The 144,179-nt window shown below is 33.0% G+C and overlaps 1 protein-coding gene across 1 annotated transcript; it reads right to left on the bottom strand.

Annotated features, from left to right (window-relative positions):
* Nucleotides 1-50,475: 50,475 nt before the first annotated feature.
* Nucleotides 50,476-88,934, bottom strand: LOC123660548 (histone-lysine N-methyltransferase MECOM-like). Its single transcript, XM_045595605.1, has 8 exons — nt 88,922-88,934; nt 82,575-83,008; nt 67,462-67,590; nt 65,549-65,645; nt 57,431-57,542; nt 52,854-53,010; nt 52,420-52,590; nt 50,476-52,224 (listed from the first exon to the last, which is right to left on the bottom strand). The coding sequence occupies exons 1-8, from the start codon at nt 88,932-88,934 to the stop codon at nt 50,476-50,478; spliced, it is 2,862 nt and encodes a 953-aa protein (XP_045451561.1).
* Between the last annotated feature and the right edge of the window lie 55,245 nt (nt 88,935-144,179).

Raw genomic sequence — 144,179 nt, forward strand, 5'->3', positions numbered from 1 at the left:
TTACGGCCGCATTACACGCACACCGACGTAGCGGCGAGCACACCGCCGCGCACACCGGCACGGCTACGATTAGATCGCAGCGGACATGAGCCCGCGCACGCGATCCGACCACTTTCAATGATTCGTTAGCGAAATCATTAGGAGATGTAATGTCGGCGCATTGTAATACGTGTTTATGGTTATTTAAATGATTTATTTTTATTGATTGTTTTTGCCTTGTTGCGAGACAGAAAATAATGATGGCTGTATGAATAAGGCTACTATTATACCCCGGCATTGCGAAGGTTAATATCCACTACTACGTAATTTGAATGTTTGGTAATGGAATTTGTGACGAGAAAATGAGTTGTCAAGCTTGTTAAACTAGTGCATTCATTATTTAAAATCCGGGCAACGTTCGTATGTAGACAAGTTTGGAGGTTGTGTTGAGTGCCAGGCGCGGATGAATGATGAATGCGTTTTTTTAATGTATTTAGATCACTGACTATTTATTACACGTGATATAACTAATCGAAATTCCTCGATTAAACACAAAATGTCTCACGCTTTTCCGTTTTCGGCTACACATTAAAGAAACAGAATAATTTATGTTACGATATTTTATTTACTCTGCAAATTGATTATAATTGCAAAAATCAAGTTATTGCTGCCAATAACACCGCCAAAATATAAAAATGTCGCAAAATCAATAATTTAAAGGTTAAGTGCCTTGAGAGGTACACGTACAATGATTGATAAAACATATACCTATATGTTTGGCCACAATTTATGAAAATTTGGGGTTATAAAATTTTACAATTGCAAAAGTACGGTTCTTGGTACGAATGTGTAAATTAGAAATCGCGTGGCCAATTGCCCACCAACGAATATCCGAACATTTTACCACTAATGCCTAAACTCAACTGCATCCCTTATTTATAAGTACAAACATGTTCCACTAAACGACACCAAGCTGCATAAAATATTAATAATTTAAAATAAATAAAGTCGTAGTTATAATAAGATAAATTACATTAAACTAAAAAAGCTTAAGTGTATATATATATATATATATATATATATATATATATATATATATATATATATATATAATATCATAACTAAAAAATATTATTAAATGGAGTCCCTTTAGGCAAGGTTCCGTATATATATATATATATATATATATATAGGTAGGCGTTCTAATGCCTTGGTTTTGCAGTTATTTATTGTTTCATATAGCCTGGATGGGTGGTTTTTTCATAATAAAATGAATACATATCTAACTATCCTAATTGAGACCGAAAATCTACTCATATAATCATAAGAATAACAATGTTGTCAGTAAAAACAAATGCGACCAGGTCTTTTTACTCTCAATTAAAAGCCGGATCTGTATTTTTCTATTTGTATTTGTTTATCATTATTCATCTGCGAAAGTCCTTGTAACTGAATTTGTATTATTAAATACCTTCGAGGTATAGGTATATTAATGGCTTGTAAAGTGTAATATTAAAAATAAATAATATGTAAGAACTCAAGCTAATGGAAATAGTTTTGAAATAAAACTAATTTTTTTTATTAGAAGTCGTTTTTTCAATTACTGTTGTTATAAGACAATTTAATATTTGTTTTCTGCTGTTTGGTTTAAGGCCATTTTCACGTGTTATTGATAAAGTTTATCTTGCACTTAAGTTACCGATAGGCTATGAGATGATTTTATCAGCATTTATTATTAGATAAAGAATTTGTGGGGGGAATAGAAAAACATAACAATATTTTTTAGTTACCTTAATTTATTATCAACCGCTCTGGTGTAGTGGTGCGACTATTCGTCTAAAACACCGATGGTTTTCGGATTAGATTCCCGCTCGGGATTGATATTTGTGTTGCTGCAAATATTTCTTTCCGGTTTGGATGGCTGGCCCTGGCCTCCCCACCGTGCCTTGGAAAGCACGTTAATCCGTCGGTCCCGGTTGTTGTCATAAATACCTGATACCGATTGTTACTCATAGTAGGAAGCATATCAGCTCCAAACCTTCTCCTACATGAAGAAAGAGAGCTATTTCCAAAAGTGGGATGTTATAGGCTGAATGCGTGAATGCTAATGCTTCGTTTATTAAATATCAATATATGACACATCACTATCTGTAAGTTGTCGGCAACCTGTAAAATTGGTCCTTAATTATTTTATGGAAACTGATCAATTAAACTATACTAATGAGTGTATTAGATAACTTTATCGCAAGAAATTCATTATTCGTTCTCTACGTTACCAGTACTACTGCACAGTATGACAGCGGCATGCAAGTAATAAGTTCGGTTTAATTGACATAGCTCATATTAAAAGCGTAGATATGATTTATTTTAAGGTGCAGGTTCCGGGTCAGATAATTTGCTTGATACAGTCCCACTTATTGTGACAACTCTTGTGCCAGGGGTGCAATAAGATGCCAAATCATGGCGAGTAGAAGTTGTTTTCCGCTGTCATCTTCACACGAAATACCGCTTACCCGCTCATTAAGTTCGCATGCTGTCCATCAGTGAGATTATTGCAATTATTTAAATTCACACCTTCGAAACGCGAAAAAGTCTCTTTTTACATTTAATATTTCGTAAGAGCGAGGAAATGACGTCTCATTCGAAAGGTATAATTAGGGACAACCTTGGGCTTCAGGGTTGAACCGGGTTTATGTGCTTCTGACATTGTAACGTTGACGTGATAATTGTGAGACGTTTCGACATGCATTATGTTCATCGCGAAATCTTCAACTTTAATTGATGTCGATATTTGTAAAGCGTGAACTAGCGTCATTGAACTCTTAACATCTGCTTCCATTCCAATGAGTCATTTAAGCATTACTCATCGAAACAGTGCAATATTTAGCTAACACGATTAAGACTATCACTTGTCATCATAACAGGAAGATAATACAAGTTGTCTTCATGTTGCGCTCTGAAAGGTGAGCAAGGATCGAAACGAATTACAACATTGGTATACTCATGGAAGCAAGCGGTTAGTTAATTCTCCGTCCGAAGCTTCCGCGTAAGCGAGCCCTATATAGAACATTAATAGACTTACAAGAGTCGGGAATGGACATGATATAGTCCAACAAGCCGCTATCATTTCCCTCGCTGCCTTGGGCACGCCCAGGGCACTAACCCTTGTCGCAATACCCTATTATGCATCCAAAGTACCACGCGCACACGCGCACCGTTAAAATATGTAGGTGTAGTAGTTCCTCAAGTAAAATAGATGGCTACCCTCCCTTTCACTAGTGAAACAGTGCCATAGTTATAGCCGAGACAAGGCTTTAAAGACAAACTCAAATTAATTATCTTATTTGTCAATCTGGTCATGTTCAAAGCTTAGTGCGTATGCTTTTGAAAATACGGAAAACAAAAGATATTTCAGCCTGAATGTTTCACATTCCCGCAAATTATGAACTACTTATTTCCAAGTCATAGATGACAAGTATCTAATTAGGAAGTAATAAAAATTGTAATTCCAGATAGAAATAAGAGTCACTGTTCAATACAAATTAAATCCGTTCCGAATGTTCGCTTCTCAAGGTCGCCGGCCGTACTATAGATAGTGCAGGTTTCGAGCGAGGTATATATCCATATATTGATAACAGATAAGGCTGTCACCGTCGGGGCGGTGGCTGGGCACTAAATATCGGCAGTGATATAGTGAGCGACGCGGCACGGCGTCTACTCGATTGCGAAATTAGAGCGGCAGCGCGCGCGCTCCGAGTTGCGCGTGCCGCGGTGCGCGGTGCGTACGTCGTAAGCCGCTAATAAATCCGATAACGACTGCAGAATGAAATGATGCTTGACCCGAGCCGTTGTGAGGCAATTTATCAAATATACTTACAGTGGATTGTTAAAAGATAATTTATTATATTAACCTATCAATCAAGAGCCACTCAGAGCTTTGATCTACAAGAACTGTAATAATTTAGGTTAACGTATCGTTAGAACAAAAAATTACCATGAGTTGTTATATCTTATCGCGATAAAAACATAAATTATAAAAGAAACAATAATAAATAAAAATATCATTGAAATTGTTTATTGTACGAGTAGTTAATACGAACTAATCTCCTGTTTTACCATACAGTATTTCTGCAAACGCTTAGATACTTATTTAATTAATTTGAGTGTCTGTTTGTAATATTAAAAATAAACGCTTTTTACTAAATGTATATGGATGTATACACGGTACATATACCAAAATAACATTTTTTACTATTTTTGTCTGTCTGTCTGTCTGTATGTTTGTTTCAGCTAATCTCTGAAACGGCTGGACCGATTTTGCCGGGGCTTTCATTGGCAGATAGCTGATGTAATAAGGAGTAACTTAGGTTATTTTTATTTTAGGAATTTATTTATTTTATAACTGCTGCGAGTCGGTCGATTGGCTCGAAGAGGATGTGACCCCAACAGAGGAGCAATGGGAGTATGCACTCAAGGTAGTAAGTCTACCAAAAGTTAGATGGGCTATCAACAGCTTTGACTCCTTCAAATCCCCAGGGTTGGACGGGGTCTTCCCAGCACTTCTGCAGTGGGGAGGCAACCAACTGACCCATAGGCTTACCGCTGTCTTGGTAGCGTGCTTAGCTCACAGGTACGTGCCAAAGCAGTGGAGGGAGGTAAAGGTAATCTTCATCCCCAAACCGGGAAAAAGTGACTACTCCGAACCCAAATCCCACAGACCTATCAGCCTAACATCGTTTCTGCTGAAGACCCTCGAAAGGCTGTGTGAACGGGATCTGAGAGAAAACGCCCTGGCTACAGTACGCCTACACTCACACCAACATGCGTACAGCCAAGGTAAATCAACAGAGTCAGCTCTACATGCAGTGGTCAGCAAAATAGAAGAGGCCATTGAAAACAAGGCAATGTGTCTCGGCACCTTCATCGACACAGAAGGTGCGTTTGACATGACCAACTTCACCAGCATCTCGTCGGCCCTGGTTAAGCACGGTGTACACCCGGTAATGGTTGACTGGATAGGTAACATGCTCAGTAAAAGAGTCATCAGACTTACATGGGACACAACATGCACTGGTGGTTAAAGGATGTCCACAGGGAGGGGTGCTCTCCCCACTACTGTGGAACGTGGTGGTGAATGACCTTATAACCAGACTGAACCAGCACAACTACTTCACGATCGGGTATGCTGACGATATTGCCATTCTAATTAGCGGCAGAGTCAGCAGTACCGTGTGTAATGTTACACAACAGGCGCTACGGATTGTGGAGAGATGGTGCATAGACAACGAACTTACCGTCAATCCCAGAAAGACGGAACAGGTAATGTTCACTAACAAACGACTACTGGGGAACTACAATTCCCCTAGACTGTTCGGAACGGAGCTGCAGTTCAGCTCGGAGGTGAAGTATCTAGGAATCATTCTAGATAGTAAACTGAACTGGAGCAGCCATCTCAACAGCAAGATTGACAAGGCCACAATAGCCTTCTGGCAGTGCCGCAGAATGATAGGTAAAAGATGGGGTTTATCCCCGAAAATCACTCTGTGGCTGTACCAGTCCGTCATCAGGCCAATTATCAGCTATGGCGCAGTGGTTTGGTGGCCGAGAACCAAACTAATCACCGGCGAAGCAAAGCTACAACGACTTCAAAGGTTAGCTTGCATGGCGACTACGGGCTGCATGAGGACCACCCCGACTGCGGCCCTGGAAGCCCTACTGAACTTGCCGCCGCTGCATCTGTTTATCCAACAGGAGGCGGGAGCGGCCGCGGTAAGACTCAGGAAGCTAAACCTATGGAGAAACGTAAAAGTAACACATACAGGTATACTTGGAGAACTGGCGAACAGGGAACCGCTCATCGAAGCGGTCACCGACAGAATACCCAAACAGTACGTATTCGACAAAAAATATAGAATACAATTACATGAAGACCCAGGGGAAGGCATCAACCCCAAGGAGCTGAGAATCTTCACAGACGGGTCGAAAACATCAACAGGTACAGGTTCTGGGGTTTACTCAGAAGACCTGAATATCAACATGTCATCGCCATTGGGAATCCACAACACCGTCTTTCAGGCGGAATGTATGGGAATCATAATGGCTGCAACAGCGATCACGGCTAGAGAGGTACAGGGTTTTCCAATCTGTATTCTTTCCGATAGCAGATCGGTCCTGCAAGCCCTACAGAGCGACACCATGACATCGGGGCTAATATACGAGTGCCATCGAGCTCTGACGAGGGTAAGTGAAACAAACACCATTGTCCTCCAATGGATAAAGGGCCACAGTGGATCGCGAGGCAACGACGCGGCTGACCGACTGGCGAGGAATGGATCGGAGATGAGGGTCTACGGACCCGAACCCATTCTACCTCTGCCTTTCGGATGGCTGCGCAGCCAGCTGCGACACAACACCAAGGTAATGCACCAAGAATATTGGACAAACCTAACCACTTGCAGGCAGACCAAGGAAGCTCTTCCGACGATCAACCCAGGATTGTCCCGCAAACTTCGCGGCTATGGGAGAGCCCAGCTCCGACTACTGGTCGGGGCTGTTACCGGACATGCCTTGCTCAACAAACACTTACACAACTTAGGTGTTACAGACAGCCCCCTATGCAGAGCGTGCATGGAGGCAGAAGAAACGGCCACACACATCCTGCTGGAGTGCGGTGGTGTGGCGAACTACAGGGCGATACACCTCGGGACACCGAGGTCGCTCCGGGAAGTCGTCGGCAACGCAAGGGGTCTGCTAGGCTTCCTCAAGGAGCTAGGCTGGCATGAATGAAGCCCCCAGCCTACCACGCAAAATAGGCGCACTAAGTCGTCGAGTTGCGGAGAATAGCCCGTTGAAAATCAATCAAATCAATCAATCAACTGCTGAAAAATATATAATTTTTTGATTCCACGCGGACGAAGTCGCGGTTACAGCTAGTATGCAATTAAAACGTCACGTGCAATGGAACGGTCTATGCTTAGGGTTTCTCTCAAAGATAGGATTACAAATGTTTACAAATTTATTATTATTATTTATTTAACCGACACAGCCCACAGAATGATCAAGTTGAAATGGGCTGGTCACCTGTGTTGCAGGACCGTTTCGCTTCCGTTGACCGACCGCAGGGACGTTCTCCGGCCCACTGGACCAACGATCTACGTAAGATTTTCGGTATAGGCTGGATGAGGATTACAAAAAACCGGGTTATCTGGCTAAGTTCTTAGGGAGGCCTGTGTCCAGCAGTGGACTGCAATAGGCTGAACTGACTGACTGATTAAGACGTTTGTAGAGAACGAATTTTACGACAGAGCCGGATTAATGTGGTCTAATAAATCTCAAGTTCAACAAGTTAAAGTCTTTCGAAAGCCCTTAGAACTTCTTAATAGAGCTCAGTCGCAAAATTAGGTCATAGTAGACGTTTTCTTAATTATTTGCTATCTTTCTGCCAAATTTTAAGCTTGTAGCATAAAAATTGAAGGACTTTCATACAAACTCGAGCCCTTAGAACCCTTTAATACGGCCCTATAAAAAAAATCGTTCTAAGCGGACGTTTACTAACTATAAACTACCTGCCTGTCAAATTTCATCTTAATGCGTCCAGCGGTTTTTGAGATTTTGTGATGAGTCAATGACCTAACGATTTTATATAATTATATAGAAGATAACAAGTTCTAAAAACAGATTAAATTATACTTATATTGACTATATCAGCAAACCTGACCTGTCTCACAGCTGAACAAAGACGCCTTCCTAGCACAAGAAGGGTCAGAGTTTAATTCGTCACAAACGGAACTTAAGTCAGTATAGCGTTGATGAGCAAAATACTATTTTATACGCTATCCAAACCCCTGTTAAATATTTAGTGTCCACTGACAGTTACATATAGTATTACACTTGATAAAATGAAATATAAAAAGTTCATTTTTACTACAGGTTATATTTATAAAACTTGATGCATATATAAGAAACTTATAAACAGTAAATGTTAAAACAATATACAATCCGATTCAGAATGTTTAATAAAAAAATATCTCTGAAGCAATCACAAAAATTTATATTCATTTAAAACAAAAATGTAATCCTCAAAAATCACATCTTCTGACATAAAGTATTATACCTACGTAAATTGAATATTTTGAACAGTCCAAAATTACGTACAATTGTAATTAATTTGCATCGGTTGATTATATTAGCGTAATTAAAGATTACTCGATATTAAACAGTTAACATTGCTATACAGGGATAAAGGATTGAGGTCAGTCGGACTGGACCTTTCACATCACATTACGGACAAGTGATTTAAGAACCGTCATAAGAGACCAATTTTAAAATGGTCAAACATTAAATTCAGAAGAATTCAATACCTCCTACGCTGTTAATAATAAAAATAAAAACGTAGAAATGTCTATCAGTTCTAAGTAATGGTACAGTAAGAAACTAATTACGTACTTATACATAAATAATTTTACATATCATCGAGCTGACCTGGCGAACTTCGTACCGTACCGTATTCGTGATTATAGTATTATTCACCAAAAAAAAAATAATACTAAGGTGGTACGAAGTTCGCCAGTTCAGCTATAATATATATATTATAGCCTATATTTTTAGTTCGATATTGTTACATAACTGTGCAAAATTTGATTAAAATTGGTCCAGCACTTATTTTATATTTTATTTTAGTGTGGGACAAAAAAAGATACTAATCTTTTTAAAATTTCGAAACTTTTGCAAATAACAACAACTTTTTAAGTAGTGGTTCTGAATTACAATTTATTGTTTTTAATGAAATAAGCAGTGAAACAGTGTTTCTGACGCACCCAAGCTAATATTAGCAAACTAAAATGTTACAATTCAGTCGCTGTTGTTTGACCTATAGCATTGTATATAGCTTCGTATAATGAAATCGGTCAATTTGTGGCACGCTTTGCGAATTGAGACTTTCAAGGTTTTGTATTGACATGCATGGCTTTTAAACTTTCCAGGTATAATATACTTACAAAATAAATTGTTTGATCCTAATCTGTATCAAATTATAGAGCAGTGTTACAATAGATAAAATATATGTATATATAAGGATTCTTTGATATAAGGTCTAAGCTAAGTGATCTACAGATTGTAACTGACATTTATAAGTATATATAGTATATAATAATATAAATAAATATCTTATAACATTCACACACAGTAGTCTGTTCCTTAGGTAACCAACTTAATACTTGTATTATAGATAACAGCCGGCTGATAGAGCTACATTTTTTTCTAAATATACATAGAAATAATACATACATAAGTATCTAAATACAAATATTACACACATACTCGGGCGGGAATCGAATCCACAACCAGCGGAGCAGAAGGCAGGTCCACTACAAACTAAACCAACGGGCTAGCGGCTTCTAAATCACTACATAGTATAAAACAAAGTGGCTTCCCGCCGTCATACAGACAGGCTGAGATCTTTAAAACGACGAAACGAATATTGATGCGTTTTGGTTTTCTTGAGTAAATGGAGTGATACCAGAGAAAGGTTTATATACATGCAAAATGTAGTAGAGGAACACTGAAAGTTTTGGAGGTTTCTAATGTGATGTCGTAAATAAACACATTTTTGCGCATGTATTATATATGATATATGTATTATTTTATATTTTATATTCATCGTATATTCGTATAAAGCCGGGGTGGTTCACTAGTATATATATACATGACATTATTTATAAATCTTAAGCACGAAACTAATTAATTTGTCTTAACATTCAAATTAAGTAGCCCTTAAAATTAAGTAACCTTTTTCGTTTCCTGACAAATTGTGAAAGGGTCGGTTCAATCCAATATGCATTAAAACTAAAGAAAAAAAATTATATATTATAATCAGCCTCATCATCATCATCATCATCATTTCAGCTTATTAAAGTCCACTGCTGGACAAGGGTTTCCACAAGTTCCCGCCAAAAATGGAGTGATCTCATGTGTTTTGCCCAGAGTCACCACGCTGGGCAGGCGGGTTGGTGACCGAAGGGCTGGCTTTGTCGCACCGGTGCTGCTGCTCTTCGGCCTGTGTATTTCAAGGCCAGTAGTTGGATGGTTATCCCGCCATCGATCGGCTTTTTAAGTTCCAAGGTGGTAGTGGAATTGTGTTATCCCTTAGTTGCCTCTTACGACACCCACGGGAAGAGAGGGTGGCTCTATTCATCATCATCTTCCTGCCCTTATCCCACTTATGTAGGGTCGGCACAACATGTTTTCCTCTTCCATTCCTCCTTCCATTCCTTTCTTTCTCATATCCTCACTCACACAATCCATCCATCGCTTTTTCGGTCTGCCGATCGCTCTTCGTCTTTCGACATTCATCCCTAACATTCTTTTACCGACATAGCGGTCATCCCTCCTCATTACATGCCCATACCACGCTAACCTATTGCTGCTCATTTTCTCTGTCACGGGTGCTACTTTCAAACTTCCCCTTATATACTCATTTCTAATCCGATCTTTCCTCGTTACTCCACACATCCATCTTAGCATTCTCGGGGTGGCTCTATTCTTAATGCCATAACCACACAGCCGATTATAATCAACTTAGCCTATTAATGATTAGTATCGATAACACAGAAAAATGCAAAGCGATCACCTTAATTGCTTGACAGACATGATAAGGAGAAACCAATTAGTATTTTTAGTGTTAAGATGTTGTTTTAAATATATTGATACGTAATATTTTTTACACACCTATACAATACTTTTGTTATTTGTCTATTAGGTAATAAGTAAAATAATCATTTACAGCAAAATATTTTTATAATGTAAATGGTGTATTAAAAATAATCTATACGCGTATACGACGACGCGTTAGTGCAACGGTCACAGCACTGCTTTGTGGCTGTTTCGTTGCCGATTGCGGGTTCGATTCCCGCACATAACAAACATGTATCTTGGCCATACAGATGTTTGCCCTGGTCTGGGTGTTTGTGCAGTCCTTGTGGGTCTCTCCACCGTGCCTTGGAGAGCACGTTAAGCTGTCAATATCGGTTGTAATCATGTACACCTGATAGCGATCGTTACTCATAGTAGGTAATATATCCGCCAACCCGCATTGGAGCAGCGTGGTGGATTAAGCTCCAATTCTTCTCCTATATGGGGAAAGAGATTTATGCCCAGCAGTGGGATATTGCAGGCCGAAGCGTAATAGCGTATACGATAAAACGATAAATTGAATAATGCGTAGAACCTTACATTTTTTTAAAAAAAACACCATCTAATTAGTTAAGTAGGTCCTAAAATGAGACTATTTTAGTTTATAGAAACAGCTCAAAATAACGAAACATTCTACTGTTAAAGGCGGTAACCCTCCCATTACCCTGTATCATTACCGTAACGTACCCTACGTTACGGTAATGATACACACGCTAAACGTAAAAGATAAATGATCGAGCGCACAAATTAAACACCCACGTTGATCGATCGGCTCTCTTCATTTTTGTACCAGCAACATTTATTAATCATGCGGCCGGTAATCTTGTGAAATTTATTACCTCTAAGCGAATCTGCCTATAGATTTATCAACGAAATGTGTGGGCTAAGATACCTTAAATTGTGCATAAAAATACTGGATACGACTGTTAGAATGCATAATAAAGATTGAAATGTGATGGAGTGTTGTTGAAATAGAATCTTTTTTAATCTTTTTTATCACGCTTTTATTACCTTGGATTGTATGTATGTAATAGAATCTTTGAGTATAATTTTCAACGATTTCCAGAAGTTTGATTAATTTGAAACTTTGCACACGTATCAAGGACCGATGACAATACAATAATTCAATAACAGTTTTCCACTATCCTTATTAGGATCGCCAGGATTAATAAATTGTTTCGTGAATTCTCTGTAAGGAAGTAAGAGGGATAAAGCTAGCGCGCGATCTGCGCATGCCTTGTCCGCATATAACTAATTGAAAAATCGAACTAATAAATAAAAAATAAATTATTGTTTAAAAAAAACGAGAAAGAGTAGTAAAGAGAGAAAAAGTGTATATTACAGTAGTAGAAGATCGAACAATCAATCATAATTAATTACTTCAAAATAAAATTATAATAAAAACGTGGGGTGCATTTTACTATATTTTCATAACTTTTTACTATGTTTTTATAACCAGAGCACATAGATAGTTGCAAATAGAATAATTGTTACATTTATTACCAAGCACACCACGCTTTTTACACTGAATTGAATTATTCTTAGTTCCATTAGCTATAAAATCATAGTTTTTTTAGTTTTTTTTATCCTACTAGTTCAGCAAAAAGGCCTATAAAAGCCTTTAACACCATCAGAATATTCGTAAACATATTGCCGGCCCTACTTCCGACCCTCCCTTCTGGATACCCAACTCTCACATGAACATAACACTGCTTGAGACATCCCCAGTCGGGCTGTTTCAGATTTTGAGCAGGATATATCCTGCTTGTGACCTACCTTAATAAAAACCTAAGTTTAATCACTTTTTGAATGAAAAATAATACACTTCTTCAAAATGCTTATTGTTTTCACTTTTTTAAAGATCTGTGTTAATATTTTTAGAACAAAGATATAAAATAAGCTATTAATTAATTAATAAAATAAACGATTGTTACAGTCACATCCAGTTCTTCTACATTGCTGTCTCCGTATAATAGAGATGACCGGCCACCGACAATTAGCCTACGCGCATTAATTACGCGAAATAGGTACAAAATCGATACGTCCGGCTTTCTAATTTAATTTAGAACATAAATCTGACATGACGGAAGAACAAGGTTGAGATTACTTTTAATTTTGTTTAAAAAGCTACACACAAGAATAAATAATCAGTTGATCCTTACGGCAGATTTTCATAGTAATATGAATAACGCAGCGTTTTAAAAACTTATAATAATTTATACAGGCGACTGAATTTTACAACACCTACTAAAGAATAATACCAATACTAATATAAATTAATAAAAGCTTAAATAGACTAAGCTCACACTGAAACAAATTGATCTTTTAGTACCCACAAAATTAACAAGTGAATTTAACCGTCATTTAAATTGATAAATGATTAATATTAAATGAAGCGTATAATTAATTTTACCTCCTTATTTCATGTGCAATATTATTAGAACGATCTCAATCCCGAAGGCGATATAACGGTAAGGCGCGAATGGAATCAAACCTGCTACCTTATTCGAAGACCCCACGCCGCGGAAGATAAACAATGTGCTCCGAACAAAGATATCGCTTTTATGGAAAATGCTTAGAGCACATTGAATTTACTTGATTGTAATAAATTAAGGCGGAATACTTATCGAGATCTTTCAAAGCTAATAATGTAAGTAAAATTATACCATACATTGACTTATTAGTTACTGACTGATTAATTTCAATTAATTCTGAAAAAGTAGTTTATAGATTATCCTAGATTTCCAGCTATCTACGTACCAAATTTCATTGCAATCTATTTAATAGGTTTTCGTGAAAGCAAAAGTGTGTTAGCTAATTAATATCTATCGAACCTAACAAACTTGTGAATTTATTATATTAGTAGGATATAACGGAATCATGATTTAATACTTTTATTACGTTAAGGTCCTGTATAGGTATGTTTTTACTTTTTAGTAAAGGTTATCTTACTTAGCTTATATTATTGTACGGATGAGTTTATCAGCAGAAATTAAAATATGTCCTGTTCTGTTTTATCGCAATAGTAAGTCTTAATGTCACAATTCTCACAGGCTTCGAACTGAAATATCCGATAGATAAAGTAGAATACAATGATAAAAAAGTTATCTTTTTGATACCATTATAAATAAGACAAATTGATCAGCAACCAGTAAAATAGGTGCTAAAGGTTAATGTATGATTGTAGGTAATTTCTAGCTGTTAGTTAAATGTTAGCTGTGTAGCTAGTGTTAATAAGGCGATTGTGTCTGTATTTCTAACAATGTATACGAGACAGCCTGGTACGGAAATGATATTATAGTGATAGCTTAATGGTTGTCCACTGACATTATAATGGCGAGTTTTAACGATTGAACTCTAGTAGAGCATAGCAGGACCTATCCTGCTTAATATATGGAGTAAATCAGACTGAGGAAGTACCTTGATCTTACAGATGATCACAGCTAAATAATACCCATTTCAAGCATTGTTTTCCTGTGGTGAGTAAGTTGACCAGAGCTCCAGAGAGGGAGGGGGTGGGTATTCCAACACACTTCAGCTTACGTTAGCTAATTATTAATAATTTTTACTTTTTACCGAAATAACGGTACAAAAAAAAAAATGATAACATGTTGCCTCGTTAAAGAAAAGAAGTGTTTTTCTTTATATTCATTAAGTTTTTTTCTAACCTTTATAAATCAACTGTATTGTGGTTGACTGATTAATTCAGACTCTAACGTCACATTGCTGTGCAAAGGCCTCTTTCTTCATATAAGGGAAGGTTTGGAGCTTGCACCATCCTGCTCTACTTTCTTCATCATCATCATCATTATTTTAGCCTGTAGCAGTTCACTGCTGTACCTAGGCCTCCACAGGTTCGCGCCAAAAATAGCGTGAACTCAATGTGTATTTTCCATAGTTCGCTGGACAGCTGCTCTACTTTGGTTCGTGAATAATTTCTCTACAACGAGTAATGATTTTTATCTGATGTGAATCGACAGACAGCTAGACGTGCAATATCATAAGCACATTCGAATCTTACGTGCTCTTAGCTTATAAGGATGGGAGGATCGACAAGGACAGCATTCAGATCGGAAACGAATATTTTTTATCAAAATCCCGAGCGGGAATCAAACCCGCGACAGCCAACGCTTTTCAAGATACCACATACACCAATAAACCAGAACAGTTGCGAAAACTATGTTATACTATGATGGTAAAACTTATTTATAAACGACATAAAATCATTTCTTGTTTCACAACAATATCAGTGTCTGTCGTCTAGACACCAGGCTGCCATAAGAGGTAAGGATGTGGTAGCATCAGATACGGAGCGAGCAATCTGATAGCCGTAGATCGAACACTTGCGAAGCGCTATCGCGTCCATTATCTGTATCTTGGTTCTTTATTGTATAAAATCGTCGCACAACCTGCTCCGTAACTGTATAGCTTTCCAATTTATTGACCATATTTTAATACTTAGCTTTTGATTAATAAACAAAACTAATATTGTGCTACAATAAGGTAAGACCTACATAGCTGTCTACAACGCAAACACTAAATTGACTTAGAATTCTAAACACGCAATTCACAATTGAAGTTGATCAATCCGTTTCCATTTTACTTAAGAGGACCAGCCGTTGATATAAATCTGTCAAACAAACGTCGTAAGTCGGAAGGCTTCGATACGTTTGTTACATAAATATCCATTATTTTAACAAGCCGTACCGGTAAGTCGCTTTTCGATGTAATCTACCTAAACTCATTCATGTTACCGCATCTTATCCTTTAATATAAATAAAACTCTTTGTTTACGTTGTCTAAACGTGCTCTTTGAAAATAAAATAATTAGGAATCATAAACTAGTTGCTAAATTCATATCTGTTAATTTTATAAGTCGTTCAATGCGAGTGTTGAGCTCATGATGAGTACTTTACCAGTAACAGATGTCAAACGTTGCTGCTTTTGAATATCCTACTGCCCAGATATGGTAGAGATGATGGAAAAGTTGACCGGCTGGTAATGTTGATAAGCGAGGGTTGTTGATGACCCGCTTGGTGTCAAATTAACCATCAGCCCCAGGTACACTTAATGTAAAATACTTTTAAGTCTAAAACAAAAGTTTGAAGTAAATTAGTAAGATCTCTCACAGGTTTTATCTTCTTTTATCATATTTAAAATAAAAACTAAACCCATTTTACTTAAAATAATAATCAGAGAATGAAATCCTTACTGTCTTGGGTAGGTCCTTAATTTAGGTCCTAATCGTCCATTTGATTGATGACACTCGGGTATTCTAGGACTTTTGTCTACAGCGAGTAATATTCTGGTCTATAACCAAACTGACCTTTGGAATTTCATCTTTGATTTCTTTACATCTTTTTAATGAGATATGCCACTAATGAGATCTAAAGCTCAATATAAAGCTACAGAAACTATATATAAAATGTAGATATGTCGGAGACATTCATTAATTCAGAGCGAAAAAGGAAGTTAAGCGCGGCGTCCTGAGCTTTGCGGCACTGTCGCGTTAAGCGGTCAATATGACAATGTGTCGACCCTTTGTGAAAATCATTAAAACGAAGATTATGGCATTTAGGACGTAGTTTTTTTGGTCGATTATTCCGCTATTTGCCCACATGAAGTCTGATGATAGCTAGAATAATGCTGTCTTCGATATGTAAGCTATTTGACATTGCGATGATCTGATATAGTGATACTATAGTATAGGCATAAGGAATTAATGCAGTAGTTTAATTTGTAACTCATACATCTACGATGTTCTACTGAGTTTTGATTCTAAACTAGCTGGCGTTCAAAATATAATCCCTTCCAGGGGCAGACACAGTAAGATTCAAATATTTTGTTTACTAAAATAAGGTGTAGTGAATTTATGGATCGCCTGTCGGTTATGCCTTTGTACTGTTACGGAGATCTGTCATTTCTCACTCATATTGTAGGAGGACAGGTTTTATTTTATGGATTAATTTCCTAATAATTTTATTCTCAAATGGTTTCTACGTAGCAGATTGTTTAACATTTTAGTGGTTAAAAAAGCGTCGACATTAATGTTTAAGTGACCACTGGCGAATCTGGGGGCACGGTAGTGCCCCCGCCAAGACGAGCGAAAAAAAAAAAAAAAAAAAAAACGAAAAGCACTACCTATCTTTTCTCGAAGCGCTTCGTCGTTTTTTTGAACCCTCATAACTTGGGTTTGGATTATACCAGATAAACAAAATTCTGGGGATATGATGTGAGTAGCGGACTTATTAAACATATAAAGTTTCAATTGCATAGCTCTTATAATTTAGATTTTATTGATACCTAAAAAACCCCGATTTCGTCACTCACTGATGATCATCAAAATTCATAGAGTACTTCCTGAAGTCCCAGAAAGCTGAAATTTGGTACGTAAGCTAGTATTAGTACATAAACAACAAAAAAATTCTAAAACTTGGAACTTTTACCCCCCAACCCCTTAAACTAGGAGATGGAAGTTTGTATGAGACTTCCGCAAATTTTGATGCTAGAGGTCTGAAAATTGATATAGGGACTCCTTGTTATTAATAATAATAATAAAATACATAAAAAATAAAAATCGGTTATTAGTTTATGTCGAAAATTTACATTTTGTAATTTTGGTATTTAAGTTTTGGCGGAAGTCACCGTTTGCATATCAGTTCAACATAAAATCAAAAACAGCGTGCTTAAACCGAATATTGTGAAGATTGGATGATATTTATGGTATAAAATGTGTCGAAGGTAAAATGCAGCTATAATATTGTCATAAGCAACTTACAAAAAGAAGTGAAATCCCACCAAAAACATTTTCATGTAAAATGTTGCCAAGACGAGATCATATGGCTCGCACTGTTAAAAAGTTATCAGATCTCACGTAGAGCCAAGCTTCTAACTCTACACGCCCTAACTCTACAAGCCCTAATTTCACAAACTCTACACCTTAGTCAAAATATGTGGCTTGGCCGTTACCAACTTACCATCCATGCTGTCCCGCGACGGGGCCAAAATGAAGAGGCAGGGGGCAGAATTGCCAGCAGCAGTAGTCCACCTTACCAGCAGTTGTAATCTACAACAGCGGCCGGTAGTAACGAAACGGCCAAGCCACATATTTTGACTAAGGTGTAGAGTTTGTGAAATTAGGGCTTGTAGAGTTAGGGCGTGTAGAGTTAGAAGCTTGGCTCTACGTGAGATCTGATAACTTTTTAACAGTGCGAGCCATATGATCTCGTCTTGGCAACATTTTACATGAAAATGTTTTTGGTGGGATTTTATTTTCTTTTAGATACTGTTTACTCGCACTAGTTGTTTATTGCTAAATTGATTCGCTTGTAATAACAGAAGTCGAAACATGCTGTCATTAAGTGATTCGTCCAGAAAATCAATTTAAAAAAAATAAACCAATGGCGATTTACCTTAAATAATACCGTAAAAAATAGATGTACGCTCCCTCTACTGACATAAACAAGACTAGTTAATTCAGTTCAGTTCAGCCTATCGCAGTCCACTGCTGGACATAGGCCTCCACAACTTAGTGCAAAAATGGCGCAAACTCATGTGTTGTGCCCATAGTCACCACGCTGGGAAGGCGGGTTGGTGACCGCAGGGCTGGCTTTGCCACACCGAAGACGTTGCTGACTGTCTTCGGCCTGTGTATTTCAAAGCCAGCAGTTGAATGGTTATCCCGCCATCGGTCGACTTTTAAAGTTTCAAGGTGGTCGTGGAACAGTGATATCACTTAATCGCCTCTTATGACACCCACGGGAAGAGAGGGGGTGGCTATATTCTTTAATGTCGTCACCACAGCAAGACTAGTACGAATAGTACAAATTTTAAATCAAAATATTGTATAATGCAAATATTTACTTAGGGTACATCTCTAAATTTTCCTACAAAATTTTAGTGTAAATTTATAATTAAACCTTTGTAACCTCTATATTGAAGATACAATACTGTTCAAAAAATATATAATAAAGAAATTTATTACAGCCAGGAGCTAGAACTTCGAAGTATCAATTTATGCTGGACACGGTCTACCGATAGGCACCGCGGGACGCCCCTGAATGCCCACGCATTAACATCACTGCGGACATTTTGATTTAGAAACCCCTTATTCTATAGATTTCCTAATGAATAGCATTAAGATGAGAGACTGCATGACCTAAATAAAATTATCTTTGTAATTTAGAAATGTATCCGCAGGTTACTTGAAAGGCAATTAGAAATAAATAATTTTATGAGATGAATCATACATATGATAATTGATATGTGTATATGGCTTCTTAATCGACTTCCAAAAAAGGAGGAGGTTCTCAATTCGATTGTATTTTTTTTGGGCTACCTCAGAACTTTTGATTGGGTGAACCGATTTCGATGATTTTTTTTAAATAGAAAGGTGCGTGTCGTATGGTCTCATTTAAATTTAATTGAGATCTGACAAGTAATTTTCGAGTTATATCTAGTGATACGCATTATTTGAGTATTTACTTGACCATTTTTTTCGTCAACCTACGTCATATTATACCGCATAACTTTGCACTAGGTATACCAATTTTTAATATCTTATTCCAATCGAAAGCTGATGCTTGTTTTATGGTCCGATTTATATTTAATCAAGATCATATGACATTTGAGTTATCTTTGATAACGCGTATTTACTTGACTATTTTTTCGTCTACCTACGTTGTATTACTTGTCGATGTAAGTGAAGTCGGTTTTTTTTTTTCGTTTGCGAGCAAACACAACTATGTTCGTATTATAAAGAAGACAAATTGAATTCTAGTTTAACAAGTTGAGTTAAATCGTAAAATATATTTTAATATATTGCGATTTCTAGTTAGATACCTCAACTGAAGCGGTATTAAGTCCAGCATCCAAGCCTAATACATTTAAGTCAACACTACAGCGAGTATAAAAGGTAGGGATTTATCAAAGCCGGGAGCCGAGAAGTGTTTGAGAGTTATTTATGCGGAACAACACACAGATGCACGCTGCGGGACACCGCTGAATGCCCACGCGCCGACAACACTGGGGAATTTGATTTTGTTCACATCATACGGATTCTTTTTTCAATCCTAAATCTAGCAAATGTGACAAAAGCCATCTTTAATATATTCTTACAGGTAAGCATAACTGATATGAATTTTCAGTTTAGCTTAGCGTTCTTTAGCAAAAACGTATAATATAATTTAATTGACCTGATACGATATGTAAACCTGGGTGTCCGTAAGAGAGAAGGTTCGAACTTAACCGCCACGCTGCTTTACTTCAGGATGATTCACATTTAGATTTCTGTATTGTGCGTGTTTGCGACAGTGACCGGAACTGACTTTAAGTAAAATATTTCTTAGTTTCGCCTCATAATTCGTAATACAGTTTTTCTTTAGTTTGATTTCTAGAAAATGTAAACCCACTTGGTAAAAAACCGGATTTTGGAAACAATTCAAAGACTATATGGTACAAATGCGAAAAACTATCAATTACAATTTTTATAATGTTTCTCTTTCAAATTAATTTTAAAAACTGCATATATAAGCCGACTAAACTTATACAGGCTTTATAAAAAAGAATTTAAAAAAAATATGGAAAATAAAATACAAAAAATGTAGCTCAGTATATCATAGATATGGTTCATGTAATTTTTAATAAAAGGAGAGGAAATGTAAGCTAAGCTGTATATTAAAGATATTAAATGCACATTGGGTTTTTTTCCCTTCGTCTTAAGCATGTATAAATATTCATCAAAACCAACACCATAAATCTTACCGTATTCATCCGATATCAAATCCCCATAAATCGTAAGCATTGATACTTTCAGGATCCCCAATACATTTCCAAACGAACAGTTCTCACACGTAACGAATATATTCGCTCGTTACATAGCGTAACAACTGATAACCTCGAGAATAAGCAATTACCTTAGCCCCGCACCTTTGTCCCGCGCTGTCCCGCGCATCTGTCCCGACCAAACTAGGAAGTACCTAACAAACAATACCATAAACAACACACGAGTGGTACTTAACTAGTTTATCTGTACCATATTATTATAATACAAGTACATTGCCCTGGCTCTTTCGTGCAGCGTTTATTATTGTTGACAAACAAGATTTTAATGATTATTCAAGTAATTTATAATAACTCTTACATATTAATAAATTTATGTTTTATAGTACAGACGATGTTTTATTTTTATATTTGTTTTGTAATTTTAAAAACAGTTAATATTCATTTTTCAAGGAATCAAAACACAATAACGTAACGAAGTCCTAGTACTCATTAGAAACCTATACAAACAGGACGAAGCTAATATAAATTGTGTAATAGCCTGGCATGTTATCTAAGAGCTCGGAACACGCAAAATGCGTCCTCAGAGAGACAGGAGTTTGAAAGCGAATAAGGAGACCTCGGTCGGCTATTGAGATGTTACTCGCAGGCCAGGCTGACATGCGTATAGTCTATGAACACACCTTTTGCAGCTTAAAGTATGTAAGCTACACATTCAATAGAATGTTAGTGATGTTCTTCAGACGAAACAAAGCCCGGCCACAGACGTCGAGACGGAATCTTGATATATTACAGCCCTCGGTACGCGGCTAAGGATCTTAAGTGAGAATGGAGTACGAATATTATGCATACTTAAAGTTACTGTGCAAATATTAAAATGCAAATATTCTAATGAACCACTTTCGAACATAAAGAGTAGGTAAGTTTTGGCACTATAAATATTTAAGGTAATATATTTGATATATGTAATTTTTTATCTACGAATTGTGTCAAATAATATAATCTAGACGAAATGTCATAATATGCAACTGTTAAAATACAAACAAGTTAATCGTATCATACGCATTGATACTTACGGTAAGGTGTATAATCAGAGATGTAGTTGACGTTAAAAGAACAACAGAGCTGTCTATACTTTCCGCTACGGTTTTCTTTCTTACGACACCTTATTTTAATTTCGTATTAATATTAATGTCACGTCAATACTATGATGGATTGCGTGTCATTTTTCCCACAAAGCAGCTTACAAGTTGATCGATAAAAGAAAAATTAGAAAAAACTCTATTTATATATAACTAGAGTGTGATAATATTTATAATATGTCAGAATAGTCACACATTTTAATATATTTATGGCTTACCTAACGATTTCATATAACTTTAGTCTGAATTAATAATGTAGTGACTTTATTGTCATAACAATCACAAGATTATAACAAGTAAAGTTATTGAATTCAATAAGATTTCCATATAGGTATAGGTTAAGGAATTATAAGCTGATTTTAATGACTAAGCCCTATTCATAAAATATCGTAAGTTGTGATTCATACGAGAGTGATAGTTTTAGCGGTAACGTAAATAATAGAAACAAAAACTTGCACAAAAATTGTATGCACTTCTATATGGTTAAAGAGATTCTAATTACCTATTTTGTCCATCACGAAAACATAAAAAATGGAAGTCATACAAAATTCTGCTATTTTACAGACTATCCATATCTATAAGCCACATAATATTTTAATATGAAATAGCATATTTATTATTCCAATTATTTATTATTATATCTTTATCGCTGTACTAAATTTATATATGTAAAGAACATTTCGAAAATGTAAGTCATTTGGCTATTGTAATTTCACAATTCGCTTTATAATTGTACAAGTCTCAATACGAGCGTGACTGAGCGCAAATATCAAACAAACTAATTTTATTGACATGAAATTTAACACCAAACAATAAGGTATTAAACGTGTCAATAGTGAAACTGAGGCCTTGAAATGCCAAGACAATCCGAAACTCATGTCAGCTAGACCCGATGCTAATTTCCATAGAGTCACCTTTCACACCGATGACACATCCGACTGAGATTAGAACCTAGCGGAGAAATCCTTCATTCAGGAATGTTTTGTTTAATACTGCGTGGATATTGGCAAATTATTTCCCGTTGTTTTTTTTTTTTTTTTTTTTTTTTTTTTTTTTTATGTCACTAGGTCGGCAAACAAGCGTACGGCTCACCTGATGGTAAGCGATTACCGTAGCTTATAGACGCCTGCAACACCAGAAGCATCGCAAGCGCGTTGCCGACCCAATCCCCAATCCCCCCAGGAGCTCTGGTCACCTTACTCACCAACAGGAACACAATACTGCTTGAAAACAGTATTATTTTGCTGTGATCTTCTGTAAGGTCGAGGTACTACCCCAGTCGGGCTGCTCCATATTTTGAGCAGGAAATTCCTGCTGTGCCCTACCTCAGTTAAACATTTGTATACAACTCTGTTGCTACAACAACAGCTATAAAACTTAAATAAAATTTAATAAAAAATTTCGATAAATTAAAATTTGTGTATAAAATTCGGAATACAAATATTACTAGAACGTTACACTGAGACAGCGTTGTATTCGTAATCCATGCATAAGAGCAGTGACGGATTTAGCAGTAGGCTGAGTAGACTAGAGCCTAATGTGACAAAAAAAAGTTCAGCCGCAGTAACCGCGACTAGCACTTGGTCGTTTTTCGGATGATTGTGACCACAGCGTTTTTAAGGACTGGATCCGCGCTTGACTGCATTCGTACTAAGGAAATAGGGCGTCGTGATTCAGGGTCCTTAAGGATGGCGAAAATTGAGTATCATACTTGCTACAAATTTGCAAATACGCCACTGCATAAGAGAAAATATATTTACATATATTTCATTTTATTAACAACAAAAAAGTACATTTTTTTAAACTTATTATAAATTATTACAGAAAATTTCTTAATACAATAATACTAAACATAAATTATTTACATTAAGTAACTAATGCAAATTGTGACAGGATTATATACGAAACAATATCCACATAATAGTTCACACAGGACTGATCTTTACCGCCCGTATGAGTTGAGGAAATGTTCTCTCTGCTGATTTATAGTTACTACGATGTTTTGTTATGACTTACGTAGGTCTCACATACACGTTTAAGTCGGTGGACTAATTGTTTAAGGCTTTCTGTCTGTTGATTGTAACATACTATGTCAAAATCTGTAAATAAATGTATATACTCCTTAATTAGGACATAGTCGCGTGAAATAGTACCTAAGCAACTATTGCGGCATTAATTTTAATTATTATTTGACAAATAAAGATCACGAAATAAGTTTAACTTGTTAACTTGAAATAAGTTTAAATAAAATGTAAAGACAAGATTTGTAAAATCAAATGATCCAAATGAAATTATTTTAGTATACTTTAGAAATACTACAAGCTGTAATATCACAATAATTAATTATATTTATTAATAAAAAGTTGCAACCGACTACGATATTAAAATTCAGCTGATAGTAAAATTTATATTTAATTTCGGTGGAGATGTGCCATAAATGATTAAAAATTCAAAATCATCATGTCCAACTACAAATGTTACAGGCCTTAAATTCTACTAGAGTATTAAATTTAAACTTGTTCCTTAAGTTGTACTTAGAACAAGGTTTTTATTATTTTTTACTTATAATTGTTAGTTTAAATCAAAATAGTTTGTTATTAAGCAAGCTCATATCAGCGATAAACCATTGTTTACGTCGTCGTGTTCTGATATTAACACATTCAAAACATTACATCACAGTCTGTCATATAAAATTATCGTAACAACAGTCATGCAAATTTCAATTCTTCTAATGAACTCGCCCACTAAGTATCACATAACACATACTTCAAACGATTGTCATCTCTCTTATCTTTCAAAATCCTTATAGATAATATTGACATCGGTCGGCGCTAAAGCTGACAATCGCATCTCTTCATCGTCCCAAGAGACAGACTAGGATGCTTTAGGCATTTTGCATACAAAGAGTTATAAATATTTCCAACGAGTGGAACTATGAGTTTTGTAAGATCGGGTGGATGACACGCGTTGATACATTCAAGATACCTACTTTATGAGTCAAAGCGTATGTAAATTTATGTAAAACGAAGTCGTCTCGTTATGAAATATGTGTTTTAAATTCGATTACAATGAATTTCCATTCAACAACGGTATACAGTAGCCCTATTCGATAAATACTGGTTACGAATGTATAATACCTGTATGATAGATAAAAAAAATTACATTTTTAACAGATTTACGGTGATTAGTTATCACATAATTAATTAATTTAATGAAGATATTTTGGTCACTATTTGCACTAATTAGGTACGCTGTGTGGTTACGGCATTAAGAATATAGTCACCCCCTCTCTTCCTGTGGGTGTCATAAGAGGCGACTAAGGGATAACACAGTTCCACTACCATCTTGGAACTTAAAAAGCCGACCGATCCCGGGATAACCATCCAACTTCTGGCTTTGAAATACACAGGTCGAAGACGGCCAACAGCGTCTTCGGCGCGACAAAGCCAGCCCTGCGGTCACCAACCAATGGGCAAAATACATGAGTTCACTCCATTTTTGGCGCGAACTTGTGGAGGCCAATGTCAAACAGAGGACTGTGATAGGCTGAAATGGTGATGATGATGATTACTTATGTGCGAATTTGCCAACCTTGATGTTAAAATTGGATTAATTATTTATATACTTTCATTAATTCTGATATAACGCTGTGTTAAAGCTAAGACGACCTAATTGATAACAATAAAGTATGTTCACTAATATGAGCTATGCGTGATAGTTAGGATAAGCACTGCAAATTTTATAGTGCTAAATGCTAATACCACCACGTAATTAACGGATAAGAATATAAATATCGTGAATATGCCTTCCAATGTCAAAACAAATACTTAGAATCTGTTTGTCTTGTTTAGCAAAAGTTCATCGCCAAGTTGTGTCAAGCAACCTATGTAACAAATATGAAAAATTGCAGCAGCGCTACAACTTACGAGGATACGCTTTCTATATTCATATCATCAGTTTAAAACCAGACATGATGCATGGCCGGACGACCTGTTCAACGCAGGAGTTGTCGTTTCCGAGACTCCTGAACGAGAGATAGTATACAAGGCCGTATTTGCGTCTAAAAGTCAGATATTAAAATAGGTTGTGGCGAGCAAAACACTTGTTCGATTTGACAGGTGATAGCAGCACCACTGAAATATCGTTGTTGTGTCGATACGGCGCGGGCACAGCTGGAGCGATTGTACTCGGTAGGCGACAATGCGGCACTTGAAACACTGCTGGAAATAAATGCCATCGCTTGAATATCTTATAGCGTTATCACGGCAACAATATTTAAAACAGTATCCAGTAATATTTAAAAAACTGTAAATGTAATGCTTTAGAACCCATTCAGACCTAGTATTACAACAACTCTACATATATTTATTATAAATGAATCAATTTCTTGTCATCTTTAGCAGCACTTTTTAAACATTAACGTGTTTTTGTGCATTTAGTAAACGGTTCCTATACGTAAATATAATATATAGTCTGTGCTACCGACTTCATGATCATAGTTAATCTAATAAATAGTAAATAATTACATTTAACTCCGCGGTTTCTTACGTTGCCTATTACAAAGCATCATTTTTCCTACAAAACCTTATACTATTTAGTATGTTAAAAAAAATCTGTATTATACTGTAAGCTTAATATAAAATCCTACTGTACAAGAATTAAAAAAAAGCACATTACATGTTCTAAGAAATTCGTTCCTTTTCGTACAAACTTATTAAAAGGGTTAGTGAAAACATGTTTGTTTGTAGTACATAAGATAAACAAAACAAGAATTTCATTTGCAGAAATGGGATACGGATTTGCGACAGGAATCTCGCCGTCACGATAGTATCTTAGTTTATAGAATCATTATTTTAAACAATACTATCGCCTCGCCTGCAAATACAACAATAACACATATACTATAGTAATTAGAAAACAAAAGCTCATAATGAACAGCTAATTTCAAGTTGTACGAAATGCTAATTTTCCGATAGCACGTAGGCATTGCCATAAAGACTAGTTATAGAGGTTTATGAGTTTCAGTAACTTTTACTTATCTAAGTTTATATATGACATTACACAGATGTCGAGAAAAATATAAATTTTACTACTTGGATTAATAAGCGAAAATGACTAAAGTATTTATAGTTTTTATAAAATCGATATCAATCTACGTGCGTCTAAGTCTAATTATAGGTATCTATATTAAAGGTATCAATGTGGAATAGTTGCTTTTTGGTCCCATAAAATTTTAATTCAGTTTGGCTTAATATTTTCTATTTTATGAACATTTTTGTTTACTTAGACGATATAATTTTAACGATACTTAGTGTACAGCTTTTATTAGGGTAAAACATCGAACTACAATAGTTTACAAAAAAAAAAACCTGTTATAGACACAAAAATGTAAAAAAAAAACTACTATTAACAAAACCTTCTTCAAAAAAAAAAACAAATAATACCTTAATAAAGATTAATTTAAAACTCTATTTTAGATACAATTTAATTTATATTCTAAGTGACTAATAATAACATACAAAAGTAAAGTTATCCATATTGTATTTTCCTTGCGTTTATTTCTACTACCACTACAGGTAGTACCTACCTGAATTTCATGACTAAAAATTAATAAATTCATTAAATAATTACAAAAGGGTTAATCGGTTCGCAATAAATTGTAATATAACTTACATTAATTAACAGTAAAGGTTGATATAAATTTTTCTTTTTTTTTCAAAACTAAAAAAATTTAAATAACAAATTGTTTGCAGTTTCGTTTATTTTTTTAATCGCCGTGGGAACATATGCGAGGATATGATGAAACCAACAAAAAGTAATTGCAACAAATGCTTGTTAGTTTTATCTGTGTACTTGGTTTAATGTACTGTTTCCTAAATTATTTTTGCATGAATTAAAATCTTTAGCGTGTGACTCATTAATTAAGTAAATATAAAGTGTTCGTGGATGCAGACTGCTATAAAAATATTTAATTTTTAATTAAGTAAAATAGCTGCAATGAGAGCCTCGACATTATTTGTGTTGAATAAAGCTAATCAACCAATGAAAACTTAAATTCGCCATGCTGACTATTTCATTAACTTTTAAGCTTGTTCTTCTGAAGGATACCAATGTACCGTGCGGTCGGGTACCCTCCACTCTGCCTTGCACAACAACGCTCGATGGAGTCGCCGACTCGCCTCGAAACGCTTCCGATGAATTTAAAAATGCGATTTTGTACTAGCGCAGATAGACACTGTTTGATGACGAGTTCTTGGAGTGTGGAAGTCTGATCTTGGTGGTTCTCGTTATGTTTCGATTCCTCCAAATCTTTTTTAGCTTGGCCGTAGCAGTTCTCGTTATTACCATCCACACCTATATATATATATATATATATATATATATATATATAAGTTGCCTCATTTCTCCAATATATATATTTTTTATATTTTGTAGCTAAATAAAAAGATCTGAAAAAATCTAAAGCAAAGAAAGTTTAGAATACTATTTATAAATAATGATGTATTCTGAATATTCTGATAATAAAAACCTCGGTGGACAACCGCTCTAACAGGACTGGTTAAAGCAGCGATTCTCTAAATTAGAAGCACACGCTGTGCCTAGATTTCCCCCTTTCTTATGTTTCGCCAACCCGTACAATTTGTATCGCAACAAGGGGCATTTTCGCAATGTTTCAATTGAATGGAGCACTTAGTTAGATAAGTAAAATTTATTGTTGCAGTCCCTGTCTTTCTGTGTTTTGTTCTCTAAGAATGTCTTTGAGATCTTCTGCGCGTCTGTGCATACTAAGTATATAATAGCTGATCCACTGTTATTATAAATAAAAACTATAAAACTATTAAAGCTTACTTCAATTACAGCAATAATGACATGAGTATAAAAACAACTAGCTTTAATATAAAATTGTTTAGTATCTTTATAAAATAATGGCTTTATTAGAGGCTTAGAATGAAATTTTTGCCATTTTTTAAACAGTAACAGATAGGTTTCCTGTCATCAGCATCTACAATCTGTATCGTAGTGTAAGGGACATTAACTGTGGTTATTTAATTAAAGTAGAACACATACTTTGTAAAATAACCATTAAAAAATGAATTTAAAACTTACTTGAATAATAATCAATACTATGTAAACTACCTATTAAACAACTATAAACTTAAGCACTACTTTACATCGTATGTCATAATATAATCAACAATTATTAAATATTTAGCTTCGCCATAAGGACAAACACTTGTCTCACAATGTCGCACCAAATTAATTTTCTCATTTATGCTCGTTTTTAACTTGATATGAAACGAAGTAAACATTTATAAATTACGATAATATATTCTTGATAACAATACTTAAAATAGAACATTTTTTTTTCAATATGTTTAGCGCACACACCCACATGATTGTCTGTTCCTAAAGTAAGCAATTTAATGCTTGTATTATAGGTAAAAGCCGACTGTTATAGCTTAATATTTTTTTCGATAATATATAAATAATACAAACATATAAAGAAATACATATATCACACCCAGACTCAGGCGGGAATCGAACTAGCAACCCGGCGAACAGAAAGCAGGGCCATCACAACCTGCGCCAATGGGCTAGTCTTCTTATAGTCAAATTATACAAAAAACATGGAAAAAATGTTTATTTAAAAACCGTAATAATGATTCATAATTATGTTTATAATGAACTACATATAAAAAAAATATAATATTTTTATTTTTAGTTTTGAAACCGAAAATTTCGTTCATTCTCATCAAAAGACATCCAAATACGTTGAAGTTACTTACTAATCTTATTTATTATAACGTTCTCTACGTTTTCATATTATACCAAGGCAGCCGTTTACATCAATTTTATATAACCTCATTCTACAATTCTACTTTTTTTCTTTAAAATATCTAAACATAAATCTTCGTTAATATCACTTTAACACATCGTATGACATGTACGCGTTTTTTATGAAATATTAATATTTCCATATTAAGAACTACGCTTTTGCAACGCACCTTCTCTGCCTTATTTGTTAAGAGCTCTCAGAGAAACAACTATTTTTTAATGATAAACGAGTTTTCAATAAACTAATTAGTATAGCAAAGCAATTTAGGGATCTCATACTTTTTTCCAAAAAATATAAGATTGTTTATCTTCCGTATAAAATGTACAAGTGAAACACGAATTAATTAAAAATATTCACTCACTTAATTTAATTAAATTCTTCGTCTGTTATAGCATATCCTACTCCCATCAACATTCGCTGTGTAACAGTTGCGAAGCAATTTTTATTGTATATTCAAGTTGCTTACTTTAGGAACAGATGACCGCGCGTATGTGTATATTGTATATTCAAACATACATGATATATCTATTAAAATTTGGAAGATTAAAGAAAAAATGAAAGAAAGAATGAAAGCTGCTTCTTATAGAAAATTGGTCAATCCGAAGTGGGACAAGTGCAAAACTGCAAGATTGGTAAAATATACCTTTACTATTGATCAAAAAAACATTATGGTGAAATAAGACTACAAAAATTTTAGTTAAAGCAACTTGCAAACCAACTTCTCTATATGAGATGTTTAATATGCTAGTCTGCCTCGAATTTTTTCTAACCGCATCGGGTTCAAAGGAAGTACGAATTCTTTAACTAATTAATCAGTAATTAAAGGATAAAAGATAAATTGTCGACATCCTCGCTTTACGCAAATTATCCCAATTACAATTAATTAAAAAATTGCTCTTAACATAGCCGTTATCGATAGTTGTGACATCAATTTAGCAATACAAACCAAAAACAGTTATTGTGATTTCAAAGTTGTATTTCTTTCCACATATTTAAGATACCATCCTTAAAAATTTCTATACTATAGCTGTATGCGTTTACATACAATATTCCAAACTTACAAGATTTATCTGCTTTTACACATCTATACTAATATTATACAGCTGAAGAGTTTGTTTGTTTGTTTGTTTGAACTCGCTAATCTCAGTACAGTAAGACTACTGGTCCAAAATAAAAAATTATTTCAGTGTAAGATAGCCCATTTATTGAGGAAGGCTATAGACTATATTTTTTTAATCAACGTGAGTGTAACCAATGGTCACATCTAATTGCTATTAAAAGTAGATTGTCTGTACTACTACGCTAAAAAATATAAATGAGCTGACAATAGCCAAAGATTTGAAATGTCTACAAATGAACATCAATCAGTCGCTTTGTTCAAATTTAAACAAATTTAAGGTTACTTATATGTCAATTGAAGTAATAAAATAGAAATAAAAGACATACAAGAAACTCGATTCTAATTATACTCTTTATATTTTAGTTTTGTGGTTTCCTTTTAGAATGTAAGTACTAACAATTAATCAATAATAGATGAAATACACAGAAAAAGTCTGTCATGAATAAAACAACATGTGTCATAGTACGAATGTAACTCCGGTATTTATTACGCGACGATTTTAAACCCGTAATAGACTTTCGATGACGAATAAAGTGCCTGAGATGCCCAGAACGATAACGTCAGAGACACACTGAGTGGAATTCTTGATGCAGAAACAGTAATCTGTCATTGCTAATAACTGTAAACTAGTAATATTGCTTGACATCACAGGTTCTACCTGTCGATGTTCAAATATAAAAACCTGTTTTTTTTTTTCGGTAAAGTAAATGTATATTACGTAAAAGTATTATTAAAACATCCGTAACTTATTACTTAAAACTTTTTTACCATTGAAGAGAAAAAGAAAAGTTAAAACAGAATGTTGACATTATTTTAAAAAGATAAAAATCATGCTATACTTAAAATTGCTTCTTGGTGCGTATCGGTAGTTACAACACAACATCGCAGAAACGTAACACAGCTCAGAATCTCGTGAAAAAAATAGTGCCATCGATTTTATAGAGTAAGTTTTTCACGATACCAACTACGACATTCCATTCGTATCGAGATGTTTCGATCGAACGGGAATGTAGCTTCCAATTACAATATAATTAAATCAGTTAGGCTAATGAAATTAAGCATCATTCATATAGATGTACGTTTCTGTTTATTATATTGAGTTTAAATAAATTATAGTATATCTTATCATTACTTTCTGTTGTTACTTTTAAAGTCTAAACGTACTAAGTTTAAAAGTTCTGCTTCCAAAAGAAACAAAAAAAAGTATACGATTACAATCGTCTTTGCTCGCAAATTAAAAAAAAACTTCATCATCATCATCACCATCATCATTCCAGCCTATTGCAGTCCACTGCTGGACATAGGCCTCCACAAGTTTGCGCCAAAAATGCGTGAACTCATGTGTGTTGCCCATAAAATATGCCATGCATAATGCCAGTAGGTGAAAAACATAAGTACGCGTGAAAAAGCAGTTTATGCTGTATGAATTTTTTTTTTTTGTTTTACTTATTGAAGACAAACTAATTTTTAAATTAATAAATAAAAATATTTAAACTAACTTCTTGTTGAGCTACAAATATAACGTTGAGAAATCCTACATATATATACAAATAATGTATGTAGGATTTCTCAACTTCTACATTTGTCGAAATAAGTCGAGTTTTTTTTTCATTCAAAAAAATGATTCGTTTTACTTTCTTTCTTACGTTGTTTCTTTCCGTATTCAAAACAATTAAATTTCACGTGGTGAGATGAACCAAACATTTTTAACGATTTTAGATCTTTACCTCTACTTTTTCTTTCTCGAAATTTCCAAAATCTGGATTTTTCTGTTCTTTACCATGTTTTCTTCTTCGGCATTTTTTAAAAATTTCGTTAAAAATATTCTCAAGTGGAAAAGGAAATTTAAAAAAAGAGCGTCTTAAAATTTGTTTTCACATTATGTATTTTTTGTGTAGTAGTCATGAGTCGATGAGAAAAAAAAAAGCTAGCAGTTCAATTGATGTAATCGTAAACATGATCAGACACTTATTTTTTACTTAATCGTCTAAACATTCGTAAGAAGTCGGATAAGTAGTAATAGGTCCTTCTTTATCGTGATGTTGATTAACCGTCGCGTACAATTTCTTCACGTTCCTCTCAAAGTGGAATCAATTGCATATTTTGGTAAACTAATAATTATACGAGTAATATAAAAATTTTCATTAGCAATTACCTCCGATTACTTTTAGTATTTCCGTGCCAAATTTTTTAATTTCACGTTGTTGTTAAAATTTAGTTTTAATCGGTGTTAATTGCATTAACCTTTGATGGTTACTATAAATACAGTTAAAAAACTATAGAAGTGCCTCAAACTCAAAATACAGTAGTATTTTTAAGTACTTTGGTGATCAAATGTATCCATAGCCCCTGGAGATTCGCTGTGTTGACAGCGCTAGTACGCTTGGCAGCCCTAATATAAGCATATTGCTTCTACGTAATTCATTCATCATTCCATACAGGGATTACCGAAGCCCATGCGTGGGCATCGGTTGGTTTTTACCGTAGTGATATAATAAAAAATATAAAAAAGTGTAATTTAAACCACACGACTGATGTAAAACTTCTTTAACTCCATCTAATTTATAATTATATCCCTCTCAAGTTCCATTCACTTCGCCCGATCACACTTTTCGTAACGCTCTCGTCACGCACCAGCGTCAGCTTTAGCAGAAGTTTTACTTCAAAAACAAACAGAAGAATAAAAGGTACAAGCTCCGTGCAAGCCTGGTGGAAAATTTTTAATTATCATTACATACATTATATACGTATTACGAAATATTAAACATTTTTAAGGTAAATTCGGAATATCAATGACAATGACACTTCATTCATTAAAAGTGAAAGTTGTGTGACCGAAACTCGGTTAGTAACTGTGGAACCTTTATTATTTAATTTATACCAGTAGCAGTCATAAAAATTTAACAAAAATATCATATATTATGTAGATATATATCGTTGTAGTGAAGTAGAAAGAAATAAATAAATATGAACTCTGATATCGCTCCTTAAGTTGTAAACTCCAATAATACCACTCTTAAATATTGGTGAGGTCCTGTAGTGAATAAGTAGCCAGAGCTTCTGAATCAACGCGGTTGTGATCCTCGTAAAGTTGTAGATCTTTATAGACTAGGTGGGTCACAGCAGGAATTTCCTGCTCAAAATATGGAACAGCCCGACTGGGGTAGTACCTCGACCTTACAGAAGATCACAGCAAAATAATACTGTTTTCAAGCAGTATTGTGTTCCTGTTGGTGAGTAAGGTGACTAGGGCTCCTGGGGGGATTGGGGATTGGGTCGGCAACGCGCTTGCGATGCTTCTGGTGTTGCAGGTGTCTATAAGCTACGGTAATCGCTTACCATCAGGTGAGCTGTACGCTTGTTTGCCGACCTAGTGACATAAAAAAAAGACTAGAGTAATCGTGATAGGAGACGAACTGTAAACAAACAGTGGCATTCTCAGGGTATACAAATATATGTGTAAATGTTGTGGTCTGAAAGAAGATGTAGTGACAAAAATTGAGAAAGGTATGCTCAGATGGTTTGGTCATGTCGAGAGAATGAGTGAAGAACGATTGACGAAAAAAGTGTATAAGGCGAGTGTGGATGGAAGGGTTGGCGAAGCGAAAGAAGTATGTAAGGATCGTAGCAAGTGGAAAGAAGTGGTCTCTGCCTACCCCTACGGGAAAGAGGCATAATTATATGTATGTATGTATGTATGTATGTATCTAAATGTCTATAAGATATATATAGCACAATTTTTCAATTTATTTTCGGTAATTTAATTATACATGCTCTATTTTTTATTTATTTTAATAGGTGAGTTCGTTTTAACTTTTTAAATCATTTAATTCATCGTCTCACAGGAGCAAAAAATTAACCAGCACAATTTTCAACATAAAACTATCAGCAGGCGGCTTTAAATATTAGATCACGATGCTGAGATTAAAATCAGTAAAGACTAAACTTAATGTTAACCAAAAATAGCAATTTTTCATTGTAAAATTATATTTAAACATTTATTATTACAATAAATATACAAATTAATAGTATTACGTCCAGTTAAACTTTTTATGATCCACTTTTACGAGACTCATAACACTCCAGCTGTCACCTTGACAAATATCTCGAGGTCCTGGGAAGTTGGTGACTCAACTAGGAAATCGCCGGTTTCTGTCATGTGATACATATCTCCGTGAATAAATATATTAAATTCAAATGGTATTCTTAAATATGAAAAATCTGATAATAATATTACCTGTATATTTTTGACACTGACAACAAGTAGGTAGGTTTTTCTAACTATATGTACGCCTTCACACATTACTTATGATAAAATTGATATTTATAAAGTAATGTCTGGTAAATTTTTAAAATGGGTTACTTTTGATTTTTTATTACGTCCTTTTAGAAGAGTTTACATTAGGCTGCTAATAACATCATATTTATTATTATAATTTTGTAATATTTAAGGTCTACTAGAATCAAGTAAACTTATGATTTCAATCTGTATATACGCATACACATTTTTATTTCTCTACTAATTAGGTACTGTAGTTTTACAGATAAATTAGTTTAAGAATTTAGAAAAAGACAATACATTTCGGGATTTTTTAACCGACTTCAAAAAAAGAGGAGGTTACTCAACTCGACCGTCAATAATAATATGTATGTATAATAATGTATATATATATATATATATGTTCGGGGATAACTTCGTCGTTTATGAACCGATTTTGGTAATTCCTTTTTGTTAGGAAGGAGATATCCTCGGTGTGGTACTATGATAAGGAAACCAGGATCTGATAATGTAATCCCAAAGAAATCGAGGGAAACCTTCGAAAATCATAGGGACGACTAGTGCGTTTGTTAATTTTGTTCATCTACTTACGTTGTATTACTTGTCGATGTAATTTAAGTCGGTTTTTTCGTTTGCAAGCAAACACAATTATTAAGTAACCAATATCCTCCTCGCCCTCGCTATTTCCATTGTATTATTTAATCGATGTTCTCTAACATTTCATAGCGCTTGCCTAGTATTAAAATTGTTTGTCTAGCGTGTGTAGCGTGATTAACTTAACCTATCTAAATAAACAGTTACAGTTATGGAAGAAAAATCGGTGAGGTCAGTAAAATTAATAATTGTTATATTCACTCATCATTCATGCATAAAGTAATAGTTATGTCAAGGCGAATTGACCATTCTAATCACTGTCAAATCTATTTTTATTATTAACTAATTTTCGTATATAAATAAAAATAAATGCCATTCGAATTCGCATTCGAGACGTTTCGCACCAACGCATAATAGTCAACATTACGAATTAAGACATTAAGTAAAAAACAACGATAATACGTGTTTTCTTGATTTTAATCTTGGTCGTGTTATTTTTGTTACCAATTTTTTCTTTAATCGACTCGCAGTTAGCTGGTCTTTTTTCTCGTTTTTTTATTTGGTCTGGTTTTTTTATAGTAAATTTTCGTGTAAAATTATAAAAACAAAACTCTACAAAGAAGTAGTGTTAGGTTGAGAATAAAACATAAAACAATAAAATATACTTGTATAATGGAACTATTAAATAGCGATATATTACAATAATGAAACCGTTATGACCATAATCTAGAGAGTATCATAACACGCTCTCATATATATGGTAGGCTGGAAACATAAATCATATGCCTTTGTTAGATTCAAGGCTGTGGAAAACTAAACCTTAACACTTGAACCTTAGCTAGTTTGTGGCTGTGATTATGCTAAAACATTTTACAAGTTTTTAACTTGCATTAATTTTCACTTTGTGTATAAGAAACAAGATGCGTCTAATGAAACAACTTTTCGACCACTTCCTGTTTTCACTTAAATAGGGCGATTTCTAGAAAAAAACAATAGGATTCATTTTTTTATGTTGGCTCTATGTCCAGTGTTACATCGATTTCCGGAAGTAATAGGAGAATAGAGTGACAGAACTTCACAACAACAAACGCCTTTAAAACTTAACAGATACCAGGGTAGGTTAAGCTTTCATCTAAATCATCTATCATTTCATCTATCCATTATCATCCGTCCATTGTCCATTATCCTGGTCATAATAATTTCTGATCATGGTTTATAATCACACAAAAATATATTTTTTATGAATTCTTGTTAATAAAGGATATAAAAATGTACATCTTGTACTATGTAACAGTAAATTCAACTTCATTAAGAGACAATACAAACAACTTTTCTGAAATGACTGTTGAACACATAATTGTCACTTGTACATTTATATATTACATGTTCTTTTTCTGTTATAACTGAAGTCAGTTAAGTTTCTAGCACAAAGATATTCTAGTGTTTAATTAAGTTATTTATCATTAAGGCAATAAAATCTGATGTCCTTTGATCGCGGGTGATCCGATATCATTAAGCTCATTAAGGAGTTAATAATTGCCTATAAAAATGTTTATCCGATTAGTGAGCCAGCGAAGTTTCTCAATAAGGCAATATTTCTTTGTATTCTATTGTTATAAAGGACTGACGTATGATCGGTATATCGATGCTATGTGAACTAACATATCTAGATCACTTAATAGGTGAATTAGTTTTTTTTTCTACTTTTGTCTCAGTTGTTAATAATTCAATATAGTATATTACGCTTCAGCCTGTAATATCTCACTACTGGGCATAGGCCTCATTCCCTATGAAGGAGAAGGATCAGAGCTTAATCCACCACGCTGCTCCAATGCGGGTTGGCGGATATATTCCCTACTATGAGTAATGATCGCTATCAGGTGTACATGATAACAACCGGGACCGACGGCTTAACGTGCTCTCCGAGGCACGGTGGGCAGACCCACAAGGACTGCACAAACACCCAGACCACGGCAAACACCTGTATGGCCAATACAAATATTTGTCATGTGCGGGGATCGAACCCGCAACCGCCAGCGCAACAGATACAATCCATGGCTGTAACCATTGCGCCAACGCGGCGACGACGTCGAAATATAGTATATACCTAGCATCTTTTAATTTTTTTTTGTTTGTAAATAAGTTTTATCAAAAAATATTATTAAGTAAGTTATATATAAGCTGTGTGGCTACGGCACTAAAGAATAAAGCCACCCCCTCTATTCCCGTGGCTGTCGTAAGAGGCGCCTAAGGAATAACACAGTTCCACTACCAGCTTAGAACTTAAATATCCGACTGATGGCGGGATAACCATACAACTGCTGACTTTGAAATACAGAGGCCGAAGACGGGCAGCAGCGTCTTCAGCCCTGAGGTCACCAACCTGCCTACCCAGCGTGGTGACTATGGGCAACACACATGAGTTCACGCCATTTTTGGCGCGAAACTGTCGATGTCTATGTCCATATGCTGTGGACTGCATAGGCTGAAGTGAAGTTATATCTAAAAAAACAACAGTAAACAGTGCGATAGCCAAATTACATAATCGTGGTTAAGTAATTATTTACATCCTAAGTTCTTATTTATGGCTGAGTAAAATTTATCAGATAAAATCTCTCCTTGCGTTTCGTGCGAAACCATAAAAAAATATGTTATTCGAGAATTGCGGTAAAATGTTGAAATTTAAATTGAGTCTGACTAATAGACAGTGTAAATATATATACATTACATACGCAAGAACATTAACTTGATTCTTTATTTTTGGTATTTTAAATAACTAAAAATAACTTATCTATCTTATTTATGCAGTCAAACTAATAATATAAAAAAATAATAATAGAGTAGTATTCTTTTTATGACAAAACTAACCTCCGCGCGTTGCTACGGTTTTTTTTTTTTTGGTCTAGCCAACTCAGAAACCTTTCTGGGCTCATGCGCAACACTATGCTGAAGATCATGACATGATCAAATGCATAACATAACATAACTATGCATTAGTTTTTCTATAAAGGACATACAGACAAACATTAATTTTTATATATATAGATAAAAAGATTTTCTGTGTATCTATAGCCGCGTAGTCATCATTTCATTTTCATTTGTTGCAAATACTACGGTTTAAGCTCTACCCTGCTGGTCATAAGAAATGCATGTTTTTTTATGATTTCAAGCAGTAGTTTACTCTCTTAGAGAATCCTTAAACTCCATCACCTCTCTCGTATTCTCGCTTGCAAGAAGTACCAATCACGATATACGTGTAACTTAATTTCTAGTATTTTTAAGACTTTTACGAGTATTTAAGTAAAAGTTTAATTTTAATTTTTATATGAAATGAAATATGAAATCAAAATTTATCATTTTTTTAAAACATAGTACTTATATTAAAGGAGAAATAAAACATACGATCAAATGGTTGCATCAATTTAAACAATGATAATTAAAAAAAATATACGTTGACAATAGGGATGTGAAAAACTTAATGTAAATTCTTTTCCTGCAAATTGATGTAGATAAATAGAAGCAGAATTACAAGGCGGAAAAGTAAAATGGGAGCAAAAATGGTGGAAACAATTCGAGTACAATGACAAGATCGAAACAAGCTCGGCTGCACACGAGTTCGCGTGCCCGGGTTGCGACATCGACCGCGCCCAGATAGTGACGTGCGAACCGACAGTATCGAATATCGATTATTATTGATTAAATCGATTAACTTCCGCGTTGCCGTGACGGAGTAACGATTCACAATCGTGAAACTCGCAACCAAGGCATGGTTGCGAATTTCACTCACAAATTTAAAGTGGAAATGATGTATTTTTGTTGTAATAATTTCGATCGATTGATATGATATAGTTATATGGAAAAGCTAATGTAAACAGCCAAAAGGGTTATATTAACATCGCAGATTCAATCATATTCGTAGTTATGTTATTTGAGTACACTATATAAGAATTGACTGTGATTGATTAGTTATGAATTCTTAAACAAATGTTTTTAACATTCATTATATCAGATCGACACGTTTATTTACATACAAATTGAGTTCAAAAGTTACAATTTCACTAAATATCCTAGACAATTTGACGTATTATCCAGTATTAAAACCAATATTATATAATTAAGATTAGTTGCAAGGTTGCCATTAAATTTTATAAAGACTAACAACATTTTCGAATAACACATTTATGTCAAAAAATTCTTTGTTACAATTTTCGTATAAATGTGCAAGACAATATTTATCGTCCTAATTAATATAGGACGCAATGTATATGTATTTCAGCGGAAAAGAACAGATTTTTATCAAATAGATTGTAATGCAATACACAATTTATGATGTCAATTATACCCAAATCATATTAGCATAATATTGTTCGATAAAGTTACGTTGTCCAGTTGCGTTACATCACTAATAACCCAGCGATAGCACAATTAGATGTTTGTATTCCAAAGCTAAGGCAGCGCACGCGCCGCTACACAACTCCGACGTATAAATACAGTATTACACAAAGGATAGGAACACGTTATAAGCCATGCACTTTGTAATTATACCATTTTATTACCCATTACATTTACAAATTGTTAAATAAACCTAATTTAATTTTACTATTTCCTTGCGGCTTTACACGCGTTGAAATAGTTATACGATATTGTGAGCCGTTACGATAAATATTTAAAATAATTTTGGAAGTATAAATTATAATGAAAAAAAGACAAAAATTATTTATATACCTATATTATTTTCGTTTATTCGTCGTATATTATTATTTACGGTTGTCAATTGCTAAATTGCGAAATAAAACTTAAATATAAAATAAATATTAATAAAAATAACCTTTATTTCTATTATTTTTAAAATTTAAATTAATACCAGCGTAAGTATTATTAGTATAAACATATGTATGTATAATAACCTATGTATATATTGATTCTATATAATAACTCGTCTAAATGCTTATAACATAATTAATATTAGTAATAGTCGCCTCTGCGGCTTAGGCCTCACCTAAACCTTTCCATGTATCCCTTTCTCGTACTTTCCGTATTCATATAGCGGTCCACATATCTGGTTGAAGATATATTTTATTTGGTCTCCCTTTTTTTCTTGACCTGTCTCTTGGTACCCATTCTGTCCCGTTTTGTCCATCGGTTATTATTCATCCTACAGATATGTCCTGCCCAATGTCGCTTGGGAAGTCTTGTTCTTTTCCTTACATTTGTTATTTTTGTTTTATTCCTGATGCTAAAGTTGCTAGCCTTATCTAATAGTTTTAGACCAAGCATGCCTCTTCTCATTTTAAGTTGACAGACAGTAATGTTTTCTTCGTTCACTTTTCTAACTTTTTTAAAACTAAAATAGAATTCTATAAAATTAAGGCCTACTATACAAGTATTATTATGTACGTAATGTTGTAAATACTAAAATCAGGGTTCGCCAAACCGATTCATAAAGGTAACCGTTTGAAACGGTTACCGTATGAATCGGTTACCGATTGAAAAGGTTACCGTTTTATTTCGGTTCCAAAACCGTAATAAAACGGTTACCGATTAAGCTGTAATACCGAAATATAACGTTATGTATTTCGGTTTTAAATGATTCAGAGAAGTACAGAGGGTGACAAAATCTGTGAGCCATCGTTCGAAATGAAGAATCTGTAATATTCCTTTGCTTTTATTGACAATGCTTGATTTTTCATAAGACTGGCTTCTTTAACTATGAAAGTAATTAAGTTTTTTGTTTTGAATTATTCGTTATATGCAATGTAAACATTAACGCGAAAAAGAGATGAAAACTTGCTCGCGCCACGCCCGGGGCCTGTCGTCTATCACAAATAAATAAGTTTTAAGTAAAATCACGCAACACACGGGAGCGAATGAGATAGAGATATGGTGTACGTTCGGACCGCAATCCGAGCTAGCGCAGCGCAGCTACAAGAACGGGAATTGCCCGCTTAAACTTACGACGCGAACGTTATGCCTACTACCGGTTTATTTCGATACTGTATTACCGATATGATTCGGTTACCGAATGATTCTCTTACCGTTATTTTGATTCGATAAGTACCGTTTTATAAAGGTAAATAACCCATACCGGAATATCCCTGACTAAAATAGTCGTTAAGTCTAAGCTCTACCAGTTCGCCCACAAGGGTATAAAAAGATCAGATGATAATCGCTCATTGTACATAATCAATACGGTAGTAAACATTTATGTTTATAAATAACTTATTGTATACTAAGGCTGAGAAAATTAAGTCTTAAAAACTAAACATAAATGACTTACATTTATTGTACACAGGTACATTATGTAATGTGATAAGAAATATACGGATATTGGCTGGACCAATCGTCATTCTTTTAAAACGAGTTTAGATGTTGGATTTTTAATATGGTAACCATTTTTACCAGTAATATATTGGAGTATCAAAAATACAACTTTACCTGTAAAAACAGAAAATATTGTATCTTAGTTAAAGAATAAAATTTAAAATAAAGAAAAAAGTAGGAAATCAGGAAAAGTATTTTGCAATAACTATAAGCCAATTAGCATATTTAGACAAAACAAAATATGTATACAGTGAAAAATGATTTTATTTTCAAACATTTTGACTGATTTATAAACCAAAATATGATATAAATGCAGATAGACAGTCATAAAAGTAATGGTACAATTAATCTTCCATTTGACTTTACAACCAGCTCAGATTCTTTGAATCCAAAAAATTAAAAAAAGCACTCAATTAAGTTCTGTCGAAAACGCTTAACAAACGGACCTTGACAGAAATACGAAATACAATACTTTTTGTTCGCGTATACCTGCTTACATTAGTTATTGGCATCCGGTATGGGGACACCCCATTAATGAAACAAGAAAAATTCACTCCATTCTACGCATCCGCGTTTTTCTGGGTAATACGTCGCTTAATTAAAAAATCGTCATACATGTGATTCATGTCTGAATTCCTTGTTAATTATTATTTAACAGATCATTGCATCTTTGTTTTATGGATTACTGTGTAAAATATCAAAAGTATTTACTTTTTTTTATTCAATTAAAATATTTTTTAAGATACTGGTAAGACATTTATACTGTGCTTAATTGAATAAAGTGGTTGAATTAATACTAATAGAGAACATAAACATAAGAGGAGCAGAGAGATAGGTAATTAATAATACAGCACTTGAATCGCTACTAAACAGCAACATAGTTCTAAGGCAATAGAGCCACATAGTTAATTGAACTCCAACCCTTATAATCTTAGACAAACTGTTTCAAGCGTGTATAATTTTTATGTTAATGGGGCATTTCCTGATGAATATACTACACATAATTCAGTAATTTTAACGTTTAGTTCCTAAATTCCTAGATTGAAGTAAGGATGCGGGTCGTGTTTCCAATGGCGAATGATTAATTAGAATAAAGATAATCATACATAAAAAAGTTTAAGTCATATATACTGATGACGAATTATCATAATGTACAAAAAAAACTCGTTTACACATACTTTTTTTGTATTCATGAACTTTACTTCTTTGAATCTTAATTTATATCAATTTTTAAATTTTGTTTATTAAGTAATATAATTAATAACACTTGATATACGAGTGTATTGTATGACTAAATATATACTAAGAATAAAGTCTTAGCCAATACCGTGAACTAGAAATCGTAACTCGCTTTTTCCAACAGTTGACACGAGCTGAATTGTCGGTTTATTGAATTATATTATATCTTAATAAATAATTTATAGAAATTGTTTTAGAATAAAGCGTGGTGTACATTAGATTTGAAGAATAGTAGTAATTTTACAACAGCCTTCGTCAGAAGCCATAGCCATGAGAATGTGTTATTTTATTTTATCATTACTGAACATACGAGTATGTTTATTAAGATAATTTAGTCATTTTTTAAAATTATTATTGCAGTTTCAAATCAAAATGACATAACGACGAATCGTCGTTGTAACAAATACAACTATGATTAACCTTTTTTAACCGACTTCAAAAAAAGGAGGTGGTTACTCAATTCGACCGTATATATATTTTTTTATGTATGTTCGGGGATAACTCCGTCGTTTGTGAACTTATTTTGATAATTCTTTTTTTATTGGAAAGGAGATATCCCTAGTTTGGTACCATGATAAGCAAACCAGGATCTGATGATGGGATCCCAGGGAAATCAAGGGAAACTTTCGAAAACCCGCATAACTTTTTACTGGGTGTACCGATTCATCAAAATCGGTACACCGGTTTTTAATTTAATCGAAAGCCAATGTTTATCATGTAATCACATTTAAATTTCATCGAGATCTGATTACAACTTTTAGAGTATTCTTTGATAATGCGTATTTACTTGACTATTTTTTCGTCTACCTACGTTGCATTACTTGTCGATATAATTGAAGTGGGTTTTTCTTCGTTTGCCTGCAAACACAATTATTTATTAATTTTTTAATTAAAAATATTATAATTAGTTATGCGACTTTTAAGCTTTTACTGCGTTTCATTTTGATACATGACATTGAGCGGCTGCAGGTTGCATTCATATGATTCATATCTTGAAACATTGTATCCCTACTCGCACTGAAAGCTATAACTCCTATCAAATAATTGCTACTGATTACAGCCCTTCGATAAACTAAAGCCCAAGTTTATAATATTAATATAGTACATATATATATACACATTGATCGTACCCACAATGACATATCTGTACGTCATTGCTTGAAGCATGCGTCTAATTAAAACGGATGTAGCTTTATTATATCTGATTTATTTTATAAAACTGACAGTGGGTGGAGCCTTATTGTACCAATGAAATAAATTACCAATCGTACCATACCAGTACCGTGCTTTTTCTATTAAAAATTATATATTATATTTTCTAAGATCCGTTAAATGAACAAATCCGTTTAATAAATCATATCATTTCATATCGTCGTGTTTAATATATTAAAACAAGTCCACAGTAAGGTCGTCAAAAATATTCAAATTAAAATACAAGCTATACAAATATAAATCTTAAAAAATGATTTATTACAAAATATCCGAAACATGTTTCTGTTCTCGAAATATAAATGAAATTAAATGAAATCAATTTCCTGGCGTTTGGTCACACTAAGTTGTCGATATTAAAATTGTTTGAGTTCCCGTTCTCTAAAAAAATGAAGATAATGAAGTCCTTAATGACGATGAAGGTACAAGGAAAGATTTATCGCATCAGTAATGACAGCTGGTTAAACGGAAAAAATACACAAAATATACGTCGACATTGGATATAATTACGTAAGCGGGTTTGGTACATGTCACGTATGGCATAAGAAGCGAATCGGAGCGAGGACAATTCATATCAACTGCTAATAACAATCCAGAATCGAATATTTCTCAGTACGTTTTCATTTGGATCATATTTTGTTCTGAAAGTTTTTTAGCGTAATAAAAAGGCAGTGTATACAAATTGTCATATCTCATTATGACGGTTTAAATGGTAAGTCATCTAATAATTTGTAAATGATTTCACGACACGTAAGTACCTACCTACCTTAGTATATTTTACCGCTGAAAATTTTATTTTTATTTTATTTTTTATTTTCTTAAATAAAACGAACAGCTTATGAAAAATCATCAAATATTTAAACGATATAACAAAAATCAACTGATTGGGACAAAATATAAAAAAATTAAAATTTAAAAATGTATTTCTTACACGACGGAACTACGATATCTACTTAGTACTAATTTTATTTATACCAGTAGTGGTTGTCTTTTAAATAATTACGTGGCGTAGGTATAAATACAAAAAAATATTTTGTCGTCGAATAAGGTTATGTATAAGTCTAATTGACCTTTTCCTGCTTAATTTGCGTATATTTTTATAATAATTAATATAAACTTATCACGGAACCAATCACCCTGATCTGACGCAGTTGACAGCTTTACTGAAGAAATAATCAATACATTTGTCAACAATTTATAATATTAACGACACGTGTCATATATAGATGGACAGTAAAAAATAGACTTAAAAGTCGTTAAAGGTTTATAAGCTAGACTATAATTGACTTGTGTCAATAGCCCTTGTTATTTTTAAGCGGCAATTTTGATAAAAAATACATAAAGTTAAAATTTAAAATGTCTAACTTGATGTTATATAATATACAGCATACGTTCGAATGGAAATTTAAATTAATCGCAAATTGATTCGGAAATTGTCATAACGGATGTTTTAGTTGGCAAAAAAAGTTTTCGCTATTGCAACATTTCCTTTACCTCCTTTGCAGGAAGAAGTAAACAAGTTTATATTTTTAATTCAATAATGTAAGAACTAATCTTCTAACGGCACTACTTTATTGTTTTTTACGTACACACAAATAAAAACCCGGGTAATAAAACTTAAACGACCGCAATAAACACACAACTGTTCCAATAACTGAATATTTGTTTTTATCGTTTACAGATCATGTTTTAGCGATTAACTTTTTTTTATGTAATATAAAATATATAAATACAGAAGCGCTGAGAATAGATTTCCACTCATCAACCTATTAATAAAACAGTTTGGTGTGCCTTTCAACCTCAGTTCATTGGATTAGTTTTTTTATATTCATCTGAACTAAACTGAACAGAACAGTTCACTGAATGTTAATATCCCACTGTCGAACAAAAACATTTCCATATAAATGACTGGTTGGAGCTTCTTCAAACTCGTTGCTCTACTGAAGTATAGTGGATAATTTCCCTACCATAAATAATTATAGCTATCAGGTGTCTTGGATAACAACTGACCTAATCTGAAACAAATATTTGTACAAATGTAAATATTAGCCTCCAGCGGAAATTGAACCCTCGATCGAGGGCTTTAAGGTGACTACTCACATCATAACACCAGAACGGTTGTTACTCTGTCTATCATGTGTGTGCTCTCCTATTATTGCTTATGTGGACTACGCCTAACATGGACAATATGGAAACTGCATTATGTTACGAGTGGGTAGTTTCACAACTTGACACGATGACGCGACGTCGCGAAATCCTGATTCTAAAATTTATGTAGTCCTTTTAACATTCTTGCCTGAACTTTTTATTGAGTAGCTTTTGCATAAAAAATCTAAAAGTATATTGTCTTGTACTTTTGTCATTTATTATTTGTATTTATTGGAACTATATTTTATATTCACTCGGAATAGTTATCGTGAATACGCCGATTTTTTTTTTCAAATTTCTTTTATATAATTTGCATCTTAACAATAACAAACACAAAAAAAAATCATGTGTTATGGAACATTCGTTCGAAAAGTGATAATCGTATATACCTACGTACATTTCAACGATTCATTTTTATTCATACAGATACAACAATAAAAGCATTTTAGTTACACTAAACTAAAATGACTTTTATTATTGTATCTGTATGAATAAAAAGTACACAGCACAGTATTTAGTTACACTAGACTATGCTGTGTGGTTACGGTATTAAAGAATATAGCCACCCCCTCTCTTACCTTGGATGTCGTAAGAGGCGACTAAGGGATTACACAGTTCCACGACCACCTTGAAATTAAAAAAGCCAACCGATGGCGGGATAACGGCGGAAAAACACAGGTCGAAGACGGGCAGCAGCGTCTTCGGTGCGACAAAGCCAGCCCTGCGGTCACCAAACCTGCCTGCCCAGCGTAGTGACTATGGGCAAAACACACGAGTTCACTCCATTTATGGCGCGAACTTGTGGAGGCCTATGTCCAGCAGTGGACTACGATAGGTATTCTACAGAAACAAATTTAAAATTAACACTACATAGCCTAAAGTGTAAGGCAAATCGTTATGTAATTTTATCGGACAATGCTCACTTTCTTTTTTTCTAGCTTTTTCTAAATTTGTAAAATCATATCACTTTTATTATCTATTTTGTATTTTTTAACTTTAAGAGACCCAATAAAAACCTTCGAAACAAAAAAATAATCTTTATTTTATTTAATTAATGTGGAAGACAAAATTTTGAATTTAAACCCTTCAATTGTACGTAATTAAGTAGATTGACAATCACTTGAGCGACTTGAGGCTTTAATTTCACAATACCGAATCAATTTGAAATTCGTAACAAAACCCACTACATAAAGATGTCACAAACGGACACATAAATTATGTTATACCTACGTATCAAGAGGTTAGCTATTAGCCACGATCAGCCACGGAGCTCAATCGCCCACTTTGTTCATTATTGTGGATAACTTAGGCATCCGTTTTCAATTTGTACTGCATTTTGTTAGTACATACTGATGATTTCTAAAAAACTAAAGAAAAACCCTCTTATAATGTATATTTCAGTTTTCGGTTTCATATTGCTTAGAACTGTAGCGTTACAAAACAGATGTTTGCTTAATCTTAATTTTTTTTTTATTAATAATATTATTTTTAATTGTACACAAAGAGCTAAGAACAGAAATTTAAATAAACAAAGATATTTTTTATAGATGGTGTTATCATTAAGAGTGTTCCAGACTAGCTTTGGATATGGAACATGTTCTCGTTTACGGACAAGTTAGATAATTTTATGAAATCATCAAAGAAAGAAATAAGTAGACTAACTAATTTCTGTTTTATGTTTACATTCAATAAACATTACTAATGAAAGAAACTGTTACGATCTTTAAAGTTTAATCTTAAAACCTTTATAGTGATAGCCGGGAGTGAAACTTTTACAGGCATTGTAAAGGCTGCACAGTATGCTAAAAAAAATTAATTCTCTAAGACTATTAAAAAAACTGTAGGTTATGCTCTTCAGACACTTCAGCCTATAATATCCCACTGCTGGGCATAGGCTTCTTTGCCCATGTAGGAGAAGGATCAGAGCTTAGTCCACTACGCCGCTCCAATGCGGGTTGGCGGATATATTCTCTACTATGAATAGCGATCGCTATAAGGTGTTGTCAGGTACCGTGGGGAGACCCACAAGGAATGCACAAAAACCCAGACCAGTCTCTTCAGACAGCCTGCAACCAATTATAAAAAGATATCTATCACGCATAAAGATGTTTAATCCAAATTGAGCACTACCTCATTTTAAGTCCATTGTTGTACCTGTTATGTATAATAAACAAAATAATAACATTAATTTAATGGTATGCTATTATCTCTCTTATTCTTATGAGAATGAATGATAATAATATTATCGTTATGTTACTCGTTTCAATATTCTGATACTGATTGCCTTTTGTTTTCCATTTATATCTTAAAATATGACTTCCACGCCCGCTTAGGTTCTAAATTTTGTTTATTATTACAATTGCTTTGTATATGTTATCAGTGAGCAGAAAACTTCTACAAGGAATATATACACCTTATCTATACCGTGATAAATCATTGATTTCATTGATAAGAAAGGCTGTGTATTATTTCCCTTAGTACATATTTGTGTATTTAAATAAATAAAACTCGTATCTGGTAAGAATCTACGGATACATTTTCAATAAATTTACACGTGCAAAGGATTTATTGATTTTTTTTATATTAAGCTTTCCTTCACAACTTGACATACAATAAGGCAACAATCATATATTAAGTCTATTTCTTCATTGATTTCTTTCTCTCTTATTAAAAATATAATTGAGTTTTTCCAGGATATATCTTTCTTTTCTTTCTTATGAACTTTCTTAATATGCAAATTCTACATCGATTAATCAAAAACTGACGGAATAGAAAAAAGGTAATAGGTTCACACGCTTCAGCCTGTAATATCCCACTACTGGGCATAGGCCTCTTTCCCCATGTAGGAGAAGGATCAGAGCTTAATCCACCACACTGCTCCAATGCGGGTTGACGGATATATTCCTTACTATGAGTAACGATCGCTATCAGATGTACACGATAACAACCGGGACCGACAGGTTAGGTTCACAAGTAGTTGTTAATTAGTATAAAATGTCGGCTGTTCGTATCAGTTTTGACTAAATATTTATTTTACGAATACATCATAAAGCTGCGTATGTTGAGAGTATATTTTACAATACCAGTAGGAGTAAGTAAAAATACAATTTTAACAATAGACGCGTTTATTGATTGTGTGACAATATTCTTATTATTACTAGTGCCACAAAGTGATATGATAACAATAAAAATATTTATTTTTAAATGTATTGCATTAATTTACATCCAGTTACTGGTCTATTTAATATTAAACGTCAAACATAATTATTTAATTGGAAAATCTGTTTTACAATCATAAAGGCGTGAGTAAAATTCTTAATAAAGTCTGTTACTTGAAAATATCATAAAATAATTTGATTTGTATTCTGCAGTGATAGTGATACCGAAAAGATATGTCTGAGTAGATAAAAGAACATTATAACATCGTCTTAAGCTTATTCTTATACATTGGACTTATTTAGGAATTTAATAGTAATATAATTTTTATGAAGTACATATAATAGCTAAAAATGTCAGCTCCAATTTAATCTAAACACATGATATGGTCGAAGTGTTTTAGTTTAATGATATTTACAATAACAAATATAATATATTATCAATATTTAAACCGTATTTGATTTGAAATTATAATGTTATTTTGAAAACGACAATTTTATATTAATTTCTATAACGATATCATCAATCCGTTTGCCGAACGTCTTAGAACGATTGCTTTGGTAATTTTTTGACTATAAGAGATCTTATTAGGATCATCGTTTCGTTTCCAATTATTTAACAAAAATTTACATGCACCTTAAAGAAATTTTTAATTTTTCACAAGTACATCGCTACGACTAATTATTTTTACAATTTTCCTAGCTACATCCAGAAAATCGCTAAAGCGAAAATCCCGATCAACAATTACAACTAGGAACGCATTAAATCGATAGTCTAAGTTTTTACAGCACTAGTAATTTTACAATAATTTCGACCCCCGTACTATCTAATGAAGCACGGTGTCATACGTAAGATTTATCTTTAACATTAAAGCAATACAAACAAGATTACATCTACTTAAGTAGTTGCTATTGCTATTGACGCCACTTACGCACAAGACTCACTCGAAGGGCTGAGGCCAAAGCGGCGGGAAGGGCCCGGGCTATGTGGAGATGGCGAGCGCGGAGGGGCGGTGTGGGTGTGTGGGGTGAGGGGGATGAGTGGGGTGCGGGGGGGTGGCGGCGGGGGAGCCGGCTCCAGGCGAGCACGTCACCTTACCCATGAAGGAACGGATTTCATCAAAACTCGCGTCCTGCTCCGTGTCCGCAGAGCTCGGAGAATCCCCGCCCTCAGCCTCGTGCTTCTTCAAATGCCGATCGAGGTTCGTTTGCTGCCCGAAACACCTGTCACACAACGGACACCTAAACGGTCTCTCCTTGTTGTGTATGTTCCTCACATGCCGCTGCAGGTTCGACGATATCGAGAAGGACCGCTCGCAGTACTTGCACTTGTACGGCTGCTCACCGGTGTGGGTGCGGAGGTGCCGCGTCAGGTTCGCGCTCCTCGGGAATACTTTTCCGCAAAACGTGCAAGCGTATCGATCTCGAAGTTTCGCCGAACCACTGCTGAGTTCGCGAAACTTCGCATAGGCACTCGGTTGTCTATCTGACCCGTCAGTACCGAGAACTGGGGATAAAAAATTGAACGGGCCCGGGACGTAGGGCGAATGTGAAGAGCTTAAGATTGAATCCGAAGCGGAATGAAACTGAGGAAAACGTGGCCGATACATTGCGTCAATTAGGCTGTTGTTGTGCTGAGGATGAACCGGCATCGGGAAAGCTAATGGAGGGGAAACTAGCGGTTTCGGGGAGTCCTCTATTTCAACTGCCTCAACATCCACATTTGTAGATTCGTTTTCAGGGGTCTTATTTTCTCTGTCAATGGGGCTTTCTGGTGGTGAATACGATTTAATCGATGAGTTGCGAAAGGAATGATCATCGTTTTCCATATCTGAATCTTTATCGCTATGCTTGCGTGTAACTGATAAGTCCAGTGGTTGATCATTTTGTTCCTTCCTTGTGTCTTCATCACCATCAGATTTAGTTCCGATGTCATCTGCTACATTCTTAGACAAATCCCTAGGACGTGCAGGTGAGACTGATTTGTTTCTTAATAAATCGTTTTCATTTTGTTTTAAAGACAAGTTGAATGGTGAATTATGCTTCATTTCTTCTCTTGAATAATTAAACGGACCTATCGATGTTGACATTGGCATAACTGGTGACGGGCGTTGTTTAGAAGAAGCTTCTTCGGCTGATGGCGGTGATTGTTTGACATAAATATTTTGTTGTTTGGGTGTAGTTCTATTTACGTCTTTGTCTCTCTTATTATTTTCTACATCAATATCTTTATTCTTCTTTATTTCATCTAAAGAAGTTGAGCTATCCATACTTTTAACTGACATTCGACCTTCCTGTTGCTGTTTAGCCACCAAATTTGCATTAAGTGCCATATCGTGTTCCATTGCTAATCTTGCTCCTTGTACATTGAAAAGAAGAGGACTCAAAAATTCTGGTGGACATGCTGCAGCAGCAGCTGCCGAAAATAATGCAGGGTAATGTGCAAATGTATTGTAAGGAAGAGGCAATGCTGGTCCTCTATACATTGGAAATGGATTTGTATTATTTGGAGTATTCATAACGTTCGGCAAAGGTGGTATCTGTGGCAAACCTGGTGGCAGTGGTCCTCGCAGATTTACGTTGGTTGCGGATGCAGTGTCACAAAATCTTTTATGCTTCGTTAGAGCAGCATATGATGGAAACGATTGTCCGCATTTCCCGCACTCCACAAGAGCTCTACACGCCACATGCATTCGTTTGTGACGGCACAAGTTCGAAAACTGTGTGTAAGCCTGAAAAATAACACATTTTTGATTATCGAAATGCTAAACAATATATTCCGACTGACTAAGATTTTTGTACAACTTAAATTAATACTAACATTACAACACCATCTTATAATCCATACCATATTGTGATAAAGAAAAATATTTTTAAATGTAGCTAATGATATCGTATATTCTGAAGAGAAGAGGACAAATACTTACTTTGTAGCAGACCTTGCACTGGAAGGGCTTGACGCTGGAGTGGATGTGAGTGTGCTGCTTGAGCCCGGAGGAGGTGGCGAAGGTCTTGCCGCACTCGGGGCACGCGTGGCTGCGCGCGCCGACGTGCTGCGCGCGGATGTGGCGCTGGAGGTTGGAAGGATCGGTAAATACCTGAAATAACATCAGGTTTCGAAAAACGTGGTAAGTTTTTCTTGCTAAAAATCGACTAGTGATCTTAAGCTATGTACAAAGAAATGTTTATATTTTAGGTTCACGAAGTTATTAGAATAATATAAATTGCTAATGTAATTTTATTGAATTTGTGATTTGTAAATTTTAATGATGTAAAAGTTATTGAATTGATTAGTTTCAAGTATAGAATTATAACGAATAAAACTGCGTTTGAAGTAAATTATCATGAAACCAATCCATACCTTCGGGCAGTTTTCGCAAGGGTATTTTCTAATGTCTGTGTGGGTGAGAGCGCGATGTCTTAGCAGAAGAGCTCGGGAGCTGTACGCCCGATTACAGAGTTCGCAATGGAAAGCCGATGCGGGCTGTGCGTGGGCTTGAATCAAGTGTCGGTCGAGCCTAAAAAATGCAATCATAAGTTTTTAAAATAATAAAATTGTCTTATATAAATCCATGTATTACATATTATTTCTATGTAAAGTTAATAAAAAAATCAAAAAATGCATACAAGTGTACAATATTGACGGTCTGTAACACTTAAATAAAAATGTGATATATCTAATATCTAGAGTATAATAAATGGCAATCGCCTAGAATCTAACATTAGATACGTCCATACGTCATATAGAAGAAAGAGACTTTCTCTTGAAAGAGACTCTTTCCTTGCTTAAGATTGACTTTTATATTGTTGAAAAATGATTACAGGAAATTGGCGTGTTGTTTAACCAACCAATTTAATTGATGTACCTACATGAGGGAATTTGACGTTAAGATTTTTGAAATCCTTATTAATATAGATACCAACAAGCTAGTTTCTTTTGATCATGATATACAACACCTAGTGTAGAATAGAGTTATTACGACTGGTTGTCGACAGTGACTTAATTGAAAAAAATCACACATTTAAACTACTTTACACATCTTTAGCGTAAACAGTAATATTTTACGGACTATCAAGTCACGGAAGCAGGTGTAAATTGTTTGAAAAGAAATACACACATTATCTGGATACACATTACAACTTCAGCAATCACATTTGCTCTTGTTAATCATATAAGCTCACTAAAAATTAATTAAACGTTACTAAAAAAGTACTTCACATAACTATAAAATACGCAGTTCAATATTGTACAATTTTTATATTTCATTCATAGTTACAACTTTATTTAATATTTAAACTTGAACTCGGCTGAAGTTTTGTTGTCTAAATAATTTTTTTACATATAATTTTTATGGACAACTTTTGGCTATTTCCTAGTTAATACAATTTTTGAGTAAAATCTTTGCAAATGAATCTAAATTATTCAATGCTTATTCAGAACTACAACAGATTCCGTCAATAGCTCAATATCCATAATAGAAAGTGAAAAGATAAGCTTAACGAACTGGTATCAGTAAAGTTGCATTAAGCGACGACTCGGATACAAGTACAGGAAAATGAAATAATATCTGTATCTAGACCCAGGATCGCCTACGCGGACAACTTATAGCGATTCAACCCATACATAACTCAAACGTGTTTTGGCTCAACGCAGAGAATGGTCCAATCCATTTTTGATATGCACTGAACTAGCGTTATGTAGAGAAACAAAACAACGAAACGAATTTCAAAATAAGTCATAAATATTTTTAATTTCTAACAAAATCAAAGGCCTTCTCGAAATCTATTCCGATGTTCGATGGTAACGGATAATTTGCAAGAACGATTTTAGCGTTTTTGTAACTGGTTCACCGCACGCAACCCTTGCCGCCTCTGGCTACTTGAAATGTTACACCTGTTACGTATTACATAAGATAAGTTTTAATCGACCGAATTACATTGCTGGTTAGATATCGCAGACTTATTCGAGATGTTAGAGAAAGGCCGTTCGAAGCCGCATGTTGGTTTGTCTCGTACTTGTCAAAGTGATAAGACACGTTTTCACTCTCCGCGGCCGACCGCCCGCCGTATCTTTTAATTAATCTTAGAAATAAAATCTAACGTCAGTAATGGTTCTATCGCTTACATGTAACTCGTCGATTGCGTAGTTGAGACTTATAGAGAGTAATCGAAAGAGCAAATAGTCGAACAAGTTCGTTTGATAACGTTGTTTATTTTATACAATACTTTTTCTTAGCTTCTAAAAAGATTTCTAAGCGACCAAGCCGGTATTTAGTTTTATGTATTGTAGATTGTAAAAGAGTTAGTAATTATAAGAAGTCAAGCGTGCCAAATATGTACAATAAATAAGAATAAGCGATACATCTCAGTTGGTTGTTTATTATTTTATTGACAATTATGAAGTCTAGCGCTGTAGCCTCAAGGCTCGTATCTGAATCGGCGATCTTCAGCAGATATTTTTATTACAAATTCAACTCACGAACATTTAAATTAAAGTTTAAACAGATGGCGATTGTGTTTTAATAATACGTTATGTTGTTACCAATGATATTTATTACACAAACGATATTTCAATAGAAAAAATACCAGTTACAGTTTCATTGATTTTTTTTTAAATCTATATATTAATACGTGAAGCAAAAACTTTGTACCCCTTTTTGCGAAAATTGCGTGGACGGAAGAGTATGAAATTTCTCAAACTTATAGTTTAAATAGAGAAGGAGTGCAGAATACTAATAATATATACTATATTTTAATTATGTATAAAAATACATTAAATCAGTAAAAAACACTACGCACACTACCACATTTTTGACACACACACGCCTATACTCTTTTGTTTATTATTAGGTATAGAAGTATAGTCTTTGACCAGAGGTCGAATTTCAACGACTAGGCTACCACTAGTATAATGAAAATATTTAATAATGTATTCCCAATTTTCGTAAATAAAACTTTAGTAAACTAATTTGAATAAAACAAGTTTTCTCCGCAAGTATAAGTACAAGCTACGTTGTAATGTAAATTAGGAATAGAACATACAAGAGAATAGTCATTATAAGATGCTGATCTTAGAATCGATCTGCATGTTCTTCGATTGATAACATCCAATGAACAACTTTCATTCGGAGTCGATTCATTTAACTCCACCCACATACGCCACTGAGACAAGATGCGGTATTAAAATGTTGCTAATTTATCTAATCTCATAATCAAAATCAAGTCGATTTGTGACGAGTTAATTTTTGTCAAAAAATTAATTTTCGTTTTTAAAAACGTTTAAGATCTATATAAGTTTTATTACAATATTTAATGTATTTTGTAAATTAGGAATAAATTATATCATATTGGAGGTAAATTTCCTACAAAACATTAACAGTTTAATGCTTACACGATTTCAAAGTTTAATAATTTCCGCGTAATATTTATAAAATAGTTACATTTTATTTGCCCAGTAGTCTAATCACGGACTACCGATGGCCGAGTTTACGTTTTAATAATCTACGGTAAACTATTAACGTTCATAACAGCGATCGAATCAGATTTCATAAGGCAAACAATTCAAAACGACCTTGCTAACTTGCCAATTGACTTCTAATTATGACAATTCATATCTATTGATGTAAATATTACAAAATACGGAACAACGCTGACACAGATAGATTAAAATCATAAAGGATATTTAAGAATACGTTAGAACAAAAAGTTTTCATTGAGATTAAGAAATCTCGTTAATTATCCCCTGATTAGGATTCCGTAGTTTATTCAACCGCTTCCAAAAAATATATTATGACAATAAATAAGTAAAAATATAATACTTAAAAATTCATAGGATTCATCAAATAAGGGAATTAATTGGTTGGAGTCAAACGAAAATTAAGTTACCTATTATTTAATTTTTTTATCGGTATTCATAAAGCACTATAATTGATTATTGATTTTACGATGCCCTATAAATGTTTCCAACGATTCATTGAACAGCGATATTGACCAAAGCGAGGATACGTTAAAATGAGTGCATGTTGATAATCAAGATCTTGCATTATTGACGAGTGTCGACACACTGCTTCAATAGAATGTGATGACACACGACACAGGCTATGATGAACTGCTGTCGCTTGTTATCGACTGAATTTATTTCTTATACTTATTATGCTTTGATAATTTTCAATTATACTTTGTGTAATATTTATGGTATCTAAACGATAATTATGTGATTTTTTGAGTCTTCGTTTTTAAAAGAAAAAAAAAATTGGCTTAAAATATAAAGTCACAGTGTTTTTGACTACATGTTGTGTTATAATACACAGCCAATAATTAGTGAAAAAATTACAAAGTTAGTTGTTCAGTCATCAACGAATTCTGTAATTGAATATTTTTGTTACTGCCTTATCTTGTCTATTACATTCTTAGAGTATACATTATAATATTACGTTATATCAATTTTTTTCTCTAATGATTATACAATTTATAAATATAATCTAAAACGGTAGTTAAAAAATAAAGATAAACATCATCGTTCGAAGTAAATTACGAGATTTAAAAAGCAAACGAATGTTGCAACGTCGCGTGCCGGCAACAAGTTATTGACGCACGTGTCTTATCGAAGGAGCACATCTTTAGTTGGAAATAAATCTCGAGTAGACTTCGGATGACCAAATAGCACGGCGAGTTAATGGTTCCGAAGACGTTTGAAATTGATTGACTTCTGCTCCTTACGGCAGCCTGACTGATTGCTTGCGATAAGAATTGGAGTGACTTATTGGAATTCAGTTACGTTTATAGCAATATATATTTTATTTATTTAATTATATTAAAGGTATGTTTTTAATATTTCTAACATTTCCTTAATATATTTAATAATAGGAGGTTTTAATATTACTAAGTTAGTTGGTATTATTGTTTATGCTTTATCAGAGAGTGTGAAGTAATACTTACGCGTCAATATTAGGAAAGGGCGCGTCACAAAAGGAACATCGAGGCTCTGTGTCTTCTCGCTCTTCGTCCTCAGGCTGCGAACTTGAGGAATTGACACTTGAACCTTCACGACCTGTAATCAAAGATACAAATAATTAAAAAAGATACACTCAAAAGATTTATATAAGTGACAGAGGATAAGTAACATTATAATAATTTTTATCATTAAAATTTACAATTTAAACTTCCAAATCAAACATTAGAACCCGATAAATATAAGATTTAAAATTGAATGAGGTTTTTCGTATTTAAAAATACACCCAAACTTTTTTTTGTAAGAGATTTTGGTAGCGATTGAACTTCAAAACAGAATAAATTTACGATCCGACTATTAATAATTAAAAAAAAGTAACAATTGTTAACGAATTTAACTAATTATACATACATGTTAAATAGCAAGTTGAACAGACAAACAGTGAACCTATAACATTAAGCCATTAAGTAAATAATAGTACCGTAAACACGGTAGTACAATCTGCTAGCATCTAGATTTTATCGATTGATCAATGTTAGCCAATACGTATGTATATATTAAGCGTCATGTAAATCAGACTCGTAGCAAGACGGTAGCAATTAATAGAAGACTTTCATAACAGGACGCATAAACATCCGCTGACAGCCGCTGCAGCATCCTGACATGAATTAATTTGTTTTATTGGGTGTTCCATTTAGAAAGCGCTGTAACTGCTTAACAAGCAATATCGATGGTTTATAGAGATCATTGGACGAGACGGGGGCGAAGCTTTTTGCATTATCAAAACTAATATATCTTACGTACCTTTAAATATGGTATCTTGTTTTTGAACGACTCTCATTATAATCTCATATTCGTAACTCATTCTAATATAAATATCTTACAATTTCAATAAATATGAATTTTTTTAATGATCTAATAAAATGCTAATTAGATAGTTATAAATTAAACATTAATATATTTTAATGCGTAATTGGCATACAGAACAAAGTCATCATCATAGCAACGTCAAACAGAGCATGATTTGAAGATCACGAGCAAGCGTCGGAAGTATGATATGTTTTACATTGACACATGCAGAATTAATTCGAGTCACGACAAGTGAAACCACGCCTCGAGCATTGTCTAACGAACCCGCATCCGTGATAAGCCCGCAAGGATAGTGATATCATCGGAATAATATGAAGTCGAAACGAAATAGAAATAATAAATCATAAAATATAAATCGAGTCCCAGCCTACGAGTACCTGTTTTCAGCTTACTCCGCTTTATATTGATATCTAAGAGTGACTTTGCTTGAGCCATTTATGAGTACATATGAATATATATGTATATATGTGTATATATATGTGTATATATATATATATATTCTTTTAGTAATCATTCGAAAATTTAATTTTAATTAAAACGAAAAAATTATTTAAATTAAAGTTGAAAAAAATTATTGTAAAATATACAACTCACCCCAGAATTTGTTATACAGCTTCTTAAGCACTAATTCAAGTATAGACGCCGCGAAATAACAAGGATGCTACTAAGCAAGGTGAGAGGTCAACCAAACTGTATATGATGTCAATACGACACTGAGGTGCTGGTACAAATTATCAAGGGCCACCCACCCCCACCCTACCTGATGGCGAGGGTAAATATGTTCACTTGACCCGACATTCGCATTGGAAATCATCAGTGCGGGACAAGTTCACATTTTGTGGTATTTTAATGTGTTAATTCATGTTTAAGTGACACTAACTCACTTGCCACCTTCGCTTCACTACAGGGTCCAACAAAGCCTAGATAGATCTTTATAATGTATATCAAGGAGTGGACTGACTGAATCATACCGAAGAAACTTCAATGTAACCTGTAATTTAGTCTTTATTTATTTTTGTGCAGTAAATTGCCATGAAACAGCAATGAAAATACAACTATGATAGATATATGCATTCATTTTAAGAGCATCTTAAGGGCCTGGGTGGCAAAGACGAAGTGGAAGACGGAAAAAAAAAACTCCTCAATGTCTAGCCATAATGAAACGTTATTCAAAAATGTATACCTGACTAAAATACCTAACTTTTTAATATATATAAACAACTTATATCGGAAAAGGCTTAGGCTTTACAGTTATTTGTTTCTTCTTATCTCGTTGTTAAATTATCATAAATATTCTAACACAATTGCATTTTCATAACTGTATGCATAACTATTTATTTGTTACAAATGAACGAATAGAATTTAATAATTTTGTAGTTAAGACCTCAGATTAATCTTTTGTTAATTAATCTGAGGTTAAGGCATAAAAAATTGTAAGTACTACTATGATCGAACATATAATAACAAACAGAACATAAATTGTTTGTCTGTATAGACGAAGATAGCTGCTCCTAATATTCTTTCTGATAAGGGAGATATAGATCGATCGCTGCTAAATTTAAATCTATACTAGCAAGTAAAACCAGGGGATACAACCTATCGAGTGTAAAATTACAAAGTTGCCTCTTTATAACCCGTACAGGGAAGCAATGCATAATCCTTATCTCGAGCAATAAAATAGATAATTAATCATAATGCATACCTTTAGTTTACAGAATTTACACACAGAGAATACCAACCATACCAGCAATCAATTGACGATGGAATCAGGAAAAGTTGTTTTTCAAACGCTCCGCGGATTGGCAATGTGTTCGATAAATTGTTGAAAAAAATTATATCGAATTCCTTAGAAAATTAATAATCAATAAACGTTATTTTATAACTCGAAGCGATAACTATGCTAAGCAGATAATGAAATATTTAGTACACTGTAAAACTCGTTTACTTCAATCAAATGACTTCAAACGCTTCAATCTATAATCTTAAAAGAATTTGTATTTTACTTTGTTTTATAGGCATTTTCTAGAAACTTTTTAAAACCGCAAGTTATTCTTTTAATGTATAAATCGCATTTAATAAAGAAAAAATATTTTTCTAAACATATTTAACTTACTAGTAATACGGTAACCGCTTACCACTCGCGAGGACGTTAAGTTTTCCCACGGAGGTACCAAATGGCGTAGATGGCGCTCGCGGACCGTGACGGTGACTTACCGATGTTTTAAATTAATTTGAACTCCTACTACACATCACCTGTTGTCTTTCGACAGTCCTGTCTGCATTTATGTTTTATACTTCTATACTTAAAGGTACTTTCACTGTGGGAAAACTTGTGACCTTCGAAATGTAATTTTGCCGCGTATCGTCATACGTAAACTTTACCTGGACATACTGGTATTGTGTAGGGTTTTTGAAAACAACAAAGGAAAGAAACAATACTTTTTTTGTAGATTAAACGTACTGCTTATTTTCATTTCAAAGAATACTTTAAAAAGTAATCATACCAAGTTACCGTAACGGCATTCACGTACCTGAAGTTATATCAAACAATATCAAATTATTAAACATATGCATAAAGTATAGCTCAACATAATAACATTAAACCGTCAAATTACTGGTATGTACAATAGTTGCACTGGCTAGGAACAAGCCCTTATAGCTCAGGGCGCAGATTCGGAGCGCGTCAGGTGCGTCACATTCGCCGTTACGCCCCGCGGTGCGAACGGACCTTTACCGGTGCTGACCGTTGCACAGGATGCTGGTGCATCGCCGTTTAGAATCTATAATAACTAGCCAGAACACTCGTATTGTACAACCATCGTTTACAAACTTAAGTGATATTAGCCCGAGATTTTAACCGTGCAATTCCGTAGAAGTTTCGGGATAGAAAGTATATGATGATATCCTTGATATACTTACTAGTGCTTAAAAGAATAATATTAATTCATCTCTATATATCTTCAAAATCTCGTTTGCATTATTTATACGCAATATACGTTTGGGCTAAAAAAGTGTTCATGAGATTATACTCTTATCTGTGATAGAACGCAATAGTTTAATTTTGCGTAACATCAAGATATGTTTGACTAATCTCCGAACAAAAGTACATAGGACACATGGTCCCGTGCCAGATTCAACCCTTCACCGGGGGCGGGAATATTAAATTGAAATATTTCTATTTTATTGTCCGTAATATTTATTTGATTGTTAAATAAATACGCGATGTGGGACGCTGAGCGATTGTAGTCGGTTTAATGGAGGGTGAGAGTATTGTCGTTGGTTAATTTTTTGATTAATCATTCAATTTGTGGGGGATCGTTGCAATTGTGATAAATTTTGGTTTTGCGCAAGTTATGCCTTTCTCATATTAATTTAGAAAATTTAATGTAAGCTTTACCAATATATATATAGGGTCAGAACCATTAATTTTCTTAACTCTTTTATACTTACTTTCATGATGTAAGTTAAAGCTAGGTAAGTTTTACATATGATGATGAATCCTTTTATTTCGTATTATTTAATACAAATTTTAAATTGATATTATATTACCTACTTAAAAAAACATGAAAACAAGTTTACATTTTTTAAATCACACATGGCAACAGACAAAGCCTTCCTTAGTAAGTTGTCATTTGAATATAAATTATTTATTAATTCTTATCAGATTTTTCAAATAAAGATTTAACATCGGCTGCATGATAATACGGCTTGTACACACAACAAAGGCCCATGCGCTACGTTGGACAAAGCAACGTCATCAATTTTAATCTGTGCGACAATTGCGCGATGACAAATGTCAACGCGCGACACTCATTCATTACTCGCACGAATGCACGCGGCCAATTTAAAAAAAAAGAACTACTAATAAAGGGTTAACATAACATTATTATTATTACAAAATATTGTAGCTGACAAGATTATATTTTACATAATTATTACTTTAAAAATGGTTACTATCTGCATGTTTCCGTTATATTAAAAATTTAGTGAGTTGTGTACACAAGCATGTTACAAATTTCGAATACGTATTATAATGACAACGATAGCAAATTGTTTATAACAACAAAGATCAATCATTGTGTTATCAAAAATCTGTCACTCGAGCTTTTCTTTCCAAATATCGTAGGCATTTATCTTCAACAGATGACGTTGGATTTATTAATCCTTTAGCAAAAGTTTGTGTTATCGAATTATTGAATGAAAGGAGCTATAGGTGGCCTCTCTTAGTATGGGCCTCATCAATCATGTCTTGTGCAAGAGCCCCGGAGCATTATGACAAATGCTTGAATGGAGCCACTGCAAATCGATTCTAATTAGGGATAATATTTAAGAGTCATTGTGATAATCTGTTGCGTTTAAGTAACGCATACTGTGTTTGGTCGACCACATTTGAAAGTAAAATTATTTCTTTTTCGATATCTAACAGTTAATTACTATTATTACAAAATATTTTACTGGTTGGAATTATTAATGGTATTACGGCGACTATTTAACTGAGATAATCAATGCGGATAATTTTATTTCAAGTCAGTAATTATGGACAATTCGAATCGCATAAATCACTGAACAATGCCGGCTGCATTGCCGCCGTCTACCGGAAGCCTAAACAGGAAGCTTTGAAGAGCCCTATTTCATGAGCGTATCATACTAGATATGACAGAGGAAATAAAATAGAGCTTAATTTAGCTCTACTAATTATATTAAGATAGAATTCGAAAATGAACAAAGTTACACGTTATTAATCTAATTATTTATGCAGTGAGAACTTTGCTGAAATTCAGGTTAAGAAAAACAAGTTTCTTTTCCTTGTGATAAAAATTGATTTTTCTTGTCAATGAGTTGTAAAGCATACACCACGAATGTTTTAATTTATATTTTCGATTTTTAGGAAATTTTAATTCGCTTACTACTAAACGAGACTGAATTAAAACAATCACTTCTAGTAAACAATGATCTATCCTCAGTCCCCTTACGGTAATATAACATATGCGTGATTTTTCACATCGGTCGTCGCACGTCCCGATTTATCTAAATTAAATATCGCATGCGCGCGTGCCGCCGTGTGTTCGCGCGCTACGACTTTTTACATACACATAGCGGGTTAAAGCTGTCCTTACAATTATTGTTTCAAAACATTATAACGTGTGTTATATTTTATTCTATAAACAATCCTATGTATAAAAAGGTTCAATTTAACTAATTTAAACACACTTGTTTACGTTAAGCTACAGATTTCTTTTTTAATAAAAATATGAGCCATAAATTACATGAATACGTCATCACTTTTATAATCAGAATATACTAAGCATCTAAACTTGGTTTGGCACAGATAAAAAATATCACTTCAGCCTGTAATATTCCACTGCTCGGCATAGGCATCTTTCCCCATGTAGGAGAAGGATCAGAGCCTAATTCCACAACGCTGCTCCAATGTGGGTTGGCGGATATATTCTCTACTAGAGTACCGATCGCTATCAGATATGCATGATAACAACCGGGACCGAATGCTTGGCGTGCTCTCCGAGGCACGGTGGGAAGACCCACAAGGACTGTACAAACACCCAAACCACGACAAACATCTGTATGGCCAATACAAATATTTGTCATGTCCGAGGATCGAACCGCGCCAAAGCGGCGTATAAAAAATATACTATGCTAATATTAGAAAGTAAGTATTATAGTTTATTTGATTGACTATTCTAAATTCAAGATGTACCTGTAGTAACAAATTGATTATCAATAAATCATTTTTATTTTCAGAAAGGTAGTTACAGTATATTACAGGCTCTAATCACTAGGTTAAAAAAGACATAAATACTAGATGAGAAGAAGAATGATACGACCAATTCGGTTTTTTTTTGTAATTATCTAATACTTTCTTACGGAATAAAAAAATTAAGAAAACAACCAAAAAATTTGAAAAATTTCAAAAAGGTAATAATGATTTTTATTATTTTTTTTTTTTATAAATTTTTAAAGTGTGCGTTCAAACGAGTCAGAACGTCAATGTCCTAGTAGAATGAAATCTGGCAGACAGTTTAGTCGTCATATAAAACCCGAACATCATGTATACTTGACATGCGGGCAAGAGTCACACGTGTCGCTAGCGGGCAGGTGACTCCAATTAACTGCTGGAGCTAGCGGAGCGTGACGCGCCAGTGATTCAACTCTCACGGAACTCGACAGTCGGACTAGAACCTTGCCTTGTTATAATCCATAAGTGCTTTCACATATATGTTAGTGTTATTAGTCAAATGCCTCCAACGAACAATGGAGCTGGTCGGTATGATGAAAGTCGGCCCTTTTTAGGAATATCGTAAACCAATCTCATAGTGTATGTTTACACTTTTATTACTCATTATTTATAAGTATCAAATAACATCATATATTGTTATACTGATTGAAGACAATTGATAATTATTTTTAAAAGCAAATTCCAATTACCAATTAATTATTTAAGTAATAATAATGGATATATTTCATATCGTGGTGGATTCAATTCTCCCTTAAGTCGATTTCAACATACGAGTATAACCTACCTTTATCCTTACTCACATCCTTTTAACAATTTTTATGACCAAAAATAACACCGTACAAATCTTCTACATTTGTTAATATAATTGTAATGTGTTGATGTAATTGTACATAACTTACAAAAATGTCCATTTATGAATTAAAACCGAAGTACCTGGGTGACCGAGCTTAGCTCGGTATTTTTAGTAAATCGTGTTTTTTGAAAATCATATTTAAATACGAAGTACATATTGATAAAATATGAATAATAGTTTTCGATTTTACCGACATAATGATAAAAAAATATGAACTGTATACTTAAATAAAAAATCATGAGTGCAATTAGAAAAAAAGCATTCAAGCATTCATTGCCTAAAAACAGGGGTAAAACGACATTTTCTAAAAATCAATCTTAGCTATATCAATTTATCGCCCCCAAAATCCCCTGCATACTAAATTTCATGAAAATCTTTGGAGCCGTTTCCGAGATTCAGATTATATATATATATGTGTGTGTGTGTGTGTGTGTGTGTGTGTATAATATATAATATATCAGTGGGACCTAAAATACAAGCCTACCTCACGGAAGACGACCGTGTGCTTTGATCGTGTTTGTTCAACTTAATGATCTTATAAGGGGGTATAACATATTTCAACAACGACAACAATATGCAAATAAGAACTTGCCTTTTCCTTATGCCTCAAAAATAGTTAAAACTTACCAGCAACAGCTAGAACATCTTGTAGAGGCAGTGGCGTGCGAGGCCCAAGCAACAATTCCTGTCCAGAGGCGATGTCTCTCGTCACTTTGTACCAGATCTGAAAGTTTTTAATGGTTTATTAAATTATGACATTCCTACGATATGAAGATGTGACATACATACACGTCTATATATTACAGTGTATTATATAGCTACTTAGATTTATTAATCTTCAAATAGAGATCAATATAGAATCAAAATTCAATATAGAATCTTCAGTAATAAAAGATTACAGTAAATAAGATAATGCCTAAAACACAATATTGCTGATTATATAAATATAATAATAATTCTACTTAAGAAAACCATATATTAAACTAAAAATTGTACATAACGAACATTATGCTTTTATTATTTTATTTTATTTTGTATTTATACAAATAAAAAGGTAAACAATAGCAATATTGTTTAAAGTATCTGCATTTTTGTACAGATTTTTCATATAATCACGTACACAGGGTCAAAATATCAAATACCGCTTAACCTGAGGGGAATCGAGTGAATCTAATCACCGCATCTGTTCGCTCCCCTGACCGGAAGTAGGACACAGTTGTTCAGAACGATTTTCTGTCACCGGAAACTTGCACAAACGTTCCGCATTCAAATTTTATTGGGGTGGTAACAAAGACGGTAATGAGGGTTGTGATTCGTCAGTTTTAACTTCTACATAGTTGCGTTTTTTTAAGTGAAAATAATTTTAAAAACTAAGCATTACGTATTGCTAACATATAGCCCTATTTTAACCTAATACTTAAAAATATAATTAAAAAAAAATATACTGACCACTATTTTTTCATCAGCAAATTATAATTACAATTACGGTAGTGATGTTGTTTATTTCTCAAATAGAATTATATTTCAGTTACTGAGAAATTTATTTATGTACTTACAGACAACATACAAAAGCATAACAAACATTGCGTTATAAAAAGCTATTCTGTATAGTTTTAATATATTATGCATGTCAATTACAGGTACGTGCGTCATTCTTATTACAAATATAGGTAGATTAGAAATTAGAATAAGCAAAACAAAAATAATTTGACTACCGTACATATTCTGTTAAGTAACAAAAAAGGTACTAGAAATACAATCTTACTCTACATTCTTTGGAAACAGTTCTAGTGATGATTTCCTAAATATGTGCTATTTATAAAAAAAATATTATAGGTATCCTGTTTGTTTCCATGAAAATAAATAAATAAATAAATAGTATTAAAAGGGCGTAATGGAGATAATATAATATATATATATAATATGTAATAATTGCGAGACGATTTAATTAATCATAAATTATTATTACATATTTATTAAAAGATACTGAGTCTGGCACCCAGTGAACATTGCAGATTTGTTATCTATCTACGCAAGATTTCAAATAGCGACTAACAGTTAACAAACTTGTGCGTTCCATTCAATTAGTATCACATCGCCTTCAGGATTCTTTTTTTTTTTTTTTTTTTTTATTTGTTCAAAACACAAAAAAACACATAGTTAAAACTTATACATAAGCCTGCCACGAAAACTCACAACTAAACGACTCTAACGACTCCCTAGACTAATCCATATTTTTTAATTACCATTCAGTAATAGTTTTTTAATTTTACTATAGTATTAACTTTGCAAGCCGTGGTAAAAGGATTGGCTGATTGATTGAAACTGACCATATTCAAAACATCGCGATTTGATATATCTAGAGTAAGCAAGATTTTAGGTGTAGTCATGAGAGAAAACCAATATTAGCATTAAACATACAAACAACTGTCTTTTATCATTTTCTATTTATTTATATTTCTTGCTTAGATAAAGGGCCAATTAATCTATTACTATTTTGACATATTCAATATTTTAAAATGTTATAATAAAGTTCATACTTGACCAGCGAGTAGCACATGCTGCACGTTGACGTCGTGGGAGTAGGTGGTAGACCGTACGAACTTTAGCCAGTTCGATTTCTCAGAGGTGCCATCAAGCCAACCGCGAACGCCATTTTTTCCCAGGACCTGATAAGGTTATCAAAAATTTTAAAATGTGGGATTAAAATCGAAATGTAGAGAAATTAAAAAATTGTAGAGTCTTCGCCGATAAAGCAATTAAATTGTAACCACTTTGTGAATTTTTTGTTTTAGGCCAAAACATAATCTTTTATATTCTACGGTAGTATTTTGGTAATAATAATACCTAAAGAAATATTAAAAATATATATGAACTAAAGAAATCCCTTTTAAGTCGAATCAGATTTTAAAACTCAATAAATAATTTAGTCTGATAACTTTAAAACGTTAAACTACGTTTTGTATAGTCAGTTTATAAAGAAAAGGTATAGGGATATATACTTAAAACTCCAAAAAATTTGTATATGAGTTAACAAATTAAAATAACATTTTTCGTGTAAAGCGCTACCTAGTTTCTTTTATAAGAACTTCTAAGAACTCAAGGCAACAAAGTAAGCACTGAAGTAAGTATCAAAGATGGCGTTTGGATTTCTGTAGTATGCTTAAATTTTCAATTATCTACTTAAAAAAACTGTAGATATATTTTTTATCTTGGTAATTAATTTTTACTTTCAGATTTTTTTTATCTTGATAATTTTTAGTCACTTTTTGCGTTTTTTATTTATAGTAAAGTACTTGTATTAAGTATTTTTGTTATTAAGAAACGTTCATTTACAATATAAAATTTCTGTATTATAGGTCAATGTAAATTATAATCCGAAAGAAAAGTTTCAAGATGAATTTGTTAAATTAAAGTTATTACTATTCAGCGTCATCTCGTAGCACCTGTGGACACTGACACAGCCGAACACAGCGGCTTCACGATAGATGGCGCTATTTGTACGTGTCAGTCGTGCGGGATCGTCACAGCTTGGACATTTATCACTGACCACCCCCGATAATTTAATTTTCATACCGCTCTTAGCATATTTATCATGTCAGCGAAATGGGAGCATGCGTTTAAAAATAAAATTCTTGAGTTATTTATAGCCGACTCTACTTTTTTATGTTTTTCTAATGTTTTATTATTATTACAGCCTATACAGTCCACTGCTGGACATAGGCCTCCACAAGTTTACGCCAAAAATAACGTGAACTCATGTGTTTTGCCCATAGTCACCACGCTGGGCAGGCGGGTTGGTGACCGCAGTACTGGCTTTGTCGCACCGAAGACGCTGCTGCCCGTCTTCGGCCTGTGTATTTCAAAGCCAGCAGTTGGATGGTTATCCCGCCATCGGTCGGCTTCTTAAGTTCCAATGTGGTTGTGGAACCTTGTTATCCCTTAGTCGCCTCTTACGACACCCACGGGAAGAGAGGGGGTGGCTAAATTCTTTAGTGCCGTAGCCACACAGCACTAATGTTTATATTAATGTTTTATATTAGCTGTAAAATATTTATTTTAAATTATTGACACAATCGTCTAATTAAGATTTCTTAAATAAAATTCCATCGTGAAAAATTTACAAAAATTAATTATAGGTACTTAAAGAATAGCACTCGAAAGCCATAATTTACCCAGATAATAAGAAAACAAGGGAGCTTAAACTAACCGTTATGAAAACGAGGGGTTCATAACCTACAATTTTTATCGAGCACTTCAAATTCCCTTCTGCATACAATAGAATACACGCTGTCCTAAGTAAAAATATTTAAGCAAATATAAGTCTGTAAGTTAAGGAATTAGAGTCGGTTTTGAATGTACCTATTATTTTTGCGGATATATCTCTCGTAAGTGATGGGTAGTCAATTGAGTCATAACAGAAAAGGCAATATTTTACAAGATGTATGCCTCCATGAATAAGGGGCTTCGTGTTTGTGCTTCAACGTTGTATTAGGGGTTTTAAACTAGATCTATTGCTTTTAGTAAACACGGAGCCAATACATTTTAGATAAAGTTTTACATTTTTTACAAACACCAACAAGATATTAGATGATTATAAATACAATGTTTTAGTATATAGTAAGTAGATAATTAATATGTAGTACCTATTAATATTTTTTTCAGATAGCTTATTAAATAACATTTCAATTACTTAAATGATAAAAACAATCAACAATCAACAATAGTGTTACGCTTCAGCCTGTAATATCCCACTGCTGGCCCCTTTCCCCATGTAGGAGAAAGGTTGGCGGATACATTCCCTACTAAGAGTAACGATCGCTATCAGGTGTACTTGATAACAATCGGGACCGACGGCTTAACGTGCTCTCCAAGGCATGGCGGGGAGACCCACAAAGACTGCACAAACACCCAGACCACAGCAAACATCTGTATGACCAATACAAATGTTTGTTATGTGCGGGGATCGAACCCACAACTACCAACGCAACAGCCATCATCCAGCGCTGTTGCGTCAACGCGTCCTCAACAATAATGTTATTTATATACAAATTAAAAGATACTTTATCAATATCTAAGAAAGACACATTATTTGTTCATTAAGGAGAGAAACAGCCAACGTTTATCTCACACTGAAATGAACAGTCACTAAAACAAGGTGCATCTAATCGGTCGTAAAATTAAAAACTCGATCCCCAAGAAACGCGAAGAAAATTATATAAAAACATATATATAAAAAGCATCTGTTGCACAATAAAAGTAACGTAACAAGTAAGGTATTAATCAAATCTAAGTCGGGAAACCCTCCTTACGCGTCACCGACAAGCCTTTCCAAAGCATTTATCACGTTATTAAAACGGCGTCGGGTGCGTCGGTAAAAAAGATAATTATCTTAGCAGCCCCCCGTCTTCGCCAGGGCTGGGTATGCTCAATTTGTTCTAGTGATTTACCACTTGACTTCGAATCGCATCGCTGACGCGCTATTATAGCGGGTGCGATTACGCTTAACAGATGTTTTGTAAAATAGTATAATTGGAAACAATATTTTAAGTTTCTGTTCATAATTATAGGTTAATAGAATAACCAAAAACTTTAAAATGTAACATTTTGAAATATTCCTATATAAGCAAAACACTAAAAACAATTAAACTTCCGTAAATAAAATAGTCAAGACGCGTATTTATAATCTTTTATTTTCATTATAAACATAAACATTATTTGAATTGTTTCAGCTATAACAAGCTATCAGCCCTACAGGGGTACGATGAGCAGCACATGTACGCTATCAGTCATCGATGTGGTGCCTAGCGAAGGACGCGGATTGAACGGTCTAGGGAGAGACGATGAGAAATATGTGTCCAGTTTGTTAGTGACACTTGACATGATAGTGTGATATCATTGAATCATTTAAGCAAGTAATAAGCCATATTTACTTGGTAGAAAGTATCATTAACCCACACAATCATTGTTGTAATTCTGGCAAGACTCTTTAGACATAAGTATATATCTGTTAATTTTTGTATGCATCAAAGAAATAAGTGTTTAATAGCTTGTTAAATGGTATTGTTAAAAAATCACATTAGAATATAATCTATTATAAATATAACTTTTATGTTTGCCGTAAAATTCCTATTTACAGTAATCTTTCAAAATATTTAAATTTATAATACATTCATAAACTTAATAATTTGAGGCATTTTTTACATAAATGTCAATATCTAAAATTATGAATTGTCTTATTAAGAAAAAAAAATCACAAAATTTAAAAGTATAAAATAATCTTAAAAGTAGAAGAAACTGTATAATGATATACGTCATATATAGGTATTAAATATATATCTAGCCTACGTCATGTGGAAAGGAAAATGGAAATCCGTTCTCTCTTAGATATTTATACTTCGTAATTTTAGAAGAGCAAAACCAAAACGACTGCAGTGCAGATTATTATAAAAATGTGTTTGTAATTTAAGCGAACTGCGGCTGATCTCATATTTTGCGCTTTACGCGGAGATCGCAATTTCCCGGAATACTCGGAAAAGCTACAAATGTTCGCAAGCTAGCGTCGGAAAATTACATTTCATAAAATTGAGTGACGTGCGAATTTCTTTTATCGATAAAAAAATTTAATGTTTTTTTAGTGGAAAATTTATATTGAATACTATAAACCAAACAATAATATACTTAAATAATAGTAAAATAAAAAATTTAACAACTTTTACAGCCGTGAATTTTATTTTTCTACCAACTTTAATAGTCGAGAGAAAACACATTTTATATTTACATAGAAAGTTTCCATTCAGTTTCTACTAAGAACCCAAAAAATAATAATAAATAAAACCACTCTAGGTCATTTTGAATTCACTGAAGTAAAAGTAATCACTTATCTTTTTCATTCCTAAATGTAAATTGCTTGTAAGAAGCATTTCATACAATGTTTTTATTTTTATAGTTAACTATCAGTAATAGTCAGTAGTGAACCACCGAATCTCTGAACTTTGCGGAAAAACTAGTAAGTCAAAAAACAATCACAGTAAGTCAAAGTATTTAATTTAACGTTTTATTAATAACGTATATTGATATCGATACATAACGCCCCATCCCTATCGACTGAAGAGCGTACCGCGCCGCAGTTGCGGCGATCACGCGTCGTTGCTCGAATCACACGACTCGCTTCACAAGATAACAATTTGTGCGGTTATTTACCCATACGTATGCCTGTGCCAAATTGGACCGTATGCCTACATAGCCTAGATATATAAGCATGAATTGAATTTAAATCCAAATTATTAGTTTAAACTAAAAGCATTCGAATTTAGTAGAGCGAATCTAATTTATTAATATATTTGGTAGCTATTTTATGCTATATTTTTTTTTTGTGCATTTTCGTTTTATATTTTCTTTATTTGGGACTTGAAAATATTTAAGCCTCATATAAAATTCCTAATACTTATAGACGTATTATCAACGAAAATTTAAACTGCAAATGTTATTTCAATTTAAAATAAATTTTATGTTTACTAATATTATTACTTCTTTTACGTACTTGGTAAAAGTGTTGAGTTTAGAAATAATATAAGCGTAAGAAGCTTACAACACAAAAAGTTCATTAAAAAATCATTCAACTAGTTATAGAAATATTTAACTAATTCACTTAGTAAAAAAATATTTTTTTACCATCGCTAATAAAATACTACAAAAACGCCGTCCATAGAACTTTTCCTATAATTCTTGTTTAACAAACCGAAGGAGTCACGACGCTTCCTTACGCTGTCCTCGCTATCAGCAGGAAAAAGAATTACTTCCGCAACTGTCAACAGATACTAAATCGCACTTTTATAAGGAAACTCCTTTGTTTTATTACCCTTGTTTAAGATAACTGTTGCTTCAAATCGTTTTACTTTTACATTTTTACCACGAACAACAAAGATAGCGATCGAATGTACGTTAATATGTGCAAAATAAACAACAATTGGCAATTATTCTTAATTTGTTGTAGTATTTTTTTAATAATTATTTTACACAAATTGTAAAGAAATTATTACGTAAAATCATTTTTAAAAAAAGTTTGGCAAGTTGAAGAAATAATTATAATACTTTGTTGAACCATCCTTATGTAACTACATATCGCAAACAATCTACGTCTTTAAGCCCACCGTAGATACTTCTTCAACATAATATATTCCGACTACCCGACTAGAAAAAAGGTCAGGCTCAAGCAGATCATGTATCTGGACCAGATCAGGATAGAATGAGGCATGCCAGATCCGGCAAGCTCTATCAGGACCAGGTCCAGTCAAGATAAGGACAGCCTGATGTAAAATATAATCAAGTATGGTAAGGCATACTGGATCAGGACTGGAGGATTAGGATAGCCTGATATAAAATATAATCAAGTATGGTAAGGCATACTGGATCAGGACCCGGTCCGGTCCAGATCAGGATAGCCTGAAATAAATTACGCGAACTAGGCCTGAATCGCGCTATCAATGTTTTAAAGCGCACATAGTATATATACAGTTATCAGGACAGTCTAGCAGGGAGTTCGTTTCTACACAGTGGAACAGTCGTAAGTAGTAGGAAGTAGTTAATTATTAGAAGTTAATAAATAAAATGTAATTAATAACAATAGTTAATTAATAGTATAAAAATAAATAAAAATAATTGAAATTTAAAGTAAAAACATAAATAAATAATACATTGGAAAAAATAAACGGAAATAAATGTCGGACATTATGTTCCTTACATATTTATTTATGTATACCATCAATTCGCTTTTTTTTTATTAAACAATTTTTTTCAAGAATATACATTCGTGTTTTTCAGGATGAGATGAGATTTCCTGATCTGGAACCGATCAGGAAATCTCATCTCATCCTGATCAGGTCCAGATAAATCTTCTGCGTTACATTCCTTATCCGGTCCAGTTCAGGCATGCCCGATCCGGTCCTTCTAAGGAACACGAAAAAATTTTCTACTCGGGATGTAAAAAATTTGATATTTATAGAATTTTATAGAAACTTCAAAAGTATTTTAAAATAGATTTATTTCTTCAATGAAGATTTCGGTATTTTTAACCGACTTCCATAAAAGTAGGAGGTTCTCAATTCGACTGTATTTTTTTAAATGTATTTCAATGATTCTTTTTTTAGTCGAAAGGCGATGATTGTCATGTAGTACTATTAGAACGTAATTGAGATTTGATAATTTTCTCGAGTTCTATCTTATAATGCGTAGTTACTTGACTATGTTTTCGTCGACCTAGATGAAATTATACTGGTTTTACCGTTTTATTTAGTTGTACCTTTTACTAGATGTGCAGATTTTGGTGGTTCTTATTAAAACCGGAAGCTGATGCTTGTTTTGTAGTATTATATAAATTTAATTTAGATCTGATGACTACTTTTTGAGTAATCTTTGATAACGCGTAGCTATGTACTTGACAAATTTTTCTTCTCCGTACGTTGTATTACTTGTACGAACAAACACAATTATTTTCTATTCGTTTCAATACGCAAAAATGTCTTATCTCTTAAAAGGGGATAATTAATAACCAGGTCAGTCGACAACAATTAAATTTTTTGGCATCCAATTCAGTTAAATCTCACGTTCCCATAAATTACCGTAACTTTTGAATTGAAATCCACATTTCATTGTCACCGTATCCCGAACAAATTATGAAGAAATTAGGATATCGTTCTATGGTCACGTTTTGACCATTAAACGGAGACAAAACGGTTTAATTCCTGACACGACAAAATATTCACGAAGCGATGCTATCATTGCGCAAAAAAAACATGCATAACTTACATCAATTAGTGTGTGTATTGATATGCTATTTTAAACTTTATTTATACATGACTAAGGCTATCAAGGCTGCATTTTATTGATAAAGTATCGTTGTTGGTCATATCAGTGGGTGTTACACGATGTCCTATTGATCTAGTATTAACGGCACCCCATTGATTGGCACAAAGAAAGGCTATCGTTTGTTTCGTGATCGCTTGACAAAGCGGTGCTGTCAATTGTGGATATTTATCGTTTTTTGTGTTATTTTAACAGAAATAGAGTAAACATTACTGTCGGATATATCACCGAGAATAGTAGTATACGGTATGTCTTTTTTTATTAATGCACACACACACACATCAGCCTATCGCAGTCCACTGCTGGATATAGGCCTCTACAAGTTCGCACCAAAAATAACGTGAACTCATGTGTTTTGCCCATGGGGTTGATGACCGCAGGGCTTTGTCGCACCGAAGACGCTGCTGCCCGTCTTCGGTCTGTGTATTTCAAAGCCAACAGTTGAATGGTTATCCGGCCATTAGTCGGATATTTAAGTTCCAAGGTGGTAGTGGAACTGTGTTATCCCTTAGTCGCTTCTTACAACACCCACGGGAAGAGAGAGGGTGACTATATTCTCTGCTGCCGTAACCACGCAGCCTTTTATAAATGTATTAATGGTGTATTTACCAATCGAATGATAGAAAGTTATAGACTAATCAATAAAATATAAAAATGGAAAACGTTTAAATGGGTAGGTACTTTAAAGATTGCATAAGTATTATTGGTTTACGATTATTTCTCATTAATTACTGTTTATTTTTTATATCTATAGTGAAGAGGATTCATTCCGGCTGCTTAAAAAATCTATTCCACCTCTTTACAGAGTACAATCAAATTCCTTTTCGAAATGCAGTCTCACATCTGGTTGCGTTAAAACGGATTAGCTTGAAGATTACAAGCAAAAAAACATCAACAAAGACACCGGCGGCTGTCACCGTGACAATTGCTGGGATCCGAAATTATTCGGTTAGTTACTGATCTTTTTTTGGTGATCATTGCTATTTTCTATTAAATATAGAGCAGTAGGGTGGGTAATAAATTTCGTTCTAGTTATACGTATATTGGTTTAAAAAACGGAAAAGTTACAAGATGTGGTTACAGATTAGGGGATATAAGATAATCAACATGCGGAGAAAACATAAATAACTATAATAATTCAAATAATTTATTAGTTTTTTGTTTTCATTATTGTATTTCATCCTATTGTATTTCGAGTACGTTAGTTTCGTGTGGAGCTACCTAAATGCGTGTAATATGTTTTATACTAACTACACGTACCGATTCAAAACATTTTGACATTTAATAGGAACACGTCGAGATGGTTATTTAAAAACAGCGAGCGTAACAATACAACGTCAAAGTTAGCCTCTTGGCATCCGACGCATCAACATTCGCCTCTGCTGAGTTCTCTGTGTAAACAAGTCTTAACCTAACCCAATAACCGGTGCATATATCGCGTTGCTTTCGGGGTAATTCATTATTTTGTCTACACGGATGCTGGCGATGGTATATCCATCGACCGGCTGACGTTGAGCTCTTACATTTAAAATTTTTAAATGAATCTTTGGAAGATTTGTTGCTCGGAAGAGGGGTCAACATATAACGGCCGCTGCTAACATTGTGGCGCGAACGTGCCGTGGCTTCGAGTCCACAAGCTATTATTGTTCTGGCCAGCTCAGATGAAATATTGCCCCACTGTGCATGCCCGCACTGTTTTTACGAACATGAATTTGTCGGTGAAAATATTGGTGGCAATAAGACGCCGCAAAAATACTACTTGTGAGAGAACTTTTCTGTTTGAAAATAAAATTTATATTACCAAACGCATCGATTAACATTAAAAAAATAAAAACATTCGTACATCATAAGTATTGTTTTAGAATTTATATTTTTATTTAAAGAATCATTTTTAAAGAGGTTTATTCGCAATTCGAGGCGTTGCAAATATTTCTCAAAGATACGAGACAAGGGGAAACCGAAGCGAAGCGACAATGATCCGCCGATACCGAAGATAAATTTATATCACGCCTAGAGATTAGCCGCTATTGTGCCACGGTGTAAGATTAACTGATAAGTGTCTGATTGTTAATAATAAAAATGTTTGGATTGTTCCATCTGGGGTGAGGCTCCCCTCGGATAATATTATTTATACCGCTACTTCATCAAATGGATACACGTATCATTGCTTTAGGAGTATTGTATTTATTGATTCACAACATCTCAGTCTAATTTGTCGATTTACTTTAACTTTCACTGTCTTAAAAAATACCTGTAAATAATTTTTGTAATTCGCGAATTTTTAGAGCTAGAATCATTCCTTCAGATACTTATTCAAAACTTTCGTTCAGCTCCGAATAAAAATTGTTCTAAGTAGCTACTAAAGTACTAAAGGAATGCGAGACTGGATGCTCTCAGAAAAATAGTGTCGATGGACATAGAATGGAGACAGATAGATTAATTTTTCAGCAGCGTCTTCGGTGCGACAAAGCCAGTACTGCGGTCACCAACCCGCCTGCCCAGCGTGGTGACTATGGGCAAAACACATGAGTTCACGTTATTTTTGGCGTAAACTTGTGGAGGCCTATATCCAGCAGTGGACTGTATAGGCTGTAATGATGAGATTAATTTTTATTTTATTTATTATTAAGGATGCTGCAAGTGGGCAGCGTTACTAAATCTGCTCCCTATGACAGTCACGGTGAAATCAGTGTAGTGTGTATCTTGGTACTTTTGCGTTAGCAATTGCACTTTATTTTCATATTAATTCTTCAAAGCTACAACGATGAGTTTGAAGTCATCGTTGTAGTTTAGAAGAATTAATATATACGGCACAGGCACCATTAGACCAGAGCGGTCGTCGATATACTAATAGGAACAATTAAATCAGTAAACTTGTATTCTGTGCTCATAAAAAAGTTCTCTATCAATTAGAATAGTAAACAATAGTCAAATTAAATATTTTATTATAAACCATGCTATAAAAAAAAATAATTTAAATCAAAATTCATTAATGAAATAGGTCTAATAAAGTACACAAAACGCTCTGTTCTAAAATCTAAAACATCAAAATTTTAAACATTTCACAAGTAACGGCAGTATATTATTTTCAATCGACAATGAATAATTAACTTATCGTCGACATTGAACGACACACATTTAAAACTTATTGCATAAATTATAAAAAATTAATACTAATTCGATACTAAAAATTTAAACTATGTACATCGAAAACATGCTATATTCTATCGAACTAGTGACGAGTCGCATCTGCACTACGTAAGCGGAGAACCGTATATAAATATCATGGCAATAAATGTAATAACAATAAAAAATGTTATTATTTCATACACAATGGCGTGTCAGCCGCCTACCGTAATGAAGATGTAATAGGGCCGCGCTAATCCTTTGCTAAGGGGGTGGCCGGTTGAAAAGATGTCACACGTTTATGACAGATATTTTGACAGTAATGCAACGGATTCGGCCCAGCTTTACGAAATCTAAACACAATTAGCTTTATGAATTTAAATTAAAATTTTTAAATTCAGTTGAAATATCATGTCACATCGAAATACTCTGTTTAGGTATTTGTTATTTCACAAATAAACATTTGAGGCCAATTAAAGCCGAAACAACCCGAATTTGACCGCTGTTTTACTATCAACATGTCATTTGTATTTGCATAGAATAATCTATACAATAAATAAAATTGAAATGTCTGTTTGTAATATTCAAATAACCGCTTTTTACTAAATGCATATGGATGTATACACAGTACATATACCAAAATAACATTTTTTACAATTTTTGTCTGTCTGTCTGTTTGTCTGATTGTTCCGGCTAATCTCTAAAACGGCTAGACCGATTTTGACGGGATTTTCACTGGGAGATAGCTTATATAGAAAGGAGTACCTTAGGCTAGTTTTATTTTAGAAATTCATTTATTTTATTCCTCTGCGAACTGAACAATAACTTTTTTGTTAAATTCCACGCGGATGAAGTAGCAGGCACAGCTAGTCAATAATAAAATCAGTCATTATTTATTTTATAATGCTAAAAGGTGAGAAAGGTGATGGAAATAAAACCGTTGTAAAATAACATCAGACAGGCGTATACGATACGATAAGGTAAAATAAATGTTTAAATCCATATTGTCCTAAATTAATTATGGATATCACAAATATCACAAACACATTATACGAGCTCCGACGCTTCGCTACGAAAAATAAACAGAGGTCTATTAAACATTCATAACCATTTCCCTTTGTCAGATCCAATGCAAACATCACCGCTATAGAGGCCAATTTTTTTTTTTTCATTTACAATCAAATAGAAATTGCAATATAAATTAGTGGTAGGTATCCATTACGTACCAATTTTGCATCAATGTCTATCGCACCCCTAATTATAATCGTCTTCGTAATGCATAAATTCATATTTTGATTGACATTTGCCGATGCGATCCTTTTGTAAAAAACTTGTTTATATCATTCGATTATTATCCGTCGGAGTGCAGTTCCCAGAGAATTAAATAAATAATATTTGATTGAATTATAATTCATTATTTAACTGAAGAGTATCGAAGTTGAAATAATTAGCATCTCGTAACGATTCCAGAGACGAATGGAACGTTATTTGCATATAACGAAGACGAGAACTAGTAAGATGTCAATAATACATGTAGGGAAATCTTGTGTGAACCAAAATCTTATCCAATCGAGATTTAACTCAAAAAGGGAATCCTTATCAACAAATGCCAATAATAAAATTGTAAAGAAAGAGATCCGTTTGAAGAGATTTTTGACAATTTTTTTTTCCCAAAAAAAACTCGCCAATCAAGTTTTAATTTTTAAGTTCAAATTCGGTGACGTATCTCATTGTTAAATTTGCCGTTACTTTCGTTTTTTTTATTATTTAAAATGTAAACTTTTGTCAAAAAAAATTGTTGACGGGGGTCACGCCTTAACCAAAATTAAGTTTTATTCGTACACCACCTTTCATTGCACTTTGACACGGGATGATATTATAAAGAATTCTTTGATTACCCATATCAGACTTTTTTATATAAAATCTTTATAGAGATATAAAAATTTCGCGAAACGGTGGTTAGATAACAACACCGTGTTTCCGAAATAACAATGAATGTAACCCTTCAGTTTACACAGACATGTGAACATTGTATTTAATCCAATCCTTTTATTCATCACTTCTCGCTGTGTGAAATATCTACAGCGTTAAATTTACCCTAAAGTACAAAATTTATAAAAAAAAATACTACTTCGATACCAATTTTAAATAGAAATAAGTAATCGAAAAATTTAAGTAAATTGATACATACAAAAATACTTGAAAATTTTTAAAATAGATAATCGAAGCTCTAGTGTGCTAAAAATATAAATCAAAGTAGATATTTTATGATTGAACGGGGAGTGAGGAAGGTGCTGCATCAAAGAATCTTTACAGTCGACAGCGCGGAAGCGGCGCGGTCAGCGATTAGGATTTATTTCTAACGACCTACCCGCAATTGGCACCTTTACTGTGACGTCACGTACTCTACCAGCTCAGGGAACAAATGAACAACGATATATTTTATTTTGAGAGTAATTGTGAAATATAACATAAGTTAAACTTTTATTCCAGTTTTTAGTAATTCATCTTAAAACCAAAGCGTTATATTACAAAAATATCAGTAAACTAATATACCTATTTTTGTTAATTAAATTAAGATTGCGGATTAATAATAAAAAATTGAATAAACTATTATATCTTTATTAAGTCCTCTTTTATGTTCATCAAAAAGACATCCATCGCTAAATGATAATTTTCTCGGTAAACCTCAAATATTTATACATTTCAATTCATGCATCTATCTATTCAAGAACCGGAACTAAGGACGCGCCTCGTCGGCTCACAATGGTGGTTTGATTGTAACATGACACCCACAACTTTGCGAACTATTTGTTGTATCACTTGTGCTAGTGATCAACATTACTGCATTTGAAAAGAAAAAAATATACACGGCAATCGCTTTAATGGTGTAGTAAAACCTTAAACTTTTTTGCCATAGGTAACACTGGCCCACAAAAAAAAGTGCTCTATATCTTTAACCAGACCCATCTAGGGCGCTGCGCTGAATTCGAATTTAGAATCTATTTCGTTCCCACACTTCCTAATTTTGAGTAAATAAAAAAAAAACTAAAAATTGACGTTTTTAATCATTAAAAATCGGGAATTATTGCAATTAATAAAAAAAAATTTAAATCATGGATTTGGGTTCAGTACATGGAAATACACAAGAAACATACTTGTGCTAGTTCGAAATTAAATTCATTTGAAGTGTTCTAATTAATAATAATAAAAAAATTATTAAATAATAAGGAAATTTGAAAAATTCCATTTTGGCTTAAAACTTATTCGAAACACTGTTCTGTTTATAAGTTTTAAGCTAAAATATATTGCACTGCTGTGCTTACTTATTTTTAGGGTTCCGTACCTCAAAAGGAAAAAATAGAACCCTTATAGAATCACTTTGTTGTCCGTCTGTCTGTCAAGACCCCTTTTCTCAGGAACGCGTGAAGGTATCAAGCTGAAACTCAGATCTGAGATTTTGGTACGAAGCAACGTCTTATCGCACAGATAAAGAAAAAATTGCGAAAAGCATAAATTTTAGTTACACCATATAACAAAAATATTTTTAATATTTTTTGTACGGAACCCTCGGTGCACGAGTCCGCCTCGCACTTGGCCGGATTTTTATTCCTATTAAAACCTTTGTAAGGGGATTAATTGATTATTTCTATTTCAAGTCTCTATCGGTTTCTTGACAAGGTAAATAAAAAGAATAAATTTATGAATAATATTGATAGAGATAGAATGCTCTCTTAACAAAATATGATATCAATAGAAATTCGATATATTCGTACTTTTTGCGATCAATTTTGGCATAATCTAGGAATCGGAACAGACAATTGATTTCCGCTTCCTACAGGCAGATAACGCCACACCCTCTGAGATCTGAGACTACGCATTCAATCATTTGAAGTCCTTCATTCATGTATCAACGTCGATCTTTACACTTGAACACACTTTATTTAATTGGACAAATAATTGACAACTAACACCATAATGTAGAGATCAAGAGATTCAAGTATAGAGAACAGCTTAGTAATAAAAAGTTAGTAACCTAAGTTCTGTAATAATACTGATGATGTCTGAAATCGATTATGAATTAAAAAAAGCTGAAATTATTCTTAACTGTAACGTTAGGTAAACGTAAATTGTTTTTTTTCTTATAAAAATATTACAAAGCAGCCAAAACGTTCGAACAAATATTTCTCACATTATAAAAATTAGTTTAAAAGCATCGGTGTGTGACATGATATAAGAGGTAAAGGAGTCACTTCAAGAACAACACATAAAAAATGCAGTGCTACTTAAGGACACCAATAAAATAAACAGTTTACTGCTGCTGCTGACATTTGTTTCAAAGCTCCAGTTTTAGGAGATTATTATTAACAAGACCCTTATTGAGTTTTGACACTTCATTACTCGACCCGAAAGTACAAGTGGTTCCTTTTAAAAATGCATGTTACGAAAATTCGATGCCTTTTCTAATTAGTTGGGATAGTAAGTGTTGACACTATTCAATTTTATTTTGAGTTATTTGTTTATGAATTGTTTGGATAACCAATTTTATTAATACGAAAGACTGTTTCTGACTATTTCATTGTAATAATGCGTAATGTAACTAGAAATGGCAATTAGAAATTCCTTAACCTGATTTTGTATTGTTATAAAAAAAAAAACTTACCTCCCAAGCGTATCTTCTTTCCAAAGGTTGTGTTTCCCATTTCCCATTAAATGGTCCATATTTAGTACCACAGGGTATATGACCCCGTGCAAATATACCACCAGACTTAACCACTAGTTCATTTGGCATATTAAATTCTAACTTTTCCAAATCATCCTTGTAGTCATCGTCATTTCTCTCAGGACTTTTAGCTGACTCTAGGAATCTTTGATTAGGTAAGTCTAATGGCCTTGATAAAAAATTTCTTGCGTAGTCGTAGCTCGGTGGTAAGTACGCGTCGGGGAGAGCAAAATCTAATGCGCCATAATATTCCTTCATGTCTGTGCCTGGAGCCATAGTTTCCTGTTTGATATGGACTAGGGTGGGCGCTGATTCTGAAGCTCCAGAGTCTGTTGGGCTGGGAGGAGGACTGCCAGATTCCTGGCTGTCTGCCGCTGTGGAACAATAAGCAAAAGTTAAAACATTATATTTTTAAGGAAAATTTTAAATTTAGAAACAGTCTTAAAATATCAATAAAAACTAAATGGTTAATCGTTAAGTGTTTTAGTTATAAATGAGAACTCCAATCGTTCCTGCGTCTTGACAACGCGAACCTGTCTTATTTCAGACATAAAAAAATGATGGAATGCAAGATGGTGATCGCATTATGCCTGGTTTCCGCTCGCCACAAAGGATTTCCGCTTGTCTCTTGTCTCTCAGAGCATCCCTCCGAAATGCAAATCAACATGAAGATATTTCTTTGTTTCTTTTATTTTTATTGCTCACAGAAGAATTAGCAAATCTCAGATCATAAACCGCATCAGTGAGCGGCCTCACTGGTAATGATCATAAACAAAATTGTTTTGTGGCATAATAGTTAAATTATTTTTTCAATACTATTATCAACACAGGCCTATAAAAATTGAGGTATTTCGATGCGCTGAATCTCGTAAAAACCGCCAAAATTGGTTAAAAATATTGAAAAAACACGTATTTATGCAAAATGACTTTTTTTAAATAGCACATGTATGTTTCTTAAGTATTTCAATGTAATGAACCCAAATCTGAAGTTGGTTTGGCTCATAAACCATCTAAATTTAGAGTTAATTGCAAAAAGCTCTAAAAATCGCAAAAAAACTTAAAATGAAATGCAAATAAAAAAATCTCGAACTAGGTCATGGATATTTCTTGTGTATTTCGATGCGCTTTATCTGAATCTCAATCTAAACTACGAATTTAAGTTCAGCATAAAATACATAAGAAACATCATCATCACATCATCACTTCAGTCTATGGCAGTCCACTGTTAGACATAGGCCTCCCCAAGTTCGCGCCAGACATCCCGGTTTTCCGCAATCCTCCAAAATTTCTAATATGATGATTTTATATTCGGTTCTAAGCAACTGTTGCGCCGTCTTTTCGTTTGATCCCCGCTGGAACGAACGATTTTTCATATGATATTAAAAAATGTTTAGAATTCCCTAATATGTGAGTAACACAAAAAAAAAAAATAATACTTGTAGGTAGGTTACAAATAATTTCAATTTTTTTTTTGCTATTTTTACCTATTTTTGACCGTTATTTGGAATTTGCACCAAATTCGCATTTAGCGCATCGAAAGACATAACTCTAGATGGGTCTGGTCAAAGTTACAGAGCACTTTTTTCTGGGCTAACGTAAACTAACTACACTCTTAATAACCCAAGTGTAGAAACACATTACAATGAGCTAAAAAAGACGCTACACTAAAAAACTGTAATATAATTTATCATTTCCGTCCACCACATCAAAGTAGAAAGACAAATAGCCGACAATAGTGTTTAGCGAAGGAAACGAATTCATTACAAGCGACGCAACGCACGCGTGTCATCAATAAACTGCATCCCCCAGCAAATACAGCTGAAAGAGACACTCCATAAATCATAACCACCCCATTACTACTAATATACTTGTTAAAACAACCCCTATCTTGTCCATACGTTTTCCACAGCACGTGGCAATGAAAAAAACTCTTTAAAATTAGACGCTTGATGGACCTCTAATACAATAAGATTACAAGCGAAGAATGATAACTGCTTAGCATTATAAAAGTGCAGTTCCGTCTAACAAAACGCAGGATGTGCGTGAACGTGTCTAAAGGATCCCTTTTGTAAATCCAGTTCGGTAAGAACTGCGTTCCTTTAGCGCGGTTGCTATGCCAGTTCACCTGTCGCAATCAATTTGTATAAAATCTAATTGATATTAAATTTAGTTTCATTTTTAATACCCAAACAATTTATTTAAAAAATAAATAAACATTTTATGATTTTGTAAATTGTTTCCATATTCTAAATTTAAATAATCATTTGCGAAATTTCCGTGTACAAAATTTTAGTGTATGAAAGTTACACGCATCAATTTCCAGTTACTTTCTTTCTAGAACAATTTTTAGAATTTGTTCGTTAAGTCTTAGGTTTGTGACTTTTCAAATTCAAGAAATGTTCAAAATGATATACAAAAGTTAACAAAATATCATATAAAAGTCAATAATATACTGTAAATAGTCAAGTATATACTGTTGAGTGAGTGAGACTTTGAACGTAACCACGGATATAGAAAAATATTAAAGAACTCCTCTCACAACTAGACATTTTCTTTACATAGCTTGAAACAAAAACATTAACTAAAAATTCACCGATGCTTTTGCAAATTGGCCAATCGAATCAACATGCTAACCACTAGACCATCACTGCTCATAAATCACAATAACTAATTATTAATATGTATTCAATGAATATGCAATGCAAGGATATAATATTAGCATAGTAAAGAAATATTTTATGGTCGGCCGGTTCGAGTTATCTCTGTTCCAAGACCCCAAGGCGAGCCGATTTCACGAGTTAGTTACGGCGACTGACAATAACCGTGGCTTATGTCGCTGTGTCACCGAGAGTTCACGGCTCGTCTCATACCATCATAAAACACTTTAAACTCGACAAAGACTCTCGTTATACTTCAAAAACTATCTTTAAGTCGTCGTGATAGGGATGAGTATGGTATATATATTGGATTTTCGAAAAATTAAACAGCCGTGCAAACTGCATGCCTCATCAGATATTATATTTGCAAAATATGTATTCGTTTGACGACCGTCGAACGTTTCTTAGAAAGTTACTTTCTAAAGCGAGAATATCTATTGAGTGTATGTTATGCGTCAACGGCAAGTTAAAAAGATTTGTCCTTTTTTTCTTATAATAAAATTAAAAAACAAGTAGGTAGATACTAAGTTACAAGTAGGTAGATACTAAGTTACAAATTCTTAATTGAATAAACATTTAGGTATAACATTTATTCCCTTTAAAAGAAGGTGAATATTGTTTAGGTAGGTATAAAAATTCTTTTTTACTTTCTGCTTTATGTTCAATGCTGTTATGTCAATAAATTAATTTAATTGATGATTACAAATTAATAGCTACTTTGAGGATCATTTGATTTCCATGCTGTTCTGCTACCCCTGCACCTTTTTCAGCAAGTTTATTATAATAAATATGAATTTATCGATAAATAATTGGTTCATTATTTGGTAGAAATTCATTGAAATGACAAAATAGTTTTGTAATATTTTTATTTTATTTCTTTTAATATACGCACACTGTCGTCTGTTCCTAAGGTAAGCAACTTAATGATTGTGTTATAGATAACAGCCGACTGTTATAGGTACTTTTTTAATAAATATACTTAGAAATAATACTTACGTAAATATAAAAATACAAATATACCACCACCCAGACTCAGGCAGAAATCGAACCCGCAACCCGCAGAACAGAAAGCACACAGGGTCACTACAAACTGCGCCAACAGGCTAGTCAACTAACGATTGTCATTTTATTTATATACAACATTTGTGACTTATTTCGATCGCCATTTAACCTGTAACGTCCCGCAGCTGGACATACCTACCTAGGCCACTTTCTTCGTGTAGGAGAAGGATTTGAGCTTAATCCACCATTCTGCTCCACTGCGGGATGGTGGATCGTAACGTATTTATAGTCTTTTATTTTTCACAAAAAATACTCACGTATTTTTTTTTTTCGTTATAATTATACAATACCTACCTATAACATATTATTTTATTTAACTGAGGTAGGGCACAGCAGGAATTTCCTGCTCAAAATATGGAGCAGCCCGACTGGGGCAGTACCTCGACCTTACAGAAGACCACAGCTAAATAATACTGTTTTAAAGCAGTATTGTGTTCCTGTTGGTGAGTAACGTGACCAGAGATCCTGGGGGGGATTGGGGATTGGGTCGGCAACGCGCTTTTGATGCTTCTGGTATTGTAGGCGTCTATAAGCTACGGTAATCTCTTACCATCAGGTGAGCCGTACGCTTGTTTGCCGACCTAGTGATATAAAAAAAAAAAATATTATTCTGCGGATCCATCCACCCAAAAAAAAATTAGAACAGTTATTAAGATCAAATAAAAATGATTTCACATATAAATGTTATAAACTAAGCCCTTAACAACTTTAAGTTGTGTCAAACAATAAAAGTAAACAAACTTTCTGGCCGGCGGCGCCCGCCAAAAGATTAAACCGCCATTTTGCCACAGATAAAAAAACTTTTTTTTTTTTAATAATCTGTCATAATTTTGGGTTATTTCGCACGCTCTTAACATTTTTAGTTAGCACTCGATTAGCTGTATAAAAAAAACGTCTTCAGTTTTTTATCTTTAAGAAAAATCTTCGTGTGATAAATTATTATTTAGTTCAATAGATAATATAGAATCAGTAATAGATCTTTTAATTATCATTTAAATTGTATATTGTTTATTTTAGAATATTTAATATAATAGTCGGTAATGATGACTTAAAAATTAAATCAGTTGCTCAATAAGGAGAATTAATGATACAAAGCGAGTCCATCTTCTTGATTTCAATCTGTTACATTACAAATAAATTTGCAGAAAATAAAAATTATGGTTGCAGAAATATTACGCGTTGGCGCAACAGTCACAGCACTGGTTTGTAGCTGTTGCGCTGGCGGTTGCGGGTACGATCCCCACACATGACAAACATTTGTATTGGCCATACAGATGTTTGCCGTGGTCTGGGTTTTTGTGCAGTCCTTGTGGGTCCCCACAAGTGCAAATCCCTACCGTGCCTCGGAAAGTATGTTAAGCCATCGGTCCCGTTTGTTATCATGTACATCTGATAGCGATCGTTACTCATAATAGTGAATATATCCGCCAACCCGCATTGGAGTAGCGTGGTGGATTAAGCTCTGATCCTTCTTTTACATGGGGAAAGCGGCCTTTGCTCAGCAGCGGTAGGCTCAAGCGTATTAATTATGCGATACATTTTTATATTGACAAAAAGAAATGTACCTAAGTAATTTAAATATACGCGTCAGTATAAGTTTCAAAGATAAGAGATTGGATAATTGTGTTTCCTCGCAAACGTTAAAAAACCGACTTCAATTGCATCAACAAGTACCTAATACAACGTAAGTAAATGAAGAAAATTAACAATAGATTTTCGAAGGTTCCCCTCGATTTCTCTGGGATACCATCATCAGATCGTGGTTTCCTTATCATGGTACCACTCTTGATATCTCATTTCTAACAAAAAAAAAGAATTATCAAAATCGGTTCATAAACGACGAAGTTATCCCCTAACATACATAAAAATGTATATATGTATATATATACGGTCGAATTGAGTAACCTTCTGCTTTTTTGAAGTCGGTTAACAAATGGGTATATATATTTACTATTATAATTTAGTCGAAGAATGATATTATCGAAGATGAATAAAGCATAAAGGTGACAATACAAAATTCAATTTTTTTTACGTAGAGTCACTATTTGTGCTTATTTAATCTACGGGCAAGGACGGCACAAGTACCTCATTTATATCGCACTATAAAACGTAAAATCAATAACTAAATAAATTTATAAAGGTTTTTATCAAAAATTAACAAAAAGACTTTTGTTCATTTACTGACTAATTTTTGTAATAGAAGATAAAGGATAGTAGGCGCTTGAACCACAATTTTTTATCTAATTGGTAGTAAACATATAAATTACCTACTTAAATATTCTTAATATTTAGTAGTAGATAATTACTAACTATTTAACTATCGCAATTAATTTAACAATATATTTGATTAAGGAAATAACCCACTTTATAGTATTTCTTTCACTATTTTATATTAATTTAGGGAAAATGTATTACTTATTTCTAATGACTATATTGTTTCGTTTTAATTAATTGGATATTAGTTAATTTATAATTTCAATAAACAAATATTAGGTAAAATAAGTCTTTTAAAATCAGGTAGATTATGCTTAACTTTATTATTATTTGTATTTAAATATTAAAACTTACCGGACATCTTCATTCTAAATCGCTTAAAATTTAATTTAAAGCATTCTAGTTTTAGTCCAGAAACACATTACAAAAAATATAATTAAATAATAATTAGTCAAACACTGGTCATATTAGAAAAAAAAATCCCTTAGAATTTCACTTATTTTCAAACACAACACTAAAAAAATATAGATAAGATAATTTAAAATTCGAATTGTCAGGGATGTCAATACGTCGGATTCGTCGGAACGCACAATCCCGATGCGACGGGATCGCGAGATATGTGCGACGGCCGCGACGATCGCTCCCAGAGTAACGAGAGGAGGCAAGAGCTCATCCCTATAATCCCGAATCATACCCTCGCCCGGGCCGCCCCACACCCCTCACTCCGCACCTCTCCGCACCCTTCTCTCTCATACGAGTTTCGGGGACGCTTATACAAGGTTACAATCTGAAAACATCGCTGTTACGATGGTGTAAATAATTCCTCCGTAATAATATAACCAATTATATAACAAAGACAATGTTAGGTCTTATTTGCACATTGATTCATTTGAATGGTGTCCTATTTCGATATTAATTACGTGTTTTTTTTTGTATATCGTCGAAGTTACAATAACATCGTTACTGTATTTTACAGAAGTGACGCTTAAACAATGGCCCTTCAGTTATCGACAGGGATTATAAGAAACCAGTCGCGCTACATATCCAGTAACGTTGACCTCTCTTAATACCTGTAATCGATCGTTTTATAATTGAGTTATACGTAGCACGAAATATACACATGTTTCAAATTAAAGTGGCGGTTAATACACAGCGTCGATTTGGAAAACAAAGCAAAGTAGGTATTAAATACGAGCCGGCAATTTGTGTCTTATCGTGTCGCATTGAATCGCTAAATAGAAGTCAATGGTTCCTTATTTACATTAATTTCTCAACCAATGAACAGAATCGATTACCTCATTGAGTCATTAAAATTTAACTACTAAGAGGTTCAAAGATCGCTTGCGTTCATTTAAATTTATTTCTTTTTAATCTAATAAAAAAAATCGTTACCGCAAACGGTTTTGCAAATGTCGACTTTAGTGTTGCGCTATTTCAGCGCTATATCAGATTTTCATGTCTGAAAATAGCTAGTGTGGCAAGTGAGACGGCAGATAACTAGATAACGCTTGAGATCTGTAAGGGAGGTCCCGATTGGTCGGGCGTGCGACTGGGCGGGGCCGCGCCTCGGATGCACCAATGGGATGTTCCTTATTATCTGCGTCTTTGTCTGTCAGCGGATTCTGTGAAGGCACAGGTGCCGCGCGCATCAAGTAACCAGTTGACTCTACCTAGTTAGTAGTTGGGTTTCATATACGGGTATGCAACGGATATTGCTGAAAGAAATAAAAAATGCATTCGGTGTAACGTTCGAGTTTAGTTTTCAAATTGGATTGGCCTTAAACACGTATCTTTGTTTGACATATAGGTAACTCAAATCGAATGAAATAAAAAAATGAAAGGATTTTAAACAACTATATTAATGTTTATATTCTACAAGAATGGTTATTTAAATCATTTTTGCAATTATATTTTGAATCCGTTTTTTTTTATCTCTATATTTTTATTTATTTTAATATTACCTACGTACCTATGTGACCCTTCTTTCTGAATCTAACTATTAGGAATATGTTTATATAAAGTTTGTTATGTAGAGTTGATATAATAGATATACAAACTCTATTCAATAACGTCTTCGCTTTTTTAACAAAAAATATTTATTAATTATTATTTGATACAAAAATGTAAGCAATAAAGTAAAATGTAAGAAAATTAATCAAGTAGTTCGCAGTATTACTCGTGAAGGTGACAATCAGAATCGATTTTCACATACACGTCCTTTGTTAATCGAATTAAACAGACACGATAATCGATTTCATACCGACAATATTTAATATCGTTAACTTCGTAGAGATAAGAATTGTGCGAACCACTGTGGAAACTTGATTAAAGAAAATTGATGTTCCTTGTGCAAAGGTTTTATGTAGATATTAAGAGCTCTGTTTTAACTCCTTGCAAATAAGTATATAAAAAAGGTAATTCTACCTTCTTTTTTGTTTTAAGTAGTTCTTAAATATTTGATAATAATCTAAATTAATTGTCTTTTAAACCATTGGGAACAATAAAATACAGCGATAGCTGATATTATCATCTTCATATAATATGTGTATGAAATATAAGTAGGTATATTAGGTAAAAGATAATCATTTATTTAAATGAATTAAATATAGTGCACTACAAATTTCACGAGTGCCTTTATGAATTATTCAGTTCTGATTTTCCGTTTTCAACAAATTTATGGCATAAAATTAGACATTTCATAATAATTAGGTAGGTATATATAAACAGACATCATACCGTACTTACTTTTACTTCAATCAAGAAGTTTAGATCATGTACAATATGGCGCAGACCCGTAATGTCATTGACACTAACTTCGCACTGCGTAGATACATAAGCTACGATAGCTATTTACTGACAAGTTTTATTTTAAACCATTACAACGCAGACATGCAAATTTTTGAAGATATTCAAATAATTGTTCAAAGATTACCCAATAATACATCAATGTCATAATGACAACATTTCCTATTATTATGTTATTATTATATCACGACACGATGACAATTTTTTTAACGTTTTATATAAGACGTATCTAGTAATTTTGTTCATATTATTCATTATTTTTCAACAACATATTTTGACCTAGATTACAAGTATTGCTAAGACTTTCCGGATATGCTCTGTATGTCAGTAAATACCCAACGTATTTCTCGTAATTAACAACAGCTCAACAGCAATTTATAAGCCGAAAACAGTAAACAGCAAAACGAAACATATTCTATTTTCAGTCTTCGCGGCGTTAATATGCAGTTCATGTCTGCGTGTATTAGAATTTATATGATGTAATAACGTCGACCACACAAATATATTAGACTGTGACACAAAGCTGCAGCTAAATTATTTAAAATAGGTACCGTTTCCCTCATATATCATCATTTGTAAGAATATATTATGTTTGAATTTTATTAGTCGAACCGCAGTCCCAGAGTGTAACAAAGTAAGCAAGGCTATCTTACTGTACTATGTATCTATCTGTCTATACAGTACTATATATAGACTATACATATACTGTACTTAGTTGACATTGAAGAAGAATTTTAGGCACTAGGTACAGTTGGGTCACAGTGAATAATTCATGTGATTATTTCTTTTGTGACAACATTACTTGCTGTTTTAATTTGTAACTGTACAATGTATATTGTAAATTTACTTTATCATAGAATTTTTTTAAAATTGCATAGTCAAGCTTTGTAATTTCTAACTAAATGTCGAGCAAACTCATAATAATAGATGTTTTACTTAATTAATTGACGTACTTATAAATTAATTTTGCTCTGATTAAAGATTTAATTACATTAAAAAAAATTTTGCTTTTATTTACACTTACTTTCTACCTAATAGTCTGCTCTGTTGAATAATATGTTGATTTATTATTTGTATTTATTGTCAGTCATACAAAAGCGAATTGAGGTACATTTTTATCTGTAGATAATGACCCATAAGTAATTATACGTTTTTGAGGATTAAAACTTATGCCTATTTCATACAGGAATATGAAACAAGAAAAACATACGTACCTACATGCTTTAGATACTATCATAAACTTATTAAAATTAATAGAAGAAAGGTTTTATTTGTTTTATAATTTGAAAAAGATATTTTTGGAAATGAAAACATTACAAAGTAACAAAATTAGCATGATATCTTTATCATATATTATGAATGACACACATGTACCCGTCTATTTACATATCTAGCAGTTGCCCACGGCATCGCTCGTGTTCTAATTGATAATATTTACAAAGAGGAGCAATAGTGGTATATAGTAATTATAATTCAACAATTTAAAATACCTTCGCACACCACAGTGGTTCACCTTCCATTAGAGCTACCAGACTGCTTGTAGAGCTCGCTCTCGATTACGTTTCAACAGTCGAACGATAAACAGTCTTCCCTCAAGTTTTTTCAAGTCATTTTTAAGTGATTTCGGTAATACTAACTAATCACTTATTTTATCATACATAATTTATAAATTACCGAAATTGCTGGAATAGCTATTTATGTTATATACAATTAAAAGCCTAAAAATAAAATATCATTTCCATTTCCGTTATGACAGGAACACTTCACACAACACTTTTATTGATTTATTTCAATTAATACCTAACTAGGCTTAAAATAAAGGATAAAATGTTACTTATAATTTCAAAAGCAGTCCAGAAATAGAGGTTTATGCAAAAATTTGTTGCATTCTTAAAAAAATGTCAATGATTTTGACAAGTGATTTTTCCTTAATTTTAAAAATGCGATACCAACATATTTATATATTTGTGATCTAAAAACTAAGGATTTCAAGCTTTACAGACAAGACAGACTCCATACGAATTTCTACCCCATGTTCACCCCTTTAAGGCTAGATCACAAATGCTGAAATACGCATCTTTTTATTTATTTTTAATCAGTAGTCTAAAAACTAAGTTTTATGTTTCGAATTTCAAAAATGATGGACTTGTTATACAAACTTTCAACACCTATTTTACTTCCCTAGAAATACAATTTTTAAGAATCTGTTCTTAATGAGCTTCTATTAACTATAAACTTATAGTGATTGTACAAAATTTTAGAAAATTAATGAAATCATTCTTAGCTCTTAGACTTTAAAGAAATCAAAAAATATAGTAGGTACCTATTTCAAAAAATGTTTGAGTCCTAAGATGCGTCCTTTAGTGCAGCCCTGTCGCAAAATCCTTTCTTGGTCTACTAATATTTGACTATCTGTCTGTCAAATTTTAAATTCACGTCACCAAAACGTAGAACTTTTGTAAAAACTTTTAAGAGAGCCCTTAGACCTCTTCAATGCGGCCCTGTCGCAAAATTAGTAGACATTTGCCAACTATTAGCTATCTTTCTAATAAATTTTAAGCTCGTAGTATAAAAAATGAAGGACTTTCATATAAACTTAAAAGAGTCCTTAGAACCCTTTAATACGGCTCTATCCAAAAATCCGTTCTTAGCGGACGTCTACTATCAATTACTTCCCTGCCAAATTTTATCTTTATGCGTCCAGCGATTTTTGAGAATTGGTGATGAGTCAATGACCTACATTTATAGATTATGAAAAGTTTTCAGGAAAATTACAGTTCGAAAAGAATGTTGCTATACACACACAATGTTTACAATATACATATGCATTTCATTTAGTACAGTAATCTTCTGATTAAGACCTCTTATTACCTTACTTTACCTTAACGTTATTGGCCTGCTATTATTATCTAAAGAAATGGTATAAAGCAAATTAATCTAGAAAGATTGGGTCAGCGTATATTCCGCCATCTTGACCGAACAAAGGACGCCATCCCCTGCAATCTCAATAAAGAAACCAGACGACAATATAGGTACATAACTGAGCCGAGTATATTACGATTTTTTCTATACCTACTACACTCTATATATACCTATAAAAATCTTTGTATTTTTACTAACGGGTTATCATTATAAAAGCGGGGTGACCAAAAATCATTGCCATATGCAATTTAAATGTTCACATATTACAATACGATTAATTATAAATCATTCGCAGAAGTCTGCTACCAATAAGTGTAATAAATGTAGGCTTTTTGTATTATAATATATATATTTGACATTATTATATATATATTTGACATTATATATATATATTTGACATTATATATATATATTTGACATTATTTTAAGTAAAAAAAGTTTATTGAAGATTGAACACCACGGAGGGTAGGAAGATATCTCTACTTCTTGAACAACTGTTACAATTCACATATTACGGCCTATTTTTAAAGAAAAACGGTGATCTTAAGGCCTTTATTATAACTAATCTTATGAGGTTGTAATGCATTGCTACAAATAATGTCAAGGTTACGAACCAGTGCAATCTTTTAATAATTGGTTGGTATTTTACTGGATATATGACATCAATAATTATTGGCCGGTAGCCGGTATAGGCATCAAATATTACTGCACCAGTTGTCCCGAACAAATTTTTCGTTCACATACACCGCGCTCTAAGTCATACAACTATATGCCCCAAACACAAATAGCAACAACGCCGTGCCAAGCAACACATTCTGCTAAATAAATCCTCAATCGAAACAAACTTGAAGGTGGCACAAACCGGGATCCTGTACTGAATTCACAATGACCAAAGTACGTGAGACGTAACTTCTGTGGCGACAATTTTATTTGCGGACTGCCCCCCATTTGGCACCACCCTTTGTTAAGAATTCGTGATAGTCTCCATTTTAGAACAATGAACTATGGAAATGACATGTAGGTACATACATAAAAATATGAAACACAAAGTGTTACCCGTGATCATGAAATTTAATAGATTGAGCAAATTTCAGTTTCATATAAAATTAAAATAAACTGATGTAACTACTTTTCCACTGCATAAAAACAACTAATGTGTAATAATATGTAATATGCATAATTCTGCTATTTTTGACTGTGATTTGTAGATAGGTAATTACTAAAAATACTGACAGGTTCATACTAACAGAAGTATTAAAATCACTAAAGGAGTGCAAAAACTAAAGTATAATTACACTAACTTTACGTTTATAAAACCTGCAAAAACCATTTCTCTGCATACCACTTCCAAAACACTAGCTTATCTAAGTTATATTTCTACGTAGATGGAATGCCGGAGCAAAAAAGTTCCGCCAACTTGGCTCGGACGTGGCTGTTTATGTTGCCTATTACACTGTAATTCACGTTTTAACTTAGTGTTTCGCTTACTAACTAGAGAAAAAAAAATATCACAACTGTTTGATAGATAATATAAAATTGTTGTTAAGCAATGTTATAAATGTAGAATCATAGTTTAGCAAAAACAATGGCATTTGTCTTCTTCCTGTAAATATATAGCATTATAAATATATTTATCACTATACAATATATTTATAATAAGACAAATGTCGTTCATTCATACTAAAAGGTTTCGAATAGCTCTACGTGACTACTAATACGGTAAATCCTCTAAGCTGCAAATAGACAACATTTTTGACGAACAATTTAAAATACTTAGATTCTTATCACGACTGTGATCTATAGAGAGATCTACGAATAAAAAGCAGTAGTCATTTAACCAGCGAACCCTTCCAATTCGACCGAAAGAATCGTCTTTAAAATGTCCAATTTAAATTGTTCCGATAAAGGGGCCGGCTATTTCAATTTTGATCGGAGCGAATTCTAAATCGAAAGGCGCGATAGCCAGTCAGTAAGCGCCTCCTGGGGCGATCCGTCGAATTTATAGAGGTAATAAAATAGCATTAGAAAGTAACGCTAGTACTTACTAGTCGAGTGTTTGAATGCAGTTATTTTTGTGGTGTACTAACTTAATGTCATAAAATATTTTTGATGAACAAAAATATAAATTAACTTACATGAAGTTTATAAAATTGAAAGGTTTTATCTGATTGGTTCATTTAAGATCTATCTAGCTTTCATTGTTTGTGGAATAACTAGGAATTTTATAAAAATTAATTATGATTCATGAAAATAACTGAGGTAGGGCACAGCAGGAATTTCCTGCTCAAAATGTGGAGCAGCCCGACTGGGGTAGTACCTCGATCTTACAGAGGATCACAGCAAAATAATACTGTTTTCAAGCAGTATTGTGTTCCTGTTGGTGAGTAAGGTGACCAGAGCTCCTGGGGGGATTGGGGATTGGGTCGGTAACGCGCTTGCGATGCTTCTGGTGTTGCAGGCGTCTATAGGCTACGGTAATCGCTTACCATCAGGTGAGCCTTACGCTTGTTTGCCGACCTAGTTACATAAAAAAAAAATGAAATGATATTTAAAATATAGCAAGAAAAACAAACCTCAACAACAAATCAAGGCAAAGCTACAAGGGTAATAGAGGTATGACTACATTGTACCTATTTTGTCTGTTAAATTCTTTATCTATACCTCCCCTAATATCTGAAGCATTATCTGTGAATAACAAAATGTAAAACAAAATAATAAAAAAAGAGTCAACAAAATTTCATTTCACAGATTCATCAACTTTAAGTACTTCTTATTTTAATATAAAAAATATAGGTATATTTTAACAATAAATTTTAAATAGGTACATTACAAAATGTCGTTTTTCGTTCTTTCAGTTCTGGTTACTTATTCTTGTGGGTAAATCTACGATGCCTTTGCTTTTATTTCCTTTGTGTCTATCAACTAACTGTCGTTCTCGTTTGTTATCACAAACACTTAATAATGATGATCCTCTTGATTCGAAAATCATCTTCCTATATACAGAAAAATAATAATAATAGCTAACTTTAATTTTCTACTATAAAGAAAAAGAGGTATTTGTTCAGTCCGCTATTTACTAGCTGGTTAAAGTTTAGATTCATTAAAACATTTTCGATATGTCCATGGAAAAACTTCAGACCCGTTATAATTACATTAATTTCCTATCGCAATTTCAATTAAACCACAATAATGCTTAATTTGTTACCGCCTTTCACTCTGTTTTAAGAAATCAATTAAATAAACACGGAAACATCAAAATTATAAGCCCTTTAGTGGGAGCGTCGAAACTCCCGAAGTATCATGTCAAATTAAGTAATCGTGGTGTAATTGAGCCGGCGATCAGAACAAGGGCGGCTCATCAATCAAGCTTCCCCACTACTGTTTGCAAGATACAAAATTCATAAGCGGAAGCGATTTATTCAAATAAAATTACTAACTATCATTGTTCCTACTTTATAGTTGTTCCCATTAAAGACTTTATCTCAAGAATTAAATATGATAATTTAGGATACGATAGTTCGATATGCCAGATGCTTAACAAAACCTTAAAAATCCATCTAAAATAAGAAATTAATGCGTGAAGAATTCCTTTTTTATCGTTAATACGCGTCACATGTTTCAATAATTAATTTAGCTTTAATATTTATCATGCCTTTTAGGCCTTGTCATCAAATCGCTTATTGCTTTTAACTGCTACCACCTCCTTAACTTAGAGTCACTTACAGTGTTATCCTCGCCTCTGTTTTAGTAGTCATTAGAGGAAATCCCACTAATGTGTTTTAAGGTTAGATACCATTGAGAAGATGTTTATTGTTGCGAGCTAAGAAAGGGATAGTTACGTGCTAATGGATTGCTCTATTAAGTCTATTGTTATATACATTATGTATTTATATTTTTCAATCAAAGCTTTATTCCGTTTATCACATGCTATAAATTAATAATAAACTATTTTTTATACTATTTTACTTTTAGTCTTAGTATCAGCAATTCAGAATTCATTTTTAAGGATAATATATCAAAGCAAATATCAGAAAAATTCCACACAATAAAAAATATAATAATATATAAGAAAAAATATAATATCCACAATAAAATTAGCAACTATCTAAGAATAAAGAAAATATTTCAACAATCTGCCGATGGTTTTCCACTTGTTAAATATATAAATAGAACCGTTAGAACCGATCGTTGCCTTTTATAAAATCACTGCCCCTAACTAAAATCGACTTGATAACAAACAAAGCCGGGTTCGCATTGACTCTAGTACAATGGCCCTTCGCAAATTACACACTAGGCTGGCAATTACTGGGCACAACAACAGATACATTTGTATGACAATGATCAAGTTTTTCTACGAAACACGATACAGCAGCGTACACGGTAGTGTGAGAATATCACTTATTTTGCTTATAATATGTATATTTTTTTTAAATAATAAATACGTAATTTTTTGATAGATTAATGATATCGAAAGACATATTAATACAGTAAAATGTAAATATTCTGTATTATTTATATTATATTATATACGTTAAACTTTCAAATACCTCCACACATTACAGCTTAAAAACCTACATACACATTTAATATATTTTTTTTGTCAAGACAAACAGTACCTAAGATAAATTTTGATATCTTTCCAAGAAAACTGTAAGATATAACTTTTAATAAATAATAAAAAAATGCCAACGATTTTTTTAAATCCATATAATACATAGTATGTACGACGGCTTTTTTAAAACAAAACAGCATCAAAATAGAATAGATAGAGTTATCATCAGCGAACACTGCAGTAGACTGACCTTCCGTCCGTCTCTCTTAGAAGCGATAGTTGGGCGTCCGCCCGACCCCGTCACCTCGCTTCCTACCGCTTCACAGAACAAGACCGTGTCGTAATCGCTTCTATGTTAATTAATCTACTATTTACATTTTTATGTCTCATTTTAATGGTATCGTAAAATATCGCCATTTCCAGGTTATAGGTGACGTTTTATCCGAACTATATTTGAATTCTACGGAATTAGATACAACAAAATTAAAAAAAGTTAAATATATTTAATTTATTTTTTATTATGTTTTATCACACACCAAAGGATGATTACTTAAAGATGGTAACAGATTGTGGAGGACTTATGGTTTATTAGCCATTTCGTCAAATCAGCCGAATATTTTACTTACATGTATAAAGGACAATGATGACGACAAAGAACTTATAAAACTATAGAAAACTACTTACTTTAAGCAGACGTATTACTAACACAAAAAATTACTATCTAAACGTTGACTGTTAATTGATAATGGTAATCTTCAACACACTGAAATAAAATAGCTTTAAAGACGATTTTAAAAATAATGTAAAAGTATATCAGATCAGAACACACGAATACAGAAGCAAGTTCCCAGTGGCAATTCCGAGTGATAATAGGAACGTCAAGAGCGCGAGAGGCGCCCGACTGTGATCTGTCACCGGCGAAAGCGTTAAAGGGTTTTTGTCAAGGCGCGAATTAAATCAGCCAGCGGGAGGCTTCAGAGGTGACGCGCAATTGATCGGGGACTGGCTTTATCCGGGTTCTGTATGTCTATATCTAAACATTAACAGATCGGGAACTCGAAAAACTCTTATACATAAAAATATTTATTTAATAAAACTTAAACGAATGGGGAAGGGTACTTATGTATTTTTAAGATTAGGTGATATTAAACGCTTTTTTAATTTATTGTATTTTAGTTTGCTTATCATTGGCCTTAGTGTGGAGATAAAATATACTTTGTTAATATTTTAAGCTATTGTCTTAGCGGGCTGCCTTTGCCCTTAAATACGAAAAATAAGATTTACAAGCACGTATATCTTTCTACAACTGCATAATCTATTACATATAATATAATATATTGAAAAGTATATGTGACCACATGACGAGCACCAACTTTCGAATACAAAAATCACCATTAAAATCGAAATTCATTAATAATTTTTATTTTTTGTCCAATTTTGTTATTAATTATAATGATATTATGTGAAACTTCAACTTACATGTTTATCAAACTACATACACACCGATTAATACAAACTAGTGGTTGCCCAGTGGTCGAAGTTGGATCATACTCGTAAAACCACAGACTTTAACATTAAACAAAAGAGTATATTTGCGTGTGTGGGTCAAATAAACGGTAGTGTGTGTGTGTGTGTGTTTTTTTTAATTGATTTACTGTATTTTTTATGCATAATTTAAAAATATATTAGCATCCGGCACTTCTTTTAATAAACTACTAGCCGACCCGTGCTCACTTCGCTGGGCGCTAATTATTTTTGTGATGCAAATGTATACTCGTAGTAGTTTTTATCTCGCTCGCATTTCTCCGACTTGATTTACGATTTGATTATACTATTATTTTTCACTGAATTTTTTGTTCAATAACAATTAAATATAGCCTATATCACTCCTGAATAGTGTAGCTTTCTGTTAGTGAAAGAATTTTCATGATCGGATCAGTATTTGCGAAGATTACCCCCAACAAACAAACAAAGTTAGAAACTTTACCTCTTTATAATAATTATTGGAATATAGATAAATGTGCGAAATTTAATACTCCTCCATCCGAGAAAATTTCATAAAAATGGGTACAAAGTTTTTTTTCCACGTATTAATATAATATAGATAATAACAAAATAAATATTTAAAGCTGTTTTACAAAGACATCAACCCATCTCTTATGATTACAATGCAACTAAAAAATTTGTTTTACTTTAATCCACGAGCAAAATCAAACAGATACTTTTCACTGTCACAAAAATAAAAAAATTGCATTTGAAACAACAAACAGCTTATGTTAAAATTGTATAACAATTATATGTGTGATTGTGTATGAACAATCTTTTTTTTCTGTGGCGTAAATTAAACAAATCTACCGCATTCATTTCCTGTATTACAAAATAAAAAAGAATATAATAAATCGTAAATTCAACTTCGAACAAATTAAGGAAGCAAGACTGTTGCCCGAATATGATCGAATAATTGCCCTCTCGATAAAATATTGGCGGTACGATCCTTCCCTCCGACTTGTCTCGCTCCCGAGAGCCACAACTGTCGATGTCACCTTAATTTACGACCTTCAATTATAAATTTCACATCTTACGATCGTGGAAAACGACAAGTTTGAACTCTATTTTCAACATACTAAAAGTGACGCCAAAATTTGACGTGAGAGCACTTTGTATCAAAGAAACAGAATAAACAAAACTTCAAACATTTTTTTCGAACAGAAAAAAATGTTTTGAAACAAACAAAGACAATCTAAATGAGGTTATTTTATTGAAATGCAGCTAAAATTTAATATATTCATTTGTTTCGTAGTGCGTCCGATAACTGGCATTTAACGACGCACATACAGTTTCTCGTAATTAAAACGGTCTGTTAAAACAAAAAGATAAAATTGATAATTAAAACAAACAGTTAACGATGTGTTTTTACAGCGTGGTTTTCAAAACAAGTAGCTTTAAACGGTTTCCTCGTAAGTGAACTTTTGACACGAGATAGTACATAGTGTATTCCTGCTAATTAAATGTAACAGGCTATCGTTATCAGTATGTGTATTCATTAAAAATAACTGAATACAAATGAAATTTCGTAATTACTTATATAATGTAAGTAAATAAGTTAAAGTATCCTAAGATGTGAATTATAATAACTCAAAATAACAGCTTAGATTCACGGCAAGATATCTCCACCACTAGTCAACATTTAAAGCCACGGAAAAACCACACAAGCGTAGACTTAGTAATAAAAAGGATAAAGGAAAATAAGAAGAAGTTTCCTTCCAGCTCTCTTACTCATACAAAAATCCCTTATAATAATAACTACTTTTCAGTTTTCAGTGAGAGTATAGTACCTAATACTTGGAATAGCTCAGCGGAAACAAACTGTTATCAATCTGTTGCAGTTCAACTATAGCATATAAAAGCTACTATAATTCTTATAATTTATTATATAATTACCTACAAGACAAAATTATTAAGCAAATACTTCTATTATAAGTAAATAAATAACTAAACAAGAGTCGTACTACAATAATAATACTGAAGACAATAAAATCCCGTACCGTTATCCTGTTTCAAAACACAAAGATATGATTAAGCTGCCAGAGACCGACTTCATTTATAAAATAAAAATTATTTGACGAGGGTCCGCCATTAATTTTGGCGACAATGTGATAAATAATGAGAGAGGTGTAATGCGGGGGCGGCATCCCTCTAAAACGTCACTTTGATGGGCTGGTTTTGAAGTTTTGACGGCTCACATCCTAATTTTCTTTCTGTCGGGAGTGTTATCCCCGACACTTTTCAATAAGTTTCTCTTTGTGGCTATATTTTCAATTTCAAATTTTATAGACGGTACAAACGACGCGAATCTTTAAAGAAAGAGAGTGTTGCACAACAGTTGAACTGCTACTTTTTCTTTCTTCAAGTTAATAAAACAATTTATCTTTTATCAGATCACTTTCATTTATATCGACGGGTCCTACGCATAAGGTCGTAATACATAAAAACGTTTTTTACAGGAGAGCCATTTTTATTACCATCAGTGCTAAAGTTCGTTTGAGATACATCTTTGATCGGTGTTTCTAGTTTATATGATCAATAATTCGCTTAAAAATATAACGCCAAACTGTAAATGAAATAAAAAATAATATTTACACAAAAATAACTCATTTTAGTTACTTACGACTTTATAATTATTGCAGAAACGTCGTATCTTGTTGTTACGACCTTATGCTTTCGATCAGGTTGTTATTAACTTTGTCAATAAAGTCGTATGTTTGAGTTACGACGTTATGCTCCGTGTAATCTCTCATAATATCTCTAAAAAATGGGTCGTAAGAAGCTACTTGGTGAACAATAATCACAAATTTCAGCTAAAATCAACTTTTTAAAATAATTATTATCAGATTTTCTTAATTCCCCACAGTTATTTATATAAGAAATAAACAATATTAAAACTGTTCTATAAAAATATGGAGGATAATCATTAATTTGATAATTAAATGTAATTTATTATAATTAAATTTTTAAACTAGAATCAGTCTTTAGCTGCAATAACAATAAAGATAAAAGTGAACCAAATAAATCTATATATTGTTATGATACTTCGAAATATCATTTTATTATACAACAGCTAATAGTTATATTTGGAGTGGCGAGCATTAAAGGAGGCCTACGTCCAGCAGTTGACTTGTTAGGGCTGATGGAGGGATGGAATGGTTATAATCAACTTAAAGAAACCTTAAATAACGAAATAAGCAATTACCTCTGTCTGGTTAACATAAATATAAGTAGTAAAAACATCTTACAATCAAATATATTTATTTATTTATGAGTAAACGAAAACTAGTCAGATGAATGGCTACTGTTCTGTTCTGCACCAATGGTACTGTGTGATAACTGTTGATAAAAACTATGAAATTCTTGAAGTATTGTACGTCCTTGATAAAGACTTAATAAATCATTAAATTTTGCAGATATAATAGGTAATAGATCAGTGTAACATGGAACTAAAACTTCTGTATTTAAAATATTTTCATTTTTTCTTCTCGATATTCTCATATTATTTTCACCTTTAAAGTGATAACAATAGTTCAAAATATAGGGTTCACTCGACACTATCTGAACTTCTCTAGTTTTACTCTAAGCTATTTTTTGGTTTATTGTATTTTTAGCCGAATTTCTACACATCATTTCAATTACATTGTAACGGGGAGGGTTATCTTCCGCCCATCTTACTAAAGCTTTTAAGTTCAAGTTTTTCAGACTTGTGCTGGAGCTAGCCATACATAAGTCCAAGTACTTTGGTCACTGTTTTACTGTTCAGGCTATTAAGTTATGGAATAGTCTGCCCTTAGCCATAAGGGAGGCTAAATCGCTATTGACTTTTAAAAAACACGTTAAAGATTATTATCTTATTATTAACGAATTGCTTACATACTTTATTAGTTTATGATAGAATATAATTATATTATATTTTTATTCTTCTTTATATTTATTTGTGTTTTTTTCTATAAGTTTTAAAATGTAGATATTTGTATGTAAGTTTATTATACATCTACACCACCTACCCAATTTTGATAATAAGTTTCCTTTTTAAGTCTGGATTGTCTGGAAGAAATGGCTAATTAGCCATAAGTCCGCCCATTGTACTTTACTGTCTGCTTTGTTTGTACTATATTTGTGGTGTACAATAAAGTACAAAATAAATAAATTAATTAATTAAACCATTGCGCGGGGATATATATTATATTTGGAGATATTGGCATTTCTCTCAATTAAAGCGTAAACGGAATTCGCTTCAATTTATATATACTCACCATCTAAAAACCTATGAAATATTGTTTACTTTCTTGCTGCATAGGTATAAAAAGCAAACACAATATAATTTCTGTTTTGACCGACACAACTATTTGACTAAAACCTGAATTCCTTGGCACCATCATTAACTTTAGTCTCAATAAATTTAGATAAACATCTTTTGATAATCAAAACACGCGATAACTATTCTTCCTTCACTTTCTATACCTTCTTTTTTATCATTCTCCTTATTTCTCTAGGCCTAGTCTGGTTACTCATGTAATTTTCTTGTTTTCGTTTATCTTGTTCAGTCATTGTATTTTTATGTGTAGTATATATGGCATTCGTTAAAGATATACTTTTTCAGTTTATGAAATGAGGTATTAATAAAGTTTTGTTTTATTATATTACGATACTATCTTATCACTGTCGCTTTCTTCGTTATATTTTCAGTAGCACACCACTCATTGTATAAAGAAAACATTTTTGTGCATGTCAGGTCGCTGTCTAGGTAAATTTAGTAGAATCTTTGTGCACATAATGGGATTCAATGGGCTAAAACGTTTTGACATACTTTAAAACTTCCTGTTTCATTTTATCATCAATGACAATAATTTTGGTACCACCACGGCGATCAGGAGAAATAGACCCACCACTCAAGCACCATTTGGACTGTTCTCTCCCATATGGAGAGTGTGTTAAGAAACATTATCTTGCACATCAACACCTTATTAGGGAGTTGGACTCAATTAGAGGTAAGTAATACTTAATCGATTTCTTTCGTCTAGACACAGCATTTGAAGTAGAAGGATACTTAGTATATCCAACTTCGGTATGATTGAATCGTCAATCGTAATTAAAAGATTGACCGAACATCGTCTTGTACAAATTCCACTGGTGTTCAGCTTCAAGTGGCGTCGGTGATTTTGAAATAAAAAATCTCATTTTATACAAGCACAATCGCTATATTAATTATCCATTTGTAATTGAACTAAAATGCCATTAAAAATGGATTTATAAGCTTTATTAAAAAAGCAAAAAATTGTATCTTTATTTCTAAACAAAGCATAAAGTCTTATGACTGTGATAAGACTTTGTGCGCTTAATTATCCTTAAATTATAACCAAGCATATGGTCGTAAGTATAAGTTGCGACTTCTAGAATAAAACTGTAGCGCATTATAAAGTCGTAACTGGCCCATTTCTAGTGGTGGTCTACGGCGCATACGGTCGTAACATGGCCGAACCGATGTTATGCGCCGGACCGTATTATTTTTCGTCAAGGCCTATTAAACACTATCTATAACTAATATAGTTTATTCGTTGGATAATTTTATATAGATAATTAACTACATTTATTAATAATAAAAGTAAAATTCGATAAAACTTACCATTTCCAAGATTGTCACCAGTCGTGACTATTTTACTGCTTGGGTTATGCTTATTTAAGTCTAATTTTAAAATCTTTGACGAACGTATATTACTCATTTCATTGGTTTATAATCGCATAAGTGTTAGTAATTAAAATTAATCAAAAACTACAAAGAAATTTGACTTACAAGCAATATTATTTTGAACATTAAAAATAGAGACTCCGATCATGTCATACGACGTCGGTACTATGCTCTTACTAACCCGGACACCGTCCAATAGATCGGAGCATATCGTCGCAACTAGCAGCGCGACCTTATGCGCGGGAATGTTTAAATGTTAAGACTATTAGCAATTCAAAAACTTATAATTTATAGAAGATATTAATATTCTGACTTCAGGAATGTTAAATACGTTTTATTATTGTTCTAATGACACAAAAATACAATTTTGATCAAAAAACACGTTACGACCTTATGCGTAGGACCCGTCGATATTGATCTATTAAATTAATAAGTTATTATTAATAAAACATTTATTAACTTTATTGCTAGTTCAATATTATGATTGCATTTAACTAACAAAAATAACTACCAATGACTAGTTTAGGCTAACAGTAACTTTTTTGCAGATTATTTTTTAAAATCTGTTTTGCCCCTTGATGATAAGATTTTGATCACGAAAGTTGTCAGTTAAAGAGGATTTTAGCAAAATTTTGTATGCATGATTAAAAGTATTGTGACATTACAAGAATGTTATAAGAAATCAGTACGCGATACTAGTACGCCCTCAGTCTGACCAAGGTATTACGTTACAAAGCTTATATCTGAACCATATCAAGTCAAGCAGACAGCTAGTTACTATGTATACCAATGGTATATGCAAATACATGCCAATAATTCAATTACAGCTTGAACGTCAAAGTGACACGTCAACTGGGCAGCATCAAAGAATGTCAGCTACACGCACTGACCGACACATTTCATAACGGTCCTATAATACCGTCGTTTCAATTAAACATGATACTGGTATATTCGTGTAGATAGTCACGGTAAACAATATTACTTATTTGAATAAAAAATAAAAAGATATATAAACAATGACAGTAATTGACTGTACACTTATAAGTATCAAAATGAGAACGTAATCAAAGCTGTAGTTGTTATAAAGGATAACTCAAAATCTTTTCATCTAATCTTGTTCAAATTCAAATGCCAAACGACAAACACCAGCTTACGAATAAAGAAAGGAAAATTGGTACATTTAGTAAAAATTATGAGATAACACACATAGACAAAGTCAATAAAAGGAAACTTCTCATTTTTGAAGTCGGTTAGAAAAACGAGCTTAATGCGAGAATATTATTTTGCTATCTGTAAAACCTATTAGCGTTTTACATATCTGTGTATTGAAAAGGCAATAAGTCAAGCAGATATTGCGTGCACATTTGGCCCCAGTAAATCAAATTTAAATTCGACTTGGCGATTCATAGCGGCGCGTGATCCATGAAAAATTGCTTATTTTAAAACGCCATTTTCACTTCTCTCTTCCATGGGGTGGCAGCTATCAGTAGAGAGATGATATACATACAACTCTATAATGAAAATTATTATTTGATTTGACAAATCAAAAATAAAATAAGATTATGTGAACAATTATAAATTATTATTTAATCAAACTTTAGTAGGTAAACATCTACAAAAGTTTGATGAAATAATTTAATACTTCCCAATTTAATAATTCCCAATTGCCACACGTCAAGTCACAAACCAAAAATTGAATATACCTAAAATCAAAAATATATACGGCAAACGTACCAGCGCCTATCTGATTCCGGTTTTAGTCAACGATCTTGATCTAGAATTAAGAAATAATATAACTCCAACAAATTTAAAATACAAACTCAAGATGCATTTCTTGAAAAAACTATAACAGCCTGTATCAATATTGTTTTGTATATTTAGCATGTTTGTATATGTATATTTATATTATACTAGCTATGCCCATGGCTTCATCCGCGTTGAAACCAGTATGTCACAAAGTTTTCCCGGCAAACTTTCAGTGAAACTCTCATCAAAATCGGCTTAGCCGTTCCGTAAACCTTTCTCTTGAAGCCCTCTCTCCATTGGTGAAACCGCATGAAAATCCGTTCAGTAGATTTTGAGAGAATCGATCACATACACCGTTAGAGACTTTGTTTTATAATACACTAACTGTTGCCCGCGACTACGTCCGAGTGAAGCGCGCGTCGCGTCGAACAAAATGGGTTGTTGATTTCGTCATAATTTTGGTATGGAATAATGTAGTAATAATTAAATAATAGTATTTTAGTGTAAATATGTGCATGCAATTTAGATTTTAATATGGTTCTACGTAAATATACATATACCAATAGCATAACGTACGCTCCTCCGTGACTGCGTGACGACAGGGGTAAATTATAAAGGATTCTAGTAACGTAAAAGTTAGATATTGTATTTTTTTTACTACTTATAAGTGATCAATATAAATGTTTCTTGAACACATAGAGTTGCAAACGCTGTTATTTTCCTTTAAACCGACCTTACCGGTCTACTAACTACAATCTACCTACCTGCCAAATTTCATCTTTGTCCATCCTGGATGGATGGACCGGACCATCCAGCGGTTTTTGAGTTCTCGTGATGAGTGAGTCAGTGACCTTTCTCTTTTATATATATACAGATTACGATGCATTATTTGGATAGCACCTCATCATCTATAGAGCATACATTTAAAATTTCAAGTCTCTTACTTCAAAAACATAGGACTTTCATACAAACTTCCAACCCCCGTTTTATCCCCTTAGGGGTCGAGTTTTGTAAAATTCGTTCTTAGCGGATGTCTACGCCCTATAAGAAACCTACCTGCAAAATTTCAAGGTTGTAGCTGTTATAGTTTCGGAGATTTCGTGATGAGTGAGTCAACCTACCATCCCCCGTTTTACCCCCAAAAGGGAGTAAAAAATTACCCATGAGAAACCTAATAAGGCTATATGATTTAACTTAGCCTTATAAATTACTTGCCTTAAATAAGTTACAAATTATGTATTGGTTACTAACGACCCGCCCCGGCTTCGCACGGGTGCAATGCTGATACTAAATATAAAATAAATTTATACAAATAAATAAAATTGGAATATCAGTTTGTAAAATTAAAATTACCGCGTTTTACCAAATGCATATGGATGTATACAGATACATATACCAAAATAATATTTTTTACAATTTTTGTCTGTCTGTCTGTCTGTTTGTTCCGGCTAATCTCTGAAACGACGGGACCGATTCAAACGGGACTTTCACTGGAGATAACTGATGTACCTAATAAGGACTAACTTAGGCTACTTTTATTTTAGAAATTTATTTATTTTGTATCTCTGCGAACTCAACAATCATTTATTTTAAATTCGACGACAAAGTCTCGAGCACAACGAGTATAAAATAACATTAATATAATATGTGGGTAAAAAAATGTGTTTATTTACGACATAAACCTCTAAAACCACCAGTGTTCCTCTACTGTATTATACATATAAACCTTTCTCTGGAATCACTCTATTTACTAAAGAAAACCGTATCAAAATCCGTTGCGTAGTTTGAAAGATATAAGCATACAGACAGCGGGAAGCGACTTCGTTTTATACTATATAGTGATTATTGGTATTTAATTTTCATTTTAAATCGAATAATAATATACTATCGCAGCGAATGAAGCAAAAACAACTAAATATAATAATACCAATATTTGTGAAGAGTTTTGATATGATCTTGAGTATTCTCAATGAATTTAACAACGCAACTGCATTTCTTTATTACAGTTTTCGTCATCTGCCTTTAAATTATCGTAATTACAAACCACGGGCGTACTTCAAAACTCTCAGGTTGCTGTCCAAATATACGTTAGGGTCCGTTACGATTCTTGCAATCAAAAGAATTCAATCCACGGAGTCGGGCCCCATATCTATTCTTTCCTACCCCTACCTTAAGGTTTAGACTAGGAAACAAAAACGAATCTTATATCATAGCACTAAGATTCCATTTAAATTTAAAATGTAATATAATATTATTGAAAGTCGAGTGTCTTGCTAAGAAAATCGTCAATAAACAAAGGTATAGTTAAATTAATGCTTTGCTATTTAGTCCTCTGTCCGTATCAACAGCGTGTTCGGCTATACTTCATCGAACTTTATTTAAAAAAAAATCGAACGCTTCTTACTTACTAGTTGTTCGAAATGAATTTGCAAAATCATTGTTAATTTAATATTTTACTTTTTACTTCATATATTTATCTTAAGTAAATTAGATATGGTTAAACGCAGAACAGAATAAGCATGTGCGTTGCATAAAATCTTATAACGTTAAAATTATATATTACATCATAGAATGTCAATGTCCAACATTGATATGGAAGTTTTTGCTTTAACACTTCTATACAAATAAATAAACTTAAAGTGTGTTGGTGGTATATTAAAATTACCGCTTTTTACTTAACACACATGGATGTATACATTGTACATATACCAAATAACATTTTTTTCAAAATTTCTGTCTATCTGTCTGTCTGTTTATTTGTTCCGGCTAATCTCTGAAATTACTGGACCGATTTTGACGGAACTTTCACTGGCTGATAGCTGACGTTATAAAGAGTAACTTAGAGTACTTTTATTTTAGAAATTTATTTATTTAATAACTCTGTAAACTAAACAATTACTGTTTTAACCAAGTTCAAAAAAGGAGGAGGTAACTCAATTCGACCCTATATATATATATATATATATATATATATATATACGGTCGAATTGTATATACCATACATATGCCATATATATGGTATATATATTATATATTTTTTTATGTTCGGGGATAACTTCGTCGCTTATGAACCGATTTTAATAATTATTTTTTTGGAAATGAGATATCCCAAAGATGGTTCTACGATAAGAAAACCGGGATCTGATGATGGAATCCCAGTGAAACCGAGGGGAATCCTCGAAAATCGTAGTAACAACTAGTGCTTTTATTAATTTTTTTGTCAAATTACGTTGTATTACTTGTCTATGTAATTGAAGTCGGTTTTTTTCGTTTGCGACTAAACACAATTATTAAATGTCACGCGGACAAAGTCACGGGCACTGCTAGTTAATCAATAAAAAATTTCCAAATATAAGCGTTTCCTTCAAACTCGAAACACCGCTTACATTGCTAAACAATACAAAACTTGATAAAGTCCTTGAATTAATAAAGGCAACCAGACATTTGTGTTAAGTTGAGGCTTAGAATTGAATCCACTTTCACATCGATTGTTCTTAGGACAAAAGTTGCTTAGGACAAAAGATGGCCTGATAAAAATATTCGATAACATTTCAGTTATGAAATTAATTTAATTTTACATGGGAAGCAATTGGTAAAATTGTTTTAACTTTTTATTTATGATTCTTGTAAATAATGGCTTATTCATAAAAATATACATCACTTACTGTAGAGCTTTTCGTACTTTGAATATAAAGTTTTTATTTCATTAAAACAACAGATAAAAAATACAGTATCTTCGTATAGTAAACAAGCATCTATATTACTCACATGACTGTATCATACATTTTATGTATAAAAAGTACAATAAAAAACTACTTTTATGCAAAAATTAATAGAAAAAACCGTTAGGATACGATTTCACGGTTAACGCATCAACTCGGGAATAGGTCATTTTTACCAAATCAAAAAGAGCTTTATTCACATACATTTGAAGATCACTGTTGCAACAACGACTTGGGATGCAGATTCTGTTGGGCAAAATCAGCAAGAAATTTAACAGTTGTTACCCTTTCGTTTACTCGTAAAAAAAACTTTTTTTTGTAATTTCTGATTTTTCGCTATCAATTGTTGTGAATTTCGCACGGTTCGTTATGACAGTCGGGGTGTCAAAGATTATTTGAATGTGGTCCTAATTTCGGTTTCTAAAGGCTTTGGTATCACAATAACAATGCTACTATCTCTAAAAAAAGGTCCCTATCTCCGTACCTGTCTTTATAGAGATGTCAAAGGGTTGATCCCTTTCCTTGACCTTTGACGCAATAGGTTATTTTTTTGAGAAATGTGTGAATCTAACAGATAAATCGAATCAACTCCAATTGTGTGCTCACTCCTCAAATTATTTTAAGATTTATTATTGCCTTCCCATTTTTGAGAATTTCAAATCGATAACCAATTTTAGAACTGTCATTTCATTGTTGTTTAATAATCAAATGTTCGAAATATAATTGAGAATTATTTCTTATTTTTATATGGAATAAACAGTTTTGTTTTTCAAAAAAAAAAGGTTAAGCAGAAAAATTAATTTTTCAACTAAATATTTCTTATAACATAAATTTTTGTTATAATTATAATTTAATAATAAGCAAAAACTTGTTTATCATAAAAAATCTGTATAAATATAATAAGGAACCTGAATTAATCTTGACTGCAGAAGTAACATAGATATTAAAGGTACAAATTGTAAGCACACCTACTGCGATCCGTAGGTGTCCTATTTTATATTTTGAAATGAAATTTGACATATGTAATATAGACCTTATATCATTGACAATAAAGAGTAAATTCAGACTTGTGTGAACAATATAATGTGTAGCCACAGGGCGTATCTGTTTTGTCAAGGTAGTCATGTGAATAATTCCTTACAAATCCTTTTAGTGATTATCATTTAAATGACAATAAAAGTCAAGAACTATGGGGCAGTAACAAAAGGGGAATATAATAATCTTACTACGTACATACATGATCAAGCTTTTGTCTACCATTGCGACTATTTGTACGAAAGAGCGAAATTTTTATACGTTATAAAATGTGTTTCTTAGTAAATAATTAAAAAATAAATTTATTACTTTAATTACAGTTTTTCGGAAAGCAGAATTCGAGATCTATTCAATCTTTTAATTAGCCTTTAAATAAAACATGCTGTATTTACTTTAATGTTTGATTTTGAAATAACGAAACAGCAATACAAAGCTACAAATGTCATTGAGAATCTAAAAAAATCTTAACACCCCCGTCCTACGCGCTACGTGGCGTAGACACAGATCGATTTGCGGCTACAAGTGACAAAGTTTTTCAAGATGGCGCTGGGGGTGTATTAGGGGGATGCTCATATTTTTTACTGTCGCCAGGGTGAGCAGTGGAGCCGATCGCAACAGCGCTCTCCACTCGGCCTCTTAAAAGCAGTTTCTAAGGGACGTTTCTGATATGCGCTTATATGAGTAGGTAAGTGTCTGTAAAGCTGAGGGCATATATACTTTGACTTCTTGCTGTACGCCTGAGTACTTTCGGGGTAAATTCTAAGTTCGTACTAGAACACATTTATATATTATATTCTTATATCTTTATTTATCTAAAATAACATTTAAAATATTTAAGTGGTATTTTTCTTTGCTGTGTTACAAATAATAACAAAATTTTTATAGTTTGATGTATTACAGTAATCAGTAACATGATATACATCGTTCCATAGCTTAATTGTCTAGAGCGCCGACACGGTCAGTCGGAGACGCGGGTTCGAATCCTGCTGGAGCAGTCAATTTTTGATATGATATTCAAAAATGTTTAGAATTCCTAATGTGAGGGTAAAACAAAAATAAAAATCCTACACAACATGATAATATCTTAAAAAATTAATTCCTTTATTCTCTGAGGTATAAAATATGTACATAATAACATAAACATGTACTGCACAAATGTCAACACGCGAATAGATAATGTGTATCTGCGGATAATACACGGCGAGTCGGAGGTAACGCAAATATCCTCAAGCCATGTTTACAACCAGCGATGATACTTGCAAATTATAAGGACGTAACTAATTTTTTTTTTATCGCAAAAATATATTCATTTAGTAATTATTAAAAATTTTAATAACACAGTTACAAAAAAATGAGTTTCATTTCTAATGACTTTACGTTATTACTAACTACAGCTTTCGTTTAAGGTCGTTTAAAGTTACCCTCATTTTGACTGTTTAAAATTTCGATATGCCTTGAATAAATAAGATTTTCATCGAGATTTAGACTGAGATTCTTTTCGCTGATTAGTATCCGCGAACAAAATCTAAAATGCTTCGATTCACAATCAAACTAAGCATTAATTGCGGTAAAGTTTTTTACATCAAAGCCACATACGACCTTATACGGGTCACGCGTGAGTAGAGTTATGTACACAATCCGAGGCGTACTTGAAATTAATTTCACAGAGCCCGCGGGCGTGCGGTGGGCGGGAAACATCCGCACTTCCCGGCCGCGGACAGACACGTGCTTGGTTAATCATATTTTAGTAGCTCCGGCCTGCCTCGGGCCTTTGATTAGATTGCAATTGAATAGGTTAACTTCTGTAACCGATATTAATTCTAATGTACTTATAAGAGTTATAAGAAACTACTTAGTCATTACTAAATGATGACAAATCTTTGTGTTTGAATTTTTAAAACTTTTGTTTGTGTAAATTTCTAAGTTTTAAAAATTTCCCACTACGAATAGAAATTTATAGTATTTTTTAGATAGATTTACTAATTATTAGAAGTAAATTTATTTTCTGATAAAAACTACAGATAACTCTTGTGAAATAGTTTTAAAAAAACAACAGGAAAAGGGTAAAAAATAAACACTTTTAAAAAACAACTTTCTTTCTTCTCCTATTTTTTATCTAAAAAACCTGATGTATAAAGATATATCATCTCTTTATAAGTAAACAAGTTTATATAATGTAATAATAAAAACAGATATTGTTTACAAAAGAGACTTGTTTTCGTAATGTATTAAAAATTAAAACAATGACAACTAATGAAAATAATACTTACTATTCGAATTAATAATGTTGCTAAATAACGATTAACACAAACTTAAATAGGTATTATTAACCATGAAGTACTTAACTATCAATAAAAGAGTTTGTTATTTTGTTAACTGACTCCAAAAAAAGAAGAGGTTACTAAATTCGATCGCATATATATTTTAATGTAAGTTCGGGGATAACTTCGTCGTTTATAAACCGATTTTGATAATTCTATTTTTGTTGAAAAAGAGATATCCCAATATCCCAAGGGTGGGATATTGGGATAAGGAAACCAGGATCTGACGGTGGAATCCCAGAGAAATCAAGGAAAAACCCTCGAAAAACGTAGTGACGACTAGTGCGTTTGTAATTTTTTTTTTTCGTCTACTTACGTTGTATACTTGTCGATGTAATTGAAGTCGATTTTTTTCGTTTGCGAGCAAAAACAATCATTAAATGTTAATTTAATAATGTTACTTATTTATAGGCCATTAATATATCAAGATCTGATTTAATAAATTCATGAATATTAACAACAAAATATGAAACTTAAAACAAAAACTTATCTAATGTAGTTAAAATAAAATGTACCTTCTGAGTACATAGTAATATCGTTGCGGATGGTCTACGAAAACGTAAGTACAAGTAGATTAAAGAAATGTATTTATCGTCTTAATGTATGTCAAGCAATTTTATTTCAATGAGTACTTTATGCTATGATGTTTTGTCTGTCATTTAAAATTTATCAGGTTTTTTTTTTACTATTATTGATATATATGTATTTGTGTATGTGTATGTATATGTATGTGTATGTATGTATATGTATATATCTGAATGTATGTATATGTAAGTAAGTATTATGTATATGTAAGTAAATGTATTTGGTGTACATGTACGTTTGTGACTATGTTCATATGTATGTTATATAACATTTTTGCGCCCCATCCCACACTTCTTATTTAGTCCTCTGCCCAAAGGTTGCCTGGAAGAGATCGCTGTATTAGCGATAAGGCCGCCTGTTGCAGCTGATGCAAATTTTATTTTTATATTTCATTTGTTATGCTGTTAAAACCTTGTATTAGTGTGCGAAAGTGTAAATAAATAAATAAATAAATTATTCACTTAATTTATTTATTTACCATGTATTGCTTATTATTTGTTAAAAGTTTTGACTTCATATTTTATAAGAGAGATACTTATAATTTTTTTGTAAGTCTACCCATTAGTTTTACACATATATAATATTTTAATGAGTTTCATTAGGTTGTCCATCCCCTAGCTATATTTTTTTACTTTTTCGTTTGAAGGAGAAACCAGCGTTTCTTGCGAAGAATGTTTGTATATATTTCGATACCTCGGGGCTCAAAGGGCGTAAGCACCAAAACTCGATTTTACAGGAGAGCCAAAAAACTAAAAAAAAAAAAATATTTTCGACATAACTTTCTCGATTATTGTCCTAAATAAACCATTCTAGGACCAAAAGTTTTATTTTTTTTTTGATGCAGAACTTTGTATAATTATATTTCAAATAAATTTAAAAGTAACAAAAATAGCTTGTCTATACGCCTCGGAAAATCGAATGATTGGGACGTTTACGCCCGAAAAATTAATGGATATGTGATTAGTGATGGTTGTAACCGTATATAAGTGTATAATCTATGGTTGTAACGGTCAATTTTCTCACTATTTCTATCAGTTTGTAGACAGCTGCTTTGTTTTCTTCATTTAGGTAATCGATTTAAGTGCAATTTTTATGAACTTTATTAACTTTTGTATATAATTATGTACTTTATTAACCTTTTTATAGATTTTATTACCATTTATCGACTCAGATAACTAATTAATTATACAAATACCTAATTATTGATTTTATCTATACTTAATAGCCTAACCTATCTAAAACCTATTCCAAAACTCATTTATTATAAAAAAAATGATAAATATAATAATAATATATATATAATATATATATATAATATATTATATAATAGATAATATATTATATTATATATATATATATATTATAATAATAGATAATTCACTTGTTATTGAAAATATTGTTTATTAAACAAAGTAAGAAAAAGACTCTTATTTTTATATAATTTCAGTTGTAACGAAACATCTTATTAACGTAAAGCAGAATGAACGATTAAAATTAAATTGTACTGAAATGGCAAGTACTTAGGTATCGCTACAAAATTTTGCGCTAATGTCTAATCTTCTGTTTAAAACGTATAGAAAATACAAGGAACTCTTGAGATCAATTATATATTATTTATGAAGTCTTTTGGTAAAAGTTATTAGGTAATCTTAAGTATTCCTACCTACTAAAACAGCAGACTCATTAAAATTTGACCATCCTTGAATAACGAATGTTTGACAAACATATTTATTATAAACAAATAATCTGTGAGGCTAATAAAACAACTGCTACTATTAAAAATCTATCTTACAATGAGAAAAATAAGTGCATAAACAAAATAAATTTCTGAATAGGATTCAGGGACAATGATAAATTCAATAATTTTTGCGTCACCTGCGTTACATATTATTTAAACAATTTTAGTCAATAATAGACTGTGGAACCATTAACATTACACATACATTTAATAAAATGACCAAAACTTAGGTACCTGCAAATAATTGGTTAAAAATATTATCAAACTATAACGTTTAACTTAAACATGAATGACCCTTAATCAATAAATCACAATCACAAGCAAAGCTCTCGCAATCACATAATATATAGGTAGGTATGGTTGACCAATTAAGGGATAATTGTTAGACGTATGTGTTATTTTATTTTAGAGTACATAAATGTTTAATGTATCTGGTAAATTGATTCTTTAGAAATGGTTATGTTCGCAGACAAAGAGAGAATGATTTGACTTATCCTTCAATTTCATGCCTCCGACTGCATATTATCTACGACGTTGCATAAAGTTTCGAAGGACTACCGTATTAATATATTTTAAATGTACAGCACAAAATGTTTGATATTGTTGCTATTTATTTCGCTGACTTTGTGTGCATATTGAATTTTTACCTTGTTCCAGCTTTTTCAGTTGATTTTCTATTAGTTATTGTTCACGCAGGCGGGTTTTTTGTTTATTTTTAATTATTATTTTATTTATGTCTTTTTAGTCAGACAAATTACGTAATCGGTTCAATTCATTAAAACAGTTTACATCATGTGGTTGATTAAGTAATTTTTTAGGGTCAAAAGAACTGATAGCAAACCCGGAGAAAGATCTCACTCTGCTCAAAGCAACGTAAGCCTGACCTTTAGCAAATAGGTGACTGCTTAAGTCAACAACTATTAGTTTTAATGTAATGAAATTATTATTAATTAATTATTTGTTTGTATTTGGTATTATGTATTTGTTATTGATTTTATTAATGTAATTGTAAATTGGTGTGACATTTATTAATTTTTATTTGTAATTTTAATTGTATGTTTTTTTAACCATTGTATTTTATTAGAAAGGCTACAACCCCGAAGTTGATCGTCGCCTAAGAGGCGAGTTTGACATGGCATAGGCGTGGGAAAGAGCCAAGTCCACATTTTTTAAACTTTAATATTGTATTTCTGTATTAGTATTACGGTAATAATAATCATGATATACCTTTTTAAAATTCTTGTACTGTGCCCTTTAATTTGATACCCATATTGTAGTATTCGAGAAAAAAATTTTTTTTTTCATTAAATACAATGGCTTCGCGCAGCCGCCATGTTTGATTTTTTTAAATGTCACCTATCTAAGAACACTTGGACAGCTAAGACGAACCTAACGATACCTCAATTATGTAAATCCGTTCAGTGGTTCTGGAAATATGAGGTAGTAAAAAATATTACATACAAATATACATACATACAAGATACGCGCGAAAAACATAACCCTTCCTTGGCAGTCGGGTAAAAAAAATAAGTAGGGCTGCATTAAAAAGTCAATTTCGCCAAAATGGCGGTTACGCCCTTTGAGCCCCGAGGTATCGATTTGTTAGAGAAAAACATACAAATTTTAAAACACGATAAAATAATTGAAGCCCCTACATTTTAAGCAATTTTTGATAAATTTCTAAAGAGTGCGAAGGAAATCCTGAGAAATGTCACCTTATAAAAAACTTTATGGTCAGTATATTTTCAGGTCAGTTTATGAAACCAAAATATATTTTGTTGGCGCTGCAGTCACAGCGCTGGTTTTTGTGCCTTTGATTGTGGGTTCGATCCCCGCACATAACAAGCATTTGTGGAGGCCATACAGATGTTTGTGATGTTTATGTGGTCTGGGCATTTCTAATCGTGTATTATGTGTATTTCTAGACTCGGATACAGGAGAAAATCCTGTTCACCGTTGAGTGTGAAGAGTATACTATTATTATCATTTCCATAAGTGTGGATACTGTTTAATGGTAACAAAAAAGCTAATATAGTTTTATTAACTACTTCATGCAACTAATGCACCATTTGCAATTTACATAACATAATGTATTTTTACTTGACTACGTAATTTGAAACGTAAAATATACAATCTTAATATCGTATCATATCTGTCTGCGTGCAAATCTTATCAGTCTTACGCGAATCAACTGACTCTTATATAATATTCCTTAACAGATCATTTTAAATAATAAAGCGATAAAATATTAATTCATGATCAATATTAATTGATATAGGCTAATGGTATTTTCCCTCGTTAATTATGATTGAATACATAACTGGGTTTAACAGCATATCATATTTTTAATGTAATTAATCAAAGCAGCCGCACTAAAATATATTATTAAATTCAATATTTAATTGCTCAGAAGCCTTTCAGAAATACATAAAAAGTCACTTTTCTTTTTTTATACCAATTAAAAATAGATATTTAGATAATAGATACTTATTATCATCATTATTATTACCTACATTCGTATACTGAACAAACAAAATGTGTATGTACCATAGTTAGTAGGTTATGTACGCAAAATGTCTGCTCAACATGAACATAGAGTGCAAAACATTCGTCATTTTTCCATTTGTTTCAAACAAAACTGTTTTTCTAATAATAGTACATTATAGAATATTATCATTCGACGTACATGGCTCGCACTCGGAAACGACGGAGGGGCTTAAAACAAAAAGAACAAAAGATCAAAACAATGGTCACAGTTTAACGTGAGAGCTCGCATTGTCTCGATATGGGAAGACTCTTGTGCAGATGAAATCGCTTAAATTGAAGCGAATTTTTATTTTATTGTGCGTTCATTAATATTTCATAATCATCATCATTCATAGTCGAGTGGCTTTACAATAATCAACGCATGAAAACACGAGCACTACAACTAGAGATTGAATACAATGTAATAATAATTTTGAACCTACATGAGCAAAGATGCCGATGCCCAGCAGTGGGATGTTACAGGCTGAATGCATATGCATAATAATTTTTAAATATATTCTCAATTACAATAATTCGATTTAGATTTAAAATGCAAATAAAATTGTTACCGACGTCGTAAAATTAAAATAGCCTATAACTTTTTATCTAACGCCTTATCTAAAGACACGTTGAAGCGGACGGCGTCAATTGCAAAAATTTCACGGCTAAATATTATTAAAATGAATGCGATTCGTTGAAGTATTCGTGCAACTACATTGCTTTCATAGCTACATCAAATGCATATCGAGAATATCTAAATATGCGAATCCTATTAAATCAGAAATATCCATCCAATCAGTGGACGCATGCTTCAGTGCTTTTATGTAGTTGTTATGGCGGCTGCATGAACAGACTCGATACGAGCGGGGTCCGATGCGATATTTATAACTTTAAATAAATCTTTGATACCAAGCACTAAGGTTTGAATAAATCTAATCCTTTTTTTTTATAAGAGGTACGTATTTATGAACACCTGTTTGGCAAAAAAATTATTTAAACACGTTAAAGTAAGTTATTCAATATCCTTATCATTGTATTGTTGATTAACAAAACCGATAAAAATATAATTAATTAAATATAAAATGACGTCACACCAAAAATATCACATGACTTAAAGTAGCATTAACACTTTATGTTATCATATCTCATTAGAATGTCTCTACAGCTGTAAGTACTTATGCAGTAGCTATATAAGGATGTTATTTACTCGCACATGATACGACAACCGCCAATTTTCCGCCTTTAAGAGTTGTCAAAACGGATCCTGTTCCCCTACGAATTGATAAAATAGCTCGACCACGAATACCCGCTAAAACGATATAAAAATCTACAAAAGGCTGCGCCCTCAACGACTCTCAACCTAAACGCTTTAACTATGTCCCAACCCCATACTCGAGGATTGCTCACTCCACTTGTCTCCAAAAACCCGTGAATATTTCATAGGATTCTATGTCCAATGACAGGGCCTGAAGAGCTAGCTTCGCGTAGTGAACCCGAGATAATGATGGCACTTGAGCCGATGGTTTTGGTATTGCTTCTAATTGGTGGCAGTCCTCATGCAAAACTGTTGCACGCACCACCCCTATATACAAACACTGAGTGGAATTTATATTTATATTACAATACGTAAATCGGAATATCTATACTATGTATTACTATATATGTTTCTGAAACTGTACCTCAAATATATTCAATTAAACGTCGCTGAAACTTAACTAAATTAATAAGTGTGAATCGTAACATCAACCCTAATTTAATGCGTAAATTAAAGGAAGTAAGAATAGGCTCTTCTGCAAACGTTTTGAACCTGCAGGTAGACTTAAAATGATTGTGGCTAACTTAATTAGGTACCGTAACGAAGGGCGTCTCGAGCAGGCTAGAGTGGTAAGGTAAAACGAAAAATAAAGACAAGAGGCGCTTATGAGCGTTTACAATATAAGGCATATACATACAAAACACAAATGACAATAATATTTCTTGCTTTCAATATTTTTGCTTATTTATTTATTCCATCATAATAAGTACGTAACCAAATGTTTAAATTTTAACGTATTTATTATGAACTAAACAATTTCATTTCATTTATTGGAGATTGTTTAGTATTTTTAATTATTCGAAAACTATGTAAAATAAAATCTACACAATATTATATATATTCTACACATAATAGTTTGTTATTTTTAATATTCTACTAATATATACCATATATATACTAACATGGACTAAAATATGAAATTTAATACAATTTTTAGCACCTACATGAAATGAGTGATGCTTGAAATATACAAAATGAATTTAAATTTTTTAAATTTAACCTACTGAACCTACCTAGCGCCATCATGATACTTATACCGTTTTGTTCCATCTCGTAAACATTTAACGCGATATTCTTCATACTGTTTTGTTCGATCTCAAGTCAGCGAGTCTACCATCAGCCTTAGACAGTTTATCGGCTCCGGGCGTGCTGCGCGCCACATTCCGATACCGTCGACCCGCGACCACGCTTTACGACACCATTAATGACACAAGTAACGACCGGGAAGAGAATCGATTCTCGACCCGCTTTACTATCGACTGGGATCGAATTCAGATATCGCTTACTATATTTCATTTTTACAATATCCGCTTTTCGTTTTATATGTGCGTATTGTACACGTCATTAAAATGAGACGAGCTTATATTAGATAGCTTAAATTATTGTTCATTTCATAATTTAGGAAATATACTGTGTTAGAAAATTTTGACACAGCGAAGTCACACGTGTCTGCTATTATCTATACCTACTATACGTCTTTGTTTCACTATAAGATTAGAGCTAAAGATAATAAGATAACTGCAATCTAGATAACCGTCTACTTAGTTGGCTACTAAGCTGATATAAGACCTACGACAAGATAACTTTATCATTACGAAGATTTCAATAACAAATAAATTATACCATTTTCACGTCAGCTGTCACGTACGATAATATAGATAGATAGCTTTGATAACGTAATTTAAAGCTTTATAACCTTTATCCTTCATAAAATATCACTTTTTAATTCTAAATAGTTAAAATATATATTACAAAAAGAGTTGCACAACATATATGTTAGACAAAAATTTTGTATCACTTTTAAATATCATATGATATTGACGAGATTTTTAAAATATGTGTGAAAAAGTTTAATAAATTGTCATTTTATGTTGCGGTAGGTAAATTCTATTATTACATGTTGAAAATTATGAAAATATTGCATCATTATCACGAGCTTGTCATATATATTATTACGTTAAGCTTAAGATGTTTGCCTCCCTTTTTAGAAAAAAATCTCACAATTACTCCACATATATTATATATCATTTTATAGATAATTGCTTGCTCTTTCAAATTATACATATTATGATGGCTTTAATTTTGAAATAACGTCAACATGATTGACGGTCGGTAAATTTTTTGTTCAATTTCAAATCAACTCACGTATAAATACTTTTTGTAATTTGGTAAAGTGATTTTTTACACTTATTCAGTGCGAATTATTCGCACGGGTATAGCTACTAAATACTTAATTTAACTATTCTTCAGATTATAGACAGTCAATGAACGTTGTTGTTTATCGATTAAATATATATTTGTAAACAAACAATTTTTTCAAATATATTTAAAAAATATATTCGTCTAGTCTAAAACAAACATATACCTACATGCGTAACAGCAGTTATCTGAACAAAAATTGGTCGTTAAATGTTAAGATAAATTTAACAATCACTGGTGATAATGGCTATTAACATTTCATTAGTGTGAGTTTATCATATACATAAACTGAAATTAATTTTGTACAGCAAGATAAGCATTTAATAAAGATAAAAACTTACCCCAGAATCCCCTATGTTTAATATTTGATAATCATCAATGTCATCCAGTTTCCTCAAGCAGCCTGAGACACCGCCACAAGTTTGTAAACCGACCCGCACGGCTATTTCCATTGGATTATTCGTTGCTAACAATTCCCTCACCGTATCAAAGAGATATGACAAAAAAATTATAATCTTCGATAAGTGTATCAATTTTTATAAATAAACTATTCTTTTTAGAGATAATGATATTCTACTGACCTATCATTCGATATTACGTTACATTTTAACATAGTCATGAAATAAAGTCGAGATAGTATATAGGGGAAAACCGGGATAGATGCCTCACTTTTTGAAATAGCCACCTAATTTTAAAAATATGATTTTTATACGAATAATTTTTATTAATGTAGCTAGCTCAATCTATATAGCTCAGTATATTACTTTACATTATATATTTAAATTAAATAAAAATAAATAACAATAAAATATTGTTTTAGAAAGTTTCGAGTGGACATCGAGCATAAAGCTCGAGAATTAATATTTTTAAATTTAAATCTTGTTTGTTGAATGTTTAGGTTGTTTGATTTTAGGAAATATGCCTGCCGCCAATATGCATGCTGTGCGCGACTTCGTCCGCGTGGAATTTAACAAAAAGTAAATGTTCAGTTCGTAGAGTTATAAAATAAGTAAATTTCTAAAATAAAAGTAGTCTAAGTTACTCCGTATCACATCAGCTATCAGTCAGTGAAAGTCCCATCAAAATCGGTCCAGGTGTTTCAGAGATTAGCCGGAACAAACAGAGAGACAGACAGACAAAAATTGAAAAAAAATGTTTTTTTGTTATATGTAGCATTTATACTACATGCATTTAGTAAACTTATTTGTATAGATGTATAGAACTACCACGTGCCTTTTTGATATTAGAATATTCCAGCAATCTCTTATCGACAAAATAAACCTATCTACATCATTAACATAGCTTTCATTTGTTGATAATTGAGTCACAAAAGATAAGTAATTAAATTAAATTGCAGAGGTAATACCTATTTTTAAGACGGGTGATGCATTAGAACCGGCTAATTATAGACCAATATCATTATTGAGTGCGGTGGCTAAAATAATTGAAAAGGTGGTAAATGTAAGACTACTTAAATACTTGGAAAAAAACAACCTTTTAAGTCCGAACCAGTATGGATTCCGCCCTGCTCGCTCGACAGAGGATGCTGTCACGAGCCTTGTTGATTTTATAACGGACAAAATTAACGATGGACAAAAATGTGCTGGCGTCTTTTTGGACATTGCAAAAGCGTTTGATACCGTGTCGCGACCGATACTATTGAAAAAAATGGAATTATTGGGAATTAGAGGCTTAGCATTGCAATGGTTTCGGTCCTACCTGAGTGAACGGAAACAGCGAGTACGAATTGGCGAATTCATGAGTCGATATACCGAGATTGATTACGGCGTGCCTCAAGGCAGTGTTTTGGGTCCTACTCTTTTCTTAATCTACATAAATGAGCTCTGCTCACTTGAGTTGCCACAGGCTAGGATCCTTACTTTCGCGGATGACACTGCCATAATTTTCCATGCTAAGACATGGGCGGAGATCGTTGTTGTGGCTGAGGGGGGATTGAGTACTGTAGCCAACTGGATGAAAAGCAATTTACTGAGTCTCAATACAAGCAAAACGAAACTCATAGCTTTAAGTATATCGAAGAGGTCTGCCCCAAATAAAGTTTTGAACCTTAAGCTTCACTCATCCGACTGTTCAAAACACCCAATATCACTTCAATGTCAATGCCCGTCTATCGAACAAGTTTCATCTATAAAATACTTGGGAATACTGATTGATGAACACCTTACATGGAAATTACATATTGATGCAGTAACGAAACGCGTGAAAAAGCTAGTACACATTTTTAGAAGGATTAGGCTTATAGCAGATCCGAGCCTAATTCGAGCTGTATATTTCAGCCTATGTCAATCTATTTTAAATTATTGTATCATTGCTTGGGGAGCGTCCAAAAAAACTTATCTCCTCCCTCTCGAACGTGCTCAGCGAGCAATTTTAAAAATAGCCTTCAACAAACCATGGCGTTACTCCACTAATGCACTGTACCTGGAATGTAACCTTCTCCGCGTGAGACAGATTTACATATCATCGGTACTTGTCCGCTTTCATAAAGTTGCGAAGACGATAGCGCGAGCCTCGTCCAGAACTCTTAAATGGGACCTACCGAGAGCTCGTTCGTCTTTTGCTCGTCAATCTTTTACTTATATGGGACCCTTTCTTTACAATAAACTCTTTAAAGTTAATAAAAATATAATAAATCTGACACTGTCCATTCTTAAAACCACCATTCAGAAATGGCTACTACCAAAAAGCTATGACCATACTGAGAACTTATTGAATAGTGGCATCTAATATCATGCGCACATAAAGATACCATGCATATGCTATGATACTCATTTACACAATCACACACACACACACACACACACACACACACACACACGCGCGCGCGCACGCACGCACGCACGCACGCACGCACGCACACACACTCACTCACACACACACACACACACACACACACACACACACACACACCATTTCTTGTTTTAGTTCTTTTAAATTAACAATTATATGCAATATGTCAACTATAAATACAATCCTTTTCACAATAAAATTGTTTTAGACTAACGGAAGGGACTGGACCCCACGACACAGGGAATCCTAGTGTGGGGACCAGGGATATACTGTTATTTTAGTGTCAAATATAATTGCTGTAAAATGTGTTTTTTTTTATGTAATGTACTAATGTTTATGAATAAAAATTATTATTATTATTATTATTATTATTATTATTATTAAGTATTAATTGAAAGTAATATGGATCTTTTTCATGATGTCATGTCTATAATAATACTGTGTGGCTACGGCAGTAAAGAATATAGCCACCCAGGATAACACAATTCCACTACCACCTCGGAACTTAAAGAGCCGACAGGTGGCGGGATAACCATCCAACTGCTGGCTTTGAATTACACAGGTAGAAGATGGGCGGCAGCGTCTTCGGTGCGACAAAGCCAGCCCTGCAGTCACCAACCCGCCTGCCCAGCGTGGTGACTATGGGCAACACACATGAGTTGTGGAGGCCTATGTCCAGCAGTGGACTGCGATAGGCTGAAGTGATGATGATGATGATCATAAATATTTTATTACACTACAGTTCAAACGAAAAAGATCATTACCACCGTTGTCATCGTTACTGGCCGGAGGTTCACCGTCATCTTCTTTTCCTGTAAAATAAATAAAAAAAATTATTAACTCAGTTATTGTAGTTTCTATTTATAGATATAAAATCGTTCACAAAGTAAGGACTGTCAAAATATAATAGATAAAAAATCAACCATAACTATCTATTATAAATATATCACTTACAAATCGGGGGTGATCTGTGATATTACCACATTCATACACTAACATTATGTTGAATCGTGTTTCTTTTTAATATAGACACAAATTTTATGAATCTGATGAACTAATTTTAAAAATTCACTACTAGAAAGCTGTATTGGTTAGTTATAATATAGGTTATAAAACATCACGCCACGACATATAGTAATAATTAGCAGCCATAAGTGTCAGCAACGAAATTCCTAGAAGACACTTTGTAAAATACCATCTCTGGGCCTGTTTAGGCCTCTCATTTTAAGACAAAAGCTTAAAACTCGGTCTTCTTACCCGACAACACTTTTAAAAGCTTTAAAGTTTCATTTTTAACAATAAATAGGTGTAAAAGTAGCCAAAACTGCGAGGTATTACAAGGTATTAAAATTATCTTCAACCCTTCAAGTTCCGCAAACTTAAAAACAAATAATTAGCTGAAGCGCTGGTACCGACAAGCACTGCTAGGGTACGTAATGCGTTGAAAATTGAACTAATTACTATTTGCGTGCACGCATCCCCTAAGACAAACTGTAATCTAAGTGTCTGTTTAGATGTTGAGTATAATATAGCTAATGTGTCACGTAATGTTAATGTTTACAAATGGTATGAAGGTGATTTAGCTATCAGGAATTTTTCAAAAGTTAAGTATATTTAATCTCAACGGACATATTAATTTTGATTAGTGATGTAACTTCTGAATTAATACAATAATTAACTATATCAGTTTGTCTGAAATAGATCGCTTTAAAGCGAAAAATTGATTGTTGCAATTACGTTTTTTAATTTTTTTAATTAAAATAATCTAGAGGATATTGTTAAGTAAATATATTACATATTTATGATTATTATTGGTGGATTTCCCCACTATATTAAATAATACTACATATATATAGATCATATGAATCGAGAAAGACATTTTAATTTTTTATTTATTTATTTAAACACACTATAACCCATGTTCGGTCTCAACCACCCCAGATCTTAGTCTATCAAAACATCTTGACTAGCAACGGTACTGTTACACCCGAACACCTTTCCACCTACTTACAGTCTCAATAATAGGTCGAGGCACGCGACAGGACACCGGAACAAAGGCGCAATGCACTACAAACCATCATTACCAAATCGAAGAAAAAGAAGTCATAGCCAGCTGCCTTCCTACTTCCTCTCCGTACAAAACTTGGTAATACAAGATGTTCGCTTTGTATGGCGGTTTATTTTAGGGCTCATTCATTACGGCACTCAATTTGGCGCGTGTTCTTATCTGCTCGTGTGTTCGTGAGCTACATATTTATCATGTTTATGTGTGCGGCGAGCAGACGCGTGCCGTGACGCGGCTCTATGATAACCGGAAACTGTATGGAAATTATTTTTTAGGGGAACGAGAAATTATAAAATCACAAAGTATTATTATTTGCATGTAATCGATAACATTACAAAACCATAGTAATAGCACTATGTTTAAAAATATAGTATAAATTTCGAATCGAACGACAAGACCAATCAGCATTATCGGCCATGCGCCAAAACAGACATCGAAGGGTTAGGTCAGTCAGGGACGGTCAGTAACTGTTAGATATTTAATAATTTGTTTTTGTTATTATACATTGGTTTCGTATATATGTACATATAATAATATTTATAACGTCCATCAGTTTTATCAATGAACGAGTGAAAAAGACTTTTATTCAAAATCTGATTAAAAATTCCTTCAAATCTGAGGTCAATAAAACTGCGTTCATTAGAAACCAGTTTCAAGACGGTCGAAGAGGGTACCATCTGCCGAGGGCGGCGCGAGGCGTCTTCCGCTGCATTGTGATAGCACACCCGCCTTGCGCACGCGCCGACATTGCAATTCTATGCTGATGTTCTTTAGGGTAACCTTAGTTTTAAGAGGTCAAACCGCATTTCTTAATACCAGGTCACAAAACTCGTAATGTGATAAGGAAAAGCTTTGTTCCAATTAACTTTAGCCTAGAAAATTAATAGCTTAACAAAATGTCACCAAAACACGCTACATCTGAAAACGAGTAGCGCATAGTTTATTCAATAATAACGGTGTATTGCTAATAAATGGTTGTAACCCTCAAACGCTGGTGTCATACGACAGTCCCTTGTTTGTACGGAAGCTAAGCCGCTGTAACGGTGTTTGTCCTCAAAATTTATGTGCGTCGTTACCGTACTGTCACAAATCTACTTATCTACTGCAACCACGCCTTCTATAACATAGAGTTTGGCTAGTCGAACATCTGTGAACTAAATTAGTTCTATACCAAATATTGCTTACCGTATTTAAGGTTGAAATACAAATCCTTCGTTAGTACGTAAGTTAAACTTTTTCCTTATATAAAATTAATTAATTGATTATATTAAGCGACTAAAGTTTTAAAGATTTTTCATTATGTATATTTTTTGATATTAAAAGTTCATTTTTGTTTTCAATTAGCAAGATATAATAAGTGTTATGTACGAGTGTGATACGTGTACGACTATATCCGTATACATATAAGTAAAAGACCAAAAAGTATTTATTTCGAGAAGACTTTTAAAAGCACTTTGACCAGTCACGTTACAGTATTATCAGAATTTCATTTCAAGGTGAATCTTCTTTTGAATTGTGATTTAAAACTCGATCAAACAAAAATGCGTCACGTTAAAGAAGCAAACATATAAATTTATTGGAGAAAATGAGATAAAATACATTTTTGCTCAAAACGCGTAACTGATGCGTTTCGCATGGCTCTTACGACCTTTTTTATGAGACCGTAATTTTCATCGATACAGTTGCATTAGAAATTACATACAGTTAAACTGATTTTGAAGTAAAACTTCATTAGAATCGTTGTGATTTGAAATATATTCTTCAGTATTTTATATTCTCGGTAAAAAAAAATATCTCCCGTCGCCTACTTTTCAGAACTTTCACTTCTGCCGTATGTGAATTGTACACACACTATTTTTTTATAAATTAAAAACCAATTTTACTGTATACATTCATGTTCACGATGTCATGTTTCATAACTATCAATATAGAAATTACGTACCTTATCTAATTGAAATTCAACACATACAAATCGTCGGCGCTCTTATCATATCAAATAAATAATCATTTACGGAATAAAATTCTTTATCTCTAAGATACTTTTAATAATCTTTATAATAATTACAGGTGAATAGTACAATTATTATAATAACACTTTATACCAAAAAAAAAATATCAACAATCATTGGAAATATGTACAAAAAGCGGGCTTATCGCTAAAAGTAATATCAATGAAATATCTTCCAGGCAATCTTAGGGGAGAGGAAATGATATATTGACAGTATTGATGCACAGTTTCATGTCATATTTACGCATACATATATAGTCAAATGGAGAAGAAATATTGTAACTAATAGACATAAATACAATAACAAATATCAAGCAAGTGACGTAATCGAAACATCAATACCCGAATGGAATGTATACGTAGGTGTAATGAAACAAGTCTCATAGTTTACACCGTCAACCATAACAATCGTTACACAATAAAGCACATACACACACGGACACAGGTTAGATGAGTGTATTTATCGTATCCGAGGTACGGGCATTGTCCATTGTGTCGACGCCTTGGCCCATTGTTTCCGTACACAACGCTCAGCACCATCGATCCGATAGAGTACATACTCATGTACTCCTAGCAGGAGTCAACCTTCTTACTATCTGAATGGAAAATATGGTTTCAGTTGCTGTAAAGTATTACTGGCTTACATTATTAGTATTTAAATTATGTTTTATCATGCCAGATAGAGTATTTTTAAGAGAGATCTTAGTTTTATCTTAAATATGAAAGAAGAAAGCTCTCATTGAATAAACTTTGTAAAAAATGGTTGTATTATATGTAATCCCATGCAATTAAAAACACTTAAGTTCCAAATTAAAGAGTATTAAAAAATATACAGAGAAAACATTAATAAAATAATTTTATAAAATATTATCGAATATATCCTTCAAAGTAATACATCAAGGAAACAAAGCTTGCAACCCCTACGTAATTTTAATATACTCCGAGATATAAATCCGTAAATCGTCATATTGGAGTAATTCTTGTAATAACCACGTGTAGCTGTCATTTGAACACTGTAAATCCACCCACAGACGTAGCCTTACCCGGAATTCGCGTTTCGTCGCCAAATTAGATGATTTATTGTCATCGTTTGAAGCAAGCAATAACGGAACGTACTCGCTTCACACGTGGGGTTCCTTCGTATTCTCTACACAAAAATGATTAATACGTATAACGTGGCAAATAATTATCAAAATACAATCACATTTATGCTTTGGTTCAAACACTAACTGAGGTAGGGCACAGCAGGAATTTCCTGCTCAAATTATGGAGCAGCCCGACTGGGGTGATACCTACTTCGACCTTACAGAAGATCACAGCAAAATAATACTGTTTTCAAGCAGTATTGTGTTCCTGTTGGTGAGTAAGGTGACCAGAGCTCCTGGGGGGATTGGGGATTGTGTCGGCAATGCGCTTGCGATGCTTCTGGTGTTGCAGGTGTCTGTAAGCTACGGTAATCGCTTACTATCAAGTGAGCCGTACGCTTGTTTGCCGACCTAGTGACATAAAAAAAATCAAGAAAAAAACAAGCTGTGATCGAACTGTAAGTATAATAAGTATATACATAAAAAAAAAAACTTAATTTTAAAAATTATAATTTATGATAAATGCAGCTACTTTTATGTTATATAAGCTAAGTATATATAGCCGCATGATTACTGTTTAAAACTTAACGCCCAATAGACTTCGTGACTAATTTAAATCTAAAGTATTCGTTATAAAAATTTCAAGTACAAAATCACGTAGTGTAAACTGTAGAGCGAGGGGAAATGGGGGCAATATGGAACGAAAATATTATAATAAACTATAAAACTATATTGTGAATGTGACAGTCCGCGTGTCGAGGCCCCCGGACGTTCAAGGGTTAATACGGACAGAGGGTCGTCTTCGGATATTGAAGGGATAAACAATTCCCTACACAACGTTTATGACTATTATTTGTCTTTAGGAAATTAATATTTAACAATATTTTTCATATATTTGTATTAATTTCAAATCCTCATTAAATCTAAATTTAGCTATTGTAAAGAAATTTGAATCAAACTTTTACATGCTCACAACAATTAGCAAAATGTAGTATTTACAAAGCGTGATAGAGCCGTAAACCACCATCCTACAATTTCTTTGTCCTTCATACTTTTCCACATACCTTCATCCCTTTAAGCCAGCAACGCATTTATGACTTTTGTTGTACCTACTGTGTATCTTAATTCCTAAATACTAAATTTTAAGAAAACGATTTTACATTTTATATTAAATATATTGAAATCATAAAATAATTGGCATACACATCTACAAGTATAAATTGAAAATGAAAAATTTAAGTTATCTCATTTCTTTTAAGTAGTGTAAATTTTCTAAGAAAGCTGCATTCTCTCCGACACTTAATAAAGTTACTGCATTGACAACAAACACGAATTAACTTTCAACGATAGCCCTCGCTCACTATCAATCTTAAGGCTAATCTTCCACCAAATACGCAGTGCTAGGAAGAGCAGCATAATATGTTAGTTTTCAGACAAAACTGGTTGACAACCAAGCAAATACATGTTAAACTATGATTATAATGCAACAATAATTTTGAAAAATCAGTATTCAGTTGAGACTTAAATACCAAATAAGGTCACTATTTGTATAAAAATTAGCTTTGTCTCCCTGCTTTACCTGAATAGCTTTTAATTTAGTTGGAGTGTTAGTGTTATAAATGTTTTGTCTTATTCTGGACCTCCAGCTATGTATATAGGTACTTAGTTTCAAGTCATTCTTTTGTACTTTTCACTTGAAAGGATAATAAACTCCTATAAAACTAACCCTCCAATCTTTCGCTTTCATCATATTTAACAAGATTAAATTAAATGTCGTATTAATTTCCTGGACGGTGAGTCTAAGATTCATACACGATTGTAAGTAGTTCGGACCCCAGTTGTTCATTCACTTCTCACGCAGTGGGTTACGCTTAAGGGATTACTCGCCACGCGACAGTACACATATTGTCGATTTAGTAGTGATCCGACAAAGTAATGATGCCAGCGAAATTGTCAGGGATCTGAAAACTTCTAGATCCATTAACATTAATTAATTTCACTTTACTATTGAAGGGTTATATGAAATTTTGTTCTGTATTAAGAATTATGTCATTTATTTTAATGAAATGTCCCAGTCCCATGTAGTGTCAACACTTTACGTTTGATTTTACTTCGTTCTCAGTTGAGTATAAAGTTTTTGTTGAAGAGAAAAGTCTAATAAGTCTAAGTCTAATACGAATAAATTTTCGGAACTATACAGATTCATTAACGAAAAATTGTTCTTGAGACTGCAACTTAAAATTCTGCTAGAAGACGCATAGAATTATCTTATAAAAATATCATAATTTGACCAGCCCGTTGGCGCAGTTTGTACCCTGCTTTCTGCTCCGCAGATTGCGGGTTCTATTCCCGCCTAATTCTAGGTGTAGTATTTGTATTTACTTATTTATATATGTATTATTTCTATGTATGTTTAACAAAAAAAAATATTTTAGCTATAAAAGGTGGCTTTTACCTATAAACAAGCATTAAATTGCTTACCTTAGGAACAAGGGACCGTCTGTGTGTGTGTGTTATAAGATATTTAAAAAATAATTAAATAAAAAATAAAAAGAGCCTATATCTCAAATCACTTCTTCTTCTGAATGTAATTTTTTCACCTTCTAAGCTCATTGCTCATTGCACTGCTGAGCATAAGCCTCTTTCCCCATGAAAGAGAAGGATCAGAGCTTAATCCACCACGCTGCATCACTGCGGGATATGTCCCGCTCATAGTAGGACATATGTGTCCTACTATGAGTAACAATCGCTATCAGGTTTATGTGATAACAACCGGGACCGACAACTTTGCGTGGAGGACTAACTATATACTAGGAAATAAATATTTGTATAATGACAAATATTCACTCCGAGCGGGAATCGAACCTGCGATCACCGGTGTTTAGACACCGCCGGTTGCAAGCACGCGGCACACGCACCATTACACCAGAACGGTCGTACTTTTCTTTATTATAGAATCGCTTTAATAGTGAGTATTCAGAGCAATATTTTTAAATATATAAATCATTAGGAGACATTTATCCGCGAACGCCGCGCTATTATAGAGATGTCATATTTTTTGTCTGGACGTCGCCGTCACGCCACGCGGCTTTGTTTGTCTCACCCCTACATACACTAAATTAGCGGAACATTACGTACCGAATTTAAATGATATTTCTCGCCTCAGATATGCGTTTATTTAAAATATAGACTTTGACGCTATCTTAAACATTATAAACTAAATGACATTTAGAAATTTTGCTAACCCGACTTAAGTGCTAGTCATAAAATAAGACCAAATCATTTAACAAAAAATTAAATACAATTAGTATTCTTTTGTCTTTTCGGCGTTTCTACAACAACGTGATTTATTTGTCAGTTACAGAAAATATGTCAATGGACATCTTATCCTATGATTTAATAATAAAGAAAGTACAATTTTCATTCATCGAGCACTATGACTAACTCGCGTCGCTTAAAACGTGGGGTTCCGCAGCATATGTCGTGGACCTCACCCACAGATAATATTTCACGCAATTGTAAGCCAAATCCCCGGCACAATAAAATTATTGAGTCGCACATGTCCCCCGCTCGACCTCCGGTTGCGCAAATATAGATATGAAATAAATGGCATTTTGCTATTATCTGTAATGACCCCATTAGCGGTGGAGGTGTTAACTTTTATTTTATTCTATTACAAAAAACGAGTAACTTTTTGTCTGCAGTTAAAATAAAAAGTCCTGTACACTAGAAACGCGTAATAATGACCACGTCATAAAGGTAGCAGTTTCGCATTTTTTATATGGCCTTTGTATTGTTAATCACATCATTATAAATTTTCAAAAAAAATGTTACCCGGAAGCTTAAATTATTATGTATTTCTTTAAATAACCACTACTGTTTATAACTAACTTATTGTTTATAAAACTGTATTGAGTTCGTTATAATAAAACTGTAGATATAGAGTGAAATCTATATATATAAAAACGAATGTTTGTCTGTATGTCCTTTATAGAATCGTAAACTATGCATTTGATCATGTGCATGGTGTTCAGCAAAGTTTTGTACATGAGCCCACAAAGGTTTCTGAGTTGGTACGACCAAAAAAAAGAAAAAAAGCTTAGCAACGCGCGTAGGCTACAGCTAGTATTATAATATAATACTAGCTGACCCCGCAAACGTTGTTTTGCCATATATGTTATAAACCCCCCTTAATACCCCTCCCCTATAACTTAGGGGTATGAAAAATAGATATTGGCCGATTCTCAGACCTACCCGATATGCACATAACTTTTCATAAAAATCTATCTAGCCGTTTCGGAAGAGTATTTTAACTAACATTGTGACACGATAATTTCATATATAAGATAAATTTGTCGTATACATAACGTATTTTAATGATTAATAATGTGTGGTTAGCCACCTCATTATATTATCCCATTGTAATTATAATTATCTGTAATCGCAATTAATTACTCTAAATCTTAGTATATCACCTAAAATATTAAATTAAGTCATCGACTCAATTTTGTGAATCAAAATGTGTATCTAATAATGTACATATTTTAAAATATTTGCATTCAACTTGAATTATTTCTTATATCTTTCGTTTTCTTTCATTCGACGAATTCGTGTAAGATCAACTCTTACTTGAATAGAAATAATTATCAAATGGGTCACCTTTATAGAATACTAGCTTTTACCCATAACTTCGCTCGCATTGATTTTTTTCTAAATAAAAAGTATCCTATGTTACTTCTAATACCTACAAGTATATGCGTACAAAGTTTCATGATAATCGGTTAAGTAGTTTTCGCGTGAAAGCGTAACAAACAAACTTACATTCTCATTTATAATATTAAGTAGGGATTGAATGTCAAACAAGTCGGAGACACGCTATAAGCCATCATATACATACGTTACATATTGTAGCTTATCTTATGTAACAAATGTATATAAATAGGAAACTATAAACTTACTATTAACGATAATAAGTAGTTATTAGAACAATATTTAATAAAATATTTATAAGCTGCTAATATTTTATAGAAAACACTGTTATTGAGTGTAAATATAAATATATTAAAAAAAATGTATAACGTATTTTCCTGTTACAAACAGAAATCACACTCACCATAGTATAGGGATGCCCATAAAAATAATTTGTATCGATATATCGTATCGCAATGTATTGCATCGCTCGTATCGATACACGATATTATTTAATCCTTCTCTATATACATATAAAATTGGTTGTCTGTAAAGTTGGTTTATATACAATAGTTTAACGGGACAACCTCATAACAAAACATCTCCTTGGACGCATAGGCCAATCGAGTGGAAGAGAGATAGATGAGGCGCCAGCTTGCAATGAGTGTAACGGGACAATGAGTCATCCTATTTCGTGCATGGAGCCGGCGTTCATCGATTTATTAGACGTTGTTACGTCAAAAAATCTATTTTAAACCATTTCTGAGGTAAGGTCATATCAACTTTTTAATTTAATTAACTCCAAAGAGTTAACTCTAATAAAATACAAAAGCGATATTACTTGAAAAGAATAAACACAAGCAAAGAGCTTTAAATTTAAACAAAACTTTCGCTACAATACAATCTTATGAATCTCAAATAATTTAAACATACAAACAAATTGCTAATAAAAGTTGACTTGTGGAGTTCTCTGTTTCATGTTTAGTTACGTTACAAGCATTATAATTACAATATCTAGTATTACTAATCATTACATCTAAATGATAGGGGTCGATGCAGTTAGGTAGTGTGATCCACATAAATTCAATCAGATGGCTATAATATCTTATTATACATATATCGGTACATCGTATAGTGTTGTATCAATACTTCGATATATCGTATCGTATTGGACATCCCTACGATAGCATAACAAACAGAGAAGCCATTTTACAACGTTACAGATAAAACAAAAGAGCGTTTGATCTGTCGCCCTCAAAATTTGTACGGCATCTTAGCTCTATTTGTTTGAGATTGCTTGAGACAAGTTTCCTTTGTCAAAATAATTATGACGTAACAACGTAAGGGCTTCTAAAGTCTTTGTCAGTTTTCTATTGATCATAATTACTTCGCCAAACTTGTTATGTTAGGACTCTCAACAAAAACAAATATTTCAATACTTGTTTTGTGTTAATTTTATGCTATGTTTCAGCTTAAGCTAATAATGAAAACATAACATATTGAACAAAAAGAACAATGTATATTTATTTGCATAAATAATATATAACTCCATGAAAATTTGTTACTAATTAATAGATTCCTAGCTTCTACATTATAAAAAAAATGAATTATTTTTAATATATTGTGAATTTTTTAATTTTTTTGCTCTATGTAAAGCAAATTTTAATTACGATACGGAAGTAATTTGCTCATGTCCTACTTTTGGTACTATAAAATTACCAGAATTTATCCTAAACGTACATAAACGCAAACGTAACGTTACGTACGTACGTACGTAAACGTTCTTGCACCGCTGAATTCAAAATGAAAAATATTTAATAACGAAATCTATAAAGCTATAAATTAAATTAAAATTTCACGACCTCCTACGTTCTTAAGATTTAATTGTGCGCAAGGATCCAGTTTCTCTTCAATAATTACATTTGGAATAATAGAAGTTCATTTCCATGAAGAGCGTTTATCGTCGAGCGACATCTGGCGGATCTCGGCGACAACTCGCATTGGAATTATTGTTATTAATTAGAGCCCTTGGATTAATTAAGTAGGGCGCCAATCTTCATCCGTCCCGATTCATACCAGTCTTGCCGAACGTCTTTGTTAACATCTCACCATAGAATTGATTACTCGTAGACGTTACACGGAAGTCATTGCTATTCTTAACTAGATAATAATTTCATAATTTTTACAGACGTGTGGCATATTTTTATTAATATTATTATCATTTATTATTCACTAATAGGGTTTATATTATTTAAAAATAATAAGATAATGCATGACTAAAACTTAAACTATTAAATTGATAATAACTTACTTACCAAAAATTCACATGATCGAAATTTAACAATGTTATTTTAATTTTAAAAGTCATGTCTATTGAGTACAATCCCACCAACTCCCTTAGCGATAATGAATAAATGAAATGGTATAATTTTAATCATGCGCGAATTGCCGGGCGTAATGTTTCAGCCACGTGGCGCTGAACGCTTATCCGCTACTTTGATTTGATCAAACGTCCTAAGAAAATTTTACGTTCAATTTAATGTACAAACTTAGTTAATACATTTAGGTGTCGGCAACTCTTGATGATGATGATATGTCTGCATTAAGGAGTTAATTAAATATTGAAGTGTGACAGCCAACATTTATGTTTTTGTGACAGATGTCTCAATTGATCAATTACCTCTTGTCTTATGACTGTGAAGTACTAGCTAAATAACAAGCTTGCTAATCAACTATTTGACTATTTGAGACTCCTATCATAATAAAGAAGTTTTAAATCCAACCAGCTTTAATTATATACTTTTTGTTATTATATACTATATATGAAAATTTTAAAGTCTGCTTTATAATTTCAGTCATACAAATAACAAAACTCTAAAGAAATAAAAACAACTAACCAGCATAGTGAATACACTGAGTTGGCACAGTGTATATTGTACACAGTATTATTCTGAATCACCTCTTCCCCCACCGTACATCAGGCCGTCCCATTAAGAACGAAAATTCTTTAATTTCTTGCGCAATTAACAGCCAGGCTTGAGGCGAGGCAACGCCAAGTGTCATCGTAAGTTTCAGAACGCGTCATTAAGGGCATCTGCAGCGTGGTAAATAACGAAAAAACTCGACGAGGAGGGGAGAGGGCGCGGGAGGCAAGATGAGAGATTTTATTTAACAAAGTCTATATTAACCCGATGCAATTAGAGAGCGTTAACGAGCTGCCCGTAATGACGGGGTCCTACTCTCAAAGCTCGCCAAAGCAACGGCACCGTTACAGTCGGAAAAGAGGTGAGTACTCACGCTACGAAAGATAATTTCAAACACAACTATCATTGTCACCAAATCCACAGATTACTTGAAATGTCATAAAAAAATAAATAATCGTGTTACTACTTTGTATTTATCATAACAATAGTAAATTTTAAAAAAATACTCTATTTATTTCATTATTATATTCTCTAATGAGATTAATTTACAAATATTTACTTTGAAAAACCAAGTAGTATAAAGTAAAATGTTTTTAAACGTAAGAAATATTCTTGTTACCATAAGTCGCACGAAACAGCAAAATAGACCCCCACGCTTTGAGTTGACACATTACTGGAGAGTGATGCGAATTCAAAGTTGCCGCTTTTGAATATAATAATCGTTAGCAGGCTATTTATTGTTTAATTAACCCGCCGGCCGTTAGCAAGGCCCTGGCTATTGTTTACACAATTTCAACGCGGAAAAATTGAAAAACTTCCAAACGTTTCCTAAAGGTGTCGAATCTGAATACAGTTTTTATATTTCGATGTATGTAACGATGTAAAGTAAAGTAATGAGTAAAGTAAAGTAAGTAATGTTGTGTTTACGTGTGGATAAATTCTTTATTGTATATAGTTTTATGCACAGTTTTTAATTAACTAGGTATAAATAAGAGACTATTTTATGTCGAAACGGGGTCAATATTGATTAAAGTAGCGCCCCAAGAAACCATCATCAACCTAAAACGAAGAGTAAAAAACAGTATTAACTAAAAAGGTATTCATACGATGGTAGACTTCTTGAACTTAATACTACAATGTAGTATAATGATTACTGTAGTTTAATGATAAAGCTGTGTGGTTACGGCAATAAAGAATATAGCCACCCCCTCTCTTTCCGTGGGTGTCGTAAGAGGCGACTAAGGGATAGCACAGTTCCACTAGCACCTTGAAACTTAAAAATCTGACCGATGGCGGAATAACCATCCATCTGCTGGCATTTAAATACACAGGACAAAGATAGGCAGCAGTGTCATTATATATGTGCACTTTTTTTGTTTTCTAAGCGTTAGACTTAATGAAATAAATTTCTTTACGAGATTATATTTACGTATCACATTTCACGTCTCCGGTGCGACAAAGCCAGCCCTGCGGTCACCAACCCGCTTGCTCAGCGTGGTGACTATAGGCAAAACACAGTTCGCGCCATTTTCGGCAGGAACTTGTGAAGGCCTATGTCAAGCAGTGGACTGCGATAGGTTGAAGTGATGATGATGATGTAGTGTAATGATTTAGCCTATAAAAATCCACTGCTGGGTATAGGCTTCTTTCTTCTTGAAGGAGAAGGATCACAGATTAATCCACTACCCTGCCCCACTGCGGGTTGTTGGATACATTCCCTACTATGAATAACGATTGTTATCAGGTGTATATGATCAAAATCGGCACCGATAGCTTAACGACCCACAAGGACGAGGACACTGTAATATGGATAGTTTCAACTAGTAGATTACTAAAATAGTCAAAAACACGCATTATTATAATTGATCGACCATTTCGATTACATTTAAGCGCAAATGCAATAGCATTCCCGTTCCATGAAATATATTCAAATAATGTCTAACTCTTGTTCATTATAACATACAAAACAAAAAGGTTTCATGCACAACAAACTAAATTACCGGAACAAAACAAACGAGGTATTCCATGCAGTAAGGAAGCACTGTGCCGGTGTCATTAGGCGAAATTGTTTAGATGGCGCGCCGCGTACAATTCTAATCCTACGTCTACATGATTGCCTTGTTACCCCCAACATTTTTTTTTCATTTTACATAATGTAATGTTGTTATCGTGAATGCATCTATACACAAATTATTGAAAAATTAAGTTAGTTTACATTAACAAACCTTGGGAAAACAGTTTTTTGCTATACTTATATGTATTTGATTTCGTAAATACATAACAATCTATTAACTCATTCTAACTTACTCAATAACAAATAATTTATTCGTAGAATTTGCTTATAAATATAAGGTTACTTTCAATAGTGACGAGATTAAGCATTACAATTATTTTTTTTCAAATGTAAAGATAAATTAATAAAACTCTAATTTTTACAAGTTTTAATGAATTAATAATCACCCAAAAATACAAATAGATTAATATTTTATGACGTAGATAAAAAATTGAAAAACGCATACACATTTTAGGTCTACTTTGATTTATTCTATATGTCACTAATTAAGCCAATTATAGAACATTTTGGTCTCTACAACAACCAATTGCCTTTGTAACCCTTAGATAACAACCCTTTCTTATAACACAACTATCGTTTTGGGCTTATTCAATTGGCCTTAATAAAAATAGCATACGTAATTAATGACCAAGGTCTGATGGTGGACATGGAAATAGAAATGAGAATAGTTTAATAACAGCAAGCTACTTGCAGTCTTCAACAAGCATCAAAGTGTGCCTAGTAAATAAAAAAAAATTAAATGAGAGGATAATTTAAAGAATGAATGAGAGAATCAAATGTGTATATATGTGCTTGGGATACATGTATCTACAGTTTTAGTATTAGAACCGAAGAAGTGTATGTAAACATAGATTTTGATTTTAATGTGTCAACTAGAAAAAGTAAAATAATAATAATTTCTTTATTTCAGGTAACAATTGACCCATAAAACAATTCGTCTTAAACAATTCTTATAACAACTAGAAAAATTAATGAATGTCACGACAATTTGTAAAATACAATAATAAAATAATAAAATCACATTAATAATAAACAATACCTAATACAAATAAATAATTTTAACAATAATTTCATTATATTAAAACTAAAACAACTAATTACAACAACACAATGTCAAATATGATATTTAATAAAATAGATGTGCATACATATAACGGACACGTAAATTTTACTATTTAAAAATAAAAACATGTACCCAATAAAAACATAATATAAATCTAATGTATTGTTCACTTCGATATCTAAGGCAAATACAACTTTAAAAATAAAATAAAATAAAATAAAATTAATAAATGTCACGACAATTTGAAAAATACAATTACAATAATAAAATGAAACTAATTACAATCACACAATGTCCAATATGAATAATAATAATAATTAATATTTAAAGCTTTCGCTCCGGCATTTGTATCGCAAGGTGTCTATCGCAGCAATGCCGGAGGTAGAAGCAGTCAAAACGCTCCGCGATCATCTTCAGCACACTGTTTTGGCTGCCCCTTACTCTACGCACAAAAGATGCGCATCGCTTACGCATGGTGGTGTGGAAGCAGTCGGTTCTTGCGTCTGCAAACATGCCTGAGGCGCTGCAGCATCGGGGCAGCCCCAACAGTATCCTGAATGCATTATTGTAGAGGACACGGAGGTCACTGTATCTTTTCTTTGTGTAGTCAGCCCATAAGCTACACGTATAAAACGAAAAATAAGCTACCTACCTTTTCAATGCGTATTTTTCTATTTCTAAAGGTTGTCTGGAAGAGATCGCTACTAAGCGATAAGACCGCCGTTGTACATTACTATCTCTATGTTTAACTAACTGTTTTATGTATTCTTTTTTTTCTGAGTGGTGTGCACTAAAGTTTATTCTATTCTATAATAAACCTTATGAGATTGACATTCGTGAAAAAAAAAAACATTTGTAAAGATTAACATTTAGTTGAAAATAATACTATTTATATATAGAACAAGGCCAGTAGCAAGCCAATTTTTTTTCTGTTTAACACATTTTTATGTCTGTGCTTTTAAAATTCTAAATTAAAAGATTTATATAATATATCCTTTTATGAAATTAAAGCGAATCTATTCTCAGTTTATATTCAAAACCGGTGAAATTACTTACTGTAAAGTGACATTTTAAAAATAATGTTAAGAATCTATTTCTGAGAGTCGAAATCTATCATACGTATAAAAACATCAAAAATACCAGTCTTAATATTTACGACCAGAATCAGGGATCAGAACACTAGTCGCAAGAAAGTCAAGGGTCAAAGAAAGATATTGAGATGTGGGTGCACTAAATGACATACGCCATCTGGTGCCACTCATAAAAACTACCCTCTTTGCCATCGAGCATGTGAACGAGCGTGCTAGATTTGATAGTTTCTTGTAAGGGTGTATAATATTTCAAACCTTCATAATAAACCTACCTACCTATATGTTTCTGTCATTTTAGAAAAGAAAGAAGAAAGGAAAATCGTCACTAAAATAAACATAATTGTCATGTCCTTATAGGACTCAACTAGAATAGGATTCAACTAGAATAAATACATTATACAATAGGAATAATGTCGATGTAGTTCCATTATGTTTGGCAGTTAATTTTAAATAAAATATTTGTTTGTTAAATCAAAAGGCAATTACAAAAAAAAAAAAACAAATAAAGAATCACTTAACCGCAATCCCCGCCATGATAATTAAAACTCGATACGTAACATCGCGTGATAGCTATCAGCCGGTAAATTAAAGAGTCCAGAATTGTACTTAAAATTGCTGTCTTGTTTTCCTTAGCTGTTATCAACATATTCGATCTGACTGCGCGGTCAGAACGTCCCCCTTTTATGGACATTTCACCCCCCGGGGGGACACTTGACCTCCCTATCTGATACATCATCTACCCCTAAAGTGAACTAATGGCCAAAACATGGATGCAAAATTAATATGAACGATAATAAACTGGAAGGCCGATAAAGTCTATAAACTTACTCTTAATTTAAAAGTTTCGTAAAATGGAATTTGTTACTTATGGAAAATATCTAATGCTGAAACAAACACTATCTACCATTTTTACACGCTTTTTATTAGCTTCACCTGTATGTTTGTATGTTTGTAACCGACTGCTTTGGACTTCATTTTCCCAATTCAAACGCTTAGATTTAATTTACACATAGTAGACTTATCAAGGACCGATGACAATACACTAATTTGATAAGATTATTCCTTTTTAGATTGGTATGATATCGTGTACCTACCCCTT

Source organism: Melitaea cinxia, chromosome 15 (genome assembly GCF_905220565.1).
Source record: "Melitaea cinxia chromosome 15, ilMelCinx1.1, whole genome shotgun sequence".
Taxonomy (NCBI): Eukaryota; Metazoa; Arthropoda; class Insecta; order Lepidoptera; family Nymphalidae; genus Melitaea; species Melitaea cinxia.

Coding starts and splice junctions, on each gene's coding strand:
- LOC123660548 (XM_045595605.1), bottom strand. Junction 65,646..67,461: donor ATGTGCTACTCGCTGGTCAA/GTATGAACTTTA, acceptor AAAAACTTTCAG/ATCTGGTACAAAGTGACGAG. Junction 52,225..52,419: donor AGTGCAAGGTCTGCTACAAA/GTAAGTATTTGT, acceptor GTTATTTTTCAG/GCTTACACACAGTTTTCGAA.